Consider the following 121,547-nt stretch of genomic DNA (forward strand, 5'->3'; position numbering starts at 1 on the left):
ATCTGGCCATAATGGCCACCAACCAGTATGAGATGATGATTCCTTGTAGGTATCAAAGAAAACACAGGAACATAAGAATTGCCATAGTGGATTAGAAATCATGTTTGTCTTTCCTATATCCTGTCTATGGCAGCAACTAAAACCAAATGCTTCATGGGAGGGTATAAACATACCCATAGTAGGTAGGTCTGTGTGGAATAGTTTGCCCCATGTGAAGATTTTTTCTGGCCCCTAGTAGTAAGACACTGGCTGAAGGCCTGAAACATTTTCTGATGTTTACTATTGTTTCCAAGATTTTTTTTGGTGTTATTTTTAATCAGGGTAGCTCTGGCTATTCTTGTTACCCATATAAGTATCCAAACCTTTTTTGAATCTTGCTATGTGCTTGGTCTCAGGAATTTCCTGTAGTAATGTGTTCCACACATTATTGCAAATTGGATAAGAAAATAGTTTCTTGTGTTTGTTTTAAATTTTCCAGCTTTTAAAGTCATTGACTGTCCTCTTCTTCTTTTGTTAAAAAAGAACAGAAAGACTACAGAATTTCCTGCTCTAACTTCCCTCTACCATTCATTATTTTATGTACTTTTATCCTGTCCTCTTTTATGCAACTTTTTTTGTAAAATAAACAATCCCAGTCCTTTCACTATCTCTTCATATGAGAATTTTTCCAAGCCCTTTGATCATTCTTGTCACTTTTCTGCTAATCCATTTTATGTCTGTATCAGATGTTGAGATGGAGTGACCAAATGCTGCACAAAGAATTCCAGATGAGGCCACACTATTGATTTATATAATGGCCTTCTTTTTTGTATTCTTCTTCATCCTATTCTTATAATTCCTAACAACATTTGCTTTCTTGACTTCAGATACACATTGAATTGAGGTCTCTATTAAATTATATAAAGTGATGCCTGGTCTCTTTCTGAATTGATATAGTTAATTTAGAACTCCATAAGATGTATGATTGTTTAAATTGTTCCATGAAACATGTTCCTTGACATTTTATCATCACTGAATTTCTTTAAACATTGTATGGCCATTTTCCAACTGATTCGGTCTGAAGTTCCTCCATGGTCCTGAATACCCCAGGGAATTTTACATTGGCAGTCAATTTTGCTGTCACACTACTCCAGCACACACACACTTTCCAAATTACTAGCAAATATAGAAAACAAAATGAGGGGCCTTAGGAAGGTATCTTCAGGAGGAGAAGCCAGGAATTCTTAAGGGTTCATTTAAGAAAGCCCTTTCATATTTAGGGAATAGAATATAAGAAAACATTAACTTTTTTTGTGTGAGCAAATAATCATGTAGTGTAGATTGGCATCATCAGATATAGACAAAGCATTTGATACTATGCATCACGAAAAATTTAGCTAAACTGGAAAAGACAGAGATTAATACTGTTATTGCAAGGAAGATAAGGAATTGGCTAATGGGTTGTGTTGAAAGGGGAGTTATCAGACTGGAGCAGTGGCGATGCATAGGGGGTGCACAGGGCTGCATGTGCACCCCCTGACAGGCTGCGCTCCTTGCTTAGGCGATGGGCAGAGGGGGCAGGCAGGAGTGCCGGTGCCACCCTACGAGCATTCACCAGGGAGTGGGACCATCAGATGTAGCACTGCGGCCACTTCCAGAAATGCCACAGCTGCTTCTGGGAGCACTGCAGCTGCTTCCCAGTCAGTGAGTTTTGCCTGGGGGGGGGACCCCCAGTTGGTGAGATTGGCCACGGGGGAACCCCCCAGTCACTGACTGGTCACTGCGGGGGCACATGTCCCTCCCGACTAAGATGGCACCAGTCGCCCATGGACTGGAGAGTATTTCCTTGTTATCCTCCTTGGGGTTTGCTTTTGGGACCCATCCTATTTAATATTTTCATTTGCAATGTTGGTGCAAGAACTAGAAATGTTCTTCTGAAATCTACTGGGAGGTATTGTCAATACAGAAAAGGATCATCATAGTATCAAACAGGAATAATTAGATACCCTGGTGGAATAAACTAATATACATGGTATGAAAAATAATAATACAGAGTTCAAAGTCATGCATTTAGGGATCAATAACAGGAACTGGCACTCATTTGTTGGAGGCAACGGAGGACAAGAAGGACCTGGGTGTTTGACTGATCATAGGATAGCCATGCACTGCCAATCAGATGCAGTCATGAAAAAAGCTAATGCAAACTTAAGTTGTTTTAGGCAGTGTATTCCTAGAAGAAGCAGGTAAGTATTAGTACCAGTGTACAAAGCACTGTTAAGACCCTTGGTAGGATATACAGTTCTGATCACCTATGCTCAAAAAAGATCAGTTTAAACTTGGACAGATACAAAGAAAGACTTCTAGCATGGTTAGGAGAAATGGAGAAGCTATCTTGCGAGAGATCAAAAGTGCTTGCCTTGATCAGCTTAGCAAAATGAAAGTTCGGAGAAGACATAATTGCAGGTTATAAGTACATTTGCAGGATGAATACTAGGGGAGAGTGAATTGTTATTTAAATTAAAGAGTAATCTTGGAATAAGATCAAATGGATATAACCTGAACATAAACAAACTTAGACAGAAAATCAGAAGGAAGTGTTTCACTATTAGAGGCATGAAGTTCTTGAATGGTCTTCTGAGAAAAGGGCAGAGGAAAGGGCAAGAAATCTTTCTGCTTCACAAAGGAGGTTTATGGAAAAAAAAGATAGGAGAGTCCTTGGTGTAGTAATCTGAGTGTGTCAGATGTGGAGTTGAGTATTTGGTACCCTCATGAAAGGGCTGAAAGGAAACTTCATCTCTGTGGAGGAGGTGCCTAGAAGTCTCACGCTTCAGGGCTTCTACCAATCCATTGTAGGAGCCAGAAATAATTTGTTCCTTTCCCATGAATGCACTACTAGCTTTGTGGGGAGGGGAGGGGAGGGGAGTGGGTTGGGGGAGTGTCACGTCACCTAAAAGATATTGTCCACAGCCTGAGGTACAACTCTCACTAGGGTAGCTTGGTGCTTTTAAGGGTACTAAAAACCTCTCGATGTCTGTCTGGTGTGTCTGACTTACATGCCCAGGGTCAAAGCCATTGCCAAATTTGGGGCCAGGAACGAACTTTTTCTCCAGATCAGATTGGCAAGGACCATTGTTTCTTGCAGAGGTAGCCAGCTTGTGGCACAGGTAGCCTCTGTGTGGTGTATGGCAGATCAGGGAGGGGACAGGCAGCTCAGCAGTAGATAGGGCAGGAAACAGAAAGCAGAGCAGGAGATGAGGCAAGGGGCACAACGTAGAGAGCAGAAAGCAGAGCAGCAGACCAAGCAGGGGAAGGGTGCTGTAGTGGTGTGGGGCTAATTTGTGGCACACTTGCCAAAAAGATTGGCATTCACTGGTTTATTGCTTTCCTGCAGTGCAGCATCACCTGAGTTTTTCTTAACCAGACTAATTTTCTGCCATTGGCAGTGCCTTTCAGGACATTGTTAGATTTTTATTTTAGATAAGGCACCTTGAGGCTGTGGACTGTGGGAAGGGTCAGAGTAGATGCCATTGTGGACCCTTTTGAAAACTGGGTTACTTCTGAACACAGGGGAAATGAACTCAGTGGCCTGTGGGCCCCTTCCATCCCCACGTTCTTATGAAAGTTCAGGCAACACAACAAGACACAACTGCAGATAAGTAAGAGGCACAGCTGTAAAGAGTCTAGAAGGTCAGGATCAGACTCTTGAACTTGAGATTATGAGAAAGAGACAGTTGAGGGGTTCAAAGTGAGGGCACCACTGTCAGAATGACAGACCCAGGAAATGCACTTTATATTTATTGAAAAAATGGCATAAGGTGAGTGTCAGAAGGCCAGAGTGGAGGAAGCTGCATTAGACAAGACAGGAAATGAGAGGTTGAGCTGTATGATCAGAGAGGAATGTTGAGAGTCCTATAGGAAAGAGGCAAAGGAAAGCTGAAAATCAACTATTTGTTGTTTGAAGGCCCCCTCCTGACACAGTGGCCTAAATTTCCTTTTCCCCCTTAAGGTCATAGCACAGCATCTCTAAAGGGAAGAAACAAGAATAATAGTGTCCAAGAAAAACAGAGGAGGAACTGTATTTCAAAAAGCAGTGACATCTCACTAAAATTCAGTTGAGTCACAGCAAAACTATTCAAAATCACTAGAATTCATTAATTTGATGAAGTGGTGAAATATTGCCCTATTGCAGGGAGCAGGACATGAGAAAGAAAAATTCAGAGTTCAGAGGACTTTCAAACACACAGAGGTCTTAAGACTTACAGGATCTACATCACTTCAAAGGGACACCCGAGAAGAAGCATTTATTTGTTGGACTGCCTTGATTTATCACTCTTTGGAGGAAAAATGCCATAAGTATTACTTCTTAAAGATATGTTAAATATAACATTGTGTCCAGGTTTGCAGGGGAAGGGAATCCAAGGGTTACACAGAAGGTCAGGTCTCTCCTGCCTTCAGTGAATAAAATTTGTTGTATATTGTAGTACTGGTCATTGTCCAGAGTGTGCTGGAGTGCTCCAGCTCTGCTTAAATGTAGTGTTAGCATTGGCTATAAAGCTGTTAAACAGCTAGTATAATCTGTTCCAAAAGAAGGCTTCATTTTATGTAGTGGGGAAATAAATCCCTTAGGGCAGTTTATACATCTATTTGGGCTCTGCTGGAAGGAATAGCACTATAAAAAAATGGAAGGTGCTAATTAGTCTCCAAGCAGATCTCTCTTCACAGCAGAAGGGACCCTGCAACCCTATAGCAATGATTCCTTAGACAACCTCACAGATAAAGATCCAGGGGATAGGAGTGAGACTCATTCACTTCTACTCCCCCTTTCTCAGTTCTATAAAAAAATCTAACAGACTTAATATCTGCATACTCCCCAAATGGATCTTTCTGCTGGCATTTCACCTTAGGGGAAGAATATCAGCTCATCATTATTATTATTATTATTATTTATCATCATCATTGTGCTGAATCTAAAATCCAGACCCACATCTTGCTTGGGCAAAGCACTCATTGAAGTTAAAGACTTAAAGATTTGGCATTATCATCAGTTATTAACTGATGCAAATATTTATTAACGCCAATGGTGAAATGGAGATATGATCAGGCCTGTTTCCTCATGAACACACTATCTTTTGCTCTCCTTCTACCCCCACACACTTCTTTCATCTATCTGCACATGGTCTTCTTCAGAGTCACAACTCAGGAAGCAGGGTCAGAATTTCTTCCCAGGCAGGCCAAGCTATGCATACATTGATGCTGCTCACAAGCAGCTGCATAGAACAAGAGAAACTAGCACATAGGCTAAAAAAACAGCCTCAATTTCTGCAGAGCTGCATTCAAAAAATAAGGATTTTAGAACAATAAGTTACTGAGCCACAGGCTCAGTGTCAGTCACAGGATGCTTCTTACAACTTGTTCATGTAGAAGAGGTTGTAGAAGACCCTCTTCTGCCTCCCTCAAGGCCTTTCATCATGGCAGCACTCCTTTACCACAGAAGGTGAGCACCCAAGCCTATCAATCTTACTTTTAGATCAGTCATGAAGGAGCACTGCAGGAAATGACAGGCTTTCTATCCTGGCAAGGGCTTAGGATGCTGTTTCCATAGAGCTCCTACCCCTTGCCCTTCCCAAGGAGTAATAGCCCACACCCAGTTATCCTCTCTTTTAGTCTCTGTGCTTTCTTCCATGCCATCTGCAATAAACTGCATGTATGTCCTATACCCCAGTGAACAAAGAAAAAGATAAAGTCCTGCATGGGGAAAAGGAAGCACACCTGGGGGCTGTATGGCTCTCCAGCTGGAGTTTGCTGGGAAGCTGCAGAACAGGTTGCACCTAAAGTTCTGTGCTGCAGGAAGAAATGACTTAGTTTGGAAGATCCTGAGGCTTCAAGAAAAGAAATTGTCACAGGTGAATGCAATCATACCAAGAGACCAATTACATCTATCCCCTCTAAAAGGAAAGGGGTTCTCTTGTCAGCTCCCTGAAGTAAGGGACCAGCTTTAACTTATTTTCCCTTGTTAAGAAAGAACTGCTGTTTCTATGCTTGAATTCAAGCACCAGCTTTCTGGACACGTGTATTAAGAGGGGCAGGGGGATTACAAAAGGAAACACTTCCCTGTATATGCTTTGAGGGAAATGATGAGGGAACAAACAACACATGATGGATGTGTTGTTGTACTGCTTAATGCAACATGAGAAAGCAATCAGATCCTATAGGAATGAGCATGGCATAAGCCAGAACAGAATTCCAGAGCCATATAATTTTAGGGTGGTGATGGTCAACCTTTTTGGCAGACAAGACACAACGTAAGGCCTGCCCCTTCCCCTTGTGCTGTTCTGATCCCCTGCACCCAGGTTTTGGCCCGAGGCACCAGAATGGAGGCAGGTGGACTTGAGATTCTGGCTCCATGGAACAAAGCAGAGGCAGGATGCTATTACAAGATAAGGGATACCACTAAAAGCCAGGTTAACCTTTTCTCAAGCCCCACAACCATGGTAGTTTGGATCCCTTCTCGCTACATAAAACTGCTATGTTGGCAGGGCCAGGGATGATTAACCTGATTCTGGGTGGTGGTACCTGACACTTCTCCTTGTGTCAAAATCCTGCCCTCTCTCTACTCCATGCAGCTGGAGTCATGAGCCCCCCTCCATTCTGGTCCCTCCTTTTACAGAGTGCATGCCAGGCATAGCAGCTGCACATGCTGCTTGTGGCACATGCCTCAAGTGTCTGCCCCCCTCCATTTTAGGTCAATGTTGTCAACCTTATCCAGGAAGGCCAGAACAGTTAAGAAACCATTTCTCTACTTATATGCTACCTAATTTATTTTGGAGGCGGTGAGCCCAAGCTGGGGGTTTGTTGATCTCCAGACACTTATAACATCTTACATCTAAATATCTGGAAAATTCTAACTTTTATCTCCAACTCATTTATGATAAGCCATCTAGCTTGTAAGACATTCCAAGCAGAAAACCACATATGATGGTTTCAGTTCCTAGAGTGTGGCTGGCTGTGAGCAATTCAGGGCAGAAACTTCTTTACTAGCTTGGTACATTTTGCCTGCTGTAAAGTATCAGGTACAGCTAGAGCAGGAGTGGGCAAAATATGGCCCATGGCCTGGATCTGGCCCACCAAGGGGTTTTATCCAGCTCATAGTAGGTCCCTTGCCCCCGCCCAGCCCAGGCATGGGAAGCAACCTGCACTGTGGTGCATGCAACTGGTCCCATTGCCCCTGGGCATGCGGTGGGGCTGGCGCAGCCAGACTCACTCCCCAGCAGCTCCACAGTGGCAGCTCCTTCCAGCTGCCACTGCCAGTCTCTGCCAGACCCAGCCCTACTGCCTAGGCATCCCCAGCTCCTTGCTCCACACCCATCACTGGGAGCGCTGGACAGAATGGGCAGGCAGGGTCTCCATGGAAATGAGCCTAAGACCCAAACATGCACAACATGCTCAGCTGGGTGGCTAGGATGGGGCCACAGGCATGTGACAGCATGGGGCCATGTCCCAGGGCAGAGCCATGATCCCCTACCTGCACATCCCAGCGACAGATGCTGGTTTCAAGGGCAGGGCATCCCAGCAATGGATTGTAGCTCTGCCCTGGGCCTTGGCTCCATGCTGTCACTACCCATGATACCATCCCAGCCCTACCCTCCCACCCTGCTCCCAGACACTGCTCCCTGCCTGCTCACAGCCCCATCCCATCAGCCTGGCCAAGTGTTCCCTGCCCTTGTGCATCCCAGGCCAGTCTCCATGGACAGGGCCCAGATCACTGGTCAGCAATGGGGTGGGGCCAGGCCTTGAGGCAGAGCCACTTAGGGAGTTTTGGTGAGCTGTTGGAAGCAAGGGTGGCCTGATCTGGCCCAATGTGGGCAGAGGAGTGCTGACCTGGCCCACAACAGCTCACCAAAACTCCGTAAGTGGCCTTCCAGCCCAAATAATTGCCCACCCCTGAGTTAGAGTGCTACGAAAATACAAAGATCATGCTCAGTGCTCAGCCTTTCCCGATTCCCTGCACCAGCCAGCCAGCTCTTTGGCTTAGGGCTGGTTTTGTCCTAGTGATTTGTAGACAGGGCTCTGTGCAAATTCTTTTCCTTTTTATCTGGATTCTTCTCAGTTGGGATTTTAGAGGTAAATAGTGAGTCTTGTCCACCCTGTAAGCCCTTCCTCCCCACCAGTAGCAGTTTATCTCTGAGCTTCCTGCTTAGTGTTTGTTGCTGTGTTCTGCAGTGTTCTATTGACTCAAAATCCTGCTGAGGTCTCAGTCAACATGCTGTTTGCTGCATACAGTGCCATGTGTCACCAGAGAGCTTAAGAAAAGAAATGTCATGAATACAAGTTTCCCTCACTGGCTGCTTGAGTTTTTAAATTGCTCACAGTGACCCCCTGATAAGTTAGAGGATTATCTCCATCTCCTAGAGCAAGCTGCAGATAAAGATGTAACTGCAGGTGATAGCTCTGCAAATAGCACAGACATTGCTAGAGACAGGGAGTCTATTCTGTGGAACCCTGCCAAGGCAATACTATCTCAGGATTAGGTCATGGCTTTAACGTCCAGCCATGTTGGAGGGTATTTGGCCAGGTCACGCATGAATGGTAGGCATAGGAGGAATTGTAGCCAAGTTCCTCTGAAGGATGCACACTTTTTCAGAGTTCTGACAATGTCCACATTTCCTGCACCTGGCCAGCACCAGAAGCACTAGAGTGGTGTGGACAGGCTGTTCTTCCCACATTCTCATATAATGGGAAGCAGGAAGTTACTGAAAAGCCTGCTCTTGTGGGATATCCTGCCAAGCTTTACAATTTAGCCTAAACCAGTTTGAAGAAGAATCAGAGAAGTCTCTGAACCAAAATCTTGACTGTATGATGAGCATCCCTCACTAGTTACAGTTACAACTACTACTGTTACCAGTTACAGGAACAGTTCTTTCTCTTGCTTCATGCTTTGTAACTACCTCTCAGCTGCTTCATTCTTAGGTGGCTACCCTGTTTGGATATAATGGTCCCAGACCAGAAATCCTGCCTGCAAAAGGGCCCAAATTCCAGAAATCACAGCTTGGTGATAGTCAATCAGTATTATCATACGCTGGGACATCATTCACAGACTTACCTTTGGGGAAATGTCCAGGAATGCTGAAAGCAGAATAGCCGTATCCCAAACAGTCTGCATGACAGGCAGACAAAGCGATGAACATGCCTTAGTGTGGTTCCCAGTCTTGGGGAACCCACAAGAACAAGGCTCCAATACTGATGGAGAATTCTGTTTTTGGTTCCTCCATGTTCTCTCTTGGTCAGTGTAGCTCTTGGTGTACAAGCATGCTGTCAGGGTATTATCTGTTCTGCAGAGTATACAATGTGTTTCCTTAGAGATCTCAATGTTACACAAAGAATTGACCACACGGCTTATTTTGGTGGCAAAAGCTCAGCCAGGTTTATTACCCATACAGCATCTATTCACTAACATGTCCATCCAAAGGGTTACAAAATGTTAGCTCTCAATGATAGTGGTAAAGCACAGGTACAGCTCACAACTAGTGTCCCCTAAGCTTAGTGTGAGGTTCAAAGATTTCCAGGTCTCTTCTTATACAGGCAGTTCTGCTTACATCAGGCATTTATATAACGAACATTAACCCCTCTATACCAAATCACACTAATCCTCAGACTTTGACATCAGGTGTGCCCTAGCCTGATGGATTAATCCTAACAATCAACTTTAACAGATTAACAATCAATTTTGACACTGCTGTTTGTCAAGTTCACTTCCACAGACACCCTAGTGGTGTGAGCTCAGCCTTCAGTGAGAGCTGCTTTGATCAATGGTTTGAGCAAAGCTTTATGAGTTATATATGCATTCATCAGTGCTTATGTTATTTATTATTCTAGCAAGGACCATCACCATTCACTGTAAAAAAACAACACAATATTGTTCTTTGTGTGTATGAGAAATTGTATAGGGCATGAGACATTACTTGTAACATGATTTTTCTTCAAAAGGCTTTACATTCCAAAGCCCCTTTTGCACCCACATACACAGAGGAAAACTGCAAGGCATGCTAGTACAGATATATAAAGGGAAGCAAATGGTTATACTTTCTTTCCAGTGAGTTATCATAAAAAGAATAGAATGTGTCCAACATTAGGCATCAAAGGAAAATAAGGAAGGGTTAACCCCTCCCTGTTCTTCAGTCTTGATGTCTGAACAACATACAAATCCTCAGCAGTTCATTGTGGACTTTTGGCAGACATCATAACCCTAAGCTGATGAACTATCTGATAAGTGAAAGAATAAGGACATATCAAAGTGTTTCTTTCAGTTCATGCTTCAGGGATAGAGTCTCAGAAGAAAGGTTCCTCTCTTCTTTTTGCATCATAGGTGATTGGTAGAGGGGGTACAGGAGGGGGAGGGGAGCCCCCCTGACAGGGCCATCCCTGCCTCTGACACTGCCAGCAGCATCTGCAGAAATTCGCCAGCTCTGCCCCTGCCACCAATACCACCAGCAGCTTCTGCAGGTGCCCCTGCAGACTCAGGAGACACCAGTTGCCCATTTTTTGTATTCTTTATGGAGCTGTTCCTTTTCTGATGCTTGTGCTGCAGGCTGAGTGCAGTGACTCAAGACCTGGCTGTACAGGGCAACATGTTTTAGGTCTTGATTTACCCAGACTCTTTCTCCCCAAAACTCACTCATATGCCATCTCACTAAAAGGATCAAAGAAGCACCATAAGGTATGGTTCTCCCAGCACCATTCCCCTCCCACTTCTCCTGTTCCTTCCTCCCTCCCTTATCTTTTGTATTCAAATCACTCTCTCTATTTGATGTACTCATCTGTATATGTCCTTTCACAGCATCTGATGATGAGAGCTTCACCTCACAAAAGCTCATGCTGTACATTTCTGACTTAGTTAGCCTATAAGGTGCAAATCTACTCTGCCTTCTGCCAGCAATGCTAAAATCACACAGAGCACCAGGTGCTTAGACTTTGAAGTGGTAACCTGCCTCATGAATAATTCAGATACTTGAATGAAATGCACATTCTGGCTGCAAGTGTTGAAGGCAGTTCTTGCATCTCTTACAGTGCAAATTTTCCACAGGGATCCTTATTTCACCCAAGTTAGAAAACACATAGAAGGACTGCTTGCTGCTGGGATCCATAGCTTTCATAAAGTAGATTTGCATTTGATGTCACCAAGCCACCACTACATTAACATGGATTCACACACTAATTGTAAACAACAGAGAACCTGTGTTGAGAATGAAACTATAAAATGGACATTATGGAAGGAAGTATCTCACTAATAACATTTCCAATCTTGCAATTATCACCTATAACCTCATAGATCATGGTTTACCATATAATTATTATGAAAAGTAAATGAGAAGTCATTTAAAAATAATAGTTACCTGTTTCCAGAAGTAGAACTGTTCAGGATGTCTGTATTGAAGAGAGTTGCAGGAATGTGGAATATAATTAAGTGTTATGACATATTTGGAGCCTGTAGCTGTTACACCTCACCCCATGACCTCAGCAGATTTATCTATGATGTTTTTCTAGTGTGTCCATAGGCACCAATATTACTTGCAGTTTTATAAAGCTTTCTATAGAGCTCTAAAATCACTTCGCAAACTTTCATAAGCAATACATAGCCATGTAATGAGGAAGGTAAGCATTATTATTTCCACTTTACTAGGGAAACAGAACTAGAGAGGGAGAGTGATTTCTTCAAGGTAGTGCTACAAGTCAGCAGCAGGACTGGAGATGTCACTCCAGATATCCTGATTTGGTCCTGTTCTTTAACCAGAATGGCATTCACACAGAGGTTGGTCTGATGCATAGGATGAGGAATCTCCAAGGAGTATTTTAGAGTAGCTCTCATTTCTATGGGAATATTCAGGTTTCTCATATAAGGGTTTGTATGAATAATTTTCAGTGTGTCATTTCTTTGCAAACTGTTTGTTTCAGTTTTTCACTTAAGTGATTGTGGCTGGCATTCAGTTCCAGCTTTCTCAGCATTGGAAAAATAGGTCAGGGCTGGACAGCATACATAGAGACAGCCTACAAACATATTGAATACAGTACACAAGCAGAAAAAAGAGTGCCCTAGACCTGCCCCGCTACACCACTGGGTCAAGCCACTGGTGAATGCCTCCCCCTTGTACAGCCCTGGGTCACCCCAGTTCTGTATGAGAGACAGAGGTGCAGGGGCACTAAGAGACCTGGAGCTCCCTCAGATGATATGAGCCCCTCTACCCATTGCCCTGCCCTTGCACAGAATTAGGGTGACCCAGGTCTGTGCAAAGGAAGTAAGGGACATTTGCACTGCTATGGGAACAGTCCAGGGACTCTCCCAGACTGCTCAGCATTGGGAATTGCTGTTGCTTCAAGTAAGGACAGCAGCATCCCCACAGAGCTCCCTGACTGCTCACCCCTGAACAGACTATCATGGAGTGAGTGCTCTCCCTCCCTCCAAGGTGAGAGAAGGAGGGAGAGCAGAGAACTATGGGTAAGTCCTCAGGACCCCAATAGAAATGTACAGCTCTTCAGACTGTCGTGAGAAAACTTTTTGGGAGAAAGATCTTGTTTGGAAATACCCTCATTTTTTTTCTTGGAAAAGGGCATAAAAGGAGACTCCCTAGGTGACCAGGGAGCCAGTGAACAGGGACTACAAACAGGGTAAGGAGTTTGCAGGCAGTTGTGGGAGCAAGAGGAAGAAAGGAGAGAAGCCAGGCACCAGGTGCTGCCCAGGGAGGGTAAGTGATCCAGCCACCTGTGTCTGGTTTGCTGAGTGTTTGTTTGGTGGGCTGCCTATGTTTGGGGAGTGTGCTCTGAGAAGCTGGGAGTGATTGCTGACTGTTGAGTGATTGCTGATTGTTGAGGGATTGCTGAATGATTACTACCTGGGCCTGACATAAGCCCTAATGAGGGGGCAGACCTAGTCCAGGGCTAGCAGGGCATAAAAAAAGACTCCCCAGGGAGCCAGTAAACAGGGACTGCAAACAGGGTAAGCAGTTTGCAGGCAGTTCACAGACCAGTAGCATAGTCTATTACCAATGGTGGGGATGTACTGTACCCTGCAGCTTCCTGCCTCAGCCCCATCTGGTGCTTCTCCCCTGAGGCCTCTACCTAGACAGAACCCATGGTTCTGGCCTCCATCCAGATGGAGTCCCTGGCTTCAGGCTACGGGGGCTGCTTGACACGGCTGCCAGCAACTGGGAACGGGAGCAAGGTCACCCCCACCTGTGGGGTATGTTCTTTAGTGAGGTCCCTGGAGTGCCACGTGACTGAGCTCCAGGCCCGTGGAGGCAGGCTTCGCACCACTGGGGGCCCATGAGCAGGAGATTGATGACTATTACTGTCAGTCTCTTCTCCCAAAGAATGAAGAGAGAAGAGTACGGATGCCTGGCTATGTGAAGATGGACAACAGGAAGATCAACTGGGAGCCCTACCCAGGGGATGCTTGGAAGATGGTCATCTCGGGTCCCAAGACATGCAGTACCACTGCTCCCTTGGAACTGAGCAACAGGTACGCACCTCTCACACCGCCAGCAAAAACATCAGCAGAAACACTAGGTCTGGATAAAGGGAGGCAGCTAGCTGCCACCCCTAAGAAGAGATGCAGGGTGATTGTGATGGGCAACTCCCTCCTGAGCGGGATAGAGGGAGCAATCTACCACCCTGACCTCCTTGCCCACGGGGTCTGCTGCCTCCCAGGGGCCTGTATCTGGGACATGGCAGAGAGGATTCTTAAACTCATCCAGCCCTCTGACCACTACCCCATGCTCCTCATCCATGAGGGCAAGAATGACACCGCTTGGAGCAATCCTGGCCAGGTCATGAGTGACTACAGAGTCCTGCAGGCTGGGCTTATGGTGTTGGGGGCACAGATAGTTTTCTTCTCTGTCTTCCTGGCTGGGGGCCTAGGAGAGACTGTACTGAAGAAGTGAACCAAAGGCTCCAGTGATCGTGCTACCAAGAGGGTTTTTGCTTCCTTGACCACAGCACACACATCAGAGACTGAGGCCTTCTGGGAAGGGATGGTATTCACCTCATGCTAAAGGGGAAGGCTCTCTTCTTGGCCAGGATTGCAGACCTCCTGGACAGGGCTTTAAACTGAGATTGCTGAGGGACAGGGGCACAATGTGTGGAGCAAGCCTAGGGGCCAACAAACAAGCAACCACTGCAACAGGAGATGACAGGAAGGACACTACAGCATGCGCTGAGGGAATGGAGCTCCCTCAATGTGACAGGAAATTGAGGATATCCAGCAGAGGGCTCAAATGCCTGTAGACAAATGCCAGGAGCATGGGGTACAAACAGGAGTAACTGGCCCTCCTGCTTTCCAGCAGGGACTATGATATTATAGGGATAACAGAGACCTGATGGGACTCTACCCACGATCGGACCATAGCTATAGAGGGTTACACCCTGCATAGGAGGGCTTGCATAGGGGGAAAGGGTGGAGGTGTTGCACTATATAAAGGAGCAGTACACCTCCTTGAAAGCTGAAATTGGTACTAAGGAAGGGCGACTTGAGACCTTCTGGGTCAAGTTATGGGGGAGACATGGCAAAAGGGACCTAGCTGTAGGAATATATTACAGACTCCAAATAAAGATGAGGAGCTAGATCTGGAATTCTCCAGAGAACTGGAATAGGCTGTGAGAGGATGGGATATGGTCATCATGGGTGATTTTTCACTACCCAGACTTCTGGGAACACTTGGACAGATCTGACCAGTCACATAGATTCCTGACTTGTATTGATGAGCTCTACCTGTCTCAGGAAGTATATGGGCTGACCAGAGGAAATGCACTCCTAGATTTAGTTTTGGCCAAGGGGGACGGCCTGGTGAGTGATCTGATGAGAAAGCGTAACCTAGGCAACAGTGACTATGACACTAACACTTCCACTGTCCATCGTAGGCCAAATGCAAATATGACACAGAAAAGTCACAGTAGGGATGATCACTAGGGCTGTGTGAAGCTTTGGTAGCTGATTCGATTCAGAGGAGATTTGGCCCAATTCAGAGGCTGAATCTCCAAATTTCCTCCAAATTGAATCTGAATTGAATTGGGAGATCCATTAAAAGGTTAGAGTCGAATCAGAATCTTCCAAATCGATTCGGAGATTCGGGTGATCCCCACTCACTGCCACAGGCAGCTGGACCCGGGCTCCATGATGGTAAACAGGGGATGGGCTGAAAGAGGGAGGGAGGGAGGGCCATGGGAGGACCCCCGCCAGGCCCCCCGCTCCATCTGCTCCCCAGCCCCATCCCCACCCCCATGGCTGCCCCACCTGGCCCGAGCGTCCGAGCACTTAAAAAAACCAAAAAAACACTGCACTCACCAGGTGCATCAATGGTGATCAAGGCCTCTGGGGACTCTTGGCAGAGCCCCCCCATACAGCGCAAGGCAGCAAGGATTGCCCCCTAACCACCCCCCCCCACCTGCCTGCTGCTTGGCACCCATGCGGCAGCTGTCACATTGTGCAGGTACAATACCACTCACCAGAGCGCTGCAGGGCTCCATGCACTGTCTGGGAGCCAGGGCCACTCAGGCTCAGTGCTGCATGGGGGTGGGAATCTGCCATGAGCCCCCAGAGGTCCTGATCACCGCTGCTACAGCCAGTGAATGCGGGAATTAAAAAAAATTTTTTTTTAAGTGCCAGGACACTGGGGCCAGGTGAGGCAGCCATAGGGGGGCCCCAGTCACCACTGCCATGTTCCTACCGTCGACACTGCTGCCACCACTTCTTTGATTCAAAGAAGATTCGGCAGCCAAATCTCTGAATCCAAATCAGCCAAATTGAATCGGGACAGTGATTCAAATTATCTAATTGAATCACTGACCCTCTGAGTCGGCCAAATCCAAAGCCAAATCAAATACTTGCTGCTTTTGCACAGACCTAATGATCACCTATGAACACTCAATCTAGAGCTGGTGAAAGAACAGCTAGAGAGGCCGGATAGATATCTGTAAGTCAGCAGGACCAAATGAACTCCATCCAAGAGTGCTGAATGAACTAGACAAAGTCATTGCAGGACTGCTGGTGAACCCCTTTGAGATTATGTGGTTCTCAGAAAAGGTCCCAGAAGAGTGAAAGAGAGCCAATGTTGTGCCCATCGTCAAGAAGGGGAGGAGAGAGGACCCAGGGAACTACAGGCCTATCAACCTGACCTCAATACCAGGCAAAATCCTCAAAAAATTTCTCAAGGAGTCCATATGCAATAAGTTAGTAGAAGGTAAAATTCTGAATGACAGCCAGAATGGTTTTGTCATGGGTAAATCATATCTGAGTAACCCCATCTCCTTCTATGACCAAGTTACTCACCACCTGGATAAGGGGCATGAGATTGAGGTCATTTACTTGGACTTTAGTAAGGCCTTGACTTGGTGTCCCATGAGGCTCTCAAGGTAAAACTTAGGGACTTTGGGCTCAACAGTCAGATGAGAAACTGGCTGTGGGGTCGGACCTAGAGAGCACTAATAGACAGATCTATGTCGACCTGGCGGAAGGTCCTCCAGGGTTCAGTACTTGGACCAATGCTTTTCAACATCTTCATCAATGATCTAGATGTGGGGGTGAAAAGCACACTGGTAAAGTTTGCACACTGGCAAAGTCAAGTTTGCCTTGACACTAAGCTGTGGGAAAGTGCAGCCACACATCAGAGTAGGATGATGATCCAGGCAGACCTAGACAGATTAGTTAGATGGGCTGACCAGAACCAGATGCTGTTCAACACTGAGAAGTGTAAAGTGCTCCATCTGGGGAGGAAAAATCCACAACAAACTTACACACTCAGTGCTGCTACGCTAGCTAGCACCATGTCTGAAATTATGACCTGGGGGTCATAATTTGACCATAAAATGAATATGAGCTACTAGTGTGATGCTACAGTTAGCAGAGCAAACAATACACTGCCATGCATCAACCGATGCATCTCAAGCAAAACTAAGGAAGTTATTCTCCCGCTCTACTTGGCATTGGTGAGGCCACAATTGGAGTACTGTGTCCAGTTCTGGGCACCACCTTCAAGGAAGATGTGGAGAAGCTTGAGAGAGTCCAGAGAAGAGCCACTCATAGGATTAGAGGCCTAAAGAGCAAGCCATACAAGGAAAGGCTGACAGATACAGGACTGTTCAGCCTAGAAAAGAGAAGACTCTGGGGGGATTTGGTGGGCATCGGGGGCTAGGCGAACAACTATTCACCAAAGCACCCCAGGGGCAAATGAGGAGCAATGGTCATAAACTCCGAAAAGAAGGTTTCAGACTGAATATAAAGAAAAACTTCCTCACGGTTCGTGTGACCAGACTCTGGAATAGACTCTCAGTGGGGGTGGTGCAGGCACCTGCCCTGGAGATCTTCAAAAGGAGACTGGAGGACACCTTGCTGGGGTTATTTGACTCCAGCAGTCTTTCTGCCCAGAGTGGGGAGCTGGACCCAATGACCTTATGAGGTCCCTTCCAGCTCTAAACTTCAGTGAATCTTCTGTGGGGAAAAAAACGTTTGAATGGTTGCATGATTTTTTTCTTTTGCTGGGAGAAAGGGGTGTTTCTCCAGACAGAAATGTAATGCCTGTCCATATTGTGGCTCTGTAGCTGCTTAAATTGCACAGAATCATTTCATCTCCCTAACTGGACATCTGAACATTTTTTTTTTTAAAACTAGAGAATAACTAACAAAATGTGAATATTGAATCTCTTACTTCTGATATTATCTTTCAGAAAAATAATGATTCATTGCCGGCACTGTCAAACTTCAGGAGGTTCTGAACATTTTACCACACAAAGCTCAAAGGTAGACTGCTCACAGTTTTTCAAAGATCCCATGTTTCAATGAACGCTTTTTTATAAAAAATGAAAGTCTCTCAGCATTTTTTAACCAGCCTCACTTTGAGGGGTTTGGTTTGCTTATTTTTGCCTGCTTATTTGTTTTGGGTTTTTTAATCAGTTTTGGATACAGACCAAATCTGGAAAATGTGTGCTTGACAGGTGAGTGTTTCGGCAAGTAATGACTGAAAACGTTTCCATTGTCAATTGTAGGAGAAGCCTCCCAACATCAAGCTCATTCTACATAAGGGGTGTGCGTGTGCGTGTGTGTGTGTTGTAATCAGGCATTAGAAAATCAGAGGAATACATACCCTTCTTTTGAAGGTACTTGTCCTGCCATTAGCCACAAGCCTCTACATCGTCTCTACAATACTCTTCACTCAAATTCACTCTTCACTCTTCACTCTGGCTGACCAGAGAAATCCAGGGCAGCCTAAGGGCCAAAAGGGGAGCACATAAAAAGTGGAAACAGGGAGAGATCACCAAAGATGAATATACCTCCTCTGCTCGTGCTTGCAGGGAGGCAGTTAGACAGGCCAAAGCTACCATGGAGCTGAGGATGGCAACCCAAGTAAAAGACAACAAGAAATTGTTTTTTAGAGATATAGGGAGTAAAAGGAAGGCCCAGGGAGGAATGGGACCCCTGCTAAATGGGCAGAAACAATTGGTGACAGACAGGGGGGACAAGGCTGAACTCCTCAACGAGTTCTTTGCCTCAGTGTTCCTAAGCGAGGGGCACTACAAGTCTCTCACTGGGGTTGTAGAAAGGCAGCAGCAAGGTGCCAGACTACCATGCGTAGACCCTGAGATGGTGCAGAGTCACTTGGAAGAACTGGATGCCTTTAAGTCGGCAGGCCCGGATGCGCTCCATCTGAGGGTGCTGAAGGCACTGGCTGACATCGTTGCAGAGCCACTGGCGGGAATATTTGAACGCTCGTGGTGCACGGGCCAAGTCCCGGAGGACTGGAAAAGGGCCAACGTGGTCCCTATTTTCAAAAAGGGGAGGAAGGAGGACCCAGGCAACTATAGGCCAGTCAGTCTCACCTCCATCCTTGGCAAAGTCTTTGAAAAAATTATCAAGGCTCACATATGCAAGAGCCCGGCAGGACAAACTATGCTGAGGGGAAACCAGCACGGGTTCATAGCAGGCAGATCGTGCCTGACTAATCTAGTCTCTTTTTATGATCAGGTTACGAAACGCCTGGACACAGGAGGAGAGGTGGATGTCGTATACTTAGACTTCAGGAAGGCCTTTGATACGGTATCCCACCCCATACTGGTGAACAAGTTAAGAGGCTGTGACTTGGATGACTACACAGTCCGGTGGGTGGCGAATTGGCTGGAGGGTCACACCCAGAGAGTCGTGGTGGATAGGTCGGTTTCGACCTGGAAGGGTGTGTGGGCAGTGGGGTCCCGCAGGGTTCGGTCCTTGGACCGATACTCTTTAATGTCTTCATCAGTGACTTGGACGAGGGAGTGAAATGTACTCTGTCCAAGTTTGCAGATGACACAAAGCTATGGGGAGAAGTGGACACGCCAGAGGGCAGGGAACAGCTGCAGGCAGACCTGGATAGGCTGGACAAGTGGGCAGAAAACAACAGAATGCAGTTCAACAAGGAGAAATGCAAAGTGCTGCACCTAGGGAGGAAAAATGTCCAGCACACCTACAGCCTAGGGAATGACCTGCTGGGTGGCACAGAGGTGGAAAGGGATCTTGGAGTCCTAGTGGACTCCAAGATGAACATGAGTTGGCAGTGTGACGAAGCCATCAAAAAAGCCAATGGCACTTTATCGTGCATCAGCAGATGCATGACGAATAGGTCCAAGGAGGTGATACTTCCCCTCTATCGGGCACTGGTCAGACCGCAGTTGGAGTACTGCGTGCAATTCTGGGCGCCGCAATTCAAGAGGGATGCGGATAACCTGGAGAGGGTCCAGAGAAGGGCCACTCGTATGGTTAAGGGCCTACAGACCAAGCCCTACGAGGAGAGACTAGAGAAACTGGACCTTTTCAGCCTCCGCAAGAGAAGGTTATGAGGCAACCTTGTGGCCGCCTATAAGTTCATCACAGGGGCACAGAAGGGAATTGGTGAGTATTTATTCACCAAGGTGCCCCCGGGGGTTACAAGAAATAATGGCCACAAGCTAGCAGAGAGCAGATTTAGATTGGACATTAGGAAGAACTTCTTCACAGTTCAAGTGGCCAGGGTCTGGAATGGGCTCCCAAGGGAGGTGGTGCTCTCCCCTACCCTGGGGGTCTTCAAGAGGAGGTTAGATAACCATCTAGCTGGGGTCATCTAGACCCAGCACTCTTTCCTGCCTATGCAGGGGGTCGGACTCGGTGATCTATTGAGGTCCCTTCCGACCCTAACATCTATGAATCTATGAAATGCTGGCTGCCATTGGCAATCAACAGCATTTTCAACCTTCCCAGGTTATATGAATTGAAACTCAGAACTGACTGGTGGGGAACAAAGTGAATAGATTTCACACAGTTTTTGCTTGGGCCAACCCGCAATTATTTTGGGCCCCCTGCAAGATGTGTATTTTGGAGCCCCCTGATGTGAAGAAGCCAGGGGCGGTGGCAGCGGAGGGGGCAGGGTGGAGGGGGTGACAAGTGGCAGTATTGGTGGCATTGGGGGGGTGGCGAGTAGCTGGATGTGAAGCCGACGGCAGCAGCAACTTGCAGTGGTGGCAACCGCCCGCCTCCCCTTGCTACGGCACTGATTTGGAGTCTTCACAGCCACAGGGGGCCCCTTGGCTGCCGGGCCCCCCTTGGCTGCAGGTTCTGCAGGACAGGACGGGCCGGCCCTGGTCTTCGCCATCTCATATTTTGTGATAGTCTTAGAATTTGCTGACTTTTAGACTTTATTCCTCAGTAGCAAATGTGTTTGGTCTCTTTACTGGCACTGAAGGTCTTGACCACAGCCAAATCCCTTATACCTTTACAAGCAGTGAGTGTAATCAGCAACCATACACACATGCAACATGAGGCCTATTAAAGAAGACCTCCATAGAAACGGGTAAATGGGACACAATGCAGTTTCCTCCAACACAGAGCTAGCTCTCTAATATGTCTCAGCAGCTTTGCCTGGGCAGAGGTCACAGTTTTCCATGGCAACATATTAGCTGTTAATACCATACAGCAAGAGCACTGGTGACTGCCCCTGAAGACACCAGTGAAGGTCAGGCTCAAGGGAACCATTATCATGTTACCTACTCAGCTTCTTCTCTGTTTCATGTTTGCTTTTAAAACAGACCTTGGCTTAACCTCTGTCTCTGGGGCCCCTTCTGCACATGCACCTGCACATTTGGATCTAATGTGTGATCCACACAATCGTGCCTCCTGCCATACCACACATGCAAGGCAGGAGGCACAACTGCAGGATCACACATTGGATCCAATTGCGCTTTATTGCTAGGGTAGGGGGAGTCTGATCCTGGGTTCCCCCTGCATCAGTGAGAAGCATGCTCCCATCGCTGGGAGCCCGCTTTGCTGAGGGGGTTCCCAGCTGCTGCAGCCACACACAGCCAGGACCAAGAGCCCCGCACGTGATGGGTCTCTTGGTCCTGGCTATGTGTGTGGGCCTGGGGGTTTTACACATCCCTGAGCCTTGGAGATCACAGCTGCAATCCCCTGAGTTTCACACTGGGCATGGTTCACCCCTGCAGCTGGAAGCGTTGTCAGCTGATGGGGCTCCCAGCCACAGGGGAGACCCTGCTACACATGCAGATTAAAGCTTGATAGCAACCAGTTATGAAGTTAGTGCACATTTTCAAGGTCTAACATTATAGCTGGTTGGAACTTTTTCTTGTGTGATAAATACTTTGCATGTGTAGCTGGTCTTAAGGTAACTGCACAATTAACCAGTTAATTGTGGAGGAGGCCTGGGTTCAGCTTCTCATCTCATCCCTTCACTAGGGCAGGCATTGAGGTATTGTGGAGGCAGTCTACTCTTTTCCCTCTCTGGGAAAGTTGGTAAGGCTGGAAGTGTTTTGGAGTCCTGAGCACATACCCCAAAGTAGACTCCACAGTATGAATCTGATCCCCTCCTCCCCACTTGATACCCATTATTCTTCTTCCCACTTTTTTCTGTCACACCCTTCCCCTTATGTGTTCCTCATTTAAATTGAAACAGGCTGTAGCTATAACCCTGAGATGTGGATTTACAACATCACAGTTTTGTCAAAGGCGTTTGGATATGAAGTTTACATTTTGCCTTGTCTTTTGTTTAGAGTTGGAGAATGGATTAGTTTAGCAGTCTCTTGTGGCTGATTCATCAATGGACAGGACAGGTAATGCTAGATTATCAACACTCACTTGGCAGATAGAAGTTTCATATCATCACATAGAAGTTTCATATCATCACATTACTCATGGCTGCCTGTCTAGTTCAGGGCCTGTTAATGGTGTTGGTACAGGTTCTGGAGCAAGAGAGCATATTGTGAAGGAGACAGATTATCAGAGCAATTGAAAATACCCAGGGTAAAACACGGCAAGTACATAATCACTTTGTCACTCCCATCTACTCCACATTTCCATACTTCCTGTTAATCAATATGTATTTACATTCTGCTGAACCCCAAACCCTGGATAAATGATGCCATCCGGACAGCAGCACAGATCCTCTTCCCTACACTGTCCCCCATTGCATTCTGCTGAAACCTAGGTTTGCAGTAGCACTAGCCCTTTACTGCCTCTCTGCTTGACATGCCTTCTTCAATGACAAGAGAGAGACAGCCATCTTAATCTGAAGTCAGTCTATAAAGTACACCTCTACCCTACCTTCTACAATGACAAGATTTATTTTCACTGACTCAGCACTTTTGGAATTCACACAGTGAGCACTGCCTGCTCTCTACAACATACACCCATGTCAGTGCATGCCCTCCCTATTCTGCCACAGGACACAGCAGTCATTCAATGAGTCATTGAGGCAGGCACCAAAAATGCTAAAACAACTTCCAGAGAAAAATGAGAGAATAGGATGTAGGAATCAGCATTTTGTAATGGGTATTTAAATGGTGCTGATTTTTTTAGATATATTACTGAAATTGCTAATCATTGTCCTTCTGCCTGAAGGTGAAATGTCACTACCATCAGCTCCAGTTATATGAAAATACTGATCAGATTTATTGTTGTGGGTAATAATTTTTATTAGATCAGCTGTATAGTTGGGAGGCATATAGAGGGATATATAGAGCCGTCCCTTGGGTACAATGAATCGGGGCAACCGCCCCAGGCCCCGCACTTTAGGGGGACCCCATGGAGCTGGGGGGAGCAGCTGCATCTCCTCCCACGGGTCTTGCCTGAAGCCGGCGGCTTAGCCCCATGCCACGGAAAAAGCATGGAGACCCCTCTCCCCCTCACTTTGTGGGGGTACCACAACCCTGCACAGTGTTAAGGGGGCCCTGCACCCCCCTAGGGTCAGCTCTGGATATAGACAGACTTTCTGGTATGAAGTATGCTTCCTCAGACACAGATTGAGCTATACAGCAGATGGACCAAAGAGATTGGTGTTAGGACAGAGTGTATATCCTATATAAAATAGAGCCAGCCTCACAAGCCACCTCTTGAAGGGCTGTCAGTCTTCTGTTTCTGAAGTGAGGCCTTTTAGTTTTAAAGCGTATAAAACCCTATTAAATTCTGATCGAAGTGAAACTGGGCTCAGGATAGAAATGCCTCATTCCATCCTTTCTCAGCAGTAATTCCACGATTTTGCCATGTGATTTCCCTTGAACTATATCTTTCCCTGCTTGCAATCGTGCAGCTATACCAGGTCCCTTCTGATCCTTCTCTGTGGGCCAAGATGAGGAGAGAAATTGTTTCTTACAGCTCATTTTTCTTGTCTTTGATAAGTCTGATATAATGAACCTAAGGAATGTGGGGGGGGGGAGTACATCCTTACCCAGGAGATTGTCCCAAAGCTACAAATCCATTGCCCAAGGGTTTTTCTTTCATTTTCCCTTTCTTAATTTGAAGTCGCTGTTCCCAATTATAGGCATCCCTTTGCTTACCTAAAAGATTCTACTTCCTTTCTGGTGTTGCCAACTGTTTGTATATCCCTGCTTAGTCATCACATAGACTGTAGTGATCACCAGGTTCAATTAACACAGGTATACAGTGCATAAGAGAAATGACATATTTTAATCTGTGAAGCCAGAGGTCTGCAGATGCTTAGACTATTTGTCACTAACTGGCCTCTAACTAGTTGCTCTCTGAAGGGCCATCTCCCAAATCCAACCCCCGTAGTCTCCTGATAGGGAGCTTCTATTAATTATAACTTCTATTGCTGCATAGACAAGCTCTGTAGTTTTCACTTTTTTCATCTGGCCTCATAACTTTCCTCAGATATTTCTGTTGCATTTCTCTGAACTCATTCCAATGTGTCACTGTCTTTCTGGCAGTGGGGATCCCAGTACTGAATGCAACAGGCCTGATTCTCCTTTTAGATGTAAACCTATCATCTTTACAGGAGTTACTCCTGATTTGCACCAGAGTAAGATGGAGAAGGCTGGGGACCAGTATTTCACATGTGGTGACACCAAAACCATACCGGATAAGGAGGAACTGGTAAGCATTCCCATATTAGTTGTGGGTGTTTTTGAGCTACTGGGAGGTGTATGGGTTAATGTAGTATGGATCAAACAAATCCTCTAATTAAAAAAAAAGAAAAGGAACAGGGGGAAGAAATCCTTTCAAACATAACTGCAATTCTGCTGATTGTGTGATAAGAGATTGTGGTTGAAACCTTTTGATAACTCTTTGTACTGGGGCCCCAATTCAAAACTGAGACACATACATACCCAGTGACAATGATGATCTTGGGAGATAAAAGTCTTAGAGGTACAGAATATCCCTCTTGTCTCAGAAGGAAATACATGGCTCTCATTAATTACTCTTGTAAATTACTTAAATCATTCCCACAGCTGTGTATATTCAAGAAGCTGATCAGGATTCTGAGTTGCACAGCTTCTGTCAGTGAGTACTGTGAGATTAATCCAGCTTCTAAGAGACAGAAAGAAACAAGAATCAGCAGCCCAATGGAGACAGAGGTGCTCAGCTATCACCAATGAGTGATTTTACAAAAACCTTGGAGGGAGTGAAGAAAGGTGTCATAGATGGTTATAACACTGGCATAGTAGGAAGGGAAAAGAAGTAAACAGTGCAATGTGAGCAAGTGTGTTGGGGGCTCATCTTGAAATGGCAGAAAATAGAGGCTATAAGGTGCATAGAAGAGAGCTTAAAGGTTTTATTGGTGGTGAGGTTGACAGGTTAAGTGAAAGGCATTCTGAACAATGCAGAGGATTTAGAAACACATTGAAAAGAGTTCTGGATTCCTACTAGGGTAACAGTCTAGTTTGTTTGCACTATACACCTGTCTTCCAACCCTAGAGTGAGTGAATTTATTAGCCTTGCCCTCAGAAGTAGTGGCAACTCCTTTCATACATGACAGAATCAAGTTTTGGGCATGCATACATAAGGAGCAAAGGCACACTCATCAACAAAAATCTACATTAAAATAGATTTAATTTTGTCTGGTGGTATCTCTCTTGCCCTTACAGCATGTTAAGGTTGACAAAACACAAGCCTCTAGAAACCAGGAAATAAAGAATGAATGTACATGCCAAAATAACTCTGTTGGGCAAAGTCAAATGTTTTCTCTTTGCTAGGGCAAAATTTGTATTTAGGTTATCTGGACTGAAGAGGTGCTACCTATACCTGTCCTACATGTCAACATTGTTCCTACTTCATGGAAATAATAGCATGCTTGCTAAACCTTACGCCTCTTCACTTCGGTACACAGTAGGTGCATCAACATGTGAAATTAATGTCACAAAATAAATTCTGGCATACCTTATACCAGAGTTTATTGTTCCTGGAAGCCACATTTATACATGTGCCTGAGACTGCAGCATGTTGAGCCAAGTTGGAGCATCCACAGAGGGGCCAGTGGGTCAGTCTGCCAGCCCAGGGCTACTCTGACCTGGCTCAACGTGCTGCAGAGGGGCTGGCTGGGGCATGAGGGTCCAGTGTGGGGATAGCCCAGCAGGCAGCCCCCACACTGAAGTACCCTCATGCCCCAACCAGCCTTATCAGTGTCTACATGTGCATTGCTGCACAGTAAAGAATGCTGTCATAGGATAGACATGATAGTACAAGTACTAACCTATGGCAGAGTTCATTAGTTTACTATGGCCTAATGGGGCCTCACTGTAGACACTGTGATTTTACCGCAGAGCTAATTAGGCAGCTCCGCACTAGATGTCTCGTGTAGATGCGCCCAGTTTCCTCCAATGCTGTACTTTCACTAACCCTCATTAAACCCACTAATTATGCTCATAACTCATTTCTGACCACCCGAGTGCCCTACTCATTTATCCAAGTAGGGCACTAAGGCTGTCTAGGAAGCATGTGACTCTTTAGCAAGTCAGGACCTCCCTCATGAGATCTCCTCTTTGACTCTAAGCTGTGACAAGAGGGTCCAACTAATCCCTCCTCCATGCCATGTTCCTAGATCTAACACAGGTGAATGAAGTTTTGGAGGGCACAAGGATGATTCCCAGTGATTATTGCCAGCTCCAGTGGGACACTTATATAAACCTGAAACACACTGTTGCTGACCATGGAAGTACAAAATCAGGCTTTGTATAACCTGTAGGGTACTGGACCCTTTTCCTTTCACTAACAGGCCTCTCTTGTCAGTGCATTCCTTTCTCCAGCATTAATATCTCAGGATGGCACATGCACTGCCTGATTAACATGAGTACATCCAATGTTGCCATCTGGATTAATTTCCATTTCAACACGAGCTGGTTCCTCCAACCTGCCACTCCAATCTGAAACAATGCCTAGGCTGTTAAAGGGATGGTTCACCAGCTGCCTGCCTGACAATAGAAAATGACAGGACTATTTCCATGTGTATGTGATTTCTTGCTCTCAGCTGTCAGGCCCAGACAAGATCTGTCATTGGGCAATACTGCAGTGCTTCATTCCATTAACCCTAAAGGAACAAGAGCCTGAGGGAGAGAGTGGAATGCATTTGCAACCTTTCAATAGATAGATTTTACTTCTCCAAGTCTCTGCCCTTTGCATTGACTACATGCTACTTAAGGTAACCAACCATCAGTGCCAACTACCTACACTCCTCTTCCTATGAGTCAAGAACCTCTCAAGTCTCACAAGCTAAGCAGAGGGGAACTCACTGAGTACTTTAATGGAATAGTGCTGAAGTGCATGTGGGAAAGGGTGTAGTGGCTGAGTCAATAGTATTCTTCCCACTAAATGAGTGCACAACTGGGTGTTGTGATGCTGAAGATTTCCTTATTCAGGTTTATTGTAAAGTCAAAGGCTGAAATTTTCAAAGCCAGGAAATTTAGTCACTTATCTTGCAGTAGTTTTAATGGCAAGTGTGTGGATAAATCCCCTGGGCTGATCTCAAGAAAAATTGTGACCACTAAGTCATCAAAGAGCTCTTTATTTTCCCCCAGGAATTGGTGGCCTCTCTGAATCTCAGATCAAGGAATTACATTCTGCCTCCTCTCATTGTTTCATCTCCTTGCTGGATTCTTACTCGTTTTCTTGTCTTAAGTGGAGTGCAATGCTGTTGTGTATTGATAATAGCTGCTGTAGATTCACTCATAGGATATTTGCAAAGGATAAAATAATTCCTATTTACCTTCCCCTCAGGGGGTGAAGAGGTAGTTAATACATAGTAGGGCACCCTCACTCACACTGGTGATCCTTTACACAAGCAGTCCAAGTGGAATCAGTGACAGTATGCAAATGAGTAATGGTGGTACATCTGAACTCAGAGGGAGGAAAGCCCTCTGAGAGCCTTTGGGATGAAAATGATTTCAGGATGACACAATGCACTGATAAGATCACAGCTCTTATTTTTATCTGTTGCCTTCTGCCACCTAGTAGACCCACAGCTGAAGCTGATCTCAGAGGCAAAGCAATCTCTTTCAGTTCCCAGGGTGTGAGGTGGAGGTATTATTCTGACCCTTATTACTTCAGTACCATGGGAGGCACTAAATGTGTCTCCTTTCTCCCTTGATTCCAAAACAAGGATCCACTCAGCATATAAGCAGCAGTCGCAGAATTCAAGGTATATCACTCCTATATCAGAGTACTTCTCAAGTTAAATGAATGTGAACTCCCCTCAGTATCACTGGTGAAAATCAACCCTCTGTACTGTGGTCCTTTGAATTTACTTCCTTTGCCCTGGATGAGTATAACATGTGCTTTCTGCCTCATTTTTAAGGCTGCCGCTATTTTCAGTCCTTCTCCATGGACACTGTTATGTGATCACCTTTTTGCTAAAGCATAGCTGCAAATGTTGCTATGGGTCATAAATTTATGAGAAGCAAGGCATTTTTTATATTATTTTTCTTCAGGTGCCATTCTTCAGGCCTGACTCACCAAAGGCTGTCCAACAGTTCTCCCAACTATACAGTTGGTTTAATAAAATATATCACATAAAAAAGTCTTGCCTCTCAGCATTTCCTTGACCATCACAGATACAACAATGCTCCAGCACCACTTATAAAATGATTTTGCTCAGATATTCCAGTTCCAAAAGCAAAATCCCCTGTGTAATTAGATGAGGCCTAACTTTATCTCTTTTGTGTGTCAGTTCCCCATCTCTCTCTAATGGAGATAACAACACTTTCTTTCCTTACAAAGGGACTGTGCCAATACATCTAGTTAGTGCTTGTAAAGAGCTTGATTACCAGTGATTGGGAGCCATAAAAAGTTTCACAATTAACTGCATATCCTTGTATCTCTCATCACATATAACATTCATTGAAACTTTTGAAAGTATCTCCATTGCCCTCCTCTGGACATTTGCCAGCATTGCTACCTGTTTTGCTGTACCCTTTTTGAAATCCGTTCATAGGTCATAATGTGCCTGTCTTTGCTCTCCACCCTTTCTGTCCCAGGCCCGTACGCCCATGCTGTCTATAATAAAAATGTCAGTTTTCTCTCGTGTTTTTGGCCCAGCTTGTGCAGTACTGATTCCATTGCACTGGTTCTGAGAACAATCATATTAGGAGGAGAGCCTTGAGGCACCAGCCCATCAGTGGGCTCCCTCTCCACTCCTCCAGCCATACAAACATTCCCACTTTGCAATTTGAAGCGAGGTCTCCAATGAGGGGCCTCGCTTCTGGCTAGGGTGGCCATTGGTCCTGTTTTATATCAGACCATCCTGTTTTTAAATCCTTTGTCCCCTGTCCATTTCCAAATGAGGAACAGACTACAAAACTTACTGTCTGAATCTGTTCAGTTCATTCTGAATACCTTCAATACCCTGCCTGCCTCCAAATAATAGATTTCATAGATTTCATAGTACAGCCCCCCTCATCGAGTCCAGCCCCCAATGTAAACTAAATAGCCTGTGCCACAAAAACCTTGCCAGGGTTCTGGATTATATAAATCAGTACATCAGTGTAAATAATTTAACGGAGCCAGATTTAAAATATATAATATGTTAAAATCCTATTTTAAAAAATAGCAAATGAACATATTCATTTTACTACTTTTTGCTATATTTAAAAACAGCAAATGACTATATTATATCTTTTGAAATCTAATCCCATTAAATGAAGGAAATTTACACTGATGGGCTAACTGTGAGGTTAAGGAATTTAGGGCATGCCTACATGAGACACATTACTGCAAAGTTGCCTAATTTACTGCACAGTAAAAACCCTTAATTGTGAATAAATTTGTGAATGCATGTAGCAAATTTAATCGCAATTAGTAACTTCACAGTAATGCATGTGTAGCCACGACAGAGTGGGGGAGCACCAAATTTGCTGCCAGGTCTACCCAGCCCCAGGGCTCCTGGATGGAAGTCTCTCCTGCTCCAGGGCTATAAAAGCCCTCCCTGCCTCAGCTCCTGCCCCTGCCCCTGTCCCTGGCCTCTGGCCTCCCTCCCTGCCTTGCCTGCCCGCACTCCCATAGCCCCAGGTTCCCCCTCAGACAATAAACAGGTGGGACACACTATAAAACTATTGAGCAGCCTGTGCCCCAACAGCTGGGTGGCCGTGGGCCTGTCACACCCCAAGGAATGCATAGATATCAGCAGTGATATCCTTCTCAGCAGCAGGGGCAGGAATATGTAACACTGCCACAGGTAGTCCTCCAGGCAGTGGTGGAGTTTGTGGGGCAGTTTGAACTTTCCTCCTGCATCATTGTAGCTCACAGTCCCGTACCAGGAGGGCACCATGGGCTGGGTGGCAGCACAGCAGAGTGGGTGGCCCGCAGAGTGGGGGAGCAGAGTCTGGATCTGCAGCAGCAGGTGCTGCCAAGATCCTAGCCTGTCCCACCCTGGGGACAGTGCAGGGGAGGCAGGCTGCCTGTGGCCAGCAACCCGCCAGCCCCAGGGGAGTGTATGGAGATGGGGGATTCAGCCAGTGGCCACCTGGGCCTGGACATGCCCAGCCTGACTTACCATGGTCTCTGGGAACCTGTGCACAGCTGACCGCCAATCTGAGGCTGGGCAGCACACAGTCCCTGGTGCAGAGCATCTTAACTCTGAAATGTTGCAAACTTTCACAAAAGGCTTGTGTCTCATGGCTCTAAGTCCCAGCATCTGGACGTGGGGGAGAGGCTGCAGGGGCCAACAAGGGATGCCATCTCAGGGACACCACCACCCACTGCTGGTGCCTTCTGGATGTGCCAGCTGCACCAGAGATGCACCATGGACAGGATCCTCCTCTTCCAGGAGCTGGTAGCAGAGGAGCAGGAGGAGACTGCACGGGCCTGGCAGGAAGAGGACCTGGCCCAGGAGTAGAGGTGGTGGGAGGAGGACCTGGCCCACCAGGACAGGTGGTGAATAAAGGAGGAGGCATTCCCAGCTGAGTTCCTGGGCCTGGAGCAGGAGTGGCTCCAGATCCTGTGGGGCCAAAATACCATTCTCAGCCAGAATGTGCTGGCCATGAATGATGATCACTGGACCCTGGACACCATCCTAGACCTGGTAGTCTCATTGTTGCCTTCTGCTGCCTGGCCCCCATCCCTATGCCCACAGGCCCCAGGGCAGCCACCTGCTGCCCTTTAGCAGACCCCCACCTGGGCCTGGGAGGAGGGCCTCCACTGCCTCTCACTGCCAAGAGCCCCTGGCCTGGCCCCTGTCCCAGGTCTGCTACTTGCCCCAGCTCCATTTATGTGTGGAGATGGAGCTGCCTGGAACAGTGCCAGGACTGGACATCGGGCCTGCTGGACCTGGACTCCACCAGCTGGAGAGGGAGCCACTTACACTAGAGGAGCACCAGGTGCCGTTGCCCCTGGGCAAGCCCCCTGCATGTTGCAGTCACCATGGCATGCAGACCCACAGGGGAATGGCCAAAGGCCAGGGTGCTAGCCACCTGTCACCAGACTGTCCCCTAGGGGCCCCCACCCCACAACCCCCCACTCTGGGACTCAGCAGAAAACACACCTTGTACATAGTTTTCACTGGGAAGAGGGTTTTTTTATTGGTGGTGGGTGGATAGTGGAGGGGCTCTTTTGCTTGGGGAGGGCAGAGCGGAGATCTGTGTGTTGGGGAGGGGGGTCTGTTGGATGTAAGGGAAATAAACACTTGTTCTTCTAAAGTGTCTCTGCAGTGTGCAGGGTATGGACAGGAGGGGTTGGGGAGGTCTATGGGCAGTGGTGCAGGTGGGCTAGTGCAGGAGAAGGTGATCATCCAGGGTCTCCCACACCCACTGTCCTGGCCCCTGCTGGTGAGTGTGCAGCTCTCCTGGGACCTAGGCAGAGAGGGCCTGCTGGGGCCATCAGGGCCAGCACCATGGCCAACAGAAGTGCAGGGTGCTGGTCGTCACTGCCAGGGGCAGGGGCTAGAGCAGCCATGGTGCAGGAAGGCAGAGTGGGCAAGAGGAAGCTGCCACATTCTACCTGTGCAGTGGGCATACTGCTCCTGGGCAGGGAAAAGGCTGCCCAGAGAGCAGAGAGTGGAGCTGGCTTCTAAAGATGGCTGCCAGGTGCTGGCAGCTACAGCCGGAGTCTGGAGCACCACCACCCCCTCCCCCCCACCTGCCAGCAGCCACAACGGTGCATTGCAGGCCTGCAGGGACTTGGCAGCAAATTTTCTCTCTAATCCTTGCACGTGTAGATACCTACCCAAAACCCTTAACGGGCACGTCTACATGAAACGCTATGTCATCATAGCAAGGAGCTACGGTAATGTAGTGATGGCGGGCACAAACCATGATGCCACAGCTACATTGCCATAGCAACATGCTCCCTCACTATAGCGTATTGCTATGATGATGTAGCAGCTAAAAATAACTGTGCACCGCTGGCACAGCACAGTACAGTACAGGCTACTATTATGCCGTCATTTAGTACTTCCAAGAGGAAGTACTAAATTATGGTGCAGTAACAATGGTGCCATAGGGGCATGTGTAGACATGCCCACTGTGCAGTAGCTTACTGCACAGTAAATCTAGGCTGGAGTAAATGCATGTGTAGACGCACCCACAGGGTAGGAACTTTGGTTATGCTAGGCCATAGTTATGCTAATCTGTAGATAAGCTAAAACACCACCAAGGACCCTGGGAGTGATGTGCTTTACTGACTGCTGGATGACCTGATATAAAACACAGTTAGTGAAAACACTAATTCAGAGTAAGAAATAAAAGCTGGATGCGTTGAGTAAAAAGTTAGAACCTGCTAAAGTAGAAACAACAAGAGGTTAGCTATACTCAGCAGGGGTAAATTGAAGGTACTCAAATTGGTAACAGGTGAGCTAGAAAAGACCAAACTCTGCAAGGAATGAACTCTAGATGCCCAAACTTGGAAGGGGGGAGGTGCAGTTAGCAAGGAATGAGAAGCAGATATCTAGACTTGCCCAAAAGACAAGTAAAGAGGGACATCTTGACAGAGAGGCATATAAATTGGCACAGATTAAGGGCATCTAGGCCAGGGGTCAGCAACATTTTTTAGCAGAGTGCCTAAAACATTCATAACCTTGACTTATAAGACATTGGCATGCCGGGGTAGATGGCGGGGGAGCTGCAAGGGGCCCAATCCTGGTTGTGTCAGCATAGCCCCAGCTCCTTCCCTGCTCTCCGCCCCAAAGTGCATGTGCCAAGAAAAATGCCTTCACGTGCCACACTCTGGCACCTATACCAGGAGTTGTCTACCCCCAATCTAGGCTATAAATAACAGGTTCTCCCTTCTGTAGTGACTAAGGGGGCATCTATGCAGGTAATGCATTGTTTGCCATTGTCTGGGCAGTTTCGCTGAGCCAGGCTGGTTGTTATACAGACCCACTAGCTACTGTCCTTAAAGACAGTAAACCTATCTAAGCTTTCACCACTGAACACAAATTCAAGTCATTCTTTCTTCATTGCACACAAGCTTCAGAAGGCTGATTGCAGGCAACTGCCTCTGAAACCATCCTGACCCAATTAGCCTGAACACCAAGAGCAACAGCAAGCAGGAGGCTATTTGGGAACCCTCCCAAACCCCCAACTGCAAATGCCTCAGAACAACACACAGGACACTTAAAAAGATTTATCACTGGTATAAGTAATTCTAGTTAAAAAGTAAAGAACTGTTTAATGTGAATGAGCAATTTCTCATTTAAATTGCATTCCTGAAATAATTACATTTCTATTATTTAGGAGTTGGGGGGAAAAATTCAATAAATTATTAAACAAACAAGTAAAAAAAAGCCAAAAACAAATTCCACCTTCCCAAGACAAAGTGAGTTAAAAGAAAAAAAAAATGTGCTCAAAAGTGCCATCTTGTGGTAAAACTAAAATACATACTGAATTATACACTACAGTGGCATAAAGATGTGCAGCTGAAGAACATGTTAATAGAGAGCAGTACTTAATGCTTGGTATGTGAATTGGTTTGATGGTTAAGGAGGTCTGATTAGGAGCAAACTGAAGAAGGTTCACATTATATAGGAAATGAGATTGCTAGCTGTAAGTGTTGTGAAGTTACACCACATATTCTTTTGTACAGAAAAATCTAACTGTTCTGTTAATGTATTATCAGAAGAGTAGATTTTGTATAATAATCAAAAATGAAGATTTCGGGGAGACTGGGATGATCTCATAGTCTATTTGAAATCACCAAGAGCAGGAAGTAAATCAAAATGCATAGTTAAGTGGCAAAGTAAAGGAGGCTATGAAAGGAAAAAAAGGCTTCATTTAAGAGATGTAAGTCAAATTCAAACAAGGAAAACAAAGAGCATGAACTCTGGTAATTCAAATGTAAAACTGCATTAAGACAAGCTAAAATGAACTTGACAAGAAACTTGCTAGAGATACAGCTTAACAATAAAAATGTCTTTAAGTACATTAAAAGCAGAAAGCCTGCCAAGGAGTTAGCTGGGCCATTGTATGATCAGGGTGTAAAAGGAGCAATAAAAAAGGACAAGGCCATCACCAAGAAACTAAAGTGAGCTCTTTACAAAGTCTCCTTTACAAGCTGTGAGTTCCATCGCAGCTGCTGCAGGGCTCAGGATCCCTGCGAAGGCAGGGCGGGAAAGTTTGCAGGAAGTTATTGCTTGCAAGAGCATATGCATGTTTTAGATTGACTCCTAAGGCAGAAGAGGGGAGGGAACTCAGCCGGACTCAGCCAAGCTCAGAGAAGGGAAGGAGCCCTGGGACCACAGAGGTCCAGGAGGAACCATGCTGCAGCCTGCCTGTGAAGTGAACTGTGAAGCCTGCCCTTGGTGATGGGGAGAAGACAACCTGGTATCCTTTTTCCCTCTGTCAGGCAGAGGGACCCATGGCTAGGAGGCCAGGGTGTTGATCTGGGAAGGCTCTGGGGAGAGTTAACTGAGAACCAGGCTGGGGGCAGGTGGGTGATAAACCCAGGGTTGTTTCACTTATCAGCACAAGGGGCTGTTTCTGGGAATTGGAGAAAGGTGCTTTTGGGGAGGGGGAACAGTGTGTGTTTCTTTGCAGATATCACAGACAACTGGAGCAGAGGAGAGCTTCTCTTCCCCATGCAGACTCTAGCAGAGAGCAGGACTTTCTGAAGCAGCAGCACCAGCCATGGTTGTGTTGCCAGTGTGAAGGAGAGCTGATGTCTTGTTAACTCTGTGTGCTTCTGCTGAAATTCATTGGAGTCTCAAGGTTTAAGCTGGGGAGTTGTACTGAGGGTGTCTTTGATTCAATGTGTAGAGAGTGTTTAGTTAGCTGATACCTGCCTTTGACAACTAGATTAGTGATATCCTGTTCTGCTGTTGACCTCATTCATATGTTGACTGTTTTGTAAATAATTAACTGTGTAAATAGTTAGACTGTATGTACTCCAGTGTGTGCGGAAAACACAAGAAAGCACTCCATGGAGAGGTGGCCCCAGCCTTAGGGGCTGGGAGGTTGACCAAGGCTATTTGACACTCCAGGACCCTGAATTCGGACATGGCCGTGAGCAGCACCATGGCTAGGGTTACATTAGGCTCCTTTGCTCATCATACTGCTTGCATTTGTATATGTACAACTGAATATTTTGCATTTTGGCCTGCTGATTTTCCTCTTGCATCCTTTTCTTTATGTCTGGTTGCTCTAGCCTTTCATCTGAACTGAGATGCTTCTAGTCGTCCTCTCTCTGGACTGTGAGCCCTGTGCCTGGAGGTCCCACAGAGAGGTGGACTGCAGGAAGCAGCCCCAGGGAAAGGAGCCTGCTCATAAGGGTGAGAGATGGTCTAACCCAAGGAAGCTATAGTTTGTGATAGATGACCTTTGCAAAGGCAGTATGCATGTGTTTTAGTTGTACTATTATACATTTAATTTTTCTTGTTGTATAACCAGAGGACTAGATGTGGCTATGAGGAGCAGATTGGAGACCACAGGTGTGCCATGGGATCACCCAGCATAGGGGCTGGCCAGAGTTAGGGTCCCAGTGGGCTGTGTGGTGCTCAAGCCCAAAACCGAAGAGCTGAGAGACATCTTGCCCCAGGCTCAAGACACCTGGGAGTATGGGGCTGAGCCAAGAGCAGCCTTGCCCTGGGAAGAGATGCCAGGAGGGATGAAATAGGGCAAGACAAGGCCAAATGGGCCTGGAGACTAGAGAGACAGTGAAGACTAAGACTGGAAAGGCCAGGCCAGAGACTGGGCCTAGGCTGCCCTGCCTATCAATAGCCAGACTAACCCTGAGGTTGAAGCCAGTAAAGCTGAGGCCTTACAAGGGAACAAAAAGTAGCGACAGAGTGATACCTGTGAGGCATGGGTGTGGCTGTAGGGGTGGAAAGAGACCCTGAATTTATCCCTTCAGCCATGTAACACCTGAGAGAATGGGTCCTGAGAGAGAGAGAGCACCTAGGCTCACCAGCCTCCAAGGCCTCCAAGCAGCCTTCCCTCACTATTTTCAACAGCAAGGTGTAGCAGGTGAGGAAGCAGGATGAGACCCTACGAGGCAGAAGCAAGGGCCTGATAGGATCAGGGTGGCCATGAGGCATCCCTCAAGCATGAATCCTATCACAGACCCCATCTCTCAAAAGTAATCCTCCTCTCCAGAACATCTGTTGAAGAAACCTGAGCCTTTATGTCAGCACCACCTTCTCAGCCATGTGCTAACCTCCATGAGATAAAGGCCCAGATAGGAACCATCACCTTTGACAGGAGGATTGACCAAAACATCACCTGCAGTTCAAATTCCTTAATCTTCCCACGTACAGCCTTGTAGTCTCCTCTTACCTGTTTATTGTCATTTCTGGAAGCATCATTGGTACCAACATGGACTGTAGGAAAGGGTCTGAGTATGGATGAGCTATAACAATCTCTCTGGGGTATTTTGAATATGGGATCCAGGCAAACAGAACATCTCCTGGGACCCTGGATCTGGAATGCAAATGGTTGATTCTGCCCCATGCCAAATGGATTCCTCAACCACAACCATTCCCCTCCTTGGAGGAGTGGTCTTCAAGCCCCTATCTCTAGGGCCTGAAATTCATGCCTTCAGGACAACAGGGTCTATCTTTGGTCCTTGATGGGTTTTGTCTCCTTTTCTGCCTTTTCCCCACCTCTTCCACTGCAGGAAGCAGTTCCTGATTTAAATCTGTGCCTTCTGGATTCTTGTGGGACCTTCTTCTGGCAGCAATAGGCTGCTGTTCCTCTTCCATGCTCTTTGACTTCTTCAACATCAGCTTCTCATGACTGCTATCCAAAAAAACAAACTTCTCTGCTCATTCTGAGATTCCCAGAATAGGAAGGATCCAGATAATGTTAATGCCTCATGATACCAGTCCTGAAGTCTGATCAAATCTTGCCCAAGAGAAAAGAGGAAGTAAATAATTAAATAGGCAGGAAAGGGCTTATTCCAGCCCTGAAGAAAGTTTGATGGACACACGTATTTCAAGAACTATTGCTTCTCTCCCCTTTCCCTCCCCCAATCCTGATCTCAGAAATTTGAATTCAGCTTTCTGCTTAAAAGTTCATAATAAATAGGTTCTTGCTATTTCTTTCTGTTAAACTCAGTTGATCACAGGGATAAATCAATCTCTTTCCTTAGAAGGTGAGTCTATGGAAGCCAAAACAAAAGATGTGTGTTCACTGCAGCTATTCACATTCAGCTTACTTGCACACAAATTTCTGAGATTCCATTGTCTTCTCAACCAACCACAAAAGAAAGTGATTGACACTCAACACTGTCAGAGCCAGGTCATGAGTCAATGCAAGGTAAAGAAATGGAACAGAAATGCGGTTAATATCTCCAACCCTGGTATCATCATCCCTGGCTCCTTTCAGTAGGGTGGTGCCCTATCACCACTGCCTCTCATTGGGCAGGTCTACACGTCACCCTACAGCAATGTTGTTACTGTGCTGTGCTTTAGTATTTCCTTTTGGAAATACTAAAGCACAGAGTAGTAACTGCCCATACTGTGCCATGCACGCAGCACACAGTTAGTTTTAGCTGCTACTCTACCATAGAAGCGCACTAAAGCAGGGGGTGTGCCACTAGCCCCCTTCTCCAGGCAAACTTCAGTCAGACATAATAATGAATTGATAATTGAACTAAAAGAGGCTGAAGAGGTACACATGTAAGGATGCAATAACAGAGTAATAAAGACATTTTGCTATGACTCTGGCGATGTGAGTTTGAGCCTTGTTCTAGACTCATTGTAAATATGATGCTAACTACATTGCTTTCTCCTCTGCCATTGACTGCAGAAAATAGCATGCCTACACCACACTAGGACTATGGACTAGTAGGTTGGATGGACCTTGGAACTTCTTTTGGAGTTACATGTGGCTCTAACCTAGTTACAGTTATTATGTACATGCAGAATACAGTCTTAACCATGCTTAGGTATGTATATATATTTGCCAATTTCAATGTGATAATTTCTCAAGATTAAAAAAATTTATGAACAAAAGTGATTGAAATGCATAAGGCTGGAAGTTGTTGAAGAATATATTAGATATTTCCAAAGCAATAATTCCTCAGTCAGAGGACTCTTTTTCAGTTAAACCCTGGTTCAGAGGGACATGAAAAAAGCAGATAAAAAAAAATACTCAACAAAGAAAAGGGGAGAGCTGATAGCAGTGGAGACAGTAGGTAAAGGAAGATAAAAGTATCAGTGAAATACCTCTGGAGTCAACAAAGTTACGGAAACTACCACAGCATTTTCTTAAAAATATAGAATCATACAGTTCAAAGGGACCTCAGCGGTCATCTGGTCCAACCCCCTGCATGAATGTAGAAATGCTGTTCCTAAAACATCCCTGTCAAATGTTTTTTCCAATTTGTCAATATCAGGTAAAAATGAATCCTAAAAATGGTATAAAACCACTATTAGAAGGAGATGGTAAAATAGTAATGATGAAAAAAAAGTCAGAAGTGGTCAGTGAATTTTTCCATCCTGTATTTGGAAAGATTATGAATGGAAAGACTCTGGAATTAATATCCTATAATGATGATGAAATACTTTCCACTCAAATGAAAATGAAGGAGGACATTAAACAGCATCCATTAGGATTAAATATTTTTACATTAGCAAGTCCAGATATTAATGCTTAGAAGTTTTAAAAGTCTTATCTGAGGAGCTTCCCAGCCCATTAATGTTAATGTTTTTACTAGATCTTGGAAAACCTGTGATGTTCCAAACATCTTCAAGAAATACGATGTTATGCTGATACTTTAAAAGAGATGGCCTGAGTAATTATAGGTCTGTTATCCTGGCATGGGTCCTGGTTAAAATAATGGAACAGTGGAAACACAAAGCAATTAAAGAACTAAATGGTAGTAACAGAATTCTTACCAATTAACAATAATTCATAAAAAAAATAAATCTTGTCAAAGTGAAACAAAACTGATGTAGTTCCTAGGGGTGTGCAAAGCAGGCCCTATTTGATTTGGATTCGGATTCAGCCTGAATCAGGGACAGTGATTCGATTAATTGATTGGATCGCTGTCCCTGATTTGATTTGGTCGAATCTGAATCTGAAGATTCGATGCTGATTCAGGGAATCGGTGATTTGGACATAGACACAGCTTTAAATGTTTTTTCTACATACCTCAAGGTACCAGCGCGGCTCGTGAGCGCTGTGATGCTGGGGCGCATGGAGCGTCTCACAGGAGCAGGGGGAGGGCCGGGGGGGGCACATGCTCAGCGGTGAACCCAGAAGTAGACCGGAAGTACTTCCAGCCCACTTCCAAGTCTGCTGGGGAGCGCACTGGGCACCCCACCCACCCATCCTTCCGGCTTGGTGATCAGTCGCAAGGGGACCCCGGGTGCCCCCCCAGATGATAAATAAATAGTTTCTCATCTATTCCAAATGTTAAACATGTGAATAAACTCCCCCACTGTCCCGACTGGTGAGGGGAGAACAGATGCAAGAATGGGACTTGTCAGGGGAAGTGTTTATTTGATTCCTTCCTTCCATGTTCCAAAGCAATCTTGAACCTGGCACTTCTCTGGGCACCAAGGAATTGTCCAGCAAACTCAGTGGAGCTGTAAAAGTGGTGAGGCTGCTGGTTTCAGCTAAAGACTTCCCCTGCCCCTTGGTGGAGAAACAGGGCAATGACAGTTTTTAAGAATGCACAGCTCATCTGCCTTGGTTCAGATGAGCCAACTTTATAAAAAAGCCAATTTTATCACAGTTCTGTTTCTCAGTAGAGAGGGGGAACTTCCCTCATACTCTAATGCAAAGGATCATTTAAAACATCAGAAAGATCAATGCATATCCAAATGGAAAGGAAATTATATCATTGCTATGCTTTGACAATACATGTTTGATGATACACAGTGGGGGCATCTACATGTGTGCTTTACTGTACAGTTGACTAAATAGCTCCGCAGTAAAGCATCACTGTCTACACATGCAGCACTATTAGGCCACAGTAACCTAATTAACTCTGCTCTAAGATAGTACTACCAAACACAAGTTATTTAGAGTACCACGACACATGTGTAGACAGTGACCAGGGCTCATTGGGACAGGAGGGTCCTACAGTGTGGGCATTGCCTGCCGGCTAGCCCCACACTGTAGCACCCTCGTGCCCCAGCCAGCCCTTCTGCAGCACACTGAGCCAGGGTGGAGCATCCCTGGGCTGGCAGGCTGACCCCCCAGATCCCCTGCCAGCTGGGGCTGCACTGCCCCAGCTCAACATGTTGCAGTCCCAGGCACACATGTAAACACTGTGCCCAGAAGCAACTGCTCTGGAATTTATTCAGCTGCATTAATTACATGTGTAGATGCACCCAGTATGTATTCTTAATTTTTTTTAAGGCCAGAAAGGATCCTTTATAATCAAAATCTGACCTCTTGCATAACATAGACCATAATGATTATTACATTTACACTACAAAGATACTCAAGCTAGCTTTAAACTAGCTAGGTCATTTGGGTACCAGTCTAACTATAGCAATGTGGAGCCCAACGCTTTCAGTATCCACTGTGTAACTTCTCTCTCACAAATAACTTTGAGCTGTTACTTTCCTTGAAACAGAGCAAACTGAATTTAGGCTGGTGAGTCCCTACTTGATCTGGCCACTAGAAAGGTCTTAGAATTCATCAAAGAACATATCTGATGCTTAATCAAGAAAGAGGAAAATATGAATTATGGGAAAAACTATGCTTAGATACCACAATTTTGGGCATTTCATGTAAGTATACCAATAGATGCCACAGAAAGAATGCACTATTGCTTTAGTATTCTTTATGAAGCTTGAAAAAAGTTCAAATTATCCTTTTCTCTTTGGCAAATGTAACTATGGTAGTTTTCAATTCAATGTGTTCCTAATGAAGCATAAAGTGAATGAATTTGACTTTTAAAATGTCACTTCCTCCTTTGTGCTTTTCTGTCTCCAATGATGGCAACAGAGGAGCCCAAAGGAAATCGTTAATGAAGTTCTGCAGCAGCACAAAACAAAACTTTTTTTTAATCTCTGACATAAATATTTGCTAATTTTTTAATGCTGTTCTTATTTTATATTTGTAAATTTCTATGTTAAAAGCAGCATTACATTTTGACACAACCACAAAGGGATGACACAAAATTAAAGATGAATAGTACTTTTGAGGAGTCAATAGACTTCCCTATTTTATTGAGTCCTTAAATAATCAAAACAAGTCTCCAGAAAGTTTACATGAAATCACAATGAGGAGGAAGAGATGAGAAGAAATACAGCTATGTTAGAATATTATAGTTGAAAAGCCTAGTTAGGAACAAACAATAGTCTAGATGGAAATACTTAACATCTGACAGAGATGCCTATTGTATTAGATATTCAATTCAGCAAATTGTTTAAGGTCAGACAGGGAGGTTGCATCTATGTCACTTGATAGGATTATTTGTTCCTTGCCATATCATCATAAACACTTGATAGGGATAGAGTGTGTCCTACAGTACAATGAAGAGCTATGTACCAAAACATTGACATCCTTAGTTTTATCACAGACATGCAAAGGCAGGCATTACAGGGGAGGACTGTGTCAGTATTTTGGAAATTAAAAACTAAACTAGTCCCATTATTTACTGAAGCTTCAGCCATGTGTGCAGCCCTGTTCAGTGCATAAGAGTTGCAGGTTGGTGTACTTTCTTTGACACAGTTCTCTGTGCCCAGTGATTCCATTTTTGAGAGGTTCTGTGGATTTCCATGTGTTAATGTAGAGGTGGGCAAAATACAGGCCATGGGCTGGATCTGGCCCACCAAGTGATTCTATCCAGCCCATGGCAGGTCCACTGGCTCTGCCCAGACCAGGGCCGGGGGGCACTCTGGGATGTGGAGCGTGTGGCCAGCCCTGCCACCCCTGGGCACAGAGGTGCCACCTGTCACAGCCCGCCCTATCTCCATGCACAGCTCTCAGGCACTCTAGGAGCTGTATTCCATGGGGCCAGGCAGCTGGGTGGTGGAGTGTGGTAACCAGACTGTTCTGGATTACGTCATAGAAAATAGAGATATGTATATGTGAAGGGTAAAGTCAGATACAACAATGGTATCAATAGCAAAGGATGCTGATTATAAGCTGTTAACATGCAACTATTATGTCTGCCTGATCCTATAATGGTATCAATCGGTCCACTTTCTAAGAGCCCAGGGGCTGCAAACCATGCAGGCAACGCCCCCAAGCAATGACCCCCACTCAAGCTACACACCATACAGGTGTTTCCACCCCTGCTGCACTGTGCCACATGGGGGCCTTGGCCTCCAGTCTTTGCAACAGGCTTCCCTGGCACTGTGGGCTGCACCGCACTGTCCAGTCCCATTCCCTGGACAGGGACAGGAAGCAGAAGCCAGAGGAGGAAAGGGAAGACCAGAGCAACTGGAGCAATGAGGGAGCAGTGGCCAGGTAGGAGTCTGTAGGCCATAACTTGATCGCTTATAGGCACCTTGTAGGCTGCCAATTGGACAGCCTTGATATAAATACAGCAAAATCACTCCAACTTTAACTGTATTTCCTCCAGGGTCAAATGTAGAGTGATTTACTTAACTTGTAGTGCTACAGGCTTATGCAGACATGGCAGATCAGCTACTGCATATTCCTAACAGTAGTTCTCCAGCACCCCTTCACACAGCCAAAATGTACACTTGTCCATATCCAAAGTCTAGTAAATAGTTCTGTCCTCTCTATTTGTGGTAGGAATATTTATGTTGGAAGGAAAACTATGTGAAGAGCCAAATAAATGTGAGGAGAATGTATGAGTATCCAACAACAGGAATTTTTATTCCTCCCAATAATATACCCTGAAGCTGGTCAAATGCCCAGCAGCCAAAACTTTAAATCTTCTTTGGACTGGTTTATGCCCCTCTTAATGCTACCTTTCTCTTTAAACCCCAACTCACAGCACTGTTTCTTGGGAACACCCTTTGCAGTATGACTCATTGCTAACTACCTCTCCCTACTCTATCTGTCATCACTCATCAGCAATGCAAACTGTAATTTTGCAAACATCCACGAGGGGGAGGAACCATTGCATCTCCCTGGAAGGCCTGGAATTCTGCCTATGTTCTCATTCCTGCAAACCTTCTCTATTTAAGCAAAGATAAATCTACCCAGGCCTTCATTTAAAAATAACTTTATATTGTGTGAGGCATTATCAGAGGAAAACTACAGAGATATTCTTGGTGAATTGGGAAGGGTACATCACTTCATCAAATATGCATGATGAAACACTTCCAGTTGCTAAAAACACACCTGAAGTGGACACGAAAGCCTCATCACTTAGAAACAAAAAACGTGTTAACTATGAACGGCAGGATGAAAACAGCCTTGTATTGTGTTCCAATGCAGAGATAGACTCTGATCAACATCGTCCCTGTGTCCAGTCCCCCCAGAGTTTTTGGAGCATTTGAAATCTGTATTTGAATGGTAAGGCTTGAACTCATCCTTAAACTCAAGATGGCCTTAGCCCTTCTTGGAGAGAAGCTGAGGGACTTGTCCTATCCAAAACTTTGAGGAAAACCCATGGAGACCTTTGCCTCCTAGCAGCTTGAACAATAGAAATCTATACAAGCATCCACGCTCTTTTAGCCAGATCCTCATATAAACATGGGTCCTGCTAAAAGGGAGCCAAAATGGTTTTCCTGGCCAAGGGAGTAGGCACAGGTAAGTTGTGGTATGAACCATGATTCAGACCCAAGCTGTCCCAACTCCTTATAAACAAAATCAAGTCTAAGAAAATTCTGGCTAGTCTGAGGCCTGCTTCCACAGCTGAATCTCAATGGGCACCACTATACATGCAATTAGCATATAGCAGTAAACTCCAGCACAGTTTGCACTGGAGTTTAGTGCTCCCAGGTGCAGTGTTTACATGTGCACCCAGGACCACAGCACGTGGAGCTGGGGCGGCACAGCCCTAACTGGTAGAGGGTCAAGGGGGTCAGCCTGCCAGCCTGGAACTTCAACCTGGCTTAACGTGTTATGGAGGGACTGGCTGGGGCATGAGGGTGCTATAGGGCAGGGCTAGCCAGCAGGCAGCCCTGCACTGTAGTACACTCATGCCCCAGCCAGCTCTGTCCTCGTCTACACATGTATTGTGGCAGCATTATTTACTCTAGCATAGAATAACACTTGTGTCTAGCAGTACTATCCTATGGTGGAGTAAATTAGTTTATTCCAGCCTAATAGTTTTGCATGTGTAGATGCAGATGCTTTACTGATGAGCTAATTACTCGACTCCACAATAAGCATCTCATATAGATGCACCCCATAAGTAGAATCTTGTGCTTGCACTAAGTCCATTCAATTTAATGGGGAACTACCAGTATAGATTTATTGAAAGATGGAGAGTCACTGTTTATATGCAAATACAGGCATGCTTACTCAAGTTCAGCAAAATCAGGAAAGTATTTTGGGGACACACACACATTTAATCTATGCACAGTCTATTTAGTATCTAAGCAGTTTGAAAAAGAATTCAGAGTAGTTACAGATATTTGTGATTTTTGTGATTACATTTTCTTTTTACTGAATGAAGGGTCCACACAAATAGGAAACGGAATGACTATAGGAAAAATGTTGAAAGTGAATGTATACAATGTGTTAGCAAACACACAAACTGGAGAAATATATCTTTTTAAAATTCTGAATTTAATGACTGCTTGTAAAACAGGAGAAACATTTGCATAATTTTTGGATTAATTTGCTAATTCCACTTGCAAAAGAAAATAAAACCACTTACAAAGACAGAGACCTTTTAAAGATTCAAAAACAGCCAGATCTACTCTCCTTAGAACAAATTAAATAAGAAAACATTTTTGCATGACACATTTTAAAATGTCATTGCTGCTTCCATTCTGAATCATTCAAGATTAATCCTTTTCTCATTTAATTCAAACTTTTCATGAAATTTTCTTCAATTATTTTTTTACATGTTATCTCTATGACTATTGGAAATATCATAAGTATTTCCTTTGACCAAGAACCTAGTTTTGGTAAACAAAATTGTTTGACAGTATTCTCACTAAAAATGTTTTAAAAGCAAAATAGATTTTTTTGGAAAAAATAAAACAATTTTAACAAAAAGAAATTGTTCCACTAAAAACTTTTAATCTGAAAAAAAATTAAATGTTTTTAATTTTCCTCCTCCCAACATTTTCCTCCTCACAACATGTTCTTTTTAGAAACATGGAGCATGCAGCACTGACTGTAAGGAACAATTAACTTCAGTTGTTTAAAAATCCAACCACGTTTCTGCAACTTTTACTCATAGAAAGACAGCCCAGTTACAGCCATCTCAGTAAAGCTCATTTAATGATAACATACTTACAAACCTGAGTAAAGGTTGCATATTCAGGCTTTGCTATCATGTTTCTAAAAGTCAATGCATGTCTTTAAAAAAATCCTGCGTAATAATTCATCATTATTATATGTATTATTGTAGTGGTTGGAGCTTTCTTCATAGATCAGAATCCTATTGTACTAGACAAAACAGCCCATGCCTCAAACAGTTTACTGTCTAAAACAAGATAATTGCCAACTCTAAAGATTAAAAATAAGCAATTGGGAGTCAAAAATCTAAGAAACTAGATTTGCAATCATGACATTTAAAAAAAATAATAAGAGGTGGGGCGTTTTTATTTGCCTTTCAGCTTCTCAAGTTTTAAGATGCACTTAGTTCATATTCTTAAACTCTCCTTGGTACCCCCATGGCTAGAAATTGACCACATTTTTAAATGAAAAACAAAATTCTCTTGTAACCAAAGGATCTTAGTAAAATGCCAAATATCATGAGACCTGGCAATGTATTTGTTGTGGCAGTCATCAATATGGCATTACTGCACTTCCAAAATATTGATTTTTGGCTACAATTATACAGCTCTGTCTTCTTAGTTACTTCTTAATAATATAGTAGTGTGTATAGCAGTGTGACACTCTCTGAAGGAGTGCATCAAGTTAAAAAACATTTTAGAGATAAACATTTTCACATATGTCATCAAAAACAACATAGATTAATACCAAGCAAAGAACTTTAGACATCTTGTTTTCCTTTCCTAATTTATATCATTTTAATTTTGCCATTTCTTTCAATGTGGACCTGAGGATTATACTAGTTGTTGGCTGTCTCAGGATTGTTTGAAAGGCAAGGTTTCTTAAAGTGATCTTTTTTATTGGACCAACTGCATATTTGGGATAGTCCAACCCATCCCAGGAATGTAACCAGGATCTGATAGGACTGGAAAGTATCAGTCTTAAGTGGTTATTAGTTAATTGTACATACTCTGTATTTAATATCATCGCGATCAACGTATAGTTTCGTGAGTGACTTGGAAGACTGACAGACAGTCAAGGAATGTGTAAAGTAGATTTAAATGGTAATATACTGAAAGGCAAGAAAAAGGAATAGTATCTAGCTGTGTGTATTCATGTGCTATCCCTATGATTGAATCGCTCAAAGAAGAATATTTGTATAAAGACCCGTGCTTTCAGGAGAGTTCGGCATTTATGTGTACTCTGGCATATTTCCCCTCTGTCATTTGAACTGGCCATCCAACTGATAGGAAATAAAGACTATTTTGGTTTCTATTTGGTTTCTTTTACTCACTGGCAAACCAGCAGCAGTGGAGCCAGAGAACTGTCCCTGGAAGTTGCAACACTAGGCATTTTCCATTTTTCTTATAATTAGCTTCTAGTCAATATAGCAGCTTATACAGGAGAGCATTCATGTTCTCCTGTATAAGGAAACTGTAAGGTTGTTTTGGTTGCAAACAGTTCAGAAAAAAAGTTTATTTAAAAAAATCTGTTTTCACTAGTGTTTGAAAAATACTTGGAACATATTTTTTCCTTGTAGGTTTATTTATTTGCTCTAAACAAAACCTGATTTGGAGATAAATTTGCCTGCATGCCTCTAATTTGGAAGAGACCGTCCTGAGATTTTGAGATCATATTCTTATGATGTAATGCTTGTAACATTGTACTATATAATTAAAGTTCTGTCTGTGAAAATCTGTAGGAACCATTTCCTTCTGGTTAAAAGAAAATCTAATCTTGTAATGAAGCTGAATAGTCTCTGTTAATAAACAAATCTGTTCTGTTTTTAATTGATGTCTGAGCTGAGTACATTGTGTTAATACTTCTTGTAGCACAAACCTCATTCCAAAATAAAATGAAATATTGAAATGTGACTTATCCAGGAGGCTTTCATCCTAGCAAATGGTTATCAGATGCTCAACAATTCAAGTACTGAGAAACCAGTCTCTGGAGAAATGAAATAGAAAGCTGCAGGAGATGTAGCTAATGGGTACCTGATGGATGTTCTTGTAGTATGAAACAAGCAGCTGACAAGAGGTCCTTCAGCTACTCTAAGAGGACAAACAATTGTCATCAGTGACACCATAACAGGAAAGGTGGAAAGAGAGTGTAGCAAGGGGCACAATGATAACAAGATACTGTGTTCTCTCCCTGGAGCAACAATATGGGATTTAACCAGCAAGACTGATTGGGATTATAAAGAAAGAAGGGTAGAGATTGGCACATTATAGACTAACCAAAGTCTATGTACAATATATAACAAGCTTTCATGGGCTGAATCTCTCTTCATCAGATGCTGTGAAAGGACATGCATAAAGCTAGTATAAGATTATGAACATGTATAAGATCATGAAGTCATCTGTCAAGTGGAGTCCTGGTCCATGACTTGGGCTTCTATGAGCTATGATAACACAAACAAATAAAAACAAGTATTGGTGCTGATGATGGTACATGCTGAATGACCTGGTATTACATGGAACTATACAGATTATAGAAGACTTCAGGAGAACATTAAAACAAAAAGAGGAAATAGAAGGAAATCCAGGTGATCTGCTAGGAAAGCCTTCTTGTCCCACGACTTAGAAAAAGCTGCGAGTGCTGGAGGTGAAATGTTGGCTGAGCAGGTGATGTAAAGCAAAAACCGCTTTAGTTATGTGGAACACTGAGGCACAACCTGAAACACAGACCGGACAGAATGTATCTTGCAGGTATTTTTAACCCTATTTTTAACATTATAAAGGGTTAGGAATTAACTGCCTAGTATTTGAGCATGTCTGACTGGCAACATATTAGAGTCCACTCCCTAAGCTCAGTGACCAGGTATAAAAACCTTATGTTAATTAGAAGCAGTTTTAATAATGTAACACACTATTAATGTACAACTAGATCCAGTATTCCAGTCCTGACATTTATATGCATCTAGTTTTATGTGATTAGCACATGCCACCTCTAATTCAGTAATGAATAAAAGGACTTAGGTTTGGACAGATCACTTAACCTCTGTCTCCATTTCCCCACCTATAAACTGAACATAGTGACATTCAGCTACCTTCTGAGCAGCATTTGGACTTAATTCATTAGTAGGGGTCTACCAAAGATGCGGCAGCTACCAGCTGATTTTGCAAGCAGACCATAGGCCTGGCAGCCATTTCCACAGGCAGCAACCCCCTCCCTCCAGATTTGCTGAGGGTCCCCCTGCTGATTGGCTATGAAGGCTGTCCATCATATGGCCCCACCCCTCACTGATGGTGAACGCCCCTCACTGATGGTGAGGGGTGGAACCAGCAGCCCCTTTCCCTCCCTGGCAGTCTGCACAGCCAGGCTGCAATCCCCAGAGAGAGGCAGCATTTTATTTTCAGTGAGTTGTTTTTTTTTCAAAGAACCCACACTTTTTTGTGGAGCCTGCACATTTTTGCAGGGCCTGCCCAAAGTCACAGTTTCCGATTTCAGTCGGTCCCTATTCATTAGCCTCTGTACAACGCGCTGAGAGCCTCAGATAAAAGCTGCTAATGCAGTTTTAAATTATTATTACCCTCCTAATTAAAAAGAAAAAAGCACATGGTAATGGGGTGGATTGATGGATGGATGGATCTATAAGAAGGCATCCCAATTCCTATTTCATAGTGGAAATATGCAGACCTTTCCAGCATACCTTTATCTAAGAACTTGCCCCAGCACATCTTTCTAAACGGATAGCTCTAGATAAAAGAGCATCGCCATTCCTATTTGAAGTATTTAAGTAGGTATGAAAGACACAAATTTAACTGCTAGCAAATTTCATTCTGGTGACAAGCGTGAACTTGATAGCCCTGTTGATTTTAAACCTTTTTGTACCCGGAATGTAAACCTTTTTGCAAAGAGCCTAGACAATGACAATACAATCGTCTTCCCTACCTGTAATGCAGAGACACCAGTTCTGAAGAATGAAGGATATTCAGCCTCCAGGAACTCATTCTGTCTTTGACTTGTTTGAGGAAAAAGTGCCTAGCAGGGCCAATGGTATTCATTTGGGTTTGTGCATTTTTTTTAACATAAACCATCAATATGACAATGACTTTTAGTGACTCTCAGTCCAATGTTGCATTCGAACGAGTGAGCTACCAATGAAGAATTTCTCTGTCAATAACTAACACCAGGAATTGTTTTCTCTTCTCCCAAGTAATGTTGTTAGAAAGGGAAAAAAAAAACTTTTTTCCTCCAAAACAATGCATATAATTGGTATGCCAGGCCGGGATCCACAAGAGAAGGCTGAGAGGTGATCTTGTGGCCGTTTACAAATTCATCGGAGGGGACAGCAAGGAATAGGAGACCCCTTAGAGTAACTAGGAACAATGGCCACAACTGATGGAAAGCAGATTTAGGTTAGACATCAGAAAGAACTTCTTTACAGTAAGGTTTGCCAAAATCTGGAATGGGCTTCCAAAGGAGGTGGTGCTCTCCCCTACCTTGGGGGTCTTTAAGAGGAAGCTACATATATACTTAGCTGGGGTCATCTAACCTCAGGTCTCTTTCCTGCCCAGGGCAGGGGGTTGGACTCGATGATTCCCTAAGGTCTCTCTTCTGACCCAAACATCTATGAATGACTTTATATTTGAGTCTGTTTTGATACTTCTACTATTGATTTCTATGATAGCAAAACTGACTCCTTTATATGCACAAATCACTTGTACCCTCAAATTGCCATTTTCAAGGCAGGATGCTGCAGCTGTTGAACAGAGCAACACTTCCTAACAGTTTCAAACAGGAAATCACAGAATCATAAAATCATAGGAAATGAGGGTTTGAAGGGACCTCAGGAGGTCATCTCGTCCACCCACCTGCTCAAAGCAGGACCATCCCCAACTAGATTGCCCTAGCCAAGGCTTTGTCCACCTGTGTCTTAAAAACCTTCAAGGACGGAGATTCCACAACCTCTCTGGGTAACCTGCTCCAGTGTTTTACTACCCTCCTAGTGAGAATGGTTTTTTTTTCCCTAATATCTAACTTAAACTTCCCTTGCTGCAACTTGAGACCATTGCTCCTGTTCTGTCATCTGCCACTGAGAACAGTTTAGCTCCATCCTCTTTTGAACCCCCTTCAGGTAGTTGAAGCCTTCTATTAAATCCCCTCTCAGTCTTCTCTTCTCCAGACTAAATAATCCCAGTTTCTTCAACCTCTCCTTGTAAGTCATGTGCCCCAGCCCCCTAACTGTTTTGTTGCCCTCTGCTTGACTCTTCAATTTGTCCACATCTTTTCTGTAATGGGGGGCCCAAAACTGGACATATTACTCCAGATGTGGCTTCACCAGTACTGAATAGAGGGGAATAATCACTTCTCCCCATCAGCACGCAACACCCCTACTAAGGCAGCCCAGTATGCTGTTAACCTTCTTTGCAACAAGGGCACACTGTTGGCAAATATGTGGCATTCTCCAGGATATTCTTCAGACCAGCAAGATGCAGTTATGCAAACTGCAATGTGGACATAATTCTCTTGATGGTAGCATTAGTTTTGTGGTAAAAAACAGTCATAGGACTGTTAAGTACATAGTATCTGTGTATTGCATAGATACAACCTATTTGAAAGAGTGCCTCACATGCAGTTGAGTGGAAATATTGTAAGCAATATTCAATCACTAAAAGTATGACCCAAACTTGTTGACTCTCGCACAACTTAAATGAAAGCAGATTTGACCATGAGCAGGGCATGTTGCTCACTGCCATCAGACATTCATTTCTTAAAGAGCCACAATGTTTCTCTCTCTTTTTCTCCAGTTAATATTTGATTCTGATCCCACTAACTTCAGTGGCCCTTTCTGTTCTAGCAGTCAGATTCTTCAACATGCTGTGTAGTTCCAAGACACGCTGAGTGCCCCTAATTCTTACTGACATCATCAGAGATGGATGTATTTGCTACCTCCCTTTACTGGGCTTGGAAAGGTATTTGAACTTGGTTGGAGAATTATCAGGCATTTCTGTCATTTGTTTTAACATGCAAATTATGCACTCCTGTAGCCCTGGACAACGCTAAGTGCCAGTAAAAGAACCCTTTAAGATCTCTGTTGGAAGAGTGTCCAATAAACTTCATGATAGCCACAGACGGTAAAGACCCACTGGTAGTTGGCTTCTAATGAGGGCTGCTGGTTACATAGCTCTTCTGAGCACAGAAGACATGAAGGCACCTAAAGGTATAGTGCAGCACATCAAAACACCTGGGAACCTGGGGGATTTAAAAAAAATCTATTTTCTTAGTAGCACGCAAGGGAGAAAATAGGGTTAAAGAAAGGGCTCCCTCTGTACGGAAAGTGTTTTGCAGCTATAACTCAAATTAACATTGTGTTCCTCCCGCAATCATTATTACTAACACCACTTTCCAGACAAGAAAGGAGACAAAATCCCTTTCACAAGGATTTTACAGTTTGAATAGACAATGTATACTGAAAAAGGGCAAAGGACAGGGTGAGACAAGGAACACATAAAGGAGGGAGCCATTCAGCATGAGTCTGGATTCATTCCATTTTTAATTTGTAGGGTTTTTAATAATTAATTTCTCTTTCTGTATATTTGTTAATCACTTCACTAGCCTGATGGCATATTATCTCATACTTCAGTACACAAGCAGAAATTACAAATTAAAGGTAAACTACACTGGGATTTCTGAAGTGTCTGGAGGTACTGACAACTTATGGCGTTTTTCCTCCATGATTATTTATGCACGTGCCTCAAAGTACTTCTAATGTTGATGAGAGGCTAAGGGTAAAATTATACAAGAGACTTATGCTGTATGCAGGACCATACTCATGGGAAGTAGGAAGTGGGGAGCACAAAATACACCCGCAACTAGAGAGACTACGAAGTGATACACATTTGGAATTCACTACTAGCCGGCTCTTCTATAAATCAAGCTCTTGGGGAACTCAGTTGATTGTTTTGCCAGACAGCTGATCTTTTGTACATCTAAAACACATATCAGAACCTTATTCTGCACCCCCAGCACCCTCAAAATTCAATTGAAGTCAGGGAAAATTCAGGAGGTGCAAAAGTCACAGGATTGATTCTTTATATTGGTCAAAACACCAATCTCTTTATTCCCAGTTCCACTTACGTTCTCTCCACAACCCATCCTTCTCATGTACAAGGCGATAGTCCAGAATGGGGAAGAATCTCATTCATCAGGACAGCAACCAAGGGCAGTAGTTCCAACAAATCCACTGTTTGCATTGACATTGCAGTCCTGTCCACCTACGAGCTGCGTGATAATGTGAGGAACTGGAAAATTGTGGTTTTCTATCTATCCTCCCATCACCACCACCACCCCCACCCCCACCCCCCCACACCCCAAGTAGCCGGGCAGCCTGCAGTGTTTCAAACCTTAATGATTGGTTTTATGCAGAACTTGATTTATTGGTGAAATCCACTTGATTAAATTATGCCTATTTTTGGCCATTCATTATTTTTTCTTCCATTTGCACCCAGAGCTCCAGGACACACACAAAAGATTTGAAACTTCACATGCTGTGAACACCAGCAACCCATTGAACCGTCAGGGCAAAAGTACATTTATGACAAAGCTGAATGAGTTTTCCAAGGCTCGTGGAATAGATATTTCAGGTCTGGCGCATGCCCCAGACTTGTTCAGTCCCTGCATTTGAAGGAATGACCCCCTCTGGTGCATTTTGAGGCTGTTTACTAGTGAAAGGATTGTTTTCCTTTTTAAAGAGGTTTTTTCTCATGTTTCAAGATCTTTAACACCATCTCCCTCCAGAAGGCTGCTCTGACAGCTCCACCTCAGGCTAGTTCAGCCTCTGTGCTCCCCAGCTTTTGTGGAAGAATGGCCCTAGAGCCATGTGATTCCCTGCCCAGCCATGAAGCTGCACACACTTGGGCACCTGAAAAAGAAACCCACAGGCTAAAAAACCCCCGAAAACCCGAGGTCGGGTTTTTCTTTCTCCCCAGCATTTTTTATTCTGGCATCCTACAAACCCCTCTTCCAGTGCCTCTGAAGTACCCAGATAACACTTTCCCCTCTGGACAATGGGGGCTGTGAGGACTTCACTGCTATTCGAGGGTGTGCGTGTGGATTTCATTGCCACGAGGGGAGGGGAGCGGTGTGTTTGTGTGTGTGGACTTCATTGCCATGGGAGGGCCGTGTATGTGTGTGAACTTTAATGCCATCTGAAGGTGTACGTGTGTGAATGTCAATGCCATTCAAGGGGTATGTGTGGACTTCATTGCCATGCAAGATGTGTGTGTGAACTTCAATGCCATTTGAAGGGTGTGTGTGTGAACTTCATTGCCACATGAGGCGGGTGCACTTCGGTGCCATTTGAGGGGTGTGATTGTGAACATCAATGCCATTCAAAGGGGGGGGGGGTGAACTTCACTGCTATGCAAGGTGTGCGTGTGAACTTCAATGCCATTTGAAGGGGGTGTGTGAACTTCAGTGCCATTCAAGGGGGTGGGAGGGTGAGAGAACTTCAGTGCCATGGGGGGGCAGGGAGGGCTAGACTTCATTGCTATGCAAGGTGTGTGAACTTCGTTACCATTTGAGGGGTGCAATCGTGGACTTCAATGCCATTTGGGGGGCTGGGATTGTTATTCAAGGGGGGGGTGAACTTCATTGCCATGGGGGGTGGACTTCATTCCAATGCCATCCGAGGGGCTGCATGTGTGGACATATATATGTGTGGGGGGGAGCTTCACTGCCAACGGAGGGCGGGCGAGCGTGTGTGTGGAGAGGGTGAAGGGCTCATCATGCGGGGCTACCCCGGCCCCAAGCACGGCACTAGCCAGCAGCTAACGCGCAGCGGAGAAGATTTTCTGGGGAGGAGGAGGAGGTGGCGGGGTCTCTCCTCCCGCACAACCGCGCAGCGGGGAAAAGCGGCACCCGGCCGGGCAGGTCCGCCGTGCGGGAGCCCGCCTTCGCTGCCCTCGCTCCTTCCCTCCCTGCCCCAGCTGCGGAGCCCGTGCGTGTGCGTGTGCCCCCGGCCGGGGCCGCGGATCGGGTCGAGCCCGAGGGGCTCCATGAGCGCCCGGCGGCCGCCCGCCCGCAGCGGCAGGTGAGACGTGGGCGGGCTGCAGGGGAGCCCCGGCTCCGCGCCTGCCTGCCTGCCTGCCTGCCTGCGGGGGGGGGGGGGGGCGGGCGGCGGCACCTCCCTCGCTCCCTCCCCCCCGGCTCGGGGGGTCCCCGGGCTCGGCCCCCGGACGCCCCTCTCTTCCGTTCTCCATGTCATTTCCTGTGCTAATAAGATGGTGGTCACGGCCGGGAGGGAGGGAGCCGCCGCCTCCGCCGAGCCCGGCCCGGCCCCGGGACCTGCCCTCGCCCGGCGCTAGGGAGCCGGGCCGGCCGGGCGGCGCGGGGCTGCGCGCGGGGGCCCCGGGCGGGACGCCGAGGCGGGGCCCCCAAGCCCCCCGCGCCGAGGTGAGTCAGCCCCTTTGGTAGCCAAGGTGGCCACGAAAATGGCTGCGCCGCGCGGGGGGGCGGGGGGCGGGCGGACAGCGACCTGCGGGGCAGCTCCGGCCGCGGGAAGCGGGGATGGGGCGGCCTGTCCCAGCGGGCGGGGGGGCGGACAGCTGCCCTCGGGCGGCCGCTGGGCTCGGCCCCCGAGCCGTGCTGGTGCCTCTTTTCCCCCCTTCCTCCCCGAGTTGTTACATTGTATCCGGTGAGTGACGCGGCAGCGGGCCAATGGGTGGCGGGCCCGGGCAGCCAGCGTTCCAGATTGGAACGCGGGGGCGGGGTTGCGGGGCAGCTGGAAACCGCGGGGGGGGGGTGTGTGTGTGAGTGTGTGTGTGGCGCGGCGCGGCGCGGCGCGGCGCGCGGGTGGGGGGACAGGGATTCTGCGGGAATGGATGCGAACCGGTGGGATCCCTGCCAAAGGGACTCTGCACTGAGGGGAGAGTTAATGTGCTATTATTTTGGGGGGTGATTGTGTGTGTGGGTAGGGGACTGCACTGGGGGGAGAATTAATGTGCAGCTATTTTGGCACGTGCGGGTGGGTGGGTAGGAGAGCCTGCACTAAGGGGAGAGTTAATGTGCAGTTTTGTTTTTGGGTTTTTTGGGCATAGGTAGCGGACCCTGTGCTGAGGGGAGAATTAATTTGCAGCTATGGGGGGGGGGGGGGATGTAGGGGACCCTGAACTACACGGTCAGTTTATATGCAGCTATTTTGGGGGGTGATTGTGTCACGCACACACGTGTGCTCGTGTGTGTGTGTTCAAGTGTAATACCCAACTCCACCCCTCCACCATGCCAGTGTGTGGGCAGGTTCTTCTGCCACCACCCTCACCTTGAATGCCTCCCCTGAGTGCCTTTCACCTGCCCCTTGAGATGGAAGTGTAACTGGCAGCAAAGCAGCCGCCACTGCTCCGCATCTTCTTTGCCTGCTAAAGGGCTTTTTGTGCTGAGTGGGCTGTCCCCGAGTGGCACTGTGCCGCGTTGTGCTTGGCCAGCAATTCTCTGCTGGCCTCCTCAGGTTTTGCAGGATGTTAAGCTCTTGTGAAATAATGAAAGAACTAGGATTTGGAAGTAAATCCCTGCCTCCAAGCATTCAGCTGTTCACCTGTGCTTAGGCCCATGTCCTGTTGCAGCATCTGATGAAGTAAGCTGCTGCTTACGAAAGAGCCTGCATCTCTGATTTAGGTAACCTGTAAGGTGCCAGTCTACCCTGCCTTGTGCTGATGTAGTAACTGCGAGAGCAACCACATGCAGGTCAATGCGTGTTGACTCTGAAACCTAAGCATGAGCGCTGAATTGCCACTGTGAAGTACTTCATTAATAGAAACTTCAAACTAATTAGGATTGCAAGTGGAGATTGAGTCCTGCGCCATCACTCCTCCCTTCTTCCAAAATAGCAACAGTCATCAGCTGAGTTACTTTCCTTATGGAGACAAGGATTCACAAATTAAAACAGAACTTAACAGAGCTTCACGTACCAACTTCAACTTGCACTGTCAATACTAGGGTACTTGGGCGGTTTACAGAATATTTAGCAATTGATAGGATTGGACCCAACAGTTCCTACATTTCAGTTTGTTAGGGAGTCCATGTTACAAGATTCTAAGTGGAGAGAGAAATGACTTTGCAACTTAAATTGAGTTTACTGGAGTGTTTGTGTGTGTGTGGATTAATAATATTCATTGTTTACAAGTATTCTGACAGGCAGTGTGTGTGTTTACTGAAAATTTCTGCAAATGAATCTTTTCACAAGTCATTCAACAATGGGCATTACTACTTGCTGTTCATCATTTATTTATGTGCCTATTTAAGTTTGTTGCCACTCAGGAAGCAGAAACAATGTCATGTGATTAATCGCACCTCATGAATAGTGTGAGAGGCTCACAAACACTCCATGGGCTAAAATTTGTTCCCATCAAGCACTGGTCAAACACTTTATTAATAACAAACAGATTTGCAGACCTCGCAGTTGGGTTGCAAACGACTCGAAGCCAAGAGACTTGTGAAATTTGCAACAACAAAATATTTAATTGAATAATTCAACAAGCTCTAGCTGCCTGCTTTCATTGTGCCTGTTACTGCAGTATCTGGAGCCTGCCTTTAGCACTTGAAAATAATTATTTATGTTTTGAAAGTAGCTTATAAATTTAGCCTTGCAGCACCATATCTTTGGGATGTAATTCAGTGCTGTCTTCACTGCATACAGGTTCAGAGATGAAGTGGCTTGCCCAAGGTCACAGAATAAGTCAGTGCCAAAGCCAGGAGTAGAACTTGGAAGAGCCTGGTTCCAATTTCAATTTGGACTCTGATCCATATATGCTTTGATCCAAGTGACTCCACTCTGGGGTCATTTAAACACTGAGGATGGGCCAAAATTAAAGTTCAAAAACTTTCTGAATGTGGTTATCTTTCATGGCATACAGGGAAAAGACATGTGAGTTAAAATTAAATCTGGAAAGTACACAAAACTGTTATTAAGTGGTTAGAAACTTGCCAGTTCTTATTTAAAATAAGAGCGTGTGAGAGAAGACAAAGGAGCTCTGCAATATAATGTAACTCTTTTCTATGCTTTTATACTGTTTCAAAATGAGTTAAGCTCCCTACCTAATACATAATTTTTACTTGTTTCATGTATTAAGGGTTATGGCATTGCGTGGGCAGATGAGCTGTCAAGATACATGTTTGATTGAGAATGAAATCCATGCTGAGTGAATTTCTGTAAGAGGACTGAAAACTTGGGCTCTCATGTAAAAGATCATTTTCTGAGTTAATAAAAGCTGGTATCTTCATATTTATTTTTCCAGTGTTATGTCAGTAAGGTTCATCTTGTCTGCTTTTAAAATTAAAGCTGTGAAAGCCTGTTTCCCCTACCCAAGATCCCTTTGCACAATGCAATGGAAAAGTTATTGCAGCACTGTTGAAATAGTTTATTTAACCATGTGAAAAACTTCCACTGTCTTTTATCTAAGTTGAATACATATATTTGGCATGTTCCCTCTATTTTCAGTAATTAAATCCTTGTTGCTTCTTTCAGAAGTACACAAGAAGCACAGAGCATGGGTTCTCAGCTTGGGAGGAAATTAATTCTCTTGTTTCCTGTGGCATTCCAGAGGGGAATGTGATAACTGCATCATTGCTATAGTATATCCTTGCCTTGTTTGGATGAGGAAAGAGGCGAAAGAGGAAAATTCTGCCTGTAGGCAATACTGCTGGGTCCTGTGTTCCCTTCTTTATTTCTAGTGGCTAGGAACTGGATATGGTAGGAGGGCTAATGTAAAAATATATCCCAGCCCAATCACCTCCTGCTGTTTCTTCTCTAGTACTGTGACAGCATATAGTGTTTTACCCTTGGTGCAGTGTGCTGAACAACTGGTTTTTATTCCGAAGATCTTGCATTCTAAAGATTGAATTGTGTCAAACACCTTCGGGTACCAACTTCAACTTCCACTGTACATAGTAGGATACTTGGGGGGCTTAGAACATTTAGCAAGTAACAGGGGCGGGCGTCTCTTCCTACATTTCAGTTTATTAGGGAATCGGGTGTTACAAAAGTGTGAAAGTGGAGAGAGAGAAATGACTTTACTAAAGTTCTTTAAATGCACTGCTTTAAATGATATATGAAACTGTTTCTCTGATCCAGACAGGACTTTTTTTTACTCTAAATTACAGCCATTGATCTAAAAGTCTTGGATATATATTTATTTTTGGCAAGGTTCATTTCCACCTAGGTCATTACTGGCCTACAAACTGTTCTTCTGTTTCTGTGAAAAACAGTTCACATACATGCATACACATACAGCAAGCACAATGCTGTCTTGGCATTTCATGGGTGGTTCTCTTGATATTTCTGTTCTGAGTCATACTGGTTTTCTATGGCTGGCAGCAAGTCGGCTTTTTGAGCAGTTCATTGGGAAGGATTTTGGTGAGGGTGACTTCCATTTAAAAATTAGTTCAAAAACTGCCTTGATCTGAGGCAATTCATTATTGCTTGTTATTTAATAACCTAGTTATGCAAGATAGATAGATAGATATATTTTTTTTTGTGGAGGGTTATACCCAACAATAAAATGGTTGGACTTGACAAAATCGGTAGAAGAGAGAGAGAGGTGGCAATACCTGCTAGTGCTGCAATACAGAACAGCAGCAGGGAAAGCAAGGGAACTCCTGTAGTGCTACAGCATAGGGACGAAATGAGGAGCCAGCAGTCTTGCTGTAGCTTCAGTTGCCCTTCAGAGTGGGGACTGGGGAAAACAACAAGCCTAGACTGAAGGGGTCTTTATACATAAACAGTATGATGCACTTTTCTTACCCCCTTCTGGTTTTTCTGTCTTTTTCTTCTTTTTTTTCATCTTGCAGCTCAACTAACTGTTTGCTTTTTGGGGGGTTTTAAAATGCTTTTCTAATATTTAGCAGCAGGACTAGGTGGGCATTTTCCCCTTACTTTGTTTGCATAACAGTGATCCATGCCTTTTTTAAGTGGTAGGTTGGATGAGGGCTATGCCTATGTTTGCTCCCAAGTACTTTCATCTGATTCAGGTCCCTCTTCTGATATCACCACTGTTACAAACATCAAATTGTCTAATATCTGAGATATTTCTAAGCAGTGTATTTCATGCTGTTAATGTTGACCAGGTGTTCTGAAGCTTTGCTTGGCTACTATTGGTAGTTCCAAATGCATCATTTGTATGCAGTGCCAGTCTTATGGTAGATGCACTGAGGACTGAACCAGCAACCTCCAGACGTTAAAGAACTGTCAACTTCCACAGCCTCTTCTCAAGAGCTAAGGCTTTGTATTGAGGGTTGGGCACAGACTAGGACTTGTTTAATTCCCTGGGAAGTGTGTGTTTCATAACTTACTGAATCAGGAGAATCTGTTGAATTTTCAAGTGAAGTCAAAATGAGCAAAGACTCTTTTCACTTAGTTTGGTTTGCAGCTCTGTGGAATTTTAAGAATTTGGGAGTCCTGTAGAGTCTGTATGACATCTGTCTAATAAGTCACATGAGTTCCCAGTATTTTGAGTTTTCTTTTCTTTAATCATTCCCCATCTGGTTAATATCAAGCCTGAGCACAGTTTCTTCTTTAAAAACTGTCCTTCCAAAGGCAAGGATATCTCCAATTAAAAGAGTAGGCAGTGTGTTCAGCAGCTGTCATAAAGAGGAAACCTGGAGCACACCCCAGTACCTGATGTTATTATGATAGTGCCACCATTGTGCTAAGGGCTGTGGAGACTCCTAGCATCTGCTGCATGGTGCTTACAAGCTAAAGAGATAGTAGGCACAGGGCAGGGCACAGGGCAGGTCTAGAAAGTGAAGTATGATGACACAGCAGTTGGCATTCATTCTAGAAATAAAGCATAGGGCTTCTGATGCCCAAGCAGTACCCTAGGTGCAGCTGAGGTGGTGTGGGCACTTAAGTACATAGTTGACAGCCCAGAGGTCACAAGTTGGAGGCCGTAGCAGAAGTACTCATGGCACAGGTCTGTCAGATTCCAGCAAATCTGCAAATTCTGCTAAATACCTTATCACACAAGGACGTGAAAAAGAAGGAAGGACTAAATCCCTGCTTGCTGTACTTACATTTGCACTGTGTTCCACCACATGTGGTACTTTTAGTATCACACGGTTTTTCACTAGAAGGAAATCCTGACCCCCAGAATGAGACACAGAAGTTTTCCTGAGCCAGGGGCTCCTATGCATTGTTAGGATGTAGCACCTTCCTTAGCACTAGCCTCTTCTCCAGTAATAGAAGGTGCTCATTTTACAAGCTTTGGCTCTTCTCCATTTTTATCATGGGGGCACAGAAGGGAATTGGTGAGTATTTATTCACCAAGGCGCCCCCGGGGGTTACAAGAAATAATGGCCACAAGCTAGCGAAGAGCAGATTTAGATTGGACATTAGGAGGAACTTCTTCACAGTTCGAGTGGCCAAGGTCTGGAACGGGCTCCCAAGGGAGGTGGTGCTCTCCCCTACCCTGGGGGTCTTCAAGAGGAGGTTAGATGAGTATCTAGCTGGGGTCATCTAGACCCAGCACTCTCTCCTGCCTATGCAGGGGGTCGGACTCAATGATCTATTGAGGTCCCTTCTGACCCTAACATCTATGAATCTATCCCTGTGGCCCTTTTCTGAGACTGAAGGTTTTCTTAAAACTGAAAATTCCTTTTAGAGTGATGGTCCTTTTATAACTTCTCAGTAGAAGGCAGTGGGTCCATTTGAGGCCATGGTGGGCACTGGTGGGAGGGTTGGTTTCTTGATCTCACTGCCTCGAAGAAAATGCTGAGGAGTTGAAAGGCAGGTAAGCACCACAGAGGTAGAAACTTTGGATGAGAGGGGGGTGGCAAAAGGGACTCAGAGGGGAAAGAGTAAGCAGGCAGAAAAGACCAAATAACACAGAAGAAACCCAGAAAATCTCTGAAATGTCCTTGGAGGGACAGAGTGAGAATGGAGAGAAGGATGAAGGAGTAAGAGAGGGAAGGAAGCAGAAGCTCTGCACAGCACTGATCATGTATTTTGTTTGTTTTGTAAAGTACCTGGCACATGTCAGGCACTGTATTAATAATAAAAAACACTGGGATGTTCCGAGCACAAGGAAGGAAAACATGTCAGTTCTGAGACACAAGTTATCATTTGCTGTTGGAAAATATTTTTATAACGTTATTGAACAGAGGGTCCGTGCATAGCTTTCACACTGTTGGCTGCAAATTTTGTTAAGGGATGCAGGCTACAGCAGGAATTGGGGTGAGAGAAATACTAGTTCTCCGAACTCCAAGCTCTTCCCATGAGGCAAGAACCTGTAAGTGTCTGAAAAACTGAAGCAGTTTAGAATGTCAAAACTTAAACTGATGCCATTTAGGCTTTCCTTTTCCACACCACAGTGAGGTTTAGGGCTGTTAATGAAAGACTTTCTGCTGGCAACTCAGGAAGGCAACATTTAAGCATTTCATATTCAAAAAGATTTCTTTGCATGCAGAAGGTAGGAAGTTACCTTTTTAAAATGAAAGCTAACGTTTGGAGAAAATAAGAGTCTCTGAAGAAATGTCAGTAATGCATACCACCGAATACTGCCTCAGTGCAAGGCTTAGATCACAAATACCCATCACTTTTATAATGTGCCCATTGGCAGGGTAGCTAGATGCATACTTCTAATTTAAGCATCCTTATCACACAGGAGCTATATTCTCCACCCCCCTCCTCTTGCTGCTGCTTCTTAGATGGAGAAAAACTTAACTTCAGTTATCTGTCCATTGACAATGAAGCCTATTCTGCAGATACTATCATGAGGCAAAACACAACATGTCCAATATGATGATAAAAATTTCTGCAGCGTGTTTGACAAACATGCTTTAGGCAGTTGTGAACGTTTAACAAAAACACATCACTAAAGAAATGTAAACTGATGCCATGCTAACTTACAGTGCTAAGATCGTCCCTGCCTCATTAAAAGCCTTGTAAAAGATACAGATGCCTTGCCATGGGCTCTGGAGGCCAACAGATTGAAACTCTTGGACAAAGGAGGGGGAGGAGCAAGTTCCAGAGTCGGGGTTCTCTACCAAGAACATCTGGTCATTATTATATTTTCTTCTCAAGGACTTCAGCTGATCAGCTGCCAGTGCATAATGTGGAGAGAGAAGCTGGTCTTCTGGATTTTTGGGCATAAGTAATAAAAGGCTTCAAAAGTTAAAACAGCAGCTATTAATCTCACAATTAGTGGGGAAGTTACTGTGGTTCATAGAGTGCGTGACAATCCTTTAGGGCAGGGGTGGGCAAAATACAGCCTGCGGGGTGGATCCAGGCCACCAAGGGATTTTATCTGGCCCACAGTGGGTCCCTTGGCCCCACCTGGCCCAAGCACTGGGGGCAGCCTGGGCTGTGGTGCATGCAGCCGGTCCTGCCACTCATGGGCGTGTAATGGGGCGGGGGCGACACAGCAGCCAGGCTTGCTTCCTTGCACCCCCCATAGTGGCAGCTCTTTCTAACTGCCACTGCCAGACCTAGCCCTGGGCACCTGGTCCATCCACTTTACACCCACTGCCAGGGTGCTGGACAAAGCAGGTGGGTGGGGTCTTCATGGAGACTGGATGGGATCGGGCCTATGGTGGGTGGGGACCTGCCATGACCTAGCACCATCTGTGATGCCCCATGTCCCAGGTATGCTGCATACAAAGTACTGATATTCAAGTTGACTGAAGAGCTAAATAGCAAGGGGTGGTGTAGGATGTTACTGAGGAGTGTCAACAGAGTTGTGTGAAGGGAGATCAAGACTGGAATAGCAGGGACCATTATGGATCAGAAAAGTTGTACTGACAACTCTGGGTGCTTACGGTTTTGTATGCTCCGGCTGTGAGCAAGCACATTAGCTGGCTTAGCTATAAGTGTTATACTAAGGCCAAAAAACAGCTCAAATGCATGTCACTGGGGTTATACTTAGTGTAAACTGCACTATGTTATATTAAGACTTTTTTCCAGATATCCAGAGACAGTTAAGGCAGATATAGGCCCTTAAGGCCCATGAGACCAGAGACAGAGATTCAGAGACATTTCTGTAAGTGTTATACACTGACATAACATTGATTAAACCTGTTTATTTTCACCCCCTTCCAAATACATGAGCCAGGTCACAAGTGTGCTTTTGGGTGTGTTGCTCCCACTCCTTTGAAGAATAAATAAGAGTGTTACAGATGTGAAACCATCACCAGGTCCTGATAAGTCTCATTTCCAACTGTTTCTTATTGAATCTTAAGATAGGAGCTGCTGTTGCTCAGTGACCTCAAATATTTCCATGCTGACCAGCTAAGATGGAAATTGAAGCATGGAGTACATTCCCTTTCAGTACAATGAAGCTTCATTTTGAAAACCATTCATGTGAACAGCAATTGTAACTGGTTGCATAGTGTTAAGATACAGGAACACAGTTGAAAAATCCAGTAAGACGGCAGGAATTACTGTGAATATGCAAGAGAGAAAAGGTATTCTCAGATGAATGTGTGGCTTATTTGAAGGATGATAACTGTTTACATTTGCCATATGTATTAGACACTGCACATGTACTTGCATTTGCATGGGGATTCATTTTTCAAGTCCCAGCGAGAAAAATTGAAGCTTTCCTGAGAAGGTCACATCAGATCTAGAGAAATCTAAGCTTTCTTTAGAATCTAAGCTTTCACTTTTTAAATTATTGAGCATCTATCCCTTATGGCAGTGAAGAAAACCTCCCAATTGTGAACAGGATGAAACCTAATGAAATGTTTCTTGCCTAAGTTTAGGCTGCTCCCATGCCTATGTTACAGTACAAGCACTTTTCCATCTGTACAAGTAGGCCTTGGAGTAGTGGGAAATGAATGACTTTCTCTCCAACCCCTGGATATTGTTTTTAATTTCCAACCTGTAATATGTATATGTTTAAAGAGCTGTATATGTGTGGTGCATGCTGTGATGTTCTCTGAGAAATCTATTTGGTACAAGTGTAACAGAAGAATTACCATAGGTTTCTAGTGCGGTGGTTTCTGCTCAGTTCAGAGCGCTTGCAGGGCAGTGTTGCTTTTATGCTGTTAAAACTGAACTCAGCAAAGAAACAAATACTTCCTGGATCTCTTTCTTGGAGGTTGGTACCAAGTAACTCAGATGCTAATATTTTGTTCTCGTTTCCATTGTAATTTTCTGATACTATTCATTGCATAGGTTTATTCTGTACCTAGGATTTTGAAAGGTTGTCCTGGGGGCAGCTGGATGTTTTAGATTAGCTGATAAGGTTTCCATTTAAATTGAATTTTCAAATATATAATTAAATGGGATATTGTGAGTTCTGTCATTGATTTTTGTTAAATGAATGGATCAGGCTCTTTTGAAACTTTCCTTGTTTGAACTTGTGTGTGTTCTGACAAAGTGTCCATATCATGAAGGGCCTACATTTTTTTTCCTGTGTAAACTGCTTTCTTGGCTTATAAGATATCCCTTCAGAGGATTGAAGAAATAACTTCAGAAATGCCTGGTCTCTGTGGAAAGCTCTGTGCAATTAGAATAACAGCATGAGTGAATGCAGTACCCAAACGTCCCCTCCTCTATATGGAAGGGAATGTGCAGATCAAATGATGGTGCTAGTGAATTCAGCACACGGATATCTGATTTCTTGGCAGATCCAACACCGGGAGTATCTGGACTGCTGCCTACGTTGAGAAAAAGGGGGTTGATATGACCTGTGTTTAGCCAGTACCAATGCGAGCTGTGTAACATGAACCACTAACCTGTAGACAGATTTACCAGCTCTGAATAATGTCTGTCGTACTGTGTGATCTTATCTCCTTAATGGCCTGCGAGAAGGTACAAATGAGAAGGAATAAATATGGCTCATGCTTTGGTTTCTTCTGCAGTATCGAGAGCAGTTTATTTGCTCTTGTGACTTGCTGCTGTTCTGCTGTTAAAGAGCTGGTCAGCTTCTTAGAATTTTATAAATTAATGAAAATTACATAAAGTTTAGACAATGTTACCCTTTTCCTGCCCAAAGCTGCTCCAACCCTGCTTATTCAGAGAACAAAGCTAAACAATGCACAAAATGAGGTAACTGCACAATATGCAACATCCTGTAACATCAATAGAGGAGAAACCACTACAGTAAATGTAAAGAGCCTATCTCAAAACATTATCCTAGAAGTCACAGATGAAAGAGATTTCTTGGGTCCTGCTCAAGTCAATCTCTCTGAAATCAAAGTAGAGGTATTATGGGGATGCTGCCATACTAGGTGCTGTCTGAACACGGATAAAAGGGGTCTAAGGGCCTCTGCTGTAAAGCATTTAAAATCTGAGGACTGTTTCCTGAAATACGTTTGTCAATTGGACTATAGCTGTATTCCTTTTGGTTCCTTATCTGCCCCGAGGAATCAAGAGATTGTTCCTATTCTCTAGCGTTAGGGCGAGAGCTCAAGATTGCAATAGATAATGTACTTTGCTTCTAGAGACCTGACTTGAGATGTGGGTGGATCACGTAGAAAAGTGAATTTTTGTGGTCTCTGTTTAGTTCCTTGTGCTCCATATTTATCCTGTGATTTTTGTCACTTTGACAACGTGACAAAAGTCATCATTCTGCGTAGAGAAACAAGACTGAAATGCATTAGGTCCATTATGAGAGTTATATAGGACCCCCAGGTATGTTGAAATGTGTGGTGAAAACAGTAAGTCAGACAGAGGGAAATTGACTGATTTCTGCATGGGAAGATTGCACAGAGCCTGCTCATCCTCTGTCCTTTTCCCCCACCCCCGTACTCTCAGTTCATCACTTTCACCAGCACTCAACTCTCAGGTACGTAAGGAAAAAGAAAATGCTGCAAATAAAATAAAAAAATCGCTTGGCCTTGTATGAAAATGGATGAGTGAAAGGCCGTCTCCCTAGGAGTCTGGCATGCTGCTGTCCAGAGGGGTGAGTTCAGACACTTAAGAAATATGACGGAAATCTTGATTGCTGGCTGCATGCCATTCTGTGAAGGGCACTGGATGCTGAGATGCCAAGCAGTGCTGGTACTGCTGGCACTTTTGCCCATGACGGTTGGGCTACATGAATTATCTCTCTTGCCTTCCAGCTAATTTTATCCTGTGGATTTTCATGAATCATTTCCCATCTCTGTGGGTAAGAAATTAAAATGGAAGCTTACCAGCTACAGTGGCCACATCTGCTATTTAAAAGGCTGTTTCCAGGGTCTGCTTCCTGCCCATACCCTTTTTCTCTTTGGGTAGATGTTGAAATGCATCAGTCACTAGTGTCACTTAGCCAGGCATCTTACAGTAGCTAACCTGAAAAACTGCAGACTGACTCTTTAGGACCTACATGAAAATGGATTTGGGATGATTTAAAGGTTTCCTCTGAGGAGTAAAGGGGCAGTTGTTAACCTGTAATGTGATGTGTGTTCTGTAGCAAGGTCCCAGGGTCACGGTGAGCTGGCAAAACTTGGGAGTCCCTTGGATTCCACAGGTGTCTTTTATAAAGTCGCAAAAACACTCAAGTATCTCCCTTTATTGCCCCAAATGGTATAATAATCATGGTAAGAGAAATCCTTTGTTCTGGCACAGATTAACTAATAATGAGCACTTCCTAACCCTGGCCTTCTTCTTCTCCACAAGTGAGAACTAAAAGCTACTGGTGGACTAAATCTTCCCATGTGCTTCATATGTTGTACATGTGCTAAGAACCTTTTAGCCTTTGCAGATGGTTGATCACTGTTCTATGGCAGGATGTAGAAAATATTTAGTTAAGAGACAGGGTCTGAAGCCATAAAGTCCTTAAATTCCTCAACTGATATTTGCCTGGAATGAAGATTAAAACTGTCAAGTTCTGAGAAAACTTTATGGTGCAACTGGCACCATTATTTTCTAGGAAATAAGATTGAAAGAGACCTCAATTTTGGTCCCCTGCTGTCATAGACAACCACTCCATATTACAGGCAGTCCTCGCACTTAGGGCAGGTTATGTTCCTGGAAAAGGCACTGTAAGTTGAAACAATGTAAGTCGAATCTGCGATTCCCATAGAAACAATGTTATAATAGAGGGTTACTTTCCTGACCAAGGACTTGATGCCCAACTTTTTATAGAAATGACCATAAACACCATATTTAAATCAACTATTTAATCAACTATATATAATATATACTTTGTACAGTACAAAGCTTTCTAAAGTGTACTGTATATAAATCGATTAAACAAGGCAATACTGTAGCACATAACATTTTATTTAATTAGAAGGTGAAGGAAAACCTTCATCAGGGTCATGGAATTCAGAAGGGCTTCTTTGGGGAGATTTTGAGACTTAGGGCTACTTGATGGCTTTCTGAGAAACTGTTCCAGGGATGTTTGTTTTGCTGCCCTCTTTTTCTCATTGTAAATTTCCCTGTTGTGCCGTAAGTGCGAGGATCCAGCGCCATAAGTAATAACATGGGTGTAAATGGTGGAGCGCTGCAAGTGCGAATCGCCATAAATTGAAACGCTGTTAAGTCGAGGACTGCCTGTAATCCCTTTTATTAACTGATCCTTTTACATCTTGAAACCTGCAATTCCTCTTGCACTCAGAACTTGTGTTGGTAGGCTATGCCCACACCTCAGTCCTCTAATGGCTAGTAATCTAATTTCCAGTATAAATGTATTCATGACACATTTATACTCATTTGCTCTTATACCAACTTTGTGCCTTAATTTTTATATCATCCTCTTTCTGGTGTTTACCTCTTTATGTATTTATAGAGAACAGTTGTTTTCTCTCAGCCACAGTTTTGCTAGGCTAAACATGGCAAGCTATGTTAGGTTTCTTTCATAAGATACACTCTTCATCTCCCGATCATCATGATAACCATTTTTTTTATACCTCTTCCAATTTGAATTAGTCTGGGTGAGCAGAAATGTTTGGAGTATTCCAAAAGAGGCCTGCCTTGCACAGGGTATTAATGCTTCCCTATCTCTGCTGGAAATGCCTCTCCTGTTACAACCTAAGATCATGTTTCACACATTAGTGGTTCATAGTCTTTCTGTGATCTACCATTGCAGCCGTGTTTTAGGGCCATGTCATATGTTACACTTAGGACGTGTTGACTGCACTTAAAACATGAGTGTCCATGTGTTCAAGCAGTAAAATGGGTGCTAAGTGATATTGGAAAGTTATCAGGGATATTTGTTGTAGCCATGTTGATCTAAAGGCATAGGCAGATAAAACTCTTGGGGTAGAGACGATATCTTTTATTAGACCAACTAAAGCAGCTTTTTTACAAATTAACTTTCCTACCCAGGAGAACTGTACCATCTTTTAGTTCTCCTGTTCAATATGAAGTTTTGTTTCTACATGGGAGAAATTTTACAATCTTTGAATTCTCCTTTGCCTGAGGAAGGATGTTTGCGCCCGAAACATTGGAAAGTTATGACTTTTTTCTCAGGAGGAGTATTTCCAGATCAGATTAAGTAATACATGTTCAGTCATTGTCTCACTGCTGCACAGAGATAATACAAGTTCAAGATTCTGGTGCGGTGTGGGAGCTGGGACCAAAAATCAGCTGACTGTTGGTCCTAGCCCCCACACCACAGCGCACCACACTGAACCAGGGCTGGTTCAAGTTTGCCAGTGACCAAGACCCTGCTCACCCCGCAGATACAGTGGCAGGAGCAGGGCTCTCTCCTGGGCTTGCCTCCCTAAGCTTCCCTCTGCCCACCACCAGTGGCAGAGACCCAGATTACAGTGACATGGGGCAGGTGCTTCTAAACTGGGCAGTTGTGGACCTACAGTGGGGATAGTGCTGGCTCCAGGCATGGGGGTTGCGTTTGCTTATGTATAAACATGTGAACTGTAGTGTCCATTGCTAGGGTCAGTGTCAGGTTGTGGGGACACAGGCAGCTCCAGCCCTGTCCAGACCAGTCTGAGATTGTAGTAAGTGACCATTCAGAACATGTTTTAACTTTTAATGCAACATGGTAATGCTGCTACAATCTAAATTAGGGGTTCCCAACCCCTGGCCATGGCCTGGCTGCCAGGCCACAGGAGGGGTGGTTGCCGGGCTGAAAGTGACCATGGATCAACAAACTGCAGACTGGAAGTGACCGGCATACTGTGGACCAGCAGCCAACCCTTTTTTATACTGAGTATAAAAAAGGGTTGACTACCTGCCCACAGTATGCTGGTCACTTCCGATCTGCAGCTGGTCCGTGGCCACTTCTGGTCTGCGGCTTGCCGGTCCGCAGCCTAAAAAAGTTGTGAACCGCTGATCTAAATGTAATGTGTGAAGAATCCCATGTGACAATGCCTTAAGCTGTGAGCCCACAAGCTATAGCAGAGATTCTTGTGTTAATCCCTAAATGCATTATCTAACACTGTACTATTGAATTTTTGTCCCATTGCTATTGTTTCAGACCTCAAGTTCTTTATGCTACTCCAGTCCTCCTCTATTTTGCCAATACCTCCCAGCTTTGTGCTGGCTATAGATGTCTTTAGCGTGCTCCTGTTTTTTGTGCCCAGGTCACTAATTAATATGTTGAATTGGTTTTGCAATGAATTTTATTTTTTCAGGATTCCACTGGGCACATCTACATGTGCATTTACGTCACATTCAATTTACTGAGCACACATACACACAGTGTTACTGTGTAGTAATGCATCTACACATGCATTATTGTGCAGTAACTAATCGGGTGTAAATTTGATACCTGCATGATGCAGGTATCAAATTTATGCCCAAATCAGCATAAGTCACCATAGTTACTGTGCAGTACAGGCATGCACGTGTAGATGTGTGCCCATACTGCAGAGTAATTTTAGATTACTGCATAGTAAATATGCCCACTAATAACCTTCACCCAACCCAACACTTCTCCTTTCAGCACAACCCATTTAGGCTCCCTGTTAGTTAGTTCTTTATCCATCTTGCAGTCCTTCTATTGCTAATCTTCTCTAGTCAGTATAGAAAGGATGCTGAAAGGATGTGTAGGACCAGACTTTAAAAAAAAAATCAATATATTGAGTGCCTGAACCCTTTTTAAAAAAACCTGGCACTTTTAGACCTCCCATCCTATGTGTATTTCATCTTCTACAGGGCTGCAGTGTGTATGGTACTAGTAGCAAGGCAGGGAGGGGTAAGTTGTACACTGACGCTACAGAGTAGTGTAGGTCTGCTCAGACAGTACATGTTCCTTTGAGATAAGGTGTCTACTAACTTGATAATCTAGTGGGAGGGGATCTCTGGCCCACTGCTGTTCGTTTTTAATAAATCTTGGCAAGCAAGGAGAATTTCAGTAGAGTGGAAGAGTGCTAATGTTGTGACAGTATTCAAAAAGAGCATGTAGGATGACTCTGGTAATGATAGGCCAGTTAGCCTGACATCAGTCCTGGGCACAATAGCAGGAATATTATTAATGCCAGGTACTGTAATTATATGGCAAATATGTCTTGTCAGACAAATCTGTTTTTATTCTTTGAGAAGCTTACAAGGAGCGTTGATTAAACGTAACTATATAGCTATAATACGCTTAGAATTTGTAAGGCATTCGACTTAGTACTGCATGACAATCCAGTTAAAATTAGCACTACACAATATCAGTAAAGAATAAATGTATTGAGAATTGACTAACTGGCAGATCTCAAAAGAAGAAATTAATGGGAAATTATCACCAAATGAATACATCCATCAGGGAGGTAAAAACCTGGGGAAAAAAGAAAAAAACTGTTCAAGCTAAGAGACATTGTTGAAAAGTCAGAGGACGGATGACCACCAAAATCATTGGAGGGCTGGAGAGAGACTTTACAGTGAGAGAGATTTAAATAGTTCTAATTTATGTAGATTCTTATACTATACTCATCACCATAATATCTAAGTGCTTCCCAGAAGTGCTGTAAGCAACAAAGCTAACATCTGGCACATGTTGTTCTGTCAGCTTCTCTTTTGAGAGAGAAGAGTATCGAGTGGCGTGTCTTGTTTTGGTAGGGTTTTGGGTTTTTTTTTTTAATAAACAGTGTTATATGTTTATGTGGAAGAGGCATTGACCAAAGAATTAGACTTTGCACTTGGAGCAGAAAGTGATGAGGTTTGTGAGGTTTGTCAATTCCTGGGAAGTTCATTCCACAGCCTCAGAGCGGCACCCATTAAATTCTCTCATCTCTGCAGGACTTTTTACCCTCCTTTTTAGGCTAAGCAGATTTGTTCATGAGTCCTTGATAAAGAACAGATTGAGAAATGTCTTGATTACAGAGTAGAAGTAAATTAATGGGAAGAAAATACCAGGTACTAAAGGGCCTTTTAATCAAGCAGAGAAAGGCATAACAAGAACCAAAGGCTGCAAGCAGAAGCTAGACAAATGTAATCTTTTACTACTGAGGGTGATTAAGCATTGAAATAAACTACAAATGAAAAGATTCTCCTATTGATATAATCAGATCAAAGCTGGATACCTTTTTGGAAGATATAAGCATTGCTAATGTGTGTTTTCAAAGTTCAGTACTAGGGTCACTGGGTTAAATTTCAGAGCCTGTGGTCTACTGATTAGAGTGGATGATAGAATGGTCTTGCTTGGCCTTAAACTCTAAGTATCTCTGAGATCAGTAGAGACGGGGCAGCTGGGGAAGAGAGGGAGCTGAGGATACCAGCCTGTACAGGGATTCACAGTTTGTTTTTATTTTTAACTTAAAGTTGAAATGTCCTTTTTTTTTAACCTCAGAAATCTTATTGGCTAGAATAAGCAGCCTTTTTTCTCCCAATTACAGGATATGTTACCACCCAAGGGGGCTGTTCTGCAGAACTTTCTGCCATCCTTCCACATCCTTCTGTGTTGTAGGGTCCTGATTCAGCTCCTACAGAAAATCCACACTAAATAATGTGGACACACACAGATATCCTGCTTAGAACAGCCTGTGCTCAGCCAGCAATGGGATGCCATGGATTGACAGGGATATAGGATTTTGTATCATTTCCACCCTAGCTAGAAACCATGGTGTGCAATGAGATATGATTATAAAATCAATTGAGGATTGGTTTGATTCCACCCTAGGCTAGAATGTGGCAGAAGCTCATCAGCAAACTATACTGTACAACCCTTTACAACTGATGGTGGTCTGACATGGTTAAGGGATTTTTCTATAGCTAGTAGCATGCCAAGGGAGTGATATAGCTGGCATTGTATCTGCTTGCTTTGGAGTCTCCCATCTAAATGACCACACACATTTAGAACAGGGTTGACTGTAAGGTGAATAGAAAACTGGCTGGAGCATCAGGCTCAGAGAGTAGTAATCAATGGCTCGATGTCTAGTTGGTATCAAGTGGCATGCCTCAGGGGTCAGTCCTGGGGCTGGTTTTGTTCAATGACTTCATCAACAACCTGGAGGATGGCACAGAGTACCCCCTCAGCAAGTCTGCAGATAACATCAAGCAGAGAGGAGTAGTAGATATGCTGGAGAGTAGGGCTAGGATTCAGAGTGACTTAGACAAATTGAAGGATTAGGGCCAAAAGAAATCTCATGAGGTTCAACGAGGAAAGAGAAGTGCAAAGTCCTGCCCTTAGGACAGAACAGTCCCATGCACCAGTACAGGCTGGGGGTGGGAGCTGACTGGCTGGGCAGTAGCTCTGCAGAAAAGGGCTTGGGGGTTACAATGGACAGTAAGATGAAAATGAGTGCATGCCCTTATTGTCAAGGAGACTAACCGCATACTGGGCTGCATTGGTAGGTGTGTTATCAGTAGGTCAAGGGAAGCAATTATTCCCCTCTATTCAGCACTGGTGAGACCACATCTGGAGTACTGTGTTTAGTTTTGGTTTCCCCACTACAGAAAGGATGTGGACAAATTGAGCAGGGGGTTGGACTAGATGGCCTCCTGATGTCCCTTCCAACCCTAATATTCTATGACTCTATGACTGGTGGCAGCCTTCAGCATGAGTCTCAAGCAGAGCTCAAACTTGCATCTCTAGTCATTTCAAAACACTTAAACTAGTGTTCCATAGTGTCTCAACAGGGGATAATATAATTGCACTGAATGGAATCGCAGGATGGGTACCTAGGGAAGGAAGGGTTGGTGCAGTCTAGAGCAGGTTTCTAAAGGCCCACAAGTCAGGGTTCCCAAGCTTTATCTGTGTTCTCACCACTTTAAATCACTGTAATTTCGGACAAGTCGTTTGAGCTCTTCTGTGCCCTCAGTCTTACCAACTGTAAAATAGATTTAATAGCTGGTGGCCAGTGACCAAAGCAGGGCCTAGTACTGACTAGTGTCACAGAAGTATTGAACATCAAGTCAAGTACTGAGACTGTGTCTGAACATTGAACTTGGACTGTGACTTGCCATACCTCTAGCTATTCTAATCTGTAGTTCCCTCACAACTGAATTCATAACTGACATTTTTGCCTATTATGACACCTCCACCTGTTCTCACTGGTGACAAATGACAGAACAAGGAGCAATGGTCTCAAGTTGCAGTAAGAGAAGTTTAGGTTAGATATTGGGAAAAACTCTCTCACTAGGAGGGTAGTAAAGCACTGGGACAGGTTACCCAGAGAGGTTGTGGAATCTCCATCCTTGGAAATGTTTAAGACCCTGCTAGACAAAGACTTGGGTGAGATGATATAATCGGGGATGGTCCTGCTTTGAGCAGTTAGATGGCCTCCTGAGGTGCCTTCCAACCCTAATTTTCTATGAGTCTATGTTTCAGTTAGGCAGGTACCTGCACTTCTTTATGAGAGTAGATTGTGCAGCTTTCAGAGAAGAATCTGACTATGTGCCAGAAGATCACCTGACAGGTCTTTGCTACACAATTTACACTCATAAAGAGGTGTAGATACCTGCATAGCTGAATCATAGAGACCAATGATAAGAAATTAAGTGAAAGGCCCAAACATTGACAAGGAAATGGGGAAGAATTTAAGGGAGCAGGGTGTAATTTTAAGTGGCCTTTTCAAAATCCAGAAGATCCAGATCTGTGTAACGAGACTATATGTTCTGCCACACCGGTGCATGGGCCACATAGAGAATAAGACTACTACTGATAGCTGGTGGAATAACTGCTGTCACTTGACTGGTAAAGGTCTGTGCTGTGAGAATGGAACTTGGGAATTTCTGTTGCTGCTTGAACCCTTTTGGACATTATTTCTGCATTCCAAATTACAAGCCCAGAAACTCCTACATGTGTTTTTCTTTCTTTCATTCTTAGCAGAACAATAAGGCAACAAAATGTAGTTCAGAGTTATTCTTCCTTAACATAATTCTAGGTTTCTGCACTCACTGACACATCTGCCACAAGATGGTATAAGAATCTGTATAGCCACTTGTATCACGGAGATACTCTCTTTTAGCTCTTCAGAGTTAATACAGTGTTCCTCTTTTGACATGTGTCTCTGTGTTACCCTAAATCTAAGGAAGCACTTCAAATTTAGCTATAAAAATTAAGAAATGGAAACACAGGAAGCTGATAGCCATGAATATAAATTAGAAGATAGGCACTATAAAAAAATTATACCAAAAGAAAAAAGATTAAAAGTCAAATCAATGGTCAGCACACATAAGGACAATTTAAAGGGGTTTAAGTATATTACAAATTAAAGGAATCCTAATAGTGATATTGCTCTACAGATGGAAATGGTAAACTTGTTAATAAAAAAGCAGATGCCTTAAATAAATATTTTGGAGAAGGAGCCAGATGATTTATCATATTATCATCAAATACGTCCCATTCCAACAGTAACTTAGATGCTGTTTAACATCTTCCTGCTGAAATTAGACCTGATATTAGCTGGTCTGGAAAATGTATATCCTAGAGTTTTAAAAGAGCTAGCCCTAAAGCTCTCTGCATCATTGATGCTGATTTTTCCAATAAGTTGCACTACAGAGGCATTTTCAGTGGAATGGACAAAAATCTAGTGGACCAGTACTTAAAAACAGTTAAATGGGTTTACCCAAGTTAATGTAACCTTAACATTAGTTGCAGGTAAAGTAATGGAATGGCTGATATGGGACTTATTAAAGATATTAATAAAACCAATGTCACTCTATATAGGCTTATAGCAAATGGGTCTAACTTGATTTTGATGAGATTAAAGGTTTGATTTAAAGAAACAGTATTCATAAAATGTATAAGGCATTTGATTTGATATGCCATGGCATTTAGATTAACTGACTAGAATAATTAAAATTCAGTGTGCTTTAAATGAAGTAAAAGCTGGTGTGCTGCTAGATCTCAGTGTAATTGTGAATGAGTCACTCACTGGAAGTGTTTCTACTGAAGGATCAAGTCACTGAAAAAGAGCAATCTGGATTGCTCAGTTAGCTAGACACAAGCAATATGTAAAGCCATGTGAAAAGTCATACATTTGGTAGCAAAAAATGCACGCTACATTTACGGGATGGAGGACTCTTCTTTTTTGGGGGGGGGGGGGAAGCAGTGACTCTAAAAGGCATTTGTAACTGAGCTCCTAGTGCATTCCTTGTGGCCAGAATCCAATAGTCCTGTTTAGGAAATCTTTGCTAAGAGTAGGATGGCTATATTGCCTTTGCAGTTGACACTAGTGCAAACTCTAGGGGAATACTGAGTCCAGGTTTTGTGGTACCAAGTCAAAGAAAACATTGATAAATTCAGAAGTGTTCAGAAACAATATGCAAGAATAAAGGATTGGAAAATTTGCCTTAAGGTGAAACAATGAGTATTGTTACGTTGTCTGAGAGAGGGAGAAAATGTGTGACTTGATCAATGTCTAAAAGAACCTGCATGAGGCATAGAAATATGATAAGAGGGGCATTCAGTTTAGCAGACAAAGGTATAACAAGATTAAATGGCTAAAAATTGAAAATGGGTGAAATCAGATGAGCAGTAAGGCACAAATATGTATTACTGTGGGTAATTAGCAGAGATCCTGGTTTTCTCTGATTTAAAAAAAAACAAACCAATTTTCTGTTAAAAAAGTAACCCCAAATCCACATTTTTCCATGGTATATCTATATATTAGTGGTGTTTCATTTAAATCACAGAAAAATGAAACTCCACTAATGTGGTAGATATATAGATATAGATATATAGATATATCTAGAGGTATAGCGGTAGATATATAGATATATCTACCAGTAATGTGGTAGATATATTAGTGGTTCATTTTAATCATGGAAAAACATGAATTTGGGGTTACTTTTTTAACTGAAAATTGAGTATTATTTTAAATCAGAGTAAACCAGGATCCCTGTTCATCACTTTTTTTTCTTTTTTTTTTTTTAAATCAAGACAAGATTTTTTTAAAGATAGAGTGGTTTAACTGGAAATTAATCCAGGCCTACAGCTTGTTACACAGAAGATCTGACTAGATAATTTGGTCCTGCTTTGTAACCTTGAAGGAAGTAGCAGGGACAGGAAAACTGTTGTTTGCTCACAATGAGGCATGCAAGTCTGCTGAAAGCCTCTGGTTTAAGAGTTTGTCCTCTGAGCCTCTTCTGCCATGCAGTCATCTGAAAATGTAGTTGAATGTTTGTCCCAGTACTGACATTATCATGTGCCTCCTGTGCTCTAAAGAACATAGTTCCACATTGCAGCCGGCCACTAAGGGAGGATATTTGGGGAAGTATTCCTCACAGCCCTTTTTCTTCTTCATTGCTTTGCTCTATTATTTATTCATTATCTCCAATACATTTTTGTGGCAAGCTCTTTAAGCAAAGCATTTCCTGCTTCTCTAAGGAAGACAGGTTGCCCCTATCTTCAGCCAAGGTGCCTAGAATCCATTATTTGAATTCTTTCCTCTCTTGGTGTGTGGAAAGGCAAACAAAGGTCTTAGCCCCCTAAAATACACAGGCCCAGTGAGTAAAAGCAACAAAGATTAGAGGCTTCAAATTTCTTGGGGCATCTTGGATGAGTCACGAGAGTTCTTGATTGTCTTTTGGACAAACAAAGCATAAAGTGCTTCATGTGGGTATGTGTGAATTATGGTACTTACAATGTGGCTACACTTTCATTGCACTCCAGGGGTGCTTGTACATACGACAAAATTGTCCTTCAAAGAGGCTTAATTGCCCTCTTGCACCGCTTTAATGCCATTGCTGTTTACACCTTCGGCGGCGTATCTCGCTTTAAATGACCCTGTTATGTAGCAAAGTAAAACACATCCGAGGTATTTTAGTTTGCTACCTAAAGTGCAGTGGCACACGGGGTGCTGGAAGCCCCGACATGGTCAGGGAAACTTGAGGATGGAGGGCTTCCAGTGCCCCGTGCACCATTCCCGCCGCCTTCTCCCACCGCCAGCACATCCAGCTGCCCTCCTGCTGTCTTGCCACACTGCCCCAGGGCAAGCCAGCCCATTCCCGGGCAGTCCCAGGTGGCGGGAAGGCAGTGGGGATGGTGCACAGGGTCGGGAGGCCAACTGCAGGTGGACCAAGCAGCCCCTGAGCTGTGCAGGACCCCAGACCTTTCCTTCTTGGCAGTGGCACCCACCAGGCGGCAGCCGCCTGCTAGAATCCCACCCAAGGGGTGCCACCACCATGGAGGGAAGCACCACGTGCCATGCAGCTCAGGGGCTGTGCGACCTGGTGACAACTCATACAAGCAGGCTCCACTGAGGGGGGGGGAAACCAAAAAGCGGTGAGGAGCCTGATCTTCTGGATCTCAGTTCTGTACTGCAACAACCATTCTTCAGTGAGCATTTCCAAAGGAAAGGATTCTGACTGAGTGTTAGAGGTTGTGAGTGCGCAAAGTACCAGAGTGTGTGAACATGACGCAAAAGAACAGCCCTGAGGGCCATCAAGTCTAGTACCCAGTCTGATGGTAACCACTACTGGGTACTTTAGAAGAAGATGTAAGAACAACACAATAGCAGGTGATGGATATTCTCTGTGCATACACACTCCATTTATGCATACCTACACATGTATGCATATTTGGTCTCATTAGAAAGCAGGACATTTAGATACTGTCTTAAGCCACCAAACACAAAGTTTAATATCCCTTTCAAAATTTTGTGAGCATCAATTATGCTAATTCCAGGAATTCTTGATAGCCATATAAATGCCCAGTCCTTTTCTGAATCTAGTTAAGTTCTTGGTCTCAAGAGCATCTGGTGGCCACCACTGGTGAGAAAAAGCCTTTCCCTTTAATTGGTTTTGAATCTAAATCTGCCACCTTTTAATTTCATCAAATGTTTCCTTGTTGCAGTGAGCCAAGATGGTAACATTTATCATTAAAATAATATACCTCAAGGAAGTATGGTAATAACTGGTCTCCATTAATCACAAGGAGCAGAGAGCTGAAGAACCGTAAGGCATGCAGGTCTGGGAATTCCTGCATGCCTTTGAACGCTAAGGATGCTTGACTGCATCTAGCTATGTAGTACTCCTCCCTGGACTCTGAGTCAGGCTGCAAAGTTGTATAACCATTCTGCTAGACAAGCTGTAGTTCATTGCCCCCTTACATCCTGTTTCTCCCTCCCTCCCTACATGTTATTTAAAATCGCACTTCTAGTTATATGCTATAATGTTCTTTCTACCCAGTGATTTAAAAGATTGTCATTCTATATTAGCTTTGTCGTTGTGTTATCAGCACAATCCTGATTTCCAGTGCCCCATTTGGTCCCCCACATCTTGCACACTAAGTCTGCCTCATGATAGAATTGCTATTGTTTCTTGGTTCTAGAAGGCATTTTTCACTGGGAGGGATGGGGATAGCCCAGATGTCGCTGTTTCTAGTGGCAGTGATTTCTTGTCAAAGGGAAGGTGGCAAATAACTAGATATTTGGTTTAGGAAGGAATTTCACAACTTCTCTACCCTTCACCTTGCCCCCCCTTTCCTGCCCCTTCATTCTCTTTCAGAACATGAGTGAAAACCTGAAGGACTGTTTGATCCAGACCCAGACTTCCTTAGGGGAGATGGTAACTATAAAGACTGAGGCCTGTTCTCCACACCGGGACCAGGAGTATGGACAACCCTGGTAAGCACTTTTGCTTTTCCTGTTTTCTCTTCTGCGTTCATAAGTTCAAAATGGATTTGATGGATTGTGCTCCCCTTAAAGCTACTGGCATCCCAGCAGGCTGGGATGTTCAAGATGTCTGTCTGAAGCCACTAAGTGCTGTAAGCATTAGTTACACAATACTACGTGAGCAAGGTGCTCTGGCAGGCTGGGGCATCAAATATCTATACATTAGATCATGGGATCAGCCTTGGGTACTTGTCTTTCCTTTTGGCCTGGGGAGCAGGGCAAGGCTGTTCCCATCCCTTCTCTCTTGTCTGTCGGAGAGTTCTTCTCTATTCTCCATTGAGAATGTTGTGCTTTTAGGCTAGGGACAGAAATTACACATAAACTGGCATAAGTGATTGAAAACTGGTTCACATTCGTAACACAACAGAAGTTTAGTGCACATGAACCACTTTCAAAATGGCCAAAATCATTTTAAGATAAATCTGGATGGAGCTAATAACAGATTTAGATGTTTTACGTTAAATAGATTTATTGAAATTCTCTCAGATCCCCTCCAGATCAAGTTAACTCACAGTCCCTCAGCATCCCAGGATGTTTTGCACCTCCCCTACAAACTCCACCCTGTGGGTTGGGTGGGATAGCCTTGGCCCAAGTTGTCTGCTCCAGCTGAGCAGAGAGGCATGCTCTAGCACCTCCCAGCTTCTCTCCTGGGCCACTGGAAGCACATGGCTGCATTTTCAGTATTGAAAGTGAATGTCTGTTCACTTGCTTATTGGTTCAATCTACACAGTTTAGACTAACCTGCAAAGATTCAATTGATTCAGCCTCGGGGTTTTTAACTGTCTGTATGTAGCCCAAAGAAATTTTTTTTCTTCCCCTCACCTCCTTTTGCTATCTTTTCAGCTCTGGGAGGCCTGACCCACAGTCCATGGAGATAGAGCCTAAGAAACTGAAAGGGAAACGGGACTTAATAATGACAAAGAGCTTTCAGCAAGTAGATTTCTGGTGTAAGTATTTTACCCTAGGGATGACTCCATCTAGATAGCCTTTCTTCTTTTCTGTGTCCACCCCTTTCCTCTAGAATGAGGGAATTTGTCACAGAATTGATCTAACATCCTTTCAGTTAAGCTGATGATGATGCAGATGCTGAAGCTGTCTGTATATGGTGTGTGTGGTCCCAGATTCACTAGGAAGAAGAAAAGAGTCAAAGCTCCAGGTCACTCCTTCTGAATGCAGGTTAACTTCCCAAGGCATTGCCTGCTTTCAGCCTTTTGAATTCTGAACATTCCTTGCACAAGGGGCCGTGCATGTCAGGTTCCCACCATAAATGAAGAAATTTTGCAGTCAGACTTCATCCTAGCCCCCAAGGCATAGTAATGCCAATTGAAATCCATGGGAGTTACTCTTGCTTTGCTGCGGGGAACAGGATCCATGACGTCGTGCTTTCTCCTTAGGAGGAAGAGTTTCAAGTTTTTTAGAAAGCTTTCTTTAAATTCTGTCTCTTGAAACCCTGTGTTTTCAACTATATTTCATAGGGGAAACACTGCCAACAGGGGAAACCATCATTTTATACAACCAGACAGTGGGTGGGTCATGTACTCAGCAAGAAAATGTCATATGTGTCTCAAATAGTTACTAGTCTAAAGGGGCGAGACAGCGTGGTACAGAATAGCATGTAATCCAGAGGCCTGTTTCACTGCCATGCTTTCTGGAGCGAGTGCCTTCAAGATGAATTTCAAGGAGAGAATGCTAGGCAAGTTTCTCCAGGTGCAAGCTGTGGCAAGGATAGAAGCTGGGCTAAAGCTTGGGCAAAGCGGTGGGAAGAGAATGATGCAGGAGGAGATATGGGAGGAGGATTAGGTGAGAACAGAGTTGTAGACATTCTAGAATAGAAAGAGGATTTATCTGATACAGAAAGTGGGCAGAACCAGTGAAAGTTTGAGGAGATAAAGCCAAAGCATCAGGGAATGGAAGCAATTTCTTTTCTACTGAAGTGAAACGGGTTGTGGTTTAATACATGTCCATTCACACATTTCTGCAACCTAATGAATAGACTTGGAACTGCTGGACTGTGTTGTAGACCCCATGTTCATAACAGATTTTCCTTTAATTTGGGTAGCAGTTATCTTTACTCTTGGAATAGGAAAATCTGAGTTCTGTCCTCCTTGGGATAGTCTGTATGAGCTATTCATTGTTTTCAGATGTTAAAACTTCTGCAGAATCTAATCCTGTTTCCTCCCCACCTCCCACCTACAGTTTGTGAGTCCTGCCAGGAGTACTTTGTGGATGAGTGTCCAAACCATGGTCCCCCTGTGTTTGTGTCAGACACTCCAGTGCCTGTTGGGATCCCTGACCGGGCATCACTGACCATCCCGCCTGGCATGGAGGTGGTGAAAGAACCCAATGGGGAGAATGATGTGCGCTGTATGAACGAGGTTATCCCCAAAGGTCATATCTTTGGGCCATATGAGGGGCAGATCTCCAGCCAGGACAAGTCAGCTGGATTTTTCTCTTGGCTGGTAAGTGTCCTAACTGCCTTCCTGGTTGTGTACTATCTAAGCACGCATCTTAGCACGGTAAATTATGGGATGGGAAAGCTAGAAATTGAGTCTCTAAGAAAGCAGATGCCTTTCTGCTGCTCTTTGTTTACAGCAGCCCTAGGCTGGGGGTGGTGGGAAAGAGTCAGGATTCCAAGGTTATAGTCAAAGATTTGGGAGGAATTTTCTTCTTTTGCAGGACTTGACCACTAGTGTCACACAGTGCATGCAGTACACAAAGGAGCATCTTTCGTGTTTTGTTTCATCAACTGAGAAAGCTACAGTTTTGTAGTAATGAACTTAGGGGGAATAAATAAGTAGCTTGCACCTTCTCTCAACTTTCCTGCTCTCTTCCTTTCCTTGCCTCCCACTATGCAGTCTTTAGGAGCTGTTTCCTCAAACATCTTCTTTCTCTCCGCTTATCCTACACATTATTTCTAGAGATAGCTGAGCAGTCTGCCCAGCCACTTGAAGTAGAACTTTCCAAGAGCAGATCAGTGGGTGGGAGAAGCTTGTTACCAGGATTTAGGAGTCCCAGTATCTCGCAAGTCCATCAGCTTATCAGGAACAACTTCATCTTTTGCAGCCGTAACATAGTGTGGGTTGCTTCAAGCAGCCTACAGGTAGATTTGGGATTGTGGTTATAAAGAAGTTGACAACTGTTTTGTATAGTAGTTAGAGCAAGGAACTGGGAAGCAGGACTCCAAAGTTCTGTTCACAGCTATCTCACAGGGATGTTTTATGATCTAGCCTTGAGTCACTTTTATCTCCGTACCTAAGTCTAGCTGCCTGTAAAATGTGGGGATAAACCCCAGCCCTTCTCTGGGAAGATAACCTATATGGGCAGAGGAGGTGAGAGTTCAGTCTCTTGAATCTTGGCAAATGGAAAATGCCCTTTTACTATCAAATTCACTTCATGAATGGGAGAAGGCCCAGCAAACATCTGGTGGGAGTAACCTAGAGTCGGTAATGCTCCAGGTGCATTTGAACTGATGAACTAGAGATGAAAGACTACCTATGCTGACCAGCACCTGAAAAGTTCTGCATCCCATTCCCTGAGCCAGCCCACTGACCTGCTATCTTCATTTTATTATTCTTCAGATTGTTGATAAGAACAACCGCTACAAATCCATAGATGGGACAGATGAAACCAAAGCAAACTGGATGAGGTGAGTCCAGCTCTTTTCTGCCTTCCCTTGTGGGGTTTTATGGTCTAGAGCATTTCTGATCCTTCAGTGTGACGATAGCAAAGGTGCTCTTAAAAGGTTCATTTGTTTTTTCCTAGTAATAGCTGTTGTGAGAGTCCTCTGCTGTCAGATTGAATATAAGGGTCTAACATGGAAAGTGTATGCAGGGAATATCTGTTGTTTTATTAACAGGCATGGTGAAAACAGGGAGTAGAGATGTACCACAACCCTCTTAAAAATTAATAGATCTGGCTTACATTATTTTTAATATTTTTCCATTTTACTTTCCAGTGTTTCCAAAAGACTTCATATTATTTTGAGGAGTACAGCTGTAACATTTTTTATCTTTTCCCATTTGCCAGAAATTGAGAGGGAGAGACCTTTTTCTTTGAATTGCTAGTGGAGAAATATCCTAGTCCTTCTCTTGTTTTGTGTCCATGTAGTTTGCTAGCAGTACTGAGCATATTTGTACTGCGCAGGTATAAGAATTCATTAGTATACCTGAGCTCCCTCTACTGGCTGAGTGGCTCCACAGCAGTGGAACATAAATCGTTGGACCCTGGACAGAAGAATCATTTTGATTCTTGTTCTTGGATGGAGCAGTGAGTGAGGAGTGATGTTTAGCATTTACACTGCATGACTAAGTTTTGAAAGCTCTTTACAGGTATTAATGTCACTCATGCAGCCTGTCCATGAGGTAGATGGATATCATTTCCATTTCAGAAAAGGGAATTTGAGAGAGAGAGAGAGAGAGAGTTGATATGACTTACCCAAAACCACTAAATGAGGCAGTGACTGAGCTGGAATGAACAGTGGTGGATGTGTGGCTGCCCCTTTTGTGCTCTGACCACTCCAAATCACATTAGCTCTTCAAAAATTCACCACTGATGGCAGATTGTTGGCCCAAATGAACAGTTTCCATTATTAACTTCACCAAGGTAAGACGTGAAATATGGCATATGTATGGAAATACTGCAAAGGTATCATGGAAGGCCTGGAGTATGATGCAATGTGTTCTGCTTGGCTTATTTCTTGGATAGCATGTGTCCTGTTGCTTACATCTATAGGGTTCGGGCAATGACTGTGTTATGTGAGAACAGTTAGACAAGGAAGGCTGGATGAGTAGATTAGAAGGCTGAATAGAAATGACATGGACAATAATGGAGAAAATGCGAGGTTGAATCACTTGCCTGTTGTAGGATGTGTGTCAAGAGTCTCAAGATAGATCACACTCTAGGAAGCAGTATCTTTTTGGTCTTTCCGTGTATAACATAAAGCTCTCTGCAGTAGACAAAGGGAAAAAAAGAGTAGGAAGAGTTGACTGTTTAGGAATGTATCTATATTCAGAAACTTTCAGACAGAGCAGGCATTCAGTGCCTTGCCTTAGGATTTTACCTGTCGTGGACACCCATCAGAAACCATACCTTTAGGAGTGCTGCAGTTGCATCTGAAAAAAAGCGAGCAACTGTCTCCTTGCTATAATTTCTAGATGGACTGCTTTACAGAGTGGATTGATTCACTAGGATGGGTGACAGTTGCATGTGAAGAGCAGCAAGGGTTGATGCCATCTTTGTTCTACATTCATGTATCAGTTTGTGTATGTTTGACCCACCAAATCTGAGACCATTTTCATATTCTCTGTGATGAAATTTTGGACTTCCAAGTGCTTGACATTCAGAGAATTTAGATCCTCTTTAACCAGGACAATGGATACAAGTAGGGAAAGAACATAAGGCAGGGTGGGTGACAAACTGTCACATGACCAATATAATGCAGCATTTCCCTTTTTGTCTTTCTTCATCTCTAAGAATTTTCTGAAGCTGGACTGCATGTTCTTCTGAGATGGCCATTATCAAAAGAGCAATTCCATTTTATGTTCAAAACTCTATATAATCTCCATTTAGCATGACGAGTTATTGTTACTAGTACTGTGTGAAACTTAGTGACTTTGGTTTGCAGGGTTTTATATTAATTTCTTCCTCTGTTCCATTTCCCATAGTGCTTGGTTTGAACAAATGCTATGACTCAAAGCAAACCTCAGTTAAAATCTTTGCTTCTTCTGACTTGAATAGAAAACCAGCAACTTATTTCAAGTTCTTTAATTTTACAAGGGCCTTCAAAAAATCCAGCACCAGACCCATTGTGTCTGGTTACTTGTGGGACATGGAAGAAGAATTTTACACAGATCCTGGTGACCTTTTGTAATAAAGGATGAGGCAGGGAATTCTGGAAAATGGTATAGTCTTTGCAATAATGCATGAAGGTGACCCTTTGTGTGGTACACCTCACAAAAGGATGGAGGAAAGGGGTGGGTGGAGAGAAGTAATAGATATTGTGACAGAAATGAGCCCTATATTTCTCAAAGCCTACTGCATGGCCTAAGTCCCTTAACTTCTGCAGTCTGTGTGGGGAAGCCATACAGGGAAGGGTTAACCAACATACACAATAAGAGATTGCAGGAGCAAGAATGTCTTCATTTTTTTCCTTCTGCATGGAAATGTCTACATGTGGGTTTTTCAGTGGGTTGTTTCAAGTCCTGTACTGTTACTGTAACTCCCCAGTTAAACTTTTCTACCAGGATAATCGGGGCTGTCTATGAACATGAGGATAATAATCATGGCACTCTTTTTAACTTTTCTGACCTTTGGACGTGGCCAAGGGTAGATGCCTAATTCCACGATCTGTGCCCATTTAATTTAATTTAATATACCAGTTTTTGTAAAAAAATTTCAGACAGGACTGTTGGGTTCTTAGGGCCCTTCTGTTTCAGCAAATTGCTGTAAAGGAGTAAGAAGTAATATACATGTAAATCCCTCTGAAACTACAGTAGAGCCATCAGCATCCTTCAGAACCCTCCTATGGCACTCTGAAGTAGTACTACGCTTGCTGCTTAGCAGGAGAGGGAGGAGAGGTGACAGGGTGTCTTGCTAATGGCTTTATGGGCAGAATGGCTGTGCTTAGTGATCATTAGCATTTTTCAAACATTGCATCATAAGTAGAACTTCAAAAGAAGTAAGCCCACAGAGAGACCTTAAAGTGAGGTATCAAAATGGTGCATGAGCAAATGTGGTTCCTGTAGAGCCTGGTAAAACCCATGCTCTGTGCCACTCTTCTTTCGGTTATGCCACAGGAGCCAGCACCAGACTGATAAACTCTTACATGAAGTGACAAAACTTTCTCAGTATTGAAACCAACTCCAAACTCATCCTAGGCTCCTAGAAACTATCACCGTGCTATGCAAGCTTTTCATAAGTCTGTGCAAACTGTGTCTGAAACCTTTCTGTCCATTAGATTCACAAAATTTGCCTTAAATTGGCCAAACTGGCCTGTTTTTTGTGGCATTTCATTTTTTGTTTCATGACTTAGTTTGATTCACAGTGGACACATTTACACCTGCAATTAATGCAACTGAATAAACTGTGGTGCAATTTGAGCCAGAGTAAACAAATCCCAATGTCACTGTCTACATGTGCATTTAAGTGCACTAATTTACTCCACCATCAGATATTATCTGTCTGACAAGACTATCCTATGCCAGAGTAAATTAGTCTACTGCAAACTAATTGCAGCGCACGTGTAGATGGTGATGCTTTACTGCACAGTAAATTAGTCTACTGTGCATTAAAGTGCACATGTATTCATATTCATAGATTGGAAGGGGCTGGAAGGGACCTCAGAAGATCATCAGGTCCAGCCCTCCTGCACCAAGCAGGAAAGACAACTGGGGTCAGGTGACCCGAGCAAGGTGACCACTCAGTCTCCTCTTGAAGATTTCCAGGGTAGGCAATTGCACCACCTCTGGAGGTAGCCTATTCCACAGTCTGGACACCCTGGCTGTGAAGAAGTTTTTCCTAATGTTGAGCCTGAAACGGTCTTCCAGGACTCTGTGACCATTACTCCTGGTTTTCCCCAAGGGCGCCCTGGTAAACAGTTGTTCACCAAGCCCTTGATGTATGTCCCTGATGTAGTGGTAAGCTGCTACCAAGTCCCCTCTCGGCCTACTCCTCTTCAGGCTGAAGAGTCTCAGGTCCCTCAGCCTTTCCTCATATGGCTTGCCTTGCAAGTCTCTAATCATACGGGTGGCATCATCACATAGATGTGCCCAGTGAGAGGAAAAGATTGGTACACTCCATGAAACCCCAAACTGCCTTGTTAAATACTGCTTGTAGCTGAGTGCAGCTGTTCCTTTTATGGTATTGGCATTGGCGGCAAAAATTGGGACCTGTAATTTACTGCTGGTGCAGCGTACTTTGGCTTGAACAGTTAGCTGACATCCAGGGTCTTGTGGGGTGTTTCCATTGGGAAGAAATGATGAGAGCCTAATGGAGGTTGTTTAATGGAATCCTGTTTGCTTACAAAGAAAGGTCCTAAGAAAGTCCAGTCTCACTGAAAATGATAGGAAGCAGTTTCCATGCTCTGGGTTCCAAGCCTCTTTACTGCTTTATCCACGAGCAAACTCTTTATCCATAACAGTGTTTCTTAGCTTTCTCGCTGGTCCTACTCTAAAACTTTTTTGGTTCTCCTTGGCTTTGTTGTTACCTTCCCTGAATGCTTGCAATCAAAATATTTCCTTATCACCCCTGCCAAAACTTTACCCAGACTTCTGCCTTTTCTTTCAGCCCAAGTGAGATATCTTTGTCCACTTAGCTCATCTCCTGACCCGCCTTGCTTGTGGCCTGTATTTTGAATGGTGGCTTATATTTGTTCAGCAACTTACTCCTGAAAGAGCTGAACTGCTTCTTACATTTATCCTGAACAAAGAGCGGCTATAATATCCACCAGCTTCCCTAAGGGTCCGACAGAACAGCAGTAAGGAATCTAAATAAATGCATCTCACAGAGGTCCGCTTACCTTTCCACATGCTTTGTCATATTCCATATTTTGACTAGCATATTTTATCTTAATGTATCCCAAAGCACCTTGTTTTGTGTTAGATATACAGCAGCACTGGAAGGCAGACACGTGTTAGGTGGCAAGTGGCAAGTATGTGACAGCTGATGCATATCACAAAAAGGAGACAAGTGGGAAACTTTAGGCACAACACTGACTCGTGTTACCTACCCATTCCAAAAGCATATTAAGATTTCTAACATGTATGCAGGATGAATGGGATGCTATTTTAAGATCTACATTTGACCCAGGCATACAACAAACTCCATAAAATGAAATATAACTTCTTCATAAGGTAGACGGTTTGAATTAACTCAGCCCATCTTTGAACTGGTTGTCACACCATGCACTAGCCATGTCATTACAATGAAGCCATTTTATTGTTGTGGTCTCAAATAAGATGAAACTTTAAAGCCACGTTAGCTTTCTTTCTCTGCATGGTGCCGTTATATGATAGATATGAAATATTCTTATTGTACATTTCCATACTTTAAATACAGAATTTCTTTTACCCCAGAATTTCCAGGATTAGTAATAATTGTGGGTGTGGTTGTTTTTTTTTTTTATTTCATTTTCTTTTTTCTTTTTTGATTATTTTTATTATCACCATTTTCTACCTTAAATTACTAGTAGGTACGCTTAACTTCCAGCTTCATTTTGACATTCATTTTGTGTGACTCTTTATTTTTTAAATGATCAGAAACTTCATACCTGAACACTAAGCAAGAATCCCAAAGAGAACATTTTCTTGTGACATTTTTAATTATTTGAACATACATAACATCAACCTTAAATTACTGTTTTCTTTTAGGGTCAGTGTCACCAGTGCACTCTGGCTGCTTTCCTTCTCCTGGAATAGCACAAAACAACTGCATACTAGTTGATTAACGTGGGGTTACAACTGCTTATATTACCATAACAGTGTGAGGACACTGAAGTGGACTCTGGTTTCTCTCATTTCTTTAGTCTTTCATATTCTGTGCACTTGATGCCACCTCCTCTTCCCCCTCCCCAGCCTCCAACCCAACACACACCTTGATTTACTATGTATACATACATATTTCCATTGTTCCTTCAACCTGCATTCCCCTGCTCACACCCTGGCTGACTCTTCTGTCTCCCACCGTTCTCTGCATACACATGTACGTACCCTTAGTTTCTCCCTTCCTTTGAGTAGTTCTAGCGCAAGAAGTATGCTTTTTGGAAGGAGAGATTTAAGAGTTGTCTTTCACAATTGAACGTTTCTGTCAGTGGAGAATGAATTTGCACTGGAGAGCCAAAAGACTAGTTGCTCTCTTCCAGAACGGCTGCCATTTCCTACTTTTCTCAATGACTTTGCACAGTTTGGAGGTGCCCTCTTTCAAAATAGCCACTGGTTCAGCTTGGGAACAATGAGAGAGCTGCCTCTGGGCAATATGGTAAATCCATTGTGCTGTCAAGAGGTAGAAAGCAAGCAGTACTTGGCTAAGTCTTATTTTACCATCACATGCCTAAGTGGCAAGTACATAACCATATAACTGAAGTTAGGGGCTGTTATACAAAGTTTGTGTTTTAGCCTAGCTAGGCTTACCTTCACGTTCTCGATTCAGCAAGGTCAGTAGGCCACACTGTAGGTGTGTCACTGTTTGGGGGCAGGGGAAGGAGGGGGAGAATTGAATCGTCCAGACATGTGTAATGTTGGGCAAGTCCCAAAATTTTAATTGCAAAGAAACCATAATTGTTGCAAGGAGAGAACCTCCTGTCTTTTAGCCTGGTAGTTAAGGCCCTTGTCCAGGGAGCAGGAAACTTAAGTTCTAGGTTGACTTCTCAGCTCATTCTCTGCCTCTGTTACTGCCGATGACATACAAAGCAGCCAAGAAGGCAAGATGGTTGGGGCCAGGAACCAATGTGCTAGAGGGAGGGCAATTCACTGAGAGGGATGTTTACCTGGAAAGAAAATGGCTCTAGGGTTTAGCCTGGGCCCCTGTTCACAACAGTGTAGAAAATATTCCAGTGCAACTTTATCCAATGAATGATAAATGCAAGGTGCAGTGGGCCAGTGTCAACTGGTGAGCACTCTGGACAACTCCTAGCCTGTGGCCTGGTGATTAAGCACTTTGCTGGGAAGTAGGCAGCACTGGTTCAGACTGCCTTTGGGTGAGGGCAAGGTGAAAAGCCAAGGTTCCCTGCTTCCAGGGGTTACTCCAATGTGTATACTATCTGGTGAAAAGGTGGGTGGTCCCCCTCCTTCATTTCACTTCCAGAAATATGTAAGTAGAGCGATACTGTTCAGCTACAGGTGGGAATCGTAACTATGTAAGTGTCTACAGTTGCAATTATGCAGCTACATACATTCCACTTGGGAATGTGATAAATAAGATTTAGCCCATTGCAAATAGTGAATGGAAGCAGTGGCCACTTTTTTGAAAGAGGATAACTCAGAGAACTCCATGGAGAGGAGCATTATTTCTTAGCCGTGCTGGAGAAGAAACTTTCACTGGTCAAAAATAAAAGTAAAAGAGAGACCACTATTCTGTTCTAAAAAAAATCTTCAGATGTAGCCCATGCATAAAGTATTGGTTTTAACAGTGAGGGAAGTTATAAGTGTTTATATTATATTCCCTTATTAGGAACACTCAGAACACAAAAATAAGTCTGATACAGGATACTACATTTCTTTATTATCCCATTTATAAAATAACAGTTAACTCATAAAATAATTGATTTAAGTATAAATTCTCACACTTTATTTTATACTTAAAGTGCTGTAGTATTAGCAAGGTTATGCTAAAATTCATATATTTATTACAAAGACTTTGAATCCCTGTTTTATGTGTAAAACTCAGTTTTAACCTCAGAGCCGAAACTGGCACCTCTATAAAAGTCTCATTTTCAAGCCTGAAAGCTGCCTTTAAAAAACAAAATGGTTGCCCTTTGCTATTTTGACCGAAGAAAACTGAAAGCTTGCTGTAGGTAGAAGAAATTAGTCCCTATCCACATCTCTTGCTGGGGTCAGCCCCACTGCAGCATTGGCTATGTGGCTGGATGTGAGGGATGCCTTGCGCTGATTTCCTTTTACCCCATTTTGCTTTGTGGGATATTCAACCCAAGGAACATGGCTGAACGAAAGAGGAAGCCCAAGTTTTCCAAGGAAGAGCTGGACATTCTGGTCACTGAGGTGACCCGGAACGAAGCCATGCTGTTTGGGAGGGAGACGATGCGTCTATCCCATGCTGACAGGGACAAGATCTGGGAAGGCATAGCAAGGCAAATCACATCCGTCAGCCAGGTCCCTAGGTCTGTAAAAGACATTAAGCACAGATGGGATGACATGAAGAGAAGGACCAAGGACAAACTGGCATTCATGCAGAGGTCCCTCTCCAGCCCCGGCAGCATGGGGCGGCCCTCGGCCATCGTCCTGACCGCCCACGAGAGAGCCATCGAGTCGACGCTACATTCGTCACGCCAGATGCACGGCTTCCGGAGAGCGGATCTGGACGTGGTTGACAGCCCATCAACAAGCTGTAAGTATCAATGCCTTAACAAGTCTTTGTCTTTATGCTTGCACATCTCAGTTTTGACATGAAAGTGCCATTTGTGTGTAATCCAAGATACTATGTTGCTTTCCCGGTCAAGACCCAACTGTGTTATAAGCCTTCTCTGTTGATCATAGTGCAGTGAGATGGGATGAAAGAAATTCGCTTACAAGTTTAATATTTTCTTCTCTATCCACATCTTCAGTTCCCTTGCCCTTATTTCCCCTTCCCCTTTCCAGTGACTTGATATTGCTGCGGTGCTTCTCTAAAGGACAGACATGGGCTATCTAATCTTTAACGAGGCCAGCTACAGCAAGTGACAGCTCTGGGGGGGGGCAACTGGTCCCAGTTGGCAGACAGACATTTATGAAACAAAATGCAGTTTTTCACAGATCGGCATTGCAATAGACAGGAGTCTTGGGCAAGCTTTCCACCAAGTCCCAACACTAAAGGATCTGCTGCACGGTAACCAACTTCTGAGAGGCTTTTTTTTTTAGTGCAACAATTGACATTTGTGCTTTGGCACCTGGTCTCTGACTTCTCTTTTTTGGGTAGTGTGATGGTTCAATAACAGTAATAACAATAAAAAGGGCATGTGATGAGTGATTTTTCTATTTATTTATTTAAATAAGAGCCAATAAAGCTATTATACTTTTTAGTTATAATTAAACTCAGTAATTCCCTTGAATGCTGAACACACAAGTTGATTTGTAAGGGCTTTTAGCCTTTGCTTATGATTTTTTCCCTCCTGTGTGTATATAGAATTTGCTTGGCTAAGAAATTTTGGTGAAGTAAGAGAGGAAGAGATATCTTTTATTCTAGAGACTGCAGTAGTTTCACTTTTGGGGTTCTCTCACCATGTTGTGTCACTTACCTTACCTCTTTTCCAGTCAATTAGTGGTGTTAATAGAAAGGCAAGGACAGAACTCTGCGAGTACTGGCAAAATGGGGCTCAGTTGTGAGACAACTCTTTGCACCAATCTTTGGAAGCTAGAGTGTATCTTTCAGAGTTGAAGGATTAATGAATACATTTCTACAGGGTTTGTAGCCTTTCTCATTCAGAAGCTCACTTCTAAACTGCTAGCCTTTTTTAAAGAAGTTCATAAATTTTACCAGGGCATCATCAGTAGGAAACTGGACAAGCCACTTGTCAATCGTCCTAACATTTTGACTTGTGTACACCCATGAGCAGGGTTCTCATTAGATTTTTATTAATATTGGTGGCATTAAGTTGGAATTTCCTTTGGTGTCGTTTGTTTCATTGTTTCGATGTGCCTAGCTAATGGGGGAGGCAGATGGGGGGTGTCCTGTTGCTATAAAAGAGTTTCAGCATTTGATAGCACCAAGCCAAAAAATGTTGACAATCAGTGAAAACTTAGGAAGCTCTGGGTGCTGTTTCATAGCTCTTTGTCTGAAATATTTTATGATAATGCATAACCAGATGTTTGGCATCAGGTACCTGCACATCGCTGGTGTCTTTTGAAACACTAGTCCAAAACCCAGCAACCTCCATTTGACCAAAACATGTGGGCACTTTAGGAGAAAGTGGGTCATTGCTTCTGTATACAGTTAATTTAGTTCGTGCCCCACTTGGTTATACTGGATACCTGCCAATTTGGATTTTTCAGAAAATTTGGTTTCTTCACTCTCAGCACTTGGTCACAACATTGATTGCCTTGGTATTCATTTTTGTGTCATGTGAGCAAGCATGCTTTAGGTAAACACCAGAACATGTAACCAGAGGCTTGTCTCTAATACCAGAATAGTGAAGGGAAATGTTTCTGACTGCTATGAGATCTCTTGACACCATTGATGAGAAGTTCTCATGTTAATAATTTGCACTTTTTGTTCTGTTTTTAAGCTGATGAAGATGAGGAAGTGCCAGGCCCCTCACGGGAACACCATTTCTCATCGCTGCAGAGGGACAGTGCAGAAGCCAATCAGCTCTCTGGGCCCTCTCTCCTCTGCACCTCTTCTTCATCTGATCAGTCAGAAGCTACCAGCCAAAGGCAGGAAGTGCAGCACCCATCCCCACGAGCCCAGTCATCCTGCAGAGCCCCTCGCCCATGCACCAGGAGCCCACCCCTCTCCAGCTTTGACCGGCAACTTCTCCATTCCCACACGCAGCAAACAGACCTGTTCAGGCAGTTCTGCCAGGAACTGGTAGCTATCCACAGAGACATGGCAGACAGCATGCATGTCATCAGCCAGAGGATGGCTGACCTGACTGGACAGGTTGGCCAGATGTGTCAGACCCTGACTGAAATCCAGGATGGGATCCAGGCTTTTCAAAGGATGCAGGACCCAAATGCCAACCAAGTGACCCTTCAGCAGGCAGCCTGCTCAAAGAATACTTCTGAGCCCAGTGCAGAATCCAACCAAAGCCCTCGAAAGCAGACCCGTCTTGCACGGACTACCAGGTCACGGAAGAGAAAACACCATTTTTAGTCAGCTTTATATTAAGCAAAGAAGGGTCTCCCCTCCTGACCTGTTGCAGATTTACAGGGCCTTCACACATGGTTCAGTATTGCATGGAAAGGGACAGCAGGCCTCCTTCCACCCTTGGGTATAAAGCAGTAAGAATTATGGCAGCTGAGTAGGCCTGGTCCTGACAAACCAGGGCCTCAAACTCTTAGAATCTGGAATGTAGGGCAGCTCTACTAGTTCCTAGAGCAGTGGTTCTCAACCGTATTGGACTCAAGGCACCCCTCCATTGCTTCTATGAATTGTGTGGCACCCAGTTTCAAAAACTAATTCATAGATTACAATGCTCACTTCCTTGCAGAGGGGTCCAGCAGTGGGGGTGGAGAGATGGCCAGGCAAGGACAAGCCTGAGCCTGTATTTATCTGCTTATCTCTACACAGCATCCTGGTTGAGAATCATGGGCCTGCAGCATAGCAGCTATTGTCACCTTTCTTCCCCCAGCTTAAGTACTCTAGACACTATGAAATGTAATAGGGTTCCTTTTCCTGATCACTTTAATGCCTGGGAAATATTATTTACTAAGACAGCTTATTTGCAAAATTCCTAATTAAAACTCTCTTACCCCTGTCCTCCCGCCATCATCTTGCCAACTGGCATGTGTGCTGTGCAGTCTTAACTAGTCAATGCATCATTACAGCTTTAGAGGCTCTTGCTCATTAGTTCATCTTGTGCTCAGTAATAATAGGAGATCAGGGCTTTCAGCAATCATTACACAGGGTGTTGGGAAAGTAAATGCTGAGAAGGGGAGAAAGTGGATGCAAAGAGAACTCTTCTTGCAGTGCTGCTGTGAGAGAGAATATCTGAGCGCTGTTTGACACATAAATCCCTTTAAGAAAGGGTGGTCTGATACTTGACCAGAATCCTGCAGTTCTGCACGTACTTGTGCTGTAGGATTTAATCCTTTTATTCCTCCTAGTGTATCTGAAGCCCTGTTTACACTTCACAGCTGTAGGTAAACCTGGGTGTTTGTATAATATGATTGCAGTCAGAGTTGTACCATATTCTTTTCTTGCATGTTATAACCTTTTTATTTTTGAACATCCAGAAATGTGCAAGATATTCTGTAGAAACAAGTAAAGACACAGGGCATGAATCTGACCTCATGTACGCTAGTTTTACTTTACTGTGACTCTTTGGACATTAGGGAAGTTGTTTTGCAATTACACTGCAGTAATTTAGGGCAGAATTTGTGCAGTGGTCTCTGGCCTGAAAAGCTTATAGTCTGAAGTCCTGGTAGACATCCAAGCTAAGACCCTAAAGACACACTTTCTTTTTCTACTCAGACAAGAGAAACCAATGTTGTAACATCTTAGTTGTGTAAGTGCAGTGTAGTCAGGATAAGAGGCTCCATCACTCCATCTGCCTTTATGCGTACACTTATCATTTCAAAACCAGGTTTAATGCTCTTAATGACCAAGTTACAATATGTAGCATCTTTTTCTACAATGCACCTATGTGTCTGCTTTGTTTATATATCCGTGCCATGTTGCTTAGATCTCTAGAAGTTACTCGGCAATTCCATCCTCTATGGTCCCCAACATTTGTTGGCCCATGGGAGAGAATACCAAGTAAGTAGGGCAGTTGTGGGCAACCACATACTTTGTTTTCCCTGTCAGCATTAGTTTAAATATTTTAATTTCCTGTGGCTGCAAGGACAGGTTCTTGTGAGCACACGAGGCCTGCAAGCCATGGGTTGTGGACCACTGCCTCGAAAGGAAACAATGTATAGATAGCATTCATACTGAGTAGCACTAGCAGTGTGTAAACCAAGCTATCAAGGGTGTCTTTCTTTTCATAGAGCGAGGTAGGACACAAATCAGATTAAGACGCCACAGTGTCACAAGATAATTACAAACTGAGTTAAAGGTTGTTTGGGCAGTGAAGTTAGGCAACAGAATAAGGCAAAACTATGGGTTGCATTACTTCCCTTAAGTGTTTTGTTCTTTCATCTGTTTACTATTTCTCTTATATTATGGTAATTGTCAGAAACTGGGGTTCAGTGTGTGACTACAGAATTTGAACCGTTCCTGGCACACAGTTTTTTGCCCTTAATTCAGTAGTCATAATACAGATAGGTTATTTGAAATGGCATGATAAAAGGCTTTTGTTAAGAAAGCCCTGGTCTGGTAAGAGCTCCTTCTTTCTTCCAGGAATTAATCTAGTCTGGAATCCTTTAGAGAAAATTTCACAGTGCATAGGCCAGACCCCTTTCACTTCCCTTCCTGGTAGTCTGTCATTTTTTCTCTGTTGTAATATTTGAAGTCAGTAAAAAGCACCCTCTTTTTTTTATTCTGGGGGGTTGAAGAACGAGGAGATATTTGATCTTGGCAGTTGTTGGAGAGTCTGCAAGAAACTGATCTAATATTGTGGCTTATGGAGAATCAAAGAAGTGGCAAACTCTTTTAAAGGTTTTATGAGCAAATCCAGTGCTGCTAAAGAGTATTCATATGTTATATTTTTTATACAGTTGGTCCACACTGGGCACATCTACACAAGACGCTACATTGCCAGGCACAAACAGTGATGCTGCAGCAACATTGTCATAGCAACATGCTCCCTCACTATAGCATGTTAATACAGTGATGTAGCAGCTAAAATTTACCATGTGCCACCAGCACCAAAAGGAAGTACTAAATGATGGCACAGTAACAATGGCATCGTAGGGACACGTGTAGACGTGCCCACTGAGGTCTTAGTGCCAAACCTGCAAGGTTGGCCACCTTGATTGCATTGTCCTTGGGGACCGTGGGAGCTCTCAGACCTGATCTGTGGAGACCTGATCCCTGCAGCTGATAAGCACCCACAGCTCCCACTGACTGTTACAGGAGTCATGGGTACTTTTAGGATTAGGCTATTAATGTCAAGCTCAGACATACAAAAGCACTTAGTGTTTTGTCCTGATAGTAGGCCAGACAGCTTTAAGAGTATTCCCCTGAAATATCAAGGCCTGGTGGATTGGTGAGGAGAAAGCACTATGGATTATAAATTCAAATGACTAGTTGGAGATGTATCTCCAAAATTCCTCTGCGAGGTTACACAGATGGGCCCACTGCGTAGGGACAGATTGTCTGCCCTGTGTAGGTCCTCAGTGAAATTGTTTCTCTGTACTATCTTGAAGTAGGGTACTTCTTCCTGTACACTTCATGTTAACTGGTTATTGAAGCCTTGCAATTAAGTGCCCCTGTTAAAGCATATGGCTTTGCTTACTCAAGTATTTCCATTTCTTGTATATGCTGGAAAAGTATTTCTTTAAAAGTATTTTTGTTAAGATTACAATAAATATATAACAGTTTTAACACGCATGCTCGTTGGGTCATTTGTTTCTCCCGTTCATCTCTGCCTGAACTTGTCCCAGGGAAGCAGTTACCTAGTTAAAGGCACGCAACAAATTTTGCAAGGATATCTTCTTTGCTGTTGCAGAGGCCCAGGCATCCCCAAAACTACCCAGTGCCACACATCTGGAGTGACATTCACACATTTGCCAGTCCTCTTGCTGTACGGCTGGGTTGCGGGCAAGGACTGCCTGTGCTCAGCTGGAACGTGAGTGGCAAACTGCAGCTATTCAATTATGCCATTGGGTCTGAAGCAGTTCCTGGCTTCCTTTATTTCCCATTCTGGCCCAATGCCAGCAGAGGCAGCCCCTAGGGAGGAGACAGCATCTGGTAGGGAGCAGAAAGGAGCAAGGTGGGATTTGGGGCAAGAAAAAGAATGTGGCCATACTAAGGAAGTTGATGGGGAGGTGAATACGATGACTGGGACCCTGATCCCTGCTAAGAATCACCTCCCCAAGCTCTCCCGTTATCTAACAAAAAGCAGCACATCATTGCAATGGCTCCTGGCTCCCTTCAGTACTCTAGAGTTCACGGAGTAAAGTGGTTCCCTCCAAGTCCCCTTTTTTCTGAGGTGTGCCTCCCTACACCAGCTGCCACACAGATCAGAAGGACCCTGAGAGCAGCTTTTCCTCAAAGAAACTACATGGAACTACATAAATACTATAACCCAGGTGCCACAAATTTCACCTAGAGAGAGAAGCCGGTCAAAAGGAATTTAGAAGAGCACAGAGCTGACAGATTGAAAGTACATACTTCAGGGCCAGCTTCTGTATAGCTGGGGTCACTACTACTTACTTTTCCAACAGCTAAGGAATTGATCCAAATCAATACATACTAGCAAGTACAGGAAAGGCTCCTCTATATCTCAGTACTATAATGAATACCTGTCCACTCTTGGGGCATGGCATTTAGCTGAATTTGAGGAGGCTGGACAAAGTCTTCATTCAGTCTTAGAGATGGCTTTGTTGTTACTCTGCGCTTAGGCCTGTCTAACCCAGGGAAAATAGAGGATGACACTGTCGCACATAAGAAAGCTCAAGCTAATTATTTTCACTTTACCCTGTAATGTGTGTGCCTCTCACCAAAAGAGAAATGACTCTACATGAATAGGTTTGTGTGTCCAGGGTCACTAGTATTGTTCTCCTTGTGGAATGGCCAGTAAAACTTAGAACAGTTGCTTGGGAATAGGCTCTTCCATTTATGTCTTAAGCTCTTGCCTAAATACTCAGGCTGTGCAAACCAGCACCGTTTCGTTTCAACTTCCATTTCACCATTTTGAAGGGACGGTGTTTCGTTTCACTTTTAGCGCGTTTCAACGTTTCGCCCATAGGCTATAATGGGGAATTGCGAAAATGCCTATCACTTTGTCATTTCTTGCCTAATTTGCATGAAAATTGCAGGGAGGATAGCCCCGCCTGAGGGCATGACACCTGTCAGGTTTCAAGGAGATATGTGCAGGAGTTTCTGGGAAACTGCACCTTAAAATGTTCAAAACAAAACTCATATCACTTGCCAGCAGCAGCAGCCTGCTGTCATCCCTCATCATCCAGGCTCCCACGCCCCCCCCCCGGGAAGAGCTGGGGCAAGCAATCAGAGAGCTGGGGGAAAGATTGGGGAGCTGGGGAACCCAACTGAGAACTGGGGGGCCTTGAACATTCCCCCAGCTCCCTGTTCAGTTCTTCCAGCTCTCTGATCATTTCCCCAGCTTTTCGGCCCCCGGATCTGCGCACCAGGTTTCAGCAGGCTGCCGCTTCAAGCTGGGGCCAGCGGCAGCACCATAGTCTTCCTGGCACTCAGCGTGGGCAGCGCCAAGTGGCTGCCACTGGCCCCAGCCTGCAGCAGCAGCCTGGTGAAACCCCGCACGCAGATGAGGGGCCTGCACCCCTGGGAAGAGCTGGGGAAATGATCAGAGAGCTGGGGGATCGAACCAGGAGCTAGATGTCAATATCAGAGCAGTCCTATCCCTGCTCCCCCCTACCCCTTAGTTTCTGTTTAGCTGCAAGCAAGCCTGGCTTCAAAACTCAAAATGTTTCAAAACTTTCTACATTTTCAAGTGCCCTTGTTTTGTTTCGAAGCTGTTTCAAAGCCTTTCATTTCATTTCAATTTCACTGTTTTGAGGTTGAAATGCATTGAAACAGCTTCAAAACAAAACACCAGTCAAAATTTCACACAGCCCTACTAAACACAGAATTCATTTCAAGTAAATCTGTTTAGAAGCTGGTGTGACTCCAGCACCCTTGTGTAGATGGCCTTGCTTTGAGTTGAGTGTCTTGTGCCCACACAAAGGGGACGGTCTGTTTTAGCTACATCAGTTGCCAGAAATACTGAACTATGTCACTTTAGTGTGTGTGTAGACAGGACGCAAGACCCAGACTAATCAGTGGAAGGTGTTTAGTAACTAGGGAAACGGCTGTTTCCAAGGTTGGCAAGGATAACAGTGGGGCGATCTGCCCGGGAGGGAAGGTTTCTGGCAGCCTTTGCCTCGTAAATTCTATTAGACTTTACCCAGATCTGTCTGGGTAAGGTCTATTAGGAAAAATGCAGAATCCTTCCAACCAGGAATTTTCTGTCTCCTTCATTCAAACATGCCACAAAGTCTAGGATGTTCTTCCTTGTTCTGATGATAGTTCTCAGTTCAATGACTTTTGATAAAACTGAATGTTTTAAACTGGTGAATAGAAAAGTGTTGTTGTTTGGTGCATAGCTAACGTGTAGTGTGGAACTCGCTGCCATACAATAACCCTGAGGCTAGAAGCTTGATAAGATTCAAGGACAATTTGTTACATGGATGAAACTGTCTCCATTTAGAGTAGATAAGGGAAAATATAAAGGCTTTAAACCCTCTTATTTCAAGGTAAAAACCAACCACTTGCTTCCAGGCTTGACATCCATTTCTATAACTGTCCTTTTTGTGCTTTTTGCACTTTCCTCAGAAATTGCTGCTATTGGCCACTTTCCAACACTAGGTTGATATGGATGGACTCCTGGTCTGATCCAGGATTTTACCATCTGCTGTGTTTCTCTGTTTGCCCTTCCTTCTCTCTGTCTCTTCCACTTTCCCTAGTTCACAGTACGATGGAGGTCAGGAAATGGCAATTTAAACAGTTTGTGTTTAGAGCCACAGTAGGGAAGAAGTAGTGCACAACCAGCGTGATTTGTAGGTGGGGAAGCTGGGCGTGTAAAATATAAATGTTAGGGGAATATGAGAGGTGGAGTTTTGGGTCCTTACAGCCTCTCATAAGCAAGCAGAAATGTTGAGTGGTTTGGGGAAGCTTGGTGAACAGTGAATGGGGAAATACAGTTTTAACACTAATTGTTCCTGTGTGTCCCAGTAGGAAATGCTACCTAATTTCTTCTCAACCTCTTCCATGTAACAAACTTTAACTTGACTGAATTTTCAAAATCCTTTGGCCAACTCCAGTTATGGGGATGTAGAAAACTATGATGCCCAGGAATGCACTGTTGTCATCAGCTAATTCAGATGTGGCCAAGCTGCAACACGGGTGCCACAAGTGGAGGGGACAGGCAGCCCTGCAGTAGATAGAGCAGGCAGCAGAAAGCAAAGCAGCAAATTGGTCCATGAGCACGGGGCTGGGAGCAGAAAGCAGAACAGAAGATTGGACAGGGAAAGTGGATTAGAATGGCACTTGGGTAAGGAACACGGCTAATTTGTGGCACGGCCTCCAGAAAGGTTGCTTCTCACTGGGCTGATGAGTTTAAACACTAGATGTTCCATTAAAAGGTTGTTAATGTCTGGTGAAAGATGTTAAGTAGTTGACACTAATCCTGCTTGTGTATAGGACCAGACTGACCTTCTCATTGCTCCCACTGAAGTCAGTGGGCAGTTGGAGATGCAGAGCAGCTGCAAAATCTGGAAAGCATCCTGACACTTTAGTTGTGCTGGGGGTAGCCATCCTCCTGTGCTAGTGACAACTGCAGTAGGGCATCGTATCTCCTGGGTGTTCTAGGAAGTGTTTTCTGAATGTCTGACTATATATTTTGTGAAGTGACTAGCAACATAGATACGTGATGTCCTGACACAAGCCACATGTTAACTCTCACATTTGGTTCCAGTACTACATTCCTCCAACATGGTGCAGGAAACAATGCCTGTGGTTTGAATGAATTATCAATGTTTATAGTGCATCATAGAGAACATGCACAATAGTCTAAAACACAGCTGATTACAGTCAACCAGACTGTTGTTTAGTATGAAAATCAAAGGTGGTTGAGCTTCATCCACTTCCAGGCCTTGCAACCTTCTTTCTTGTATTTGCAAAACTTGGTCAAGTTTATGAATTATTTCCCCTCTGCAGTTTTGTGGGAGTGTGAGAATTCAAGTGAAAATGTTCAGATTTTGCTAGCCAAAGAGAAAATTGTGCTATGTTTTGAGGCTGACTCATAAAGAGTAATATAGTACAAGACTGTAGGAGGAGGCTTATGTTGAAGTTTGAATCTCTGAGATCTGGAGTCTTTTAGGGCTGAAGGGAAAAGAAGTCAAAGGAGAAGCAGATTCTATGTTGTAAAATATTCCTCTGCACTGTGTTCAAAAATATCAACCAGTTGTATATGTATAGTGACAGGGGCCTGCATCCAATCCTCTGTAACTCTGAGGAGGTTGGTGGTAGCAGTAGTGAAGATCTTTAGGGCCTATGGGATGCTTTTCTTTCTTCTTTCTTCCACCATTAAAAAAAAGGGGCACTAGTAGGAATGCTGTGAGCCTTCCTCTAGATTTATATATTGTCATATTACAAACTGCAAATTGACTGATTTACATGTTTAATTACCATGTTCTCAGTGAGCTGAAATTTGAGAACAGGTAGTCAAATCCCATATTTGAACTTCAAACAGTTCAGAATAAACCAGCAGAATTTTATCAATATGGGTATCAGCTTTCAAGCATCTGTGGTTTTTCCATGCTGGCACCTTTTTTTGCATTTGGATACCAACATGGTGCAAACCTGTCAGCAGAGGAGTCCATGCTTTCCTTTTTAGCTATAATCTAGAAATTTGTCTCATATACATGTTACTGCCCACCAGAACCTCTGCCCTTTTGCTATCTCAGATATTGCTTAGTAAAAGAGAGGCAAAGGAATATAGCTTCTACTGAAGGGAGAGATGATGTTTAGAAAGCTGTCAGATGGAGTGGTGGGAGTCCAGGATGTTCTGGTATTTTAAGGAGACTCCAGGAATGTGGGGGACTCCGAGGATGGAATGGGGTTTGGTGTATTCCAGGCATTCACTATTTCCATTTAATACATATTATGCAAGAAATTTGCTGAAGGTGAGTGACTGTATCACCAGCACTGGCTCTAATATCCCTTCAGGTCAGCCACGTGTTGTTACAGAGGCAAGAGTCAGAACCTCTTTCCTAGGCAGAAACAAGCACCCCAGACCAAAGAAACTATTTAGTATTCCTCAGTTGTTCATGTTCATTGTCCTGTATCTCTAGCAATTTGCATATCATTACCTATAATTCCATACCCTCCAATCTTACTGTTTCTCTGGCTCTCTTTGAAGGTCATTCTGGCATGATTGTGGTTGTGGTTCAGTAGACTTTGACTGTGAAGGGTGGGAAAAACAGGACAGAAAGTTTTTTATTCAAATCTGCCTTATAACCTTACCCTCAGGTATGTGATCATATCCCGAGAGGAGAGAGAGCAGAACTTGATGGCCTTTCAGCACAGTGAGAGGATATACTTCCGAACCTGTCGCGACATCCGGCCTGGAGAGAGGCTGCGGGTCTGGTACAGTGAGGATTATATGAAGCGGTTGCATAGTATGTCCCAGGAGACTATTAACAGGAACCTCACAAGAGGTGAGTTTCATCCCTCCCTTCATCCCTTTTCTTTTTTTTTTTGCCATTCTCTAGCCAAGTTTCCTGCATTCTGTGATTTGGATCATAGACATAATATCAATAAATAATACATAGCATGTGCAAGAAGTGCTGAATTTCTAAAAGCAAAGCCCATAAGTAGAGAGCCCCATTCAGCTTGGTATGTGTGCAAAAGAAAATGCAGTTGTCCTCAGGGTGTCTGAAATCACAGCAGAATATCTTCACTTTATGTTTTGTAAGAAACTGAAATAAAACATGAATATTGGAGCTTCTCTCCTTCATAAATCTCCCTGTTGTGAAGCTGCTGCATTGACATATATTAGACTTCCCCTTTGTAAGATGTCTAATTCTATGGTTCCTGTGAATAACTGTTTAAGGGAGCTCTTTGGATAGGCTTGTGTGAATGTGAAAGTGAAGTTTTCTTGGTATGTTTGTATCTCTGATTTCCTGGCTTAATTTATCTCCTCTTTCTTCCATGAGTAATTTGAGAACAACACTGCATCAACAAGAGACTCCTCAAGCACACAGCCTTATAGGGCTTATATGACATATAGGAGATTTTTTACTGGTCATTAGATTCAGACCAATTTTTCCCTGGATTAGAATTGCTGTCTCATTATAGGGATAGTCATGCTGGAGCAAATCCAGTGTTCCTTTGGGCCAGTATGAAATTCCCAATGCAAGAAACTATAGGGGAAAACAAGATATTGCTATGCATGTATTTGTCTATCTGATGCTACAGCTTTGGGAATGAAGGAATTTCTTTCCAAGCCCAGCCACAGAATGGCAGGGCCTCTGAGAGGCAGCAAAACTAAATATAATTTTATCATTAAAAATCCTCTGTGTGCTATGGCACAGCTGCTGCTGCCTTGACTTGGTAAAAGGTGTCTCCTATTAAAATAGGGGGAGGACAGGGCCTCTTGGAAGCCCTGTTGATTCTCTGTCAACCTGTAGTTTTACACTTTCTGAATGTCATGATATATTGTTGATAATATTTGGTGAATATGCATGTATTACATTAACAGTTATATTAACTATTGTATGTGTATGCACAAGCATTAGGGATTTTGTTTTCATCCCATGTGCACACCAGATGCTCAAGTATTTTGAAACGTTCAGAAAATATTAGAAGGAAAACAGTATGTGTGCAGGGTCCAAGGTGGGTTACCTGACAGGGAAATCTTCCATTGATGTTTCTCCCAATATTAGTCTTTGTATGAATGCCCATTGCCAAATTGTATGCATCTCTGGCCCCCACCACACAAACATATGCACTTGCATTTGGATCTTGTGTTTCTACAGATCGAGAATTAAAAGTGATAGTCCACTGTAAGTGAAGCTATGAGTGTAATAGAGAACTATATCTGGGATCACCAGAACCTACAGTATCCAGCCACTTGGAGCTTGTTATATTGAGATAGATGGGAAAGCCTATATAAAAACCTCCAGCTATCTTAGTGAGCTAGTCCCTTGCTACCCGGGACTCAGCATCACATAAGAAAAATGCAGACACGATCATCACATGCATTTTTCATTTGGAACTCCTGGTTTCTGCTCTGAAGTGCCTCACCTTTAGCCATTAGAAAATAAGAATCTGTTTTAAAAAATGTTCTGTTTAAAACACCCAAAAATGCAAAGTCTTCCAAAACCTGTCAAGAAAAAAGATGCATTCTAAAAAAGCTCCCAGTGAGTGACAGAGCTTCTATTGTTTTTCCTTTTGTTTCTGCCCTAATTTCTTGGCTTTATGGGAGGGTTTCTTATGTGTTCAAATAGCTTAACATGAGGCCACAGTATTTACTTAATTATAAAAGAGTAATTGATTAAAAGAGACCATCTCTTTTAAGGTCACTTAATCAGTGGTTGAAATCCTCTGCAATGAAGAAAACAAAAAGCTAATAAATCCAAACTCTGCCCTTAGAAACACAGTAGCAAAATATGTGAGTCCGTTGCATTGTTTCATACCAGAAGGCAAGTGGGGATGCAACCTTACCCTAAGAACCCAGCATGAAATCTCTGCAACGTCCAGTCCAGTCCTCCATACAGTTCCATATCTAAGTTGTTTTCAGTCTTCCATCTTTTCTGCATCCTTAGCATTGTTCTCCTCAGCGAGACACTAGTAGCGCTTACACTGTAGCTGTTTTGAAACCATGAACTTATTTTAAAACCAAACAAAAAAAATCAGCATAAAGCAACGTCTTATTTGGGAAGCCACCAATGCTTGAAGTTATTTACAAGATAGAAGAAAGATGGAATTGAACCAAACCTATCATCCTTTGAATTTCCAGGTAAGGAAATATGGCTATTCCCTTTATTTTGAGCAATTAATACTTTGTGTAATGTTGCTTTTATTTTTTATCTTTGAATGATGGCCACTTTCTTAGAGTCCATAGGGACAAGCTAGATGTCCCAGCTTAGGAGAGAGTTCATCAGTTCTAGCTCAGTTGGAGACATGTACCATGGGGATTAAGAGGGCAAGTTTTTGTTTCCTGTGCTCTCTCATCTCTGGAAGAGCCTCCAGACTGAAACAGAACGAGTGCTTCTAAGCTTCTGGTTGTTAATGAGCAGACATTTGTGGTTCTTGTGGAAAACTCTGAATCTCATGCTTCATGTGCTGTACACCTGATACCTTTTACCAAGTCAAAACAGTCGCTGTTCTTCCAGCAAGCCAGTAGGCATTTGGGCACAGGGCATAGGGTTCGACTGTAATCAGTAGTTGACCTTATAGTCTTAATCCAGCACAGGTTGGTTATACCTGTTACATAAAACAAGCTGCCTGTATTTTTTTCTTCTCTTAAAATGTGTGGGTCCTACTCCTGTGTGGTTATAGAGACTGTCTCTTTTGAAGGCTTGCCCAGTAGTAGAGCTTATCTTCTTGGTTTCCGTTGAATTTGCTATCAGTTTCCTTATTTGTAATGCCACATACAAATCTGCAGGGACTCAGCCTGCCTTTTCTTTTTTTTTTTTTAGTTTTAGATTGAGGAATATTGCGTAGTTCCCTATGATAATCCCCGACCCCCTCATTTTCCTTTCTAGGCGATAAAAAATCACAGAGAGAAAAGTCAGAAAAAAATATGGAAAATCAAGAGGACATGAGAGGCCCTCTTCAGCTTACCACATTGAAGCAAGGGAAGAGCCCTTACAAGCGGAGCTGTGAAGAAGCAGAATCCCATCCCCAGACAAAGAAAAAGAAGATAGATCTCATCTTCAAAGATGTCTTAGAGGCTTCCCTGGAGTCAGCAAAGCTGGAAGAGCACCAGCTAACCACGAGCACCCCACTTTCCATTAGAAAGGCATCTAAATACCAGACTGAAGATGTCTTTGAAAGGTGTGGAACTACCATTCAGCATAGCTCCCCAAACCTCAGCAGAAACCGAAGTGAGGGAGAATGGAAGGTCCCCCATAGTTCCTCTTTTAGCACAGCCAAAGAGATGGGTCTCCTGGAAGATGAAGAAGAAGAGCCTCTGTCACTCAAGGCAGACAGCCCTACTGAACCATCTCTGGCATCCACTCAAGGCAATTCACATGAAATCCCCACAACTTCCTTTTGTCCCAACTGCATAAGGTTGAAAAAGAAGATCCGAGAACTGCAGGCTGAGCTAGACATGTTGAGATCTGGCAAGTTACCTGAGCAGCCTGCTCTAGCACCTCAGGTACCTGAGCTTCAAGAGTTCTCTGACCCCACAGGTAAGTCATGGAGAGTAAGAATGTTCTTCAAACACTGCATAGGAAAATTTAGGACATCACTGTATACTGTGTGCAGGCCTAAAATGTTCCAGCTTGGCCATTACGGGGAACACTGTGTTTTATAGAAACATTAGAGCCGTGTTTTGCTGAGTTGGGGGGCAGGAGCTGATACTGTGAGCCCACTGGGAAGACATTGTTTGGGAAATCTTCTGTAATGACGACTTGTTCTATTTGTTTCCATTGTAATGAATACACTGTCAATAAAAAAAAGAAATTCCATTGCAGCTGACTTGTTTGCTGTATTTTTGATGCTTTCTTTTTCAGTGGAAGCAGTGTGATCCTTTTGGAGCTACCAGGAAACTGTACTTGAAAGTCTGAATTACTTTAAATGTTGAAACTGAAACATACTGACTTCCTGCATGTGTGTGAAGTGTAACAAATCCATTCTTTCCTTTGGAAGCACTCACTGTATACTCTGCTGTCTTAATGCAAGCATGCATTCCTTTCAGAGACTTGTTTCATTACCCTCAAGCATATGCTGTCAGTTACTAATTTTCTTTAGCAAAGCAGCATCATGTTTACTTTTGGGTACCCCACAAAGTGGTCAGAATGGCCTTTATCTTCTTGTTGACCAAGAGACGTGGTATGTTTAAGAGTTATATAAAATACCTCTGATTTCTCTTCAAAACTTACATTCAGGTGGCCATATTCTACTTCTAATGTTGGGCATGGAACAGAATTTGGCCAAATAATAAAATCATAGAAAATTAGGGTTGGAAGGGACCTCAGGAGGTCATCTCGTCCAACCCCCTGGTCAAAGCAGGATAACATTCTGCATTATCTTCTGAATGTTTGCCATAGCTCTGAAGCTTTGTAAATATTTTTTCTCTTTTCTTCCTTTTAATTTTCCTTCTTCTTTTGCAGCTTCGGAAAGTATCATCTCGGTTCCTACAATCATGGAGGATGATGACCAGGAGGTGGATTCTGCCGATGAATCGGTATCCAATGATATGATAGCTGCTACAGATGAGCCTTCCAAGATGTCTTCTGTGACTGGCAGGAGGATTCGACGCTTCAAACAAGAATGGCTTAAAAAGTTCTGGTTTCTACGGTACTCCCCAACATTAAATGAAATGTGGTGCCACGTTTGTAGGCAGTACACAGTGCAATCCTCTCGGACTTCAGCCTTCATCATTGGCTCTAAGCAGTTCAAGATACACACTATAAAGCTTCACAGCCAGAGCAACCTCCACAAGAAGTGCCTGCAGCTCTACAAGCTCAGAATGCATCCAGAGAAGACAGAAGAGATGTGCCGAAATATGACCCTGCTCTTCAACACGGCCTACCACTTGGCTTTGGAAGGCAGGCCCTACTATGACTTTAGGCCTCTTGCAGAACTACTGAGAAAGTGTGAACTCAAAGTGGTGGATCAGTACATGAATGAAGGAGACTGCCAAATCTTAATTCATCATATTGCCCGGGCTCTTCGAGAGGATCTGGTAGAACGGATCAGGCAATCTCCCTTCCTCAGCATCATCCTGGATGGGCAGAGTGATGACTTGCTGGCTGACACAGTTGCAGTTTATGTGCAGTACACAAGCAGCGATGGGCCTCCAGCAACTGAATTCCTGTCTCTTCAAGAACTGGGTTTTTCAACAACAGACAGTTACCTCCAAGCATTGGACAGGGCTTTTTCCAGTTTGGGAATCAGATTGCAGGATGAGAAGCCAACTATTGGTTTGGGAGTAGATGGTGCTAACATTACTGCCAGCCTGAGAGCTAACTTGTTCATGACAATCAGAAAGACATTACCTTGGTTGCTTTGCTTGCCATTTATGGTACACAGACCTCACTTGGAAATTTTAGATGCAATCAGTGGAAAAGAGCTTCCATGTCTGGAGGAGCTAGAAAACAATTTGAAGCAGTTACTCAGCTTTTATCGTTACTCCCCCAAGTTAATGTGCGAGCTGCGAGTCACTGCTGCCACTCTTTGTGAGGAGACCGAGTTCTTGGGAGACATCCGAGCAGTGAAGTGGATCATTGGGGAGCAGAATGTCCTTAATGCTCTAATCAAGGATTACCTTGAAGTTGTGGCCCATCTCAAAGATGTCAGTGGTCAAACACAAAGAGCGGATGCTTCTGCCATTGCCTTGGCTCTCCTGCAGTTCCTTATGGACTACCAGTCGATTAAACTAATCTACTTCTTGCTGGATGTGATCGCTGTGCTTTCACGCCTCGCCTATGTCTTCCAAGGTGAATATCTCCTTGTGTCACAAGTGGATGACAAAATAGAAGAGGCTATCCAGGAGATCAGCAGGCTTGCAGACTCGCCTGGGGAATATTTGCAGGAATTTGAAGAGAACTTCCGAGAAAGCTTTAATGGCATTGCTGTGAAAAATCTACGGGTGGCTGAAGCCAAATTCCAGTCAATCAGAGAAAAGATCTGCCAGAAGACCCAAGTGATCCTAGCCCAAAGGTTTGATTCACGTAGCCGGACATTTGTGAAAGCATGTCAGGTATTTGACCTTGCAGCTTGGCCCAGAAGCACTGAGGAGCTCATGAGCTATGGAAAGGAAGACATGGTGCAGATATTTGAACACCTGGAAACAGTCCCATCATTTTCCAGAGAAGTTTGCAGAGAGGGAATGGACATCAGAGGAAGTTTGCTGATGGAATGGCGAGAACTCAAGGTGGATTATTATACCAAAAATGGTTTTAAAGACTTACTTGGTCACATTTGTAAATACAAACAGAGATTCCCACTGTTAAATAAAATAGTTCAGATCCTTAAAGTCCTTCCCACCTCATCAGCCTGCTGTGAGAAGGGACGCAATGCCCTTCAGAGAGTGCGCAAAAACAACCGCTCTCGCCTCACTCTGGAACAGCTCAGTGATCTTTTGACGATTGCTGTTAATGGGCCAGCCATTGCCAACTTTGATTGCAAGAGAGCACTAGATAGTTGGTTTGAAGAGAAATCAGGCAATAGTTATGCACTGTCAGCAGAAATGCTGAGCAGAATGTCCTCCCTTGATCAGAAGCCGATGCTGCAGAGCATGGACCACGGCTCTGAATTTTACCCTGATATTTAGGAAGGAATGCCTCAACTTCAGAAAGCTGTTGAATAATTTTTTTTTTAATCTATACTCTAAACTTTGATATATTATATAAGATATATATATATATATATATATATATTATATATATAAAAAACCCACACTGAAAATTTAAAGTTAAGGCGATGTGCGTCTGATAGAAGCTAAGTGGAATTTTAAGAATGAGACAATGTTTGAAATTTACTGATGTCTCCAAACATGGCAGCTGCAGTGTAGATGGCAACATTTCATTCTTCAGAAGCATGTGCTGGGGCCATACTCTACATGTTGAAACGTAACAATCTATAAGCTAGATGACGGGTCTCTGTCAACCTCCTCCTCCTCACAGTAGCTTCCTTTGTATGTGTAGTTTTTTATTTTAATTCCCTGATTCTCTTTTCACACTTTAGTCCAGTTATTGAGCCATTTGAGCCCTTCGGTGATGACCAGTAGATTCCTGATTTCCGACAGAGCACCCTGGTCATATATGTTGGGATCCCTCTTGTTTTGAATAGAAGCTTTATTCACTTACAGAGGCTGTTGAGGGGCTTGGTTTTTCTTTTTTCTTTTTTTTTTTTCCTTCTATTTTAGAAAAAAAAAGTCTCAGCTAAACTGTGATATCTCATTCTCAGTTCTCCCCACCGGTGGGCTGTGGAGTAAGGCAAGGCTTTCAGCTCCCCTTGTGATAACCCAACTACCAGTTATACATATTATAATACGATGTCATGTGCAGACTATAAAATAGCATAATAGAGAAGGCAGGGGAAATTTTGCATTTATATTTTTATATTATAGGAGATTTAAAAATATATACAACTCTTAAAACCAGGGCTGCTGTGGAAGCTAGACAGCCGATGAGTCAAAACCCATCATAGGGTAGAGATTCTAGGGCTTAAAAATTATATTCTAATTTACATTATTTATACTATGTCTTTATAATCATAGATTGTTGTGGTTTTTGTTTCTGTTTTGTTTTATTTTGTTTTTTGAATGAGTGAAAGAAAACCTGCTATAGTTCTGTGGCAGGGGATATCAATGCAAGATCCATCTTGGGTTATAATCATGTGATGATGTCCTTTAAAGGTTCATGTACTCTCTTGTGACCAAGGTAAGGTGTTCCACAACATGGCAGAATGATGACAAAAGGAAGAAGGAACGCTGTACTTCTTCCTGTGAAATATTTCTTCCTTTTTTGAAAAGGGTGCAAAGTCCAGCAGAAATTTGAAAGTGGGACTAACACTTTAAATGATAAGTGAGATTTTTTTAAAAGCAAATGAGATCCATATATTTACATAATGTCAATTCAGGTTAGAAAAAGCAAAAATCAATAATTAAGGTGCAAAAATTCCACAGATGCTAGTGCCTTGCTCTGCTGATGTGGCATGGGCAGCATCAACCTGGCTGGAGCATCACAGGGGTGAAACATAGTTACCCAGAAGAATCAGGCTGGCATGTTCTCACTTCCTAGAGGGACAAGTCTTGTGCCAAGTGTTGTTATTTGGAAACATGGTGGTGTCAGCAACACTGAACCTTTCTTTTCTCTAATTACCCCCTGTCCTTGGTCTTGGTGCTAAGATATCTCTAGAACCGTTGCTGCTAGTTGATAGCTTTTCATTTATATAAATATATATATATATATATATATATATATATATATATATAATTATTTTTTAAACTTTTGTTTTCAATGGTGATGTAGCATGTCTGAAACCAATCTCTCTTGGAGTCACTTTCACTGCCAGGGTTCACACACTGTCTTCCCCAGCAAATCCACACACCTCTACCTGGATCCCATCCCCTCCCAAACTACTTTGCCCTGAACAGAAGCACACAGGTCACGTGGAGACATGCGATTGAGCTGCCATCTTCCAGCTCAGCTCCTCAAACCCTGGACATGGCAGAACTAGTTATTCTGATGCATTTGAAAATGTATCCTATCTATAAATCAACCCTTTTGGGGTATGGTGAGGAGGAGAGATGAACACTGCTTGAAGTACATATTGCAAAGATTCCTATACCTCTTGTCCTTACTCTGCGCTATATGCTATTATAATAGGACAGTTTATTTGGTCAGTTTTGAAAGGGTCAAAATAGACTATGGAGCCTGTGATAGCTGATGGGATGGAATACAGTTTGAAGCACTTAACTCCTTCCTCTCTGTCTCTGCCTCACCCCATACAGTAAATGAAATGCGTATGCTAGGACAGATGCACCAGAGTGAGCTTGGTAGATAATGTCTAGTGTGAATCCAGACAGCTATTTGTATTAGAAACCAGGAACTGGAATGCTTTCCCCTGAAATCCTCATCCAGGTCCACAAGCAAGTCAGGTCAAGACACTGTTCCATATCAGCATAGGGAAGGCATTATGTAATACCTGGCAAGTGAATTATCATAATATATTGCTGAGGGTCCGCTTCTCCCCTTCCTCTCCCAACAGAGATTTTCTTCAGATTATTCAGCTTCCCAGATGAGGAAAGCTAGACCAGATTGCCCTCTGAAACTGTGCAGACTCAGGCAACCCCTCGTTCAGATATACAGGAGAGTTTCTTGTAGAGACAGTGTTCTCAACCGCTGCTGGCCTGCGAAGTAAAACACTACCCATTTCACCATCACAAACCCACCCAGATCAGGTTTCCTTTTGGAATCTGTTCTATACCTTCTTTACCCAAAATCTGAGAAGATAAAAAACAAAGTCCCCCCAAAGAAACATTGCCTAAGCTTTCCGCTGTAACTGGACAATGTGAATTTAGATACTGAGGAAGTGCAAGTAATCCAGCAGCAGGAATAGGATGGGCTTATTAGTTTCTTATTACAGTACTTTCTAACTACACTCAGATATCTGGGAAATCTTCAGCAATAGAAATGGCAACTGTAAAAAAAGGTACTTGATGTAAGCTACTCTGAGTTTAAGGGAAACAAAAGACAGCTTCCACTCTCTTTATTTTCTTCAGAACAAGAGCTTAGGAGCTCCAAGGGATCCATCTCTTCACCCTAACAGATCTATCCATTATCTTCCAAACAGAAAAAGTTAATTGGCCTGTGGCTCTTTTTCAGAACAGAGCTTCAGATTCTGTGGCTGTCTTGCTGGAAAGAGACACGTGGCCAATCCACAAATACGTTTATAAACAGTAAAGCTCACCTGCTTCTTGTTCAAACCAGTGTTCGTGCCACGGAAAAGCCTGTTTACAACCTCTACCCCATCATCCTTTTTTGCTGATGTTGCAAAAGAAGACATCCCTATGCTGGAAAGGTGCAGGCCACCAAAGACTGGCTTATAAATGACGTTTGTGACAGTCACATTTCATTTTCTAATACAGTTTATCATTGGTGTTACTTTTCTTTAGCTGTACACGTTCTCACTACTGGAGTAATATAGATATATAGGGTGTTTTCTTTTTAGACTGCCTGGAAAGCAGTGGTGTCTTCTCTTGCAAAAACTACCCTACATGGTATCAGTGAAGTAATGTCAATGAAATGAGTAATTCCTAGTGGCTGCATGCTGCTAAGATCTGTTAACTGAAAAGGCAAGAGATTCCTAGCATTTAACTATTAAGGAACGCAAGTATTTTGTTCAATAGTCAGGCTTGTGCAACACAAAGGAATCTTCATTGTGCTTCACAAAGCAAATAACATCTTTGCACATGATTAATGTAGGGAGCTTTCCTTGCAGATTTATTTACATAAAGATCTGGGTTTACAACCCTTTCTCACATAGGTAGGTCAAGGGATTTAAATACAACTGCAAGAATAACCAAGGTCTACTGTAAGGTTCACAATATAGGGGCCCCAACTGAAAAACTGTTATACTTGTAGAATTACTGTTGATTTTTAATGCCAAATGCTTTATTCATCCCCCCTTTGTTTTTCAGAACTGGTACCAAGTAAGGCTTTTCTGAAAGCAGATATGTTCCATTACTGTCTTTACAACTTTCAGTTGTCTGATTTCTTACGCAGGCCAACCTAAAGAGAAGTTGAAAGGTTCTGATGTAGTGATATCTGAGTGACAGCAGAGGGTGCCAGTTCTCAATGCTGGTGGAGATCCAGCATAGCAGTAGTAGTAGCACCAACAGCAGCAACCTACTGCACTGCAATACAACTCTGATGGGGTAGCAGGAGATACCTGTCATAGATTTTGCCTGAAGTTAGGAGGGAAGCTGTGCAAATGGGATCAAGTTTAACTGATTCCTCCTCCTGCTACTTCAAGCTAGGAGGGTATTGTTTTGAAGGTGTTGCTCCTGGTATTGTGAACATCCTCAACAGGAAAGATATGATGATTCTGTTATTCCTTGAGGGTTTTTTTTCCTTTTCCCTCTTACCTGGGGTATCTGACTGTGACTAATACACATTTCTCCAGACACTTGATTTTATATAGCTAGTCTTTGGGGGTATTGATTGCCAGTTCCCCCTATGCCCTTTTGCTCAGGCTTCTCTACTCTTATCCTGCTATTTGGCAGATACCCACTAAGCACATAGCCAACTACAGGGGCTCCCAGTGGCTGCATAAAGTCTAGGCCTCCCGGCCACTAGACTGAATACAACAGGGACAATCCTCATGGATAAAGAGACCAAAGCTCTTCCCATATTAGCAAAAGTGCAAGAAGAGCAGATGCATGTTGCAAGGATCATGAACCAAATATGCAAGAGTGTCCTTAAGTAGGCAAGTTCCTGGAATGTTCTTTGCTTTAAAGGTTGAGTTGATCTTTGCATTATCCACATGTACTGTTTGCACAGTTGCTGGTCTGGGTTCTCAGACACTGTTCAGGCCCAGTCCATTGCTAGCACACAACACAAACTCAACCAGTTGGCCACCAGAGTTCTTTGGGGTTACATTTCTTTCTTAACTTAGCATTGCTTTTTGCTTGGCCAATGGCTAAAACCACCAAGACAGCCAGCTTGCAAACAAGTAGCAACATCCTCTGCTTTTGCCAGATTTTCCTCTCAACGCTATAAAAGTAGAGAAATGGTACGTTGCTCCCCCGACCATTGTACTCTCAATCCAGTAATGCCTATGCAATTCCTGTCTCCTTTGGAGACATGTATAATGTGTGTGCATGTAAGTTAGTGTATGTATACAGTAAATATGCATACAGTCTATATATTGTATATACGCACATCCCAGTACATATACACACAGTACAAGAAATAAAATCACATGCCTATATATCTATAAATAAGATCTTATATATTTATATATTTCTATGTTTTCAATAGATCTAAAGATATAATATAGAGGTAGAATCAACCACCTTTGTGTAAGGCTGGCCCTGTGTTCTAGCACAAGGCACGTAACGCTGAAATCTAAGGACTTCAGTATAGCTTTAGCCTTACACTGAGGTCTACATTTGTCTGTATAGCACGTTAGTGAGAGAGACTTTGTTGTGGTTAGGACAAGGGGATTCATGGTGGTATGTTCAATAAGGTGCTAAATGAGGCCTGTGCAGTGGTAGTTTTGGGAATGTGTCTTGGTGAGGGAAAACAGTAAGCACCCTTGTCTTTTGACTAAGCCTGCCGTAGGTCCTGCGTATTCACACTGGGGTTGATACATATCCAACCTCTTTATGCACTTTTCTTCCCCTGCATGGACAGGGTTTGTTGACTTGGTGGTCCCAGTGCCATGAAGATATGGCTTTTCTGCTTCACCTGGTTGACAGTCCTAGGTGGGCATCAACAGGCTACAAGAGGGAACTAGTTTTCTAGTCACTAGTACTGCACAGTACAATAGAGTGTAGTTATACTCAGCATATTCTGTACAACATATCACCCAATGTTTTAGAGGTGCACTTAGAATAAAGAGAGACATACTTTACATAGTTGAAGACAGTTGTTCTCATGTGGTCAGATAGGAGGAATGAAATATGGATGGAGAGGGAGCAAAACAAAAGAAAAGAGACTGAATTGGGAATGGTAAAGATCTGAGTGTTCAAACTCAACTGGGAATCATGCCTGCAGTTCTGCTAGATAATTTTTGCAGTCTGCTTACTTTACAGTAGACCCAGTGAATGCAACTGTACTGTTGTTCCTCAGTGATAGCTGTTTCATCAGGTTCTTTTAAAGACAGCTACTTCTTAACTGTTAACTAGCCTGACTGACTGATGATCTAGATAGTTTTATTGGTGAAGGGAATTATTTGGTTAAGTAGGGGCCACTGTAAGTGATGCATAATGGTCACATAAGCCAACACAAATGCTAACATTGCTGATTTGAGGTGTTTAGGCATTTAACTCTTTCATCCCCTCCCTTGAAAAGAAAACCAAGAGAAATATTTTCATATGAATGGCAGTTTCAGGTTAAGGACATCTTGCTGGATCTGGGCTGTAGTTTTCATGGATCAGCTTTCCTGGAGCATATGTTAATCTCTGCAGGATTGACACCCACCTCTTTCCTCTCTCTGCATCAAACTCAGATTGCGAACAGAACCATTCATCTTCCAATGTTCTCGGCTGCATGGCGACACCTAGGGTGACTAGAGAGGTTTCTCTTTCAAAGCTAGTAGACATGATAGAGTCACTGCTGCTTCTTCCCAAGAGGAAGCTATCATACGTTCAAAGGAGAGGAATGGAGATCTGGCTTTACAGCACCAGCATCAGCCTGGTAACCACTCCTTACTTTTGTTTTAATTTTTTATTTCTTTTATGAGGAGGGGGAGTTCAGTGAATTTTAGTTCTAATGATCGTGACTAATTACACTGGTATTGCATGAGGAAATGCTGTGTAAGCGTTCCCCACACAACTCTGTCAATGCACCTCAGTTTCTGTCTGTTGCAGGTTTCTGTCTCCACACAACTACAAATCCACCTCAGTTACAAACTTGCCCTTCCTGAGTCTCTCTGAGCTGTGACTGCCAGTGTGCTGAATGGCACCTAATAAACATACACAGCAGAGAGAAGTTCTCCCTAGCACCCGTTCTTAATGAACCTCATAAATGGTTTCCCCATCCCCAGCTTCCTCCTTAAATGCCACTGACATTTTTTTTAAGCTCAGTTAGCAAAGCAACCCCCAGCCCTCATGCTGCCAACATAGTATTCACACCTGGTATTGGGATCTTTCATGCACTGCACCTCATGTTGAGTAAGCTTACTGGGCTACCTGGGGGAACCATATCCCATATGCTGTAAACATATCCCATATTGTGATAGGAGGGCTATTCAGGTTTCTGACATTCAGGCATCCTCACAGACTCATAAACAGTTTTGCAAGATACATATTTTTTTACTTAAAGCAGACAACAAAAGGTCTTGTCTTAACCTCTCCCTTCCCCACATCCAAGCACAGCCCTGCTGAACTGTTAGTTTCAAACACACCAACACACACACACATATACAAAATGAGAGAAAAAAGTATCTAAAAGTCTATTATTACATATGTATTAATATGTTAATATCACACTCTTTCGGAGAACATTAAAATGTTATTACTTTGCAGACTATGCTTTATAGTACCTGTGTGAAAGGACCTAGGACACTGGATACGAATAGAGCTATGTTGATATATCATAGTATGTACACGAGAACTTTCCTTTTGTCATATTATCCTTGTAATGTAAGATGATTGTTAATAAAACATTTAAATTTATAAGGATTAGGTAGTTTCTATTTTTTTTCTTTGATATTGATATAATTTAACTCTTGAAAAGCAAGAATACCAAAGTTGCCCAAGAAAGACCCACTTTGGCAAATTACTAAAGTACCTCTAGGCAATACTAGTTTGCATCCAGTGGAAGAAATTGCAACCACCCTTTATTAATAACATTTACCTGTGCAGATAATCCCCTGGCCATGTCATATCAACCTCTGCCAGAGACAAATTTAAGGTTCCAGTCAGTTACTTCTTGAGCATGATCAGAGAAAATGTTCCCTAATGGCTCTCCACCTTTTCAGCTGTGATAAGAAGGTATGACTACAACATTTATTGCTATACACAAGTTGGCTTTGATCTAGGCAGCTTAGGTACCAATAGCAATGAAGTTATGGTGGCATGGGCTTCAATCCCCCAGTATGTACCAAGAGTTGTGAGTTGCCTTTTGCACCCTGCATTGAAGATCATGCACTGCTATTGGGACCCTGGCTACAACACAGTGTAGATATATTCAAGTGTCTCCATGTATGTATTCAATGTAGTCTTCTTGCCTTATATTCCAGCTACTACAGTTGTTTATATTCTGAAACTTTGTGGTGTCTTCTTTTAGTGGTCCAGTACACATTTCAACTGTCTTCACACATTTAGAGATGAGACTCTTCCCTGCTTCCAAGGGAGAGCAACTAGACTTTCCTACCCCTTAAAGGAAAGTTGTTTTATTTCAGGGTGCTCTTTAAATTTGGACATCTCTGGTCGCAATCCCTATACCCAATGGGGCAGAGGCTATCCCAATAACATGTAAATGAAAAATGCAGAAACACCATGGAGGGACAGAGGCAGAAACGGAGGCACTCTACCATTAAAAGTAATGACCATCAAACTAAACCATATTTCCCCTGGCCTGCTCTTCTTTTGGCCCAACACATCTTCCCCTCCTGGCTGTGGAGGTGGGCAGGCTTCAACAGGAAGAGTGGCCCTACCTATGCCCCATCCTAGTGATGAAAGCACTTGTTCTAGGAAGTGGAAGATGTAGATTCAGACCTCCTCTACAGAAAGGTAGGCCTGGAACTTGGTTCTTCTACTTCAGAAAGTGCTCTAACCACTAAACCGGGCCTGCCATTGTTGGTGTCAGATAATCACTGATCATGTTTGTAGTCCACAGTGACTAACATTTCAGGGGCTTACATAGAGTTTGTATACTTTCCTAGATGGAATAGGAACACAGCAGCAAATAAGTACCCATAGCACAGCCCTCAGAAGGGCAAGGCAAGTCCCACAAGGAAATAAGATCTGAAATTTCATAATGGGCCCAAAATTCTGCTTATGTCATTGTTCTTTATCTACCTAAAGGGGAACTGAATTTGGGCTTCCGTTTCTGTTTCCTCTTGCAGCCTTCAGTATCTGACCAACCTGAACATTTAGCATGGGATTTTCAAAAACACCTGTGTTGGTCTAACTGCTCTCACAGAGCACTGAAATATCCTATCCTTTAAATGCATCGTAGCTCCACTTTTCCTACTTAAGCAGTTTAACAAAAAGTAATTGAAAGCTTCCCTGTCAGCCCTGGCCATGGAATCAGTACTAATTGCAGCCTTATCTATTTTTTGAGAGAAGACTATGAGAACTTCAGAGGAACTTGGGTGAAAGGGAAACATATAGCACTGATAAGTGCAAGGCAATGAACATTGGAAGGAATGATTGGAACCATACTTATTGCTTACACACATTGCTATGTTCAAAAACAATGGTAACTACTCAGCAAAAAGAAACCTCCTTATTATTGTGTTCTCAGCTGGGCTGCAGCTGAAAGGGTCCAGCTATGGACCTCAGCAGCCAGGGGAACAAACCTCTATCTGATGGGAAATTGAAAAGATTGGATCTGTTTATTTTAGAAGGGAAACAGTGTCCAAACAAAATAATGGGGTAGCTGATAATTTAAACATGCCTCTGCTTGAACATAAGCTTCGCCATGTCCAGACATTGCACTTAGACTGGTCTAAGTGAACAGAAATCAATCTAAATCTATAACCATACAGAAGTTTAGTGCACACAGATTGGTCCAAAATCGGTGCAAATGATCTAAGATAGACCTGGTATAAGGTATACTCAACTCGGATCGATCTAAGTTAGACTGGGGCATCAGACTTCTGTACAGGAAGGATGCTCAGATGGAGACAAAGGGACAATAAATGTAAATCTAGTGAAAGAATATGCTTTCTTAAACCGTTACAAGAGAAGGAATTTTAGACTAGATGGACCATTGCCCTGATTTGATCTGGCCCTGCTCTCCTTCTTCCCTACTACCTATGAGTCAGAATACTAGTAAGTTTTACAAAAGGGAAATTTACTAACCTGGAAGGCTTCTCTCCAAAAATGCTACTCTAATCAGTTTTTCCCCCAGTCCCCTCAGAGTTTGATGATTATCTTTTTTTTTTCTTTTTGAAGTATCTCAGTGTTTTCACCTTGTTTGTAACATGTTTTAGCTCCGATTCATCATCTTGAATTGTCTGGAGAGCTTGGCTTCATGCTGTCAGGAGCTGTAACTAGCAGTGCTATTAGGGCTAATAGGCCAGGTGGGGTGAATTAGGCTGGCTGTGCTTGTACACCACTAGATTGGGTGAAAGGGACAGAAAGGCCTCTACTTAAACTCACCTGAAGGCAATGGTCAGCAGGCTGCTCAAAAGACTTGCTTTAGGGTGCAATCTGCTTTGCCTTTGGATGGTCTGCAGCTGACTCTCACTGTGTGACTGGTTCCAAACCTGGCTTTTGCTATTAGGTCTGGCTGCCTGTGTAACATCTGTTAGTATGTCTAGAGTAGTATGTCTTGAGAGTAGTATTTGTGTGCAGGGTAAGCCTAGCTCACATTTTCCCCCATGACTACTTCTATCAGCTCAAAATTGTTACTGAGGATGTTCCACCAATTTCACTCTAGGGAGCAAGAGTTTTACCAGAATGTGATCATCAGGCAGAAAAAGCTACAGATGAGTTGCTTTCATGAAGTGCTTGCCTTGTACTTTGTGTTTTCAATTTCAAATTCTACTTAAGAAGGCAAAATTTTCAAGTGATTACTGGTTTTGGGAGCTGTAGTTTTTGGGTGCATAAAACTAGAGATGGGGGGCAATATTTTTCAGAGATGATCAGCCTTGCAATTCTCATTAAAAAATGGAAGCTGTAGCTGCCAAAACCTGGAAGCCACAGCCAAAAATGAAAACATGCAAAAATCACAAAAGTTTGGCAGTGTCTTGCTCCAGGCTACCAAGCTACTGAAGTATTATAATAGGTTGCCCTTTTCCAATGGCTTTCTTCTTTGGGATCACAAAAGATATCTTATTAAAAAGTATTAATTAGCTCACCCCAGACATAATATATATGAGGTAGATAAATATCCTCAAAGTACAGAAAACTGAGACAAAGGTAAATGACTTACCAAGGTGACATGATCACTTTAGAGTAAGGCCAGTAATGAAACCCAAATCTCCTGCATTTCTTACTACAGTGCTGGTGGTGGCTAAAGCAGGGCAATGCTCCATCTCAAGCTGATAAACCGGTATGCAAAACAAGTAGGCAAGTCCCTGTTCATTTCCTAGCAGCAAAGCACCCATGGCATAAAAATGATCCCCACCATTGGCACTAATCAGCTTCCATGTTGGGCATCTCAAACCAAAGACAGAATGGCCAATGGAAGCATAGTATGTGAGCTGAAGCAGTAGGGATGGTAGCCTGCTTTGTGGATGAAGATCACTGCAGGCTAGCCAATTTTAATATCAGACTTACATAAAAATGATTAAAATAAAAAAGAAACAGAGTCTCTGACAGTTATATTAAAATTACAGCCACTAGTAAAAAGAGTATCCCATCTCTGCTGATGCCATGGTAATTTTCTATCAAGATGGTTGCTGTTAGCAAGCGTCTGTATAATACTGACATCTGGCATTGAAAGCTCAACAGAAATCAAACAAATAGAAATGTAGTTTCTTTTTGACTAGTGTAATAAGGTTCCTGCCCCATTACTGACCAGGCAGAGGGAGTCTACAGCCTGCTGGCCAGCCTAACCCCTTTAAACTGGCTTAAGGGTGAAAGGGATCTAAATAAGATGGCCACCCACCACAGGTGTACAAAGTGATGGGCAGGCCTGAAGCAG

The 121,547-nt window shown here is 43.6% G+C and overlaps 1 protein-coding gene and 1 long non-coding RNA gene across 4 annotated transcripts; both read left to right on the top strand.

Annotated features, from left to right (window-relative positions):
* The first annotated feature begins 12,497 nt into the window (after positions 1-12,497).
* Positions 12,498-17,804, top strand: LOC109280463 (uncharacterized). The gene is made up of 3 exons (XR_009459596.1): positions 12,498-12,716; positions 13,341-13,489; positions 17,689-17,804. It is a non-coding gene; the product is annotated as an uncharacterized LOC109280463 (long non-coding RNA).
* A 36,889-nt stretch (positions 17,805-54,693) lies between these two features.
* Positions 54,694-117,409, top strand: PRDM11 (PR/SET domain 11). Of its 3 annotated transcripts, XM_059722777.1 has the most exons (8): positions 54,694-54,861; positions 79,166-79,284; positions 80,176-80,279; positions 81,529-81,791; positions 82,911-82,978; positions 102,850-103,037; positions 106,089-106,739; positions 107,664-117,409. In XM_059722777.1, exons 2-8 carry the CDS (start codon positions 79,169-79,171, stop codon positions 109,826-109,828), a joined length of 3,555 nt encoding a protein of 1,184 aa, XP_059578760.1. In that variant the 5' UTR covers positions 54,694-54,861; positions 79,166-79,168; the 3' UTR covers positions 109,829-117,409. The 3 variants fall into 3 exon arrangements, with proteins under 3 accessions (XP_059578760.1, XP_059578761.1, XP_059578762.1); XM_059722778.1 differs by lacking the exon at positions 106,089-106,739 and having other exon boundaries at positions 54,695-54,861; XM_059722779.1 differs by lacking the exons at positions 102,850-103,037; positions 106,089-106,739; positions 107,664-117,409 and adding exons at positions 90,977-91,389; positions 93,263-97,186 and having other exon boundaries at positions 54,696-54,861.
* Positions 117,410-121,547: the final 4,138 nt, after the last annotated feature.

Source organism: Alligator mississippiensis, chromosome 2, assembly GCF_030867095.1.
Source record: "Alligator mississippiensis isolate rAllMis1 chromosome 2, rAllMis1, whole genome shotgun sequence".
Lineage (NCBI taxonomy): Eukaryota > Metazoa > Chordata > Crocodylia > Alligatoridae > Alligator > Alligator mississippiensis.

Excerpts from the sequence above, each read along its gene's own strand:
- PRDM11 (XM_059722777.1), top strand. The coding sequence starts at position 79,169 with ATGAGTGAAAACCTGAAGGACTGTTTGATCCAGACCCAGACTTCCTTA. Across the intron at positions 80,280-81,528 it reads TCAGCAAGTAGATTTCTGGT|TTTGTGAGTCCTGCCAGGAG; the intron begins GTAAGTATTTTA and ends TCCCACCTACAG. Across the intron at positions 106,740-107,663 it reads AGAGTTCTCTGACCCCACAG|CTTCGGAAAGTATCATCTCG; the intron begins GTAAGTCATGGA and ends CTTCTTTTGCAG.